This window comes from Nicotiana sylvestris, chromosome 8 (assembly GCF_000393655.2).
Source record: "Nicotiana sylvestris chromosome 8, ASM39365v2, whole genome shotgun sequence".
NCBI lineage: Eukaryota > Viridiplantae > Streptophyta > Magnoliopsida > Solanales > Solanaceae > Nicotiana > Nicotiana sylvestris.
Genome location: NC_091064.1, coordinates 4,535,282 through 4,679,460, shown reverse-complemented (window position 1 = coordinate 4,679,460; position 144,179 = coordinate 4,535,282). Strand labels below are relative to the sequence as shown.

Genomic DNA, 144,179 nt, shown 5'->3' with positions numbered 1-144,179 from the left:
CTTTAGTTTGTTTCACTGCATAAACAACTGGATTTAAGTTATATATACGGATACTTCAAATATTTTTAAATTATAAATAATTTTTAATATGTGATAACAAGTTAACTGAACCATTTATACTAGGTTATCAATTAATAATAATTATAAAGATTTAACAATAATTACGTTAAGCTTGACCTGATTATACATACATACATATATATATATATTTCACCATAGTGCATAGATATTCTTAAACTATTAATAATTTATCTTATATTCATTTAAAAAGTAATATCGTTTTACGTTACCAATACTATTTAACATGCTCTAAAAAGTTGCCTTTTGTTTTTTTGCAGGTTACTAAATCCACCAATTAATTGTAGTGAACTTTTCATTTTTATATCTGCTCCTTCGTAGTAGATGCTGCAGCCAAAACCTTTAGAACTTTAACATATAATACTAACAGTTGATGAATGCAATCAGATCAAAATGCAGACCTTTTGGAATATATATTTTTCTTTTTTGGAATAGTAAGATAACCATTATATTTGACAGTCAATAGTAGTATGCCTGATATTTTAAGTTCAAATTGTGAACCTTATTTGAATCACACCCGCCATAAGAAGATTTCATATTCACATTGTTAAGATCATTGAAGTCAGTTGCCATCTCTTTAGCGATAGATATGGATCTGTTATTGTCCAACTGGAATTAGTATATTATGTGGAACTTGTATGTACGGCAAAAGGATACGATAAATAAGTAAATAAGGTGGTTCATGTCATGCAAAAGGATATTTTTATATAAAGATAAATCTGAACGGAAATACTGTTTAAAATTCGAAAAATATTTCAGCATATTATAGTCGACTTCCAGCATAATATACTGGAGTTCCAATATAATGTACTGGTCCAGCATAATATACTGGAAGCTCATACACAGGTGCTTTAATCTCCAGTATATTATGTTGGAACTTTTCGTGTGTTGGAGTTCCAGCATAATATCCTGGAAGTTCATACACATATGTACCAATCTCCAGTATATTATCTTGGAACTTTCTGTGTTGCAGCAAAATAGTGGCTATTTTTCAATAACTTTGCAGATGCTGGTTATTTTCAATTACCAATCCGAAAACTGGCTAGTCCATGCTATTTTCACCGAAATTTGTGAAAGCAACTTTAGTTTTATTACACGCTGTATTTTTTATGGTAACGGGACAACAATTAAGGTCAAAATAGCACGGGTTAGCCAGTTTTCGGACTGGTAATTGAGAAATAGTCAGCGTTTGCAAAGTCATTGAAAAATAGCCGCTATTTTGCTGCAACATGGAAAGTTCCAGCATAATATACTGGAGATTGGAACACATGTATATGAACTTCTAGCATATTATGTTGGAACTCCAGCACACGGAAAGTTCCAGCATAATATACTGAAGATTGGAGCACGTGTGCATGGACTTCCAGCATATTATGTTGGAACTCCAGCACATAATGAAATTCCAGCATGTTATGCTGGAAGTTCACATGTAAAAAATTCAAACTCCAACATATTATGCTGGAATATTTTCTGGATTTTGAACAGTATTTTTGTTCATATTTATCTTTTACATAAAAAGTGACTAAATTTCGATTACTTTTGAAATTGTGGCTATTTTTCAATTATCATTTGTAAATTTAACTATTTTTAAATTTCTTCCCAATTAAGTGTCATTATACATAGGCAAAGTTAACATCTATGAGTTCAAAAGCTTAAACCTTTCAAGTTATTAAGATTTTAAATTAATAATTTATATATACTTAATAAATTTCTTAAGACAAATATAACATTTAAACCAAAACTGCTAATACCGAACCAGTAAGCATACTCTAGCTCTGCACCTCTAAAAGTTATTCTATGATTCTATCCACTCCAATTATAACTGACACTCTTTTCAACTTTGGAATGCTCCAAAAATACTCAAGACCATTCTATTTTTACATAATTTTATAAAATTTAAATTTATTAAACTCTTTACACTATGATTATGATGTGATGTTTGCTCTTTTTTCAAACATAATCTATTTTTGCGGGGTTTTATTACCTCCTTTCCACTAAACTATTTTAAAGTAGAATTATTTGTGTATTGGTCCAAATTTGACGACTTGATAATTGTAGATAAATTAGGTCGAGGACGGGGTCGACCACGACATAATAGCGAGGAATCGTCCTCAGAAGGATAATTGTCAAGGACGAGCAACTGGAGTAAAGAAGTAACGGTAAGATATGCTTAGAAATGGACACAAAGAATTTTCCTTTAGATATTCCTTTGGATATTCCTTATATTGTGTTTTTTAGGGTTTCTTGGGAATATCCCTTATAAATAGGAAGAGATAGAGAACAAAAGGGGATCTTCATTTTTTTTATAAGAACACTTTGTGAAGAGTTGACTAAGAAGAATATACAAATATTGTCTTGTTCACTGACTACTTAGCTCAACATACGTTATTCATTCTCTGTTTGCTAGATCCAAGGATTCCTTATTCATCTCCACTTTTCATCCTTCCACGTTGCTATCAGATGGAAGAATCATCCAAGTCACATAATATTTGGATGATAAATTCTCTCTTATTATATTTATTGCCATTGTCTGCATTTATTGCATGTTCTTATTATTATAACATTCATTGGCAATCATTGAGCTCACTTCCGATATTCATTATCCTTAAACATTATTTGTGCTGCAGATATCCTTTAATATTAGATCTAGAATTTATTATATTTAACTAAGATTCATCCTCTATTTTATCATTAATTAGTTTAACAAAAAGCTTAACACTTTTTGGTCAAATAATTTGGCCCCTTAAAGCTTACGTGGCAGAGTGGTGGATATACCTAATGGGTCGCCAATGTAGTCATGGTGAAAAAGAAAAACGGGAAGTGGCGGATGTGTGTGGATTCTATGGACCTAAACAAGGCCTGCCCGAAAGACTCCTTTCCATTGCCTCGTATCGACCAGCTGATCGACGCAATAGCATTGCACGAGTTGTTGAGCTTCTTGGACGCCTACTCATGTTACAACCAAATCCTCAAGGAGGAGGATGACCAGGAAAAGACTACTTTCATCACCCATCAGGGAACGTACTGTTACAAAGTCATGTCATTCGGGTTGAAGAATGCAGCGGCAACTTATCAAAGGTTGGTCACCAAGATATTCAAGGATAAACTCGGCAAAACAATGGAAGTTTACATCGACGACATGTTGGTCAAATCAAAAAAGAAGGAAGATCACATTGACCACCTGAAAGAGGCCTTCGATATACTAAGGCAGTACGGAATGAAGCTTAACCCCAAAAAATGTGCCTTCAGCGTAACTTTGGGCAAGTTCCTCGGCTTCCTGGTATCACAAAGAGGCATCGAGGTCAACCCCGACCAAATCAAAGCCATTAAGGGAATACTTGAAGTATTAACTAGCAAGAGACAGGTGCAAAAACTGACAGGCCATATAGCCGCCTTGTCGAGGTTCATCTCACGATCCTCCGACAGGTGCTACAAATTCTTCAACGGGCTCCAGTGGAATTCAGAATGCATCGAGGCCTTAAGAGAACTAAAGGCATAATTGTCCTCACCCCTCTACTCGCCAAAGTAGAACCCGGTGAACGCCTCCTGATATACTTGGCCATATCAAAGGTCGCGGTAAGGGCAGTGTTGGTCCGTGAAAATAAAGATACGCAATCTCCAATCTATTATATTAGCAAAACCCTAGTCGACGCCTAAACGAGGTACCCCCACCTCAAAAAATTGACCTTGGCGTTGGTCATAGCTTCATGAAAGCTTAGACCCTATTTTCAATACCACCCCATATCGGTGGTGACGACCTTCCCCCCTACGGAGCATCCTACATAAACCTGAACTATCGGGGAGATTGGACAAGCGGGCCATAGAATTAAGCGAGCATGATATAACATATCAGTCGCGAACAACGATAAAATTACAGGTACTTGCCGACTTCATCGCCGATTTCAGTGCTAAAATAATGCCTGAGGTCGAGCAGGAAACTTCTCGTACCTCCCCCAGGCTACCCAACCTATGGGTCCTATACACCAATGGCACATCCAACGCGTCAGGATCTGGACTGGGACCCGTACTCGAGGTCCCAATAGGTGAAGTCATCCGCCAATCCATATGGTGTCCCGATATGAACTAACAATGAGGCCGAGTATGAGGCTATAATTGAGCTAGCTCTCAAAAATGGAGCACGACGAGTCATCCTCAGATGCAACTCACAACTTGTTGTCAACAAAGTCACAGGCACTTTCCAAATCAAAGAGTAGAGGCTACAAAAGTACCAGGCAAAAATTCATAAACTGCTGCCAGAATTCGACCAATGTCGACTCGACCAGATACCTCGAGAATAAAATATCGAGGTAGATGGCCTCGTCAAGTTAGCAGCGGCCACCAAAAACATTACAAAAGAAAATGTGGTCACTCTCCTCCACTCGTCAATAAACCAACTTGAGGTACATTCTGTAAATTTGACTTGAGACTGGCGCAACCGTATTATAGCATATTTGCATGGGGGAGTACTCCTATTAGACAAAAAGGAAGCCAAAAATCTTCAAATATAGGTGGCCAGGTACAACATCATAAACCACGACCTATACAAAAGAATGTTTGGAGGAACCTTGGCAAAATGCCTAGGGCCGAACCAAAAAAGACGCATCCTCGAGGAAGTACACGAAGGCCACTACCGTGTCCATACTGGCAACCGAGCCCTTGTCAGATGCCTCATTCAGGTGGGTTATTATTGGCCCACAATGAAGAAGTGCGAGCAGTGCCAGAAATATGCTCCTATGATACACCAAGCAAGCGAGCACCTCCACTCGGTTACATCGCCATGGCCATTCATCAAATGGGAAATGGATATTGTCGGACCCCTTCCATCAGGGCGAGGTAATATACAATTTCTTTTGATCTTAACTGACTATTTTTCCAAGTGGGTAGAAGCAGGTGCGTTCGCCCAAATACGTGAACATGAAGTTATCACATTCATATGGAGAAACATCATATGCCGTTTTGGCATCTCCAAAGAAATCAGCTGTCACAACGGACCCCAAATCACCGAAAAAAAGACCGCCGAATTCTTCAAGAAGTGGCACATCAAACGAATACTCTCCACGCCATATCACCCTGCCGGTAATGGCCAGGCCGAATCCTCTAACAAAACAATACTAAATATCTTGAAGAAAGAGCTTGAGGATGCCAAGGGACTATGGCCGGAATTGCTACCAGAAGTATTTGAGCATACCGCACCATGCCAAAAACAAGCACAGGAGAAACACCATATTCACAAGTCTATGTGACTGACGCCATGATACTAGTCGAGGTCAGGGAACCTAGTTTGAGATACTCCAATGAAACGAACCAAGCAACGACGAAAACAGGAAACAATACCTCGACGAAGCAGAGGAGTGAAGAAACATGGCCTACATAAGAATGATAGCCCAAAAATAGCAAGTAGAACAGTACTACAACAAAAAGGCCAAAGTACGGCCACTCAAAGTCGAAGACTATGTACTCAAGGCCAAAACACAGGCAAACAAAGACTCAAGATAAGTCAAATTAGGAACCCATTGGAACGGGCCATACAAAATTACAGCAGCAGCAAACAAAGGATCATTCCAACTAGAAACAATAGAGGTAAAGCTACTACAAAACAATTAGAACGTCGCCAACATTAAATACTTCAACTTCTGAAAACGGACGCCCTTCAAGTTGTATTATTTTTCCCTCGCCCGAGTTTTGTCCTGTGAGCACGTGATTTTTGTTTACGCGAAAATCACTCCAAAAGAAATCAAAAATAATAACAATTGGTTTTGCTATACAACTTTGGAATTTATGTGGCATTTTTGGTAGTTATTTGTGGTCTTGTCTGTGATTATTTAGTCTTATCAAACAAAAACACAAAAAATAGATGTCGTGTGTAAGTTTAAGATATCGCTTCTACTATTAGGAATTAATCAAACCATAATTTGGTTTTAAGGAAAAATCACAAAAATATGTTGTCATTAATTGATTTTATTTAAATGGTTAATATGTGTGATAATTGTTGTTTAAGTAGTAATAAATATTTGTATAAGTCTTATTTTTGATTTTTACAACTTAGTTAGGAATTTTGTTTAAATTAGAAATTAAAAGAAGGAAAAGAAAGAGTTTAAATTGGAGAAAATCCGGGTTTGGGCTTAAATTTGAGACCAAAATCAGGCCCAAATCATTTTATGACCCAGTCCGTTTCCCTGATCTTTATAGCCTCACCAAACGACGTCGTTTAAGGACTATCAGATCTGGGCCGTTGATCGAACATATCTAACGGTCCAGTTCAACTCCCATTTTAAACCAAACGACGCCGCATAAGGATACTCAATCGGAGCCATACATCTTGTCCAATCCAACGGCTCCCAAGCTTTCCCCAGATACCCGACCCACTGAAACCCGGTTTGATCCATTCCCAGCATGAGACCAAACGATGCCGTTCCCCCCAGTGGAATGATCAAGGTCGTTGATCATTAGTGATCCAATGGCCAATATCAAACCATCTACCCCGTATATAAGCCCTCATCTCGTACCCCGCCCCCTATCCAAGCACCCCTCCCTCATCTTCATCTCCCTCACCAGACCCAAACCCCACGGAACCCTAGCGCCGCCCCCCTTTCCCCTCACCATAAACCCGGCGGCAAGGACGCTGGTGACCACCATCTTAACACCCTAGGACCACCTCGACCCCCTGAACACAGATTCACTAACCGTGGGTCTCGAATCCTCCCCCACCATCTCAAATCTTCATTTGAAGATTCGAGCTGGACCTCGACCTACACCAAACCACCCCAAATCCATGCCAGGCACTCCCCTGACCTCCCTCATGACCAAACCAGGTTTGGTTTGGTCCGAATCCAACCAGGACAACCTGAATCCTAAATCTGCCCTTAGGAACCCTAGAAGTCCTGAGTCCGATTTTTGTCTGTTTGAACCAGAAGATTAGGGTCTAATGGACCTTAATCGAAGTGTTCTCAGTTGAGAACACTTCGATTAAAGTCCGTTCAACCCCAAGAAAGGTCGATTCAAATCCGAGATAGGGTCTTCTGATCTTTTTTTACCTTAAGGTTCACACCTCTGAAACTATGGTTTGATGTAAGCTTGAACTGGAAGTTGAGTTGAAATAAACAAGAAACGAAACATCCACCTGTTTTTTTTTTACAATATTTGTGTTTAAGATGTAGCAATAGGATAAAAATGATTCAATTAGTTCATATTTGTTTGGGCTCATGCTAATCGTATTCGTTTTGTGTAAATTGGGGCGTATTCGAACCAATGTGGACTGTTAAGTAGTATGTTGGTTCGCAGACTTCATTTGGAAAGTCGAAAATTTCCTCGATTTGGGATTCAAGATAAACCGGTGACTTGGGACACCAAAAGCCAAACCTTTCCCAAGTGGCGACTCTGAATTAAACAAATAATCTCATTTCGAATATTGTCACTTAAATTGGAAAAACTCCCTCGCGCATTTTACCCTTCGGGGCGGGCGCGCAAAAAGGAGGTGTGACAGCTCTGGCGACTCTGCTGGGGAATTAACCCAGAACCACTGGTTCAGGGTTCAAGAATTCGAGCTTAGAATAATTGTTATATTTGGCTTCATTATCTGATATTTATTACATGTTTTGGCATAACATGCTAAATATTGTCTTTTTACCGCTTTGATATTATCTGAACTGTATATAAACTGTGCCGAAACCCTTCTCTCTTCACCTCCGGAGATGTGCTTACTGGTTGAGACTCCCTATTCTGTTAGTGTCAAAAACCCTTAAATGAAAAAAAGGCTCGGACAAGTTACGAAGCCGGATGGCCTTTTGGTTCCCGGTAAGTTGCTCCCTCCTCGACACGAGTTGTCCGCTCGGGGACACAGTCTAGAACATATACCCAGGTTATAAACCTAAGTATAACGAAACCTCATGCCGGATCCCTAGTAGGAACGCTTATTTGCATCATGTTGCATTTGACATAGGGGACTCAACATAGGGGTTGGGTCCGTCTAGGACAGGCAACCTGAAATGAAAAGACCATCTTGTTGCATCCCGTTTGTTTTGCGCATTTATTTGCTTCAGATTTGCATGCCGACCGGTTTCTAAAAAGGGTTCAAAAAAGAAGAGAAAATAACAGCGTAGGGAGATAATTACTTATTTTGGAAAAATAAAATCAATGTCCAAGTAATGTCAAAATCTCGCCAGAATTTTCTTAAAAAAAAAAGAAAAAAAAGAAAAATGAAAACAAAATTTGTCTTTTAGTTTGACTTATTAAAAATGTATATACAAAAAACAAAAAAAAAATCTTTTAGTCACTTTCAAAATAATTTTTTTAAAAAAAAAAGTAAAAAAAAAAAAGAAGGGAAAATTCAAAATTCCAAAAAATGTTGTTTCTTTTGTAGTATCTCTTTTATAAATTCACACTAATAGTCCAAATACTTCCTTAAAAAGATTTTTCTTTAGTCTTTATCTCTTTTCAAAATTAAAAAAAATAATAAAATAAAATAAAAATCCAGAAAAATATTTTTTATTTTCTTTAAAAAGATTGTATTCAGAAGGGGTTTTACTCTACGCTTGATCAAGCCCGAACTACGCCGGTTTGATTCTCGCAGGGTGCGAGATACGTAGGCAACCTTCATCGGGTCCAACCTCCCCGTTTTCGGAAATAGCCAAAATATCAGAATTTTAATTTGTGAGTCGGGTGATGTCGTTTTGTCGAGAATAGCCAAATGTTCTCGAAAGGGACGTTGGAAGGCTATCTTTACATAAACAGCCATTTTAGTCATTTTTAAATTTTGACCAAATTGCCCAATGACCTTAGGATCCTCGTCCCCGAGGATCGGCGAGGCCATGTTCCCAATATCGGGTCACCATTCCTAAAAAAAATAATAACAAAAAAAAATCAAGTGATGCTTTCGTTGTCAAAAATAGCCGAATGTTCCCGAAAGGGACGACGGAAGGCTGCCATTGCATAAACGATCGTCTTTGGTCATCGTTTTGGTTTTCGACCGTTTGATCCTCGCAGCCTTAAAATCTTCATTCCCGAAGTGCTAAAAGGCCACATTTGGAAACCGAGTCCATCATTTTACAAAAAAGAAAACATAGTTTTTTTTTAGTCTAATGAAAGTTTTTCGTTGGCATAATCACCTTAATAAATGTGCAGGATGAGCACGATACAAAACAAACCCTTTTCAATAATGACCAAGATCCCTTTCGAGTTGCGATTATGGTGGAATGATTTAGGCAAGGAGGGGCAAGACAAAGTAAAGAAGTATCTGAAAGATCTCTCGGATTTACTAGACATTCAGCCTCGGGGTGATATTATCAGATCATTAGTCACTTGCTGGGATTCAGCACACAATGTATTTCATTTCTCGGACTTTGAGCTCACCCCGACATTGGAAGAAATAGCGAGATACATCGGAGGTGATGAAGCCCCGTTAAGGTTCAAGTACTTAATTGCACCTAGGGCCGTCACGGTACACCGGTTTCTGGATTTTCTAAAAATACCCCGAACATTTCACCATCTAGATCTTGCCAAAGGTTTCTGCAGTCTCCACCTCATATATGCTAGATACGGCCACGTGGGCGGGTTCAATAAGCCAGACTTCAAACTATGCAGTAGAGGTAACCGACAAAAGTGGGACGAACACATGCTGGTAGCTTTTATGACAGCTTTTTTGGGTCTTATAGTGTTCCCAAGGAAAGACGGAAACATCGATCTAAAAGCAACTGGGGTCGTCAGTACTTTGCTCACCCAAGATAAAAGTACTCTGGCGCCTATGATTATGGCTGACATCTTCCGGGCTCTCACTGCTTGCCGAGCCAGGGGTGACTTTTTCGAAGGATGTAACCTATTGTTGCAAATGTGGATGACCGATCATTTATGCCACCGCTCCCCGCTCTTTGGTTACGGTTCGCCCGAGAAAACTTGTATTGGAGAATTCTACACAAGAATCAAAGGGTTTAGTCTACCCGAGGGAGTCACAGCTTGGACATTTGTGTGAAGGATACGGCTAAAGGGGAAGTTGCCCCGGGGTATCACGCTTGGTTTAGAGGTGATATATCCTGCGAGAGACCAGCAAAAAGACCTCATCTCAAAGATTTCGTTGAGTCATCCAGAGAGCAATGGAACTGGTTAGCAAAAGAAAAGGGGTATCGGGCAGAGATCGGTGATTTGAAGCAACAGGTTGACAGTCTGAAATCCAGAAATTGAGATTGGCTCTTGATAAACAACCAAGGAGTCAATCAGACGAGAAGTTGATAAAAGGGCTGAAAAGTGAAGTCAGGGAATGGCGAGATGGTATAGAAAAGTCTGAAAACATCATGGCAGAGCTCAAGCTATAGTGGGGTACAATAGCAGATAAGCATCGCCGATACTTGAATCAATTGAAACGCGACCACGAGAAAACTGCTGCCAAAATGAAGAGAGAGATGGCTACACTTGAGGTTAAAGCAGTTAATCAGGCCGAGGCTTTCCAAATTGAGAGCAGATATTGTTACGACTTGTTGGCCCGGATGAAGGTAGAAGTACGGCAACTGAAGAGTCAGCATGTGCAGGATTCTCAGGTTTTAAAAATGTGCAGTGATCAGATAAAACGCCTGCTCGTGGAAAAGAAGCAAACCAGAGATAAGATCAGGACCATTGCCCACGCCATCATCAGACGGTGTCTACGGTGTGAAAACATGACCAGCATTACCGTTCTCTCGGCAGTGATGGGTTATGTCAAGCAGAACATGCATGAGCTGGAACAACTTGAAAGGGATCTCACACCTAGGACCGCGGCGAGGCCGAACGATGCCCCGCGGACGCCAGTTCTCAGAACCTTAATGTATTCATAGGTCGAGTCTGTCCGTCTTTTGCATTCAAGGTGTATCAGTCTATTGAGTCTGTACTATTTTCGATGCTTGTTATTTTCCTTTTTCAAAGAATGTTAGTTTGTAATAGATTGTTCAGGAATAAAATGTGTGCTCCTTTTACACTCATCTGTTTTGAACTACGTAATGATCTGATTCACGCGGCATCGTGATACGTAGGCAATCCTCATCGGATCCGGTCACATTTTAACTGCAAAAATTGAAAACAGTAATAAAAAGAGAAAGAAGAAAAATAAAAAATGATAAATAAAAATAAAAATAAAAAATAAAAATAAAATAAAATAAAGAGGAAGCCTAAAAGGAAGCCGGAATGACGCATGCTTTCGTTGCAAACATGTAGGAATTCACTTAACTATATAGGTGCATCATGCCCCAACGTGAGATTGCCTATCTGTTATTTGTTTCGAACTAACCGTTCGTTTGTCGTTGAGTCCTTCCAGGTTTTAGAAAAGGCGGTTGGTTTGGTGAAAGTCTGGCCTCACCTTCATACTTCACGAGGTCGAAAGGGAGTGTTCAATTACCTGTTGTTAAGTCAAGAGGCAGTACTCACACTTACTTCACAAGATCAAAGGGAAGCATAGAAATGTCTTCAGAAATATCTTTGCCGACAGTTCCTATTTCCGAGGAGAGTTCGATCTCGGCCGTCCTCACGCCCGAGTCCGCAACTGTGGAGGAAAATAGAATCCTGCGGCTCCGCATGTTGAAAATATTGGATGACTGGAATAACGGAAAAGAGCCACCAAGTGTTATCCCTGGATTCCCTGAGTTGTTCTCCAGGACAAGTGGGACTTCTAACGTCCCCATAAGCTATCCGGCTAACCCATTCGGGTACCCATCCATTTCGGCCTTCTCTGCTAGATCGCCCTCTGATTCTTATCCCCGGATGTCAACAACAGATGTAGCTACAAATATCTTTACTGCACCTCCCTGTCCAATCGTGGCACAACCCGCTACACACAAGCCAAATTTTGACTCATCATCATTCACATTCCAAGCACCATCTTTCTCACTGGAACCAACTCGGTTCGCCACCAGCACTCATCCTCTACAACCTCAATGCGAGTTTGCACCTGGGCAGGATCAGAACCCTAAAATTGCTGAACAAGTTGAGATGGCCAAAAGAATGAGAAGCCTTGAGCAGAGTTTGAAAAACATGCAAGGTTTGAGCGGACAGAAGAGCGTCTCCTATACCAATCTATGCATGTTCCCTCACGTGCACCTACCCATGGGTTTCAAAACCCTAAAGTTTGAGAAGTACGACGGGTACGGCAGCCCCATTGCTCATCTCAAGAAATATTACAACCAACTGCGGGGAGTCGACAACAAAGAGGAATTGCTAATAGCATATTTCGGGGAAAGTCTGGTAGGAATAGCCTCAGAATGGTATATGGACCAAGACATATCTCGATGGCATATATGGGATGATCTCGCCAGAGATTTTGTGAGACAAATCCAGTATAACATCGACATTGCACCAGACCGAAATTCTCTGTCAAACTTGAAGAAGAAACCTTCAGAAAGCTTCAGAGAATATGCTATTAAGTGGCGCGAGCAGGCATCGAGGGTAAAACCTCCCATGGACGAGATAGAAATGGTCACTACTTTTCTCCAGGCTCAAGAATCAGACTATTTCCAGAATATGATGTCAGCCATGGGAAAGTCTTTCGCGAAAGCAATCAAGATTGGGGAGATGGTGGAGAACGGTTTGAAAACGGGTAGAATCTTAAGTCAGGCAGCCATAAGGGCAACCTCCCAAGCCGTCCAAAGCGGGGTCCGGAGGAATGGCAAGAGGAAAGAAAAAGGAAGAAACGGCCATGGCAGCATCAGAAGCAAGGGAATATCATAATCCCAGGCCCCGTTTTTCAGAAAGAACCCCACAACACTACTACCCCCACCAAAATGTGACATATGCTCCTCAACCCTACATGGTCATGAATACCCAGCCCTATGTCCATCCGCCACAGCAAGCCAATCGAGGCCAAGCTCCACCTCCCAGAAATCAGCCTCCCTACCGCAACCACTATAATCCACAGCCTCCTCAAAATAACTTCCGCCCTCAGGAACCACCTAGAAGACAGACTTTCACACCCATCGGTGAACCATATTCTACCTTGTTCCCAAAGCTAGTCCAGTTGGGTTTCCTGCAGCCAGTCCCTCAGACAAGGCACAATCCGGCATCACCTACTTACAAAGCCGGTGTTAGGTGCGCATATCATTCAGGAGCGGAAGGGCACGATACAAATGACTGCTGGGCTTTGAGAAGGGTAGTCGAGAATTTAATAGAGCAGGGGAAAATAGTACTAAGGGACGAGGAGGTCCCAAATGTGACTAACAATCCGTTGCCTGCTCACAATAACGGGCCGCTGATTGGAATGATCTGCGAGGACAAAGAATTTGATCCTGCTTTAAAAGCTATAATCGCCATCGTCGATGCAGGGAAAGGCCTAAAACCACCCCGAAGCTAGAGAAAGGGGAAAAGAAGGTCAGTACTGTCAAGGGCGAGCCCGAAGAGAAGGTGGAGAAAAAGACAGTAATGATGGTGCCTGTAAGGAATGAAGTTCTTTGCGTTCCACGAGGTTGAGCAGAGAAACCGCAGAGTTTAGAAGTCAAAAGGGCAAGACCAATGTACGTACCAAAAGGGGCCTATGTGATCCGGGGAACAATTCAACCACCTCGGCTGAATGAGCCAGTGGTTATCGGACGCGTGCCACAGAAGCCGATGACAAACCCGTCCACAGTGCCGTGGAACTATCAAAGAACGTTGGTTACATACAAAGGTAGAGAAGTCACGGGAGAACTTCCGGAAAATACTTTCATTGGAAGGTATTCAAACACTCAAGAGTTAAACAATGCCACACGGAGACGCTTCCCACCGAAGAAGCCTGTAAGCGTTGAAGAAGCGGAAGTTTTCTTCCAACAGATGAAAATGCCAGACTACGAAGTGGTAGATCAACTACGTAAGTGCCCCGAGCAAGTGTCCATGCTATCACTGCTGATGAGGTCGGCCGAGCACCAAAAGATCTTGCTTAAGACCCTGAACGAAGCATACGTACCAGTTGAAACCTCAGTCGAACAACTGGAATGGATGACGGAGAGGTTCTTCGCCGTTAACTAGGTTTCTTTCAGCAAAAACGACTTACCCCCAGAGGGAGAAGCTCACAACAAAGCCTTACATCTGACAGTTAAATGCGAAGACTACCACGTCAAGCGGGTAATGTTGGATGGAGGTTCAGGTGTTGACATTTGTCCGCTCTCCACGCTACAGAGAATGGAAATTGGGACCGGAAGAATCCGCCCCAATAATATCTGCGTAAGGCTTTTGATGGTGTCAAGAGGGACACCCTCGGGGAAATAGACTTGGTGTTGACTATAGGACCAATGGAGTTTGAAATAACTTTCCAGGTGCGTGACATGGATACGTCCTAGAATTTTCTCCTTGGCAGACCTTGGATTCATACGGCAGGAGCTGTACCTTCCACTCTTCACCAAATAGTGAAGTTTGAGTACGAAGACCGGGAAATTGTGGTCCACAGAGAAGACGAACAGTCTATTTATCGGGACCCATCCATCCCATATCTTGAACCAAGGGAAGAGAGCGAGCACACGGTTTATCAGGCTTTCGAAGTTGTGCTAGCAGAGCAGTATGAAGAGGGAAGACCTTGCCCCCAACCTTTCTTGTCTAACGCCTCAATCATGGTGGCTAAAGAAATGATCCGACATGGATTCAGGCCAGGGAAAGGGCTCGGACGAACATTGCAAGGAATAACGGAACCCATCACCTTGCCTTCCACCAAGAAACCTATTGGGATAGGTTTTCAACCCACTCCAAAAGATGAAGCGTGGGCAAAGAAGAGGAAAAATGAGGGTTGGAAACTGCCTCGTCCATTGCCGGATTTATATGAAACTTTCGTCGGACCAAAATACACCGAAGAAGAACACGATGAGGTTTTCACAGCCGAAGATATCGAGGAGATATGTGGGGCAATGAGAGAAATGCTCTACGAAGCTCACATGGTTCAACCAGGAGAAGGCACAAGCACCGCTGAGATGCTATATGTGGGGCCAAACGCCAAGCTTCGAAACTAGGAGGCCACGCCGTTCCCTACTAGACAGGAGTCCGGGTAGACCTGTCCTGCCACCCTTCATGCATCACGAGTTATCCCCAGGATATAACTTGGATGTTTTTCCCTTCAATTGTTGTTTTGAATTCCTGAGTTATAAACATTGTTATCTTCCAAATTCCAAGAAAATAAAAATCATTGTTTTCTCATTTTTCCTTTGTTCTGATTTTTGTTATTTTTCCTTTATCTTTTCTTTCAGTTATAATAATGCGGCTTTAAATAATATGACATGCTTGCGGACTTCACGCCCAGATCACAACGAGCTATTTAATTGTGAAATAATGAACCAAGAACCAGAATATGACGAAGAAGAGGCTTTTAGGGAAATAAACCGAGAATTGGAACACTTTGAGAATAAACCTAAGCCGAATCTGAATGACACTGAACCGGTTAATTTGAGAACTCCTGAAGAAATCCAAGAGACCAAAATAAGCATTCACACGGACGAGAAAACGCAAGACGCGATAATTCAACTCCTTTTTGAATTTAAAGATGTGTTTGCTTGGTCATACGATGACATACCAGGACTAGGTGTTGATCTAGTGGTTCATAAATTACCAATTCACCCTGACTGTCCTCTAGTTCAATAAAAGAAAAGAAAGTTCAAAACTGATGTCAGTGACAAAATTAAAGAAGAGATCACCAAGCAGCTGAAAACGGGAGTGATTCGGGTAGTCCAGTATACCACATGGTTGGCGAATGTAGTTCCAGTGCCGAAAAAAGATGGAAAGACTCGGGTATGTGTGGATTATCGAGACTTGAATAGGGCGAGTCCCAAAGACAATTTCCCATTGCCCAACATCCACATCCTTGTTGATAATTGTGCCAAACATGAGATACAGTCTTTCGTAGATTGTTACGCTGGGTATCATCAGGTGTTGATGGATGAAGAAGACGCCGAGAAGACTGCCTTCACTACACCTTGGGGCACTTACTATTATCGGGTTATGCCATTTGGTCTGAAGAATGCTGGGGCAACTTACATGAGGGCCATGACTGCCATTTTTCATGACATGATGCATCAAGAAATAGAGGTGTATGTGGACGACGTGATAATCAAGTCCAGGACGCAGGATAATCACATCCAAGACTTGAGAAAGTTCTTCGAGAGACTGAGGAAGTACGACTTGAAGCTGAACCTAGCCAAATGCGCTTTCGGAGTCCCATCGAGCAAGCTTTTGGGATTCATAGTAAGCAGGAGAGGCATCGAATTAGATCCAACAAAGATAAAATCTATCAGAGATCTACCTCCCCCAAGAACGAAGAAAGACGTGATGAGTTTGTTGGGCAGGTTAAACTATATCAGTCGATTCATTGCCCAACTGACTAGCACGTGTGAGCCCATATTTAAGCTATTGAGGAAAGACGCAGCGATCAAATGGACGGCTGAGTGTCAACAAGCTTTTGACAAAATCAAAGAATATCTTTCGAATCCCCCAGTTTTGGTCCCGCCAGAGCCAGAGAGACCACTGTTCCTGTATCTGACAGTCTTGGAAAATTCTTTCGGTTGTGTCCTCGGGCAACATGACATAACCGAAAAGAAGGAACAAGCGATCTACTACTTGAGCAAAAAATTCACCGGCTACGAGGCCAAGTACACTCTGCTAGAAAGAACGTGTTGTGCTTTGACGTGGGTTGCTCAAAAATTGAGACATTATCTCCAAGCTCACACTACTTACCTCATAAGCAGGCTGGATCCTTTGAAGTACATATTTCAGAAACCAATGCCTACTGGAAGACTGGCCAAGTGGCAAATCTTGCTTACTGAATTTGACATAGTCTATGTCACCCGCACGGCAATGAAAGCCCAGGCGTTAGCCGATCATTTGGCCGAAAACCCGGTTAATAAAGAATACCAACCGTTGAGTACTTATTTTCCGGATGAAGAAATAAACACCGTAGAAGTAGTCTCGGAAAACGCTCATGTTTGGAAGATGTTCTTTGATGGGGCCGTAAATGCCAAAGGTGTAGGAATCGGGGCAATTTTGATCTCGCCCTCTGGTCAGCATTATCCAGCTACAGCTAGACTACGTTTCTTTTGCACGAACAATATAGCTGAGTATGAAGCCTGCATCATGGGCATGCATATGGCAATCGATCAGGATGTTGAAGATTTATTGATTATGGGAGATTCTGACCTGATTATCCGGCAAGCCCAAGGTGAATGGGAAACTCGTGATGTCAAGCTCATTCCTTACCAACAGCACGTGGAGGACCTCGGCAAGCGTTTTAAAACAATAGAGTTCAGGTATATCCCGCGGTGTCACAATGAACTAGTAGATGCACTTGCTACCTTAGTTTCAATGTTACCCTACCCAGGCAACGCCCACGTCGATCCTTTGGAAATCCAAATCAGGGAAAGACACGGTTACTGTAACGTAATCGAGGCAGGATCGTGTACACAGCCGTGGTATCATTATATCAAGAGGTTCTTGAAGACACAAGAATACCCCGAACATGCTACTGGAGATCAAAAGAGAACCATTAAGCGGCATGCAAGTGGATTCTTTTTGAGCGGCGAGTTGTTGTATAAGAGGACCCCGAACCTCAATCTGCTAAGATGTGTTGACGCCGAGGAGGAAGGAAGAATCATGCACGAAGTACACACAGGAGTGTGCGGGCCCCACATGAATGGGTGTGTTTTGGCAAAGAAAGTCCTTCGAGCAGGTTATTACTGGATGACCATGGAAAAGGACTGTTTTAGCTTCGTTCGAAAGTGTCATCAGTGTCAGGTGCACGGCGATTTGATTCATGCGCCTCCCTACAGAACTGCATCCCATGTCTGCACCTTGGCCATTCGTTGCTTGGGGTATGGATGTCATTGGTCCGATCGAGCCGAAGGCCTCAAATGGACACAGATTTATATTGGTTGCTATCGACTACTTCACAAAATGGGTGGAAGCTGTCACTCTCAAGTCGGTCACTAAAAAGGCTGTAGTGGATTTTGTGCATTCAAATCTTATTTGTCGTTTTGGTATTCCCGCGACTATCATCACAGATAACGCGGCAAACCTGAATAGTCACTTGATGGGGGATGTATGCGAACAGTTCAAAATAACGCATAGGAATTCCACTCCTTATCGGCCCAAGGCCAACGGCGCTGTGGAAGCAGCAAACAAGAACATCAAGAAGATTTTGAGGAAGACGATCCAGAGTTCCCGACAGTGGCATGAGCAGTTACCCTTTGCATTGTTGGGATATCGCACTACGGTACGCACGTCAGTAGGAGCAACCCCTTATCTTTTGGTTTATGGGACCGAGGCTGTGATACCAGCAGAGGTAGAAATTCCTTCGCTCCGAACCATTGTCGAAGTAGAAATCGAAGATAGCGAGTGGGTTAAGACTCGATTGGAGCAGTTGACTTTGATTGACGAGAAACGAATGGTTGCGGTTTGTTACGGGCAGTTGTACCAACGAAGAATGGTCTGTGCTTACAACAAGAAAGTCCGACCCAGGAATTTCGAAGTGGGTCAACTGGTACTGAGGCGCATTCTGCCACATCACCAGGAAGCGAAAGGAAAATTTGCTCCAAATTGGAAAGGCTCATACATCATCAGGAAGATATTGCCGAGATGAGCGTTGTATCTAGGTGATATTGAAGGAAATGATCCTGAAACAGCAGTGAATGCGGATGCAGTCAAAAGGTACTATGTCTGAGTTATACTCCAGTGGTCTTGACACATTTGAAATGATGAAGGTTTTATTCCCACTACCCCAAACACTATCAACTCTCTATACAAACCCTTTGAGTCGGTTACATTTCTTTGGCTACCTATCAAAAAAAAAAGAAAAAAAAGAAGAAAAAAAAACAAACAAAACAAAACATTGATTGAGCCTGAACTACGTCTGACTTGATTCCGAAAAGATACGTAGGCAGCCTCTCTCGAGGTTCAGTCACACCAAAAATAAAATCCCATTTACCCTGAAATTGAAACTGGGGCACACCAAATGGCTTAGAAGTTGTGGTTGCACCTACCATTCCTTCATCAGGCACAAATCCTTCGGATCAATCGCCAAAGGCAGGGGAAGTTGAGAGACATCATGATTTGAAGGCCGGCACATTCAAATTGAGAGAAATAAAACGAGAGAGTCTTATCGGTGAAAACTTATGGGCACCGTTGAGGCGACTGGAGTAGAGAAATCGAAAATGAGAGAGTTTGTTTAGCAAAAACTCGCAAAGAGTGCTATCAAGCGACAGTAAGGAGAGAAATGAGAGAGGTCGACTAGCGAAAACCCGCAAAGGGCGCTATCAGCCGAAAAAAGGATTTCCACCTCAGAAGTTTTGGCAAGGTTCCACCGGTTTGGAAACATAGACCAGTTATGGTTCATTGAGGAAATGCAAGTTCATTGAAGGTCAGGCGTCCAGTCCAAAAAGCATGTCATGTCAATTTAAAGTCAGCATGTTTCCATCAGATAAGTCCTTCTTGTCCCGAAAGGGACACCTCTCTTCTAAAATTTGCTTACTCCTTTCTTCGTTTTACTTTTTTTTGAATCCCTTCCATTTTTAACTCCAAGTTCCAGATATACCGGAAAGAATAGGTGGCAGGACCGGTTTCACGGAATTCCGTTTCGTTAGAAGTAAATACCCCGCTTCAGTGGTACGTTTGTCCAAACCCGATGGATCATGATGTTGGCTGCATTCGAAGTAGAGCCACACACACACACACACACACACACATATATATATATATATAAAATAAAAAATAAAAAGCGAGAGACAAATTCCCACAGGGTTTCCCTTTGTACAAATCCCCACAGGGCCTCCCATTGTAAAAATCCCCACAGAGCCTCCCTTTGTAAAAATTCCCCAAAGAGTCTGCCCCAGCAAATCCCCAGCGAGTCTGCTTTGTAAAAATCCCCACAGAGTTCCCTTTAGACAAATCCCCACAGAGCCTCCCCTTGTACAAATCCCCACAGAGTCTCCCCAATAAAAATCCCCACTGAAATCCCCCAAACAAAACGGGATGGAAAAACCAAAGTCTTACAAGGCAAATCATCACAAAATCTGGAAACGCGAGCCTGAGTAGTCCGAAGGGTTTCGCCTGTGAATCCAATCAATGGCAGAGTTTCTCAACAGAAATAAGTACGTAACAAAGCAACTGGAACAATCAAGGTCACCGAATCAACCGCCATTGCCGAACTGACAATTGTTCTTTGTTTGGAAATTAAAACAGGTGTGACCCAGAGCAACCGTACAAGAAGCAGGTTGCTGCCCAAAAAGAAAAGAAATACATGAGTGCAAGAAACGGCTCGGCAAAGGAATCCAGCATTAGGGCTCCAACCCTGAACTGAGCATTTTTCTGTTAGCCAGCATTAGGGCTCCAACCCTGAACTGAGCATTTTCCATTTAGCCAGCATTAGGGCTCCAACCCTGAACTGAGCATTTTCCATTTAGCCAGCATTAGGGCTCCAACCCTGAACTGAGCATTTTTCTGTTAGCCAGCATTAGGGCTTCAACCCTGAACTGAGCATTTTCCATTTAGCCAGCATTAGAGCTCCAACCCTGAACTGAGCATTTTTCTGTTAGCCAGAATTAGGGCTCCAACCCTGAACTGAGCATTTTTCTGTTAGCCAACATTAGGGCTCCAACCCTGAACTGAGCATTTTTCATTTAGCCAGCATTAGGGCTCCAACCCTGAACTGAGCATTTTTCTGTTAGCCAGAATTAGGGCTTCAACCCTGAACTGAGCATTTTCCATTTAGCCAGCATTAGAGCTCCAACCCTGAACTGAGCATTTTTCTGTTAGCCAGAATTAGGGCTCCAACCCTGAACTGAGCATTTTTCTGTTAGCCAACATTAGGGCTCCAACCCTGAACTGAGCATTTTTCATTTAGCTAGCATTAGGGCTCCAACCCTGAACTGAGCATTTTTCTGTTAACCAGCATTAGGGCTTCAACCCTGAACTGAGCATTTTCCATTTAGCTAGCATTAGGGCTCCAACCCTGAGCTGAGCATTTTCCATTTAGCCAGCATCAGGGCTCCAACCCTGAACTGAGCATTTTTCTGTTAGCCAGCATTAGGGCTCCAACCTTGAACTGAGCATTTTCCATTTAGCCAGCATTAGGGCTCCAACCCTGAACTGAGCATTTTCCTATTAGCCAGCATTAGGGCTCCAACCCTGAACTGAGCATTTTTCTGTTAGCCAGCATTAGGGCTCCAACCCTGAACTGAGCATTTTCCTGTTAGCCAGCATTAGGGCTCCAACCCTGAACTGAGCATTTCTCTGTTAGCCAGCATTAGGGCTCCAACCCTGAACTGAGCATTTTCCTTTTAGCTAGCATTAGGGCTCCAACCCTGAACTGAGCATTTTCCTGTTAGCCAACATTAGGGCTCCAACCCTGAACTGAGCATTTTTCTGTTAGCCAGCATCAGGGCTCCAACCCTGAACTGAGCATTTTTCTGTTAGCAAGCATTAGGGCTCCAATCCCTGAACTGAGCATCTTTACCTTATGACGATATTAGGACTCCAATCCCTGAGTTGCGTTTTGTAGACTAGAGTTTTCCAATCCCCTCATCAATTCTGTAAGTTGTTATGGCGATTAATTCACAAAATTTTCCTAGTAAAACTGGGGTAGAAAATTTCGGTCGTTTGTTTTGTTTGTCTCAGCAGGTCTGACCTCGAGGCGCATGGATCGAGATGACCTACGGGATGAGTCTCAATCCAGAATAAAGAAAAGAAGAAAAGGACAAAAAGAAGATGTTCCGAGATATTGGAACAAACAAAGGGCGGATTGCTCCAAATTTGATCAAGGTCCCGAGTTCCGCTAATCCCGTATCACTCAATATCGCAGAAATAAACGGGCGCCTACAACTTGCAAACATCAAGATTTGGATCGAAGTCTATAAGCAGAATCAGCTAAGACCCAAGATCAAGTTGCAAAAGAATCATAGATAGGAATCTTGTAACTAGCAGTTGGCAGGCTTAAGTAGTTAGTTCAGTTTCAATTTTCCTTTGGGTGTAATAAGGCGGTCAGTAAGCAGTAGCAGCAGTAGCAACAACAGTAACAACAAGCATCGAAATCCCAGGGTAGTTCCAGCTACCAAACTTTCCCGAACTACATTGACCTGATTCCTGTTTAGCCCAGGATATGTAGGAAATCTTTGAAGCGAAGATTCAGTCAAATCTTTCAAAATGTGCTTCACACGGAGTATTCCAATAGGCAAAAATCCCTCATATCCGCTCACTTTATCTTTGCACGAAAACTCTTCATGTTTTTGGACAAAGAGGGGCAGTTGTGAGCACGTGATTATTGTTTACGCGAAAATCACTCAAAAGAAATCAAAAATAATAACAATTGGTTTTGATGTACAACTTTGGAATTTACGTGGCATTTTTGGTAGTTATTTGTGGTATTGTCTATGATTATTTAGTCTTATCAAACAAAAACACAAAAAATATGTGTCGTGTGTAAGTTTAGATATCGCTTCTACTATTAGGAATTAATCAAACCATAATTTGGTTTTAAGGAAAAATCACAAAAAATATGTTGTCATTAATTGATTTTATTTAAATGGTTAATATGTGTGATAATTGTTGTTTAAGTAGTAATCAATATTTGTATAAGTCTTATTTTTGATTTTTACAACTTAGTTAGGAATTTTGTTTAAATTAGAAATTAAAAGAAGGAGAAGAAAGAGTTTAAATTGGAGCAAATCCGGATTTGGGCTCAAATTTGAGACCAAAATCAGGCCCAAATCATTTTATGACCCAGCCCGTTTCCCTGACCTCTATAGCATCACCAAACGACGTCGTTTAAGGACTATCAGATCTGGACCGTTGATCAAACGGTCCAGTTCAACTCCTATTTTAAACCAAACGACGCCGCATAAGGATACTCAAACGGAGCTGTACATCTTGTCCAATCCGACAGCTCCCAAGCTTTCCCCAGATACCCGACCCACTGAAACCCGGTTTGATCTGTTCCCAGCATGAGACCAAACGACGCCATTCCCCCCAGTGGAATGATCAAGACCGTTGATCATTAGTGATCCAACGGCCAATATCAAACCATCTACCCTGTATATAAGCCCTCATCTCGTACCCCACCCCCTATCCAAGCACCCCTCCCTCATCTTCATCTCCCTCACCAGACCTAAACCCCACGGAACCCTAGCATCGCCCCCCTTTCCCCTCACCATAAACCCGGCGGCAAGGACGCCGGTGACCACCATCTTAATACCCTAGGACCACCTCGACCCCCTGAACACAGATCCACTAACCGTGGGTCTCGAATCCTCCCCCACCATCTCGAATCTTCATTTGAAGATTCGAGTCATACCTCGACCTACACCAAACCACCCCAAATCCATGCCAGGCACTCCCCTGACCTCCCTCATGACCAAACCAGGTTTGGTTTGGTCCGAATCCAACCAGGACAACCTGAATCCCAAATCTGCCCTTAGGAACCCTAGAAGTCCTGAGTCCGATTTTTGTTTGTTTGAACCAGAAGATTAGGGTCTAATGGACCTTAATCGAAGTGTTCTCAGTTGAGAACACTTCGATTAAAGTCCGTTCAACCCCAAGAAAGGTCGATTCAAATCCGAGACAGGGTCTTCTGATCTTTTTTTTACCTTAAGGTACACACCTCTGAAACTATGGTTTGATGTAAGCTTGAACTGGAAGTTGAGTTGAAATAAACAAGAAACGAAACATCCACCTGTTTTATTTTACAATATCTGTGTTTAAGATGTAGCAATAGGATAAAAATGATTCAATTAGTTCATATTTGTTTGGGCTCATTCTAATCGTATTCGTTTTATGTAAATTGGGGCATATTCGAACCAATGTGGACTGTTAAGTAGTATGTTGTTATATTGATAGACGTATACCATGTATTTAGTAATTTGGTTTAACTTAGCTGACACAGGCGGTATAACGCATATCTAATAGGTGTCAGTATGTACCCTGTCGGACCTTTGGATTGTTTAAGTCTGCTATGGCCCGGTTCAGTTCGTTTTTAAGAAACATGCACCTCACATAAATTTTCGTATTGTGTTAGTTAATACCAATTGTTCAGCAATATATGTCAACTCTCTTGTTTGAATTCCCTGTTTCAATGTAGGTCTAATAGTGTAGATTAATGATTAATAGCATCGACTCACCACTTAAATGAAGCGGCTAGCAATTTTAGGGAATCGGTAGGCTTTACAGGTTTGGGAGTACGAATCAACGCTATAGGGTTAAGAGCTTTAATCTAAAAGGCTTGAATCTAGCAAGACGGTTTAACGTTTAGATCTAATAAACTTTCGGATAAACACTAAGAATTAAGGTTAATGTTATTTTGAGTAGTCGAAAATAATTGTTGGTCTATTCACATAATTATGCGGAGTCAACCTACTTATAGGATAACTAATCTTCTTTGAATATATTATTTTGTCGATTTTGTATTCACTTATAGTTTCAAATTTTAAGTAATATTCTTTTCTGTTAACATTCGTCTTAATCTAGTATGTAAAATGATGTGCTCGTAGCATGTAACTAAATAAGATCTTCCTTTTGCTCTCTCTTATTTTTAGAAACAAAAATTAATGGAAATGTAGTCATGCTAAGATTATCCTTTTAAAAATAATGAGACGAGCCTCGCCAAATAAAAATGCAAATTGCGGGGCCCTCAATAATTGATCATAATAAATACTTAGAATTTGGGATGGACTGTTTAGTGAATTTCACTGCCTTCCCCAAAGATAATAACGCGTTAGACTCTTTAGGCGCGACTTAATTAAATTACATTCTTAAATTCGGGTGCGCATTTATGTGACCCAAATTCAAATCTCAACGGAGTCGAAATGTGTTAACAACTACGGGTGCATTGATTGTGACGTGGTTCGAGATGCATTTTCACGACGTTGCAATTCTATAAAAAATAAATGATAATAATAAAAGCGGTTTAAACTTAATAAAAGCACGTAAGTCATAATATGTATTTAAATCAGATATTTAGCCATTATAACAATTTAAGCGACCGTGCTAGAACCACGGGATTCGAGGGTGCCTAACACCTTCCCTCGGGTCAACAGAATTCCTTACTTAGAATTTCTGGTTCGCAGACTTCATTTGGAAAGTCGAAAATTTCCTCGATTTGGGATTCAAGATAAACCGGTGACTTGGGACACCAAAAGCCAAACCTTTCCCAAGTGGCGACTCTGAATTAAACAAATAATCCCATTTCGAATATTGTCACTTAAATTGGAAAAACTCCCTCGCGCATTTTACCCTTCGGGGCGGGCGCGCAAAAAGGAGGTGTGACATGTCCCAATTGGGTTTTCTCGGGGAGGTTTTTAATGAGGAGACGAAGGGGACATCTCGGAGTTCAAGTATGATTCATCGCCCCGCCTGCCGACTCTTTCTCCAGGCCGAACGATAAATGGACTAGGTACATTGGAACTTCTCCAATATGTGTATGGAACAAACAGAAACATATAATATTCTCCAATTAATGAAATAAATCAGCGTCTTTGCACAACTCCACCAAGCCATTTTACACTTTACATTCGATCTCGCTCGAACTACTTTACAGTCGATCTCGCTCGAATTACTTTACATTCGACTTCGCTTGAAATACTTTACATTCGACTTCGCTAGAATTACTTTATATTCGACCTTGCTCGAATTACTTTACATTCGACCTCGCTCGAATTACTTTACGTTCGACTATGCCAAAACACTACATGCAAACAGTCGAAAAGTCAGGGACTTCACCGCATAGCAAACAAAAAAGATAACGAGAATCCGAAAATACATAACAAAAAGGCAATCGTTCAATTTCGACTGTTCAAATTACAACTTTTTACAAAGGGGTTCGAGAACCCTCACAAAAATAGCAAATCAAAAAAAAACTAAGTAAAGAAGCTTCACGTTTCACCATTCCTATCGGCGTACTCATCAGCATACCAAGGATCAGAGGCAAGCCTATACGTGGCGTTATCATCCTCATCCCCGCCAGGCGTACCAGGGTCATAACCACAAGCTTCATGGGTTGCACGTGCCTTGACATGGACGCCCTCAAGCTCTGCTTCAGAAACTTTCCCGGCAGCCTTCAAAGATTTATACACGTCAAGTTGAGCCTCGGTATGAACCCATATCTCATACAACTCCCGCGTCACACTGGGATCGGCAGAAGTATGAGATGTGGACGGTTGTGACTGCCGTCGCGCCTCCTCGACCCTCAAGGTAATGACCTGCTCGTTTAACCAAGACAACTACGCCTATAAACCCTGGATCCGTTCTTCTAACCCCGCCACCTTAAGCACCGATGTCTCCACCTTATTAGTCCACTCAGACCTGCAAACGCGGAGGGCATCTTCTAGGCCGCCGCTTCAGCCATGGCATTCATTCTGCCTTTCTCGGCATGTCTCATTCTTTGACCTTGGCACTCAGCTCACCCCTTAGATCGACGACCCTTGCCTCCCTCTGCCCGAGTTCAGCCGTTAAAGATGCCAACTGCGTTTGAAGGTCAGCGTTCTCATCCATCACCCCCTTGCTCACCTCGAGCTCGTCCTCTTTGGCCTTTAGAGCTACCTCAAGCTAGCTGCACTTACCGATGGCCCTCATAAGCTCACCATCCCTCTCCCTCAGCTCTTCACCTTTCTTCATCAGCTTATCATCTTTCTGTTTAAGTCCATCACGAAGCGATTGAAATTCGCCATCCTAGCTAAGGAAGTCGACCAGTGTTCGATGCTTTGTATGGTACTCCTTGTACATGGAGGTCATCTTCTTAAAAATGGTCGTCCTCCACTCCTCCCGCCGGTCACGCTCGATTCCCATAATAAGAGTCTGACAAGCAAAAAGAGAGGAGTCGGTGTGAGCAAATCAAACATACAAAACAAATCCTAACATAAAAAAAACACTCACTCGCAGAGCCATGCCGGATATGCCTAACGACATATCCACATCGTTCATTGCCTGTAGCGTCGTGTTCTCAGAAGTCGCGCATAGGGGAGCAAAGGTCGGCACCGCCCGCTCTGAGTTGGTCAAAAGATCATAGTTTATAGGAATGACTATGTGCCGGTTAGGACCCTCCGTCCTTATCTCCACACGAGTGTTCCTTATATCCGATCCAGAGTCATCGTCTCCCGCAGGGATCGCTTTATTTCCCCCGGCCGCCGATGATATGCCACCTTCTATGGCCCGTGTAAGCTCTCCGCTACTACAAACCCCAGAAGGCCTCCTCTCCATAACGACACCTGCCGTGAAAACAGTTTCTACATCCGGTGTAAGCGCAGATTCCGCTTCCAAGGCGATGAATTTTTCCAGTTCGACGTCAGCGACAACGACCTTCCCGATTTCCACTCTTCGCCTTTTTCTCGACGGTGAGCTTTCGCCGTCAGATGGGTTGGGAAGAGATCTCATCCTGCACAGCAACAGTTTGAGGCGCGGAGTCCCTCATTGGCAGAACTTGAGTCCGACTCCCTCGAGCGGACTCAGCTAAGGCAAAATTGCATTCCAACCGACACGATAGCATGGCGAAATGCAGGCACTAGAGCCTTCTTCTTGGAAACTTGTCGACCTAACACCAAAGGGAGGTCGCATAAAAGAGCAATGGTAAACAACAAATAAACTGAAGTAGAAATCACTTACTGGACGAGATCTTGGGTCAAAAACGTTTGTGAAAGGATGCCCAATCATTAATTCCCACGGTATGGGGTAACACGCGAGCCACCCAATCTTCAATATCGAAAACGGGAGAAGGTGCATTCCTCTCAGCTAAAAAACAAAGAAGCAACGAGTGAGCCGAAAATGAAAGAATGAAGGAAAATAACGAGCATACGGTAAGATACTTACAATTATAGTTCCATTGCTCGGGAAACCCAGTCGGGTCCGCCACCAAGTGCTCGGTCTTGATGAAGAAGTACTTGTGCCAAAACCGCCGATTCGTCTTATCGTCCATCCCGGCCACCAATCCTCTGGTCCCACAATATCGAAGGTGTATCAAAGTACCTCTATAAAAGCTAGGCGTAAATAGATGCAGCAGGTGGCGAACGTCGACCTCACAGACGGCCAACTCTGCATACTTCGCTAGCATCTGGAAAACCTTATACAAATAAAGGGAAAGTTGCGCCGGCCAGACATTGTAAAATTGGCAAAACTCCTCCGCCAACGGGATGAGAGGGAGATAATAACCAATTAAGAACGGATAGATGTAGAAAGCACAATATCCGGGTCGATGAACCTCTACGATGTCGCTTCCGGCCGGAACAATTTCTACGTGAGGAGGAATGCGATATTTAGACTGGAGGTCGGCTATGTGAGGCGGTCCCATCTCAGAAAGTTTCTGAGCAGGAGCAGGAGCGGGTTCCTTTGGGAAGTCATGTCTACCCAAAGGGTTCTTGGGGACGATCTCTTCCGCGCTGAGGAAGCTTTCTTCCTCTTCAGCCATGAATTCCTCACCGCCGGGAGGAAGGGCCACCGATAATGGAGTGGCATCGGAAACCTCATCATGAACATGAGAAGAGTTGGACATATTTCCGTAGCAAAATGTATGCAACAAAATTTGAAGAAGATATTGACCAGGTAAGAAGTCAGGGATTAGAATTGAAGAGGCTGCAATGAATTGAAAGCGGAGATCAGAGAAGAAGATCAAAGAGGAGCAATGCACATGTGAAATGAGAAATGATGAATATTTTCAAAAATGAAGCCCCTCATCTATTTATAGGGTTGGGTGGCACCAGAATCGAAGCAACAGACCGATAATGGCACCAAAATCGAAATGTCAGAAGCAAATATACTGCCTCGGGAAGATGCATAATGATGACGTGCATGGTCATGATGTCACCCCGCATTAGCCAAACCAACTGCAGCCTCGCTGGTCACGCCGTTTTTTTCGACCTCGGCCAATTCGACTTAATCAACATGACCAAATTTCTTCTAAATAGACGCATATCAGGTTCGCTTATCGAGGGCATGCAAGATCACGACCTCAACAAGCGAAGCGACTAACTGTATTGGTCTAAATTTGGCGACTTGATAACTGTAGATAAATTAGGTTGAGGACGGGCTCGACCACGACATAATAGCGATGAGTCATCCTCAGAAGGATTATTGCCAAGGACGAGCAACTGGAGTAAAGAAGTAACGGTAAGATAGGCTTAGAAATGGACACAAGGAATATTCCTTATGTTGTGCTTTTTAAGGTTTCTTGGGAATATCCCTTATAAATAGGAAGAGATAGAGAACAAAGGTGGATCTTCATTTTTCTTGATAAGAACACTTTGTGAATAGTTGACTAAGAAGAATATACAAATATTGTCTTGTTCACTGACTACTTAGCTCAACATACGTATTCATTCTCTATTTGCTAGATCCAAGGATTCCTTATCCATCACCATTTCCCATCTCTCCAGGTTGCTGTCAGGTGGAAGAATCATCCAAGTCACATAATATTTGGGTGATAAATTCCCTCTTATTACATTTATTGTTATTGTCTGCATTTATTGCATGTTCTTATTATTATAACATTCATTGGCAATCATTGAGCTCACGTCTGATATTTATTATTCTTAAACATTATCCGTGCTACAGATATCCTTTAATATTAGATCTAGAATTTATTATATTTAGCCAAGATTCATCCTCTATCTTATCATTAATTAGTTTAACAAAAAGCTTAACACTTTTTGGTCAAACAATTTGCACACTTAAAGCTTACAGTGTGTGTATTTCACTCTCCTTGGGAGCGTGAGAACCAAGAAAAAGCGATTTTTCGATTTTTCCTTTTTTGCTTTTTTTTACCGTTTTTAGTGATATATATAGTTTCTTACTTTTTTTTCTTTTTCTTTTACTTCTTTTTCTGTTTCTTCTCTAAATCTGGCGGACATTTAATCGCCGGTTACTTTGTCTAATCATTCTTCTTCCATTTATTCTATTTTTTTCTTCCTCTTTCTATCCTTTTTACACACAAATTATTTTTTATGTGTGAAGTGGAGCTTCAAACGGAATAGAACCAATCGACCATAACCTCGACGACGACTTTGAACCAAGATTTAGACGAAAATTATACTTACTCAACCAGATTTGGACAACTGTTCTAGTGTAAATGGGGTCGTTTCGATGGAGGTTTGTGGCTGGTTTCGAAGGTTTTTATAGGTGGTGTTAATGAGAACTTTTAGTGGTTGTTTGGACTGGTTTTCAACTAGTTTTCATGGCTGATTTTGCTGAGTTTTCTACTGGAAAGTAAAGTTGTTTTTGCTGGGTTTTAGAGCTTTATTTGGGTGGGTTCAAGGGAAGTTTTAGGGGGGTGATTTTTGGTGGAAGAAGGCAGTTGTTGAAGGATGAATTTATTTGACTTTAAAATAATTCAGGGCAATAATAAAAAACTTCAACAAAAATAGAGTGTGTAGTTGATAATCCGATTATAAGTGGGGGTACTTATCCATTTTCCCTTTAAAAAAAGGCAAGCATAATATTATATACGTAATTGGTTAACCAGCTGCATTATAATGATTAATGCATTGATGTACGTGAAATAGATTTTTTATAATTAAGTTGACTACTAATTATAGGCACCAGAATTCAACTTTAAATGAAAAAGGACGTTGTTTGTCAAGACTCAAGACCAACTAATTTGACAAGAAAAAAAATCAAGAAGCGTGAAAAGAAGTCTTTCAGACTTTTTTAATAGACGATGACCAATTCTAATTCTCATCACGAAAGTAAATTAAATTAATTTGCTCTCTTTTTTATTTATATTACGTTTATTCTTGTTTGATTCATTCTAATTTTTTATTTAATGATATTTTACTCATATTCACATTGTTAAGATCATTGAAGTCAGTTGTCATCTCTTTAGCGATAGATATGGATCTGGTATTGACCAACTGGAATTAGTATATTATTGAACTTTATATTTCCATTAGAAAATAGAAAATTCTATTAATTGTATTCAGATGCTAAACAATACACAAAATTCTAAAATCATACTACATTTTAGTTACATAGTTCAATAAGGAAAGAGTTAATAGCAAAAAATTTAGGTAATCTCAAAAAAAATTAGATACAAATAGTAGAACGTGTAGCACGTTGGAGAAAGAAACACCGATAAAATTCAATACATAATCAAAAAAATTAAGTGTGAACTTATGTATTTTATTAAACTCATTGCCTAGTTCCATGAAAGAATAAGTGATTTTACACAGATATCTAGCGGATTCATTGTTTAATTTTTCTAGCAGGTTATATAATATTATACAATGATTATATACGGTTACACTCATACATATATACGGTCTCTCTCTATATATTATATATATTCGGTGATTATTTTTAATTTAGGCAATTGGCTGAGCGGCTATTTAGGCTAATTCTTTCAAGAACAATTGGTTTGAAAATATATTCATGCCGTTATGTACACAAATTGCTTTTGCTATTCTTATTTTTGTTTTGTTTTTATATAAGGAGGAATATCCAGAAACCAGGAGGGGAGAAAAAAAAAAGGATGGGGTTTTCAAGTTTTAGAAGTTGTAAAAATATTTCAAATCTTTAACATTATTCGATGACAAAATCAAGATACGATAATTAAGTAAACCAATATTTTTTTAATTTATGCATGTCTGCTGCTTGCGTATACGAAATTTGTGAAAGCAACTTTAGTTTTATTACATATTTTTACAATTATATAAGGGGACAGCAATTAAGTGTTATTATACATTGGCAAAACCACAGTTAAAATTTGTTAGTTGGCTATTTTAGTTTTTTTAAGTTATTGGAATCATAAAATAATTAATAATTTATACATACTTAACGAATCTCTTGATAAAATAAATACAACGTGTGAACTAAAACTATCCGAACCGGTAAGCATACTCTAGCTCGTGAAAATAGCATTGGCTAGCCAGTTTTCGGACTGGTAATTGAAAAATAGACAGCATTTGCAAAGTTATTGAAAAATAGTCACTATTTTTCTACAACACGGAAAATTTCAGCATAATATACTGGAGATTGGTGCGCATATGTATGAACTTCCATCATATTATATATGCTGGAACTCCAAGACATGGAAAGTTCTAGCATAATATATTGGAGATTGGAGCATTTGTGTATGCACTTCCAACATATTATGCTGGAACTCCAGTATATTATGTTGGAACTCAAGTATATTATACTGGAACTCAAGTATATTATACTGGAAATCCAGTATATTATGCTGGAATATTTTTCGGATTTTGAATAGTGTTTTCGTTCAGATTTATCTTAAGTATATTGTATTTTCCGGATTTTGAATAGTTTGGATTGTAATTTATTCAATCCGAAATCCGAAAATTCAAATCAAAATTTTCATATGCAATTTGAACTGTCCGAACGTCCACCCCTACCCGAATCACATACTCAAGGAAAATCATATAATAGAGAAAAATGATCTCAATTAGGGATCAAATACAAAGTACATGACCAAAAAAAGGAGAAACTTTCAGTATGAATTCTTTAAAATACAAGCTTAACTAATGTAAATCAACCGTTTATGTAACTGAGAAAACTATATTTGTATAGGGGTATTTACAAAAGAGAAAAAAGTGGAAAATTGCGTATTAAAAGAATTATTTTTCTTATTGACAATTTCGAGTATTAATGCATGACTGAAGAAGATGAACATAAACATTAATATGAAATAACTAACACAGAATAAATACAGTTTTCAACAAATTCCACATCGAAATCAATGAAATAGCACAAAACAGAAAGAAAAAAATATCACAAAATAGAAAATAAATAGTAGGAAACCGTCAATCTTGGGACACAACAGTTGATAAAATTTATTTATTTTAATTGGTAAACATAAAAAGCCAATAATTGACAAAAAAGATAATAAAGAAGAAATTTAAAAAAAGGCAAAAAAGCTGTTTTTGAATTTGAATTTAAAAAAATTAAATAACTTATTATTAATTAACTAATTTTGTCCTAAAATTATTACATATCTTTCTCCTATGTTCCACTTATCATAATTCTAGGCTACACTTTCTTCTTTTTAATAATATAATATAATATAGATATAAATTGTTATCCTTGAATAAATCAGTGTGAGTAACCATATTTTGCAGAAGTTGGCCGTCAGTTTGGAGCAGTTTTATGAGTTTCAATCGTGCGTCTGTTTCGGGAGTTTCAAATTAGAGCGACTGTTGTTTTTGCATAGGAAATCTAGGGAAAGTGAGTTTTAATTATGCAATTTTTAATATTTAAATAATAATCTAAATTAGTTTTATTTTTTAATTAAATAAAGTTCTTTTCTTTACAAAAATTTATGGTCTTCATGGTTCAAAAGCACATGACCAAATAATTTTGAATCAATAAATTTTTTAAATGTATGTTTTAAAATTAGTTAATATTAAAAGTCTTAAATTTTGAATTAAATTAAACTCTTTGTTTTAAAAAAAAATTCGGTCTTCATGGTTCAATGCTAAAGAGTAAAAAATATATGTTTTAAAATGTTCAACTTTTAAATTTAAAATAATAATCTAAATTAGATTTATTTTTTAAAGCTAAAGATAAATAATGTATGTTTCCAAATTAGTTATTTTTTTATAAATAAAGAAATATTTATCTTTTACAAATAAGATATATGAAATTGTGAAAGAGTCTTTTTTTTCAAATAATTTTATAGCTTCTATATTTTTTGGAAGGTTATCCTAAAGTGTCATGTGGCATATTTTGATGATGACAATGGGCGAAATGAGAATAATTTTTCTTCTTCTTTAACTATAGATAGAACTTTTCGTTAATCGAATACTCTTATAGAATGAGATATCATGAACTCCCTCCCACCCTAAAGAAGGAGAAAGAAATTTTTACTTGATTCAATTATTGATAGTTACTAGTAACTACCTGTATACGGTGAAATCAGGTGCCCCCGATTTAGTAGGCTCGAGACGTCGCATCAAGGGCAGAAGTTCGATAAAGACCAAGCTCGGGCTCGAAGACCTAAGTGTTCGAGGAGCATCGGAGCCAAGTATAACCGACTCCGAGATAATGCCGTTATGAGTTTGTTATAGAAGGACAAGATTCTCGCCACGTCTCCAAGATCATGGCGTAAATTCCGAAATTGATTTTGTACGAATTAGTACAAATCTGTACTAGACGGTTATACAGCTGTCCCAATAAGATTCTTTACTGTAAATGAAAATTTACCTTATTTAGGGCTCTCTTCCTATATAAAGGGGACCCCAATCATTTGTAAACATCATATAATCATTGGCAAAGAATATACTATCTTACTTTTTCGCTCATATGCATCAGAATTGTCCTTTAGCTTTATTATTCTTGCTTTATTGTTCTAGCCCGTCTCGAGGTCACTAGGCTCGAGATCGATATTGACTTATCTACTGGTTTGATTTTACTTATTTCCTTTATTTATACTTCAAATTTTTGATTATTAATTGGTATTGAACTAAATCACGTATCTTTAAAACCACAAATCAAATTTAATTGTTATTCATATTTTCGAGGTAAACAGTTTGGTACCTACCATGGGGCTAAAGATAATAGTGACTCTTTCATTACTGATTCTCATAACACACGCTATTTTTACACTTTTTCTTGTCAAGAATTTTTTGATTCTCAGGCTGGAACATGTCTAGCTCACAAAACGCACATGTTCATGGCAACAAAGATCTTGGGTTCCACGGAGAAAATGACAATATTGTTGCTCCAGGGGTCGATGTATCACCGATAAACCTTGGGAAAATGCTAAATGTGGAACCTGTGGATGTTAGTTCACACATTGCTTTTAATGCAGATCTAGGTGCAGACCCCAAAGCAAGTGTATGCAGGGAAGTCAGATCTGGTGGCCAGAGAACATATGGTGTAGGAAATGGAGGAATAAGCTTCCAAGTGATATTCGAGATACTACAAGCTCAACAGATTGCCATTGCTCAACTTCAAAGTCAGAATAAAACTCTAAGTGTAGCTGAACCAGAAAATACTCGACGTACTGAACCGATGTCAGAAAGATCAAACGAAAATAGCTCGGGGACTGACTCCACCATTATGAGGATGCTCGAGGAACTCAGCAAGAGGATTGAGTCCGGGGAAAAGAAGATTGGGGATAATGACAAAAAGGTGGAGACTTATAATTCCCGTGTTGATCAAATACCAGGGCCACCCCCGGTCTTGAAAGATTTGGATGCCAAAAAGTTCATACAAAAGTCGCTCCCTCCAAGTGTAGCTCTGATGACCATCCCCAAGAAGTTGCATGACCGATATACCCAAATACAATAGGACAACCGACCCTAACGAGCATATTACTTCATACACTTGTGGGATCAAAGGGAATGACTTAAATGACGACGAGATCGAATCAATATTGTTGAAAAAGTTTGGGAAAACATTGTCGAAAGGAGCCATGATTTAGTACCATAACCTGCCCCCGAGCTCTATCGATTCATTTGCTATGTTGGTGGACGCCTTCGTGAAAGCACACGCCGGGGCCATAAAGGTGGCAACGAGGAAATCTGACGTCTTTAAGATAAAACAGGGAACGGTGAGATGTTAAGGGAGTTTATGTCCAGGCTTTAAATGGAGCAAATGGAACCACCATCGGTCTCGGATGACTGGGCAGTACAAGCTTTTATGCAGGGTTTGAAAGAGAAGAGTTCGATCGCGTCTCGACAATTGAAGTAGAATCTGATCGAGTATCCAACTGTGACGTGGTCAGATGTGCATAACCGTTATTAATCTAAGATCAGGGTTGAGGACGACCAGTTGGGAGCCCCCTCGAGTTTGGTTCATCCTAATAGGTTGGCAGCTAAGCCCCCGAGGGATACAAACAGGGAATCAAGATCCAACAAGGAGTGATATCAGCCATATGTCGATCGGAGAAACAACGGCTCGGGTTGTAACACTCCTCGGAAAGATCAGAGAAATGATCGAGGTCAAAGCTCTCGGAGACTCATGAGTAAGAATGGGTTGGATAAACATACCGACCCTGCGGAGGCACCTTAATTGTCAGAATATAATTTTAGTGTAGATGCATCGGGGATTGTGTCAGCTATTGGAAGAATCAAAGATACCATGTGGCTCAAGCCTATACTATCTGACCCCTCTAAAAGGAATCCAAACTTGATATGTAAGTATCATGGCACATATGGCCATAGAACCGAAGACTGCAGAAAAATAAGGGAGGAGGTAGCTCGGTTGTTCAACAAGGGTCACCTTCGAGAATTTCTCAGTGATCGAGCTAAGAATCACTTCAGGGAGCGAGATGCAAGCAGAAAAACTGAGCAGGAAGAACCTCATCATATAATCTACATGATCGTAGGCGATGTCGATGTCCCACAAAGACATGTATTCAAACGCACCAAGGTGTCGATCACTAGAGAAAAATGGACTCGGAGCTATGTGCCAGAGGATGACCTATCGTTCTATGATGAGGAAGCAGAAGGCATATCTCAGCCGCATAATGATGCCCTGGTAATTTCTATTCTTTTAAATAAAATTCAAGTTAAACGTGTTCTAGTGGATGTAGGTAGCTCTTTGTCACGACCCAAGTTCTCCCTTCGTGAACTGTCGTGACGGCGCCTAGTCTCTACGACTAGGTAAGCCTAACAATTTGCGGAAAGGAAATTAAAGATACAAAACTAACAATTTAACAGGTAAGTATAATAGAAGAGTTTAAAATGCCGCTCGGCATATACAATAATAACATTCTCGACTGAACATAGCACTCCTAAACCCGGAATCTCATGAATCACAAGCTAAAGAGAAACATAATGTTCTAACTCTAGAAGTCTAAACGAAGGAAAATTACAAGAAGTCTATAACTGAAGGGAGAATAGAGAGGGACTTCTAAGTCTGCGGACGTGGTAGATATACCTCGAAGTCTCTGGATCACCTCGCTTCACGGATAGTATGGCTAAGCAGAAGAACCTGGATCTGCACATAAAAAGCATGTGCAGGAAAGGGCATGAGTACACCACAACAGTACCCAGTAAGTGCCAAGCCTAACCTCGATCGAGTAGTGACGAGATCAGGTCGGGGCCCTACTGGTTATATATGTAAAGATAAAACAATATGAAATATGGAAGAGAAGATAATTGCTAACAGTCAATGAAATGAAATCACAAAAAGAGCATAACTCAGTACACAGATAAAGGCAACAGGGGATCTCTCAGGATACCGTCCCGTAGTTCCAAACGTAAATACGCAGGGGGATCTCCCGGAATACCGTTCCGTAGTCCCAAAGTAAATATCCAGTACAGGGGAATCTCCTAGGATACCATCCCTTAGTCCCAAATATAAATGTGCAGGGGGATCTCCCAGAATACTGTTTCGTAGTCCCAAAGTAAATACACAGTAGTCTCAGCATGAAGATCTACAGTTCTATTCAAGTTTGTATAAAAAGGCAGGTAATTCCTACTCTAAACATGCTACACAGAATCCAAGTAAGAAGTTAAAGCAGATAAGATAGTTAAGTCACATAAGCATGCTTTCCTAAGCTAAACAGGAGGCTTCACATACTAGCATATGCTCAATTAAAAGAAAAACATAGATATTTACTTAATGAAAACGTGATTTTTCAACAATTAGCACGTGTATGCGCTCGTCACCTCACGTACACGACATTCATATAACAACAGTACCAAAATCCTAAGGGGAGTTCCTCCACACAAGGTTAAGCAAGCCACTTACCTCAAACCAAGCTCACAATCAATCCGATATCACGCTCTTGCCACAAGTATCTAACTCTGAGTGGCCCAAATCTAATCAAATCAATTACATAATGCAAATAAAACTACGAGCAACTAGTTTAGCTAAAAAATAAAAGCTAAGGCAAGAAAATAGAAAACGCCCAAAAATCCTCCCCGGGCCCACATCTCGAAGTCCGGCAAAGTCACAAAATCCCACAACCCACTCGATTACGAGACTAACCATACCAGTTTCACTTAAATCCGACTTCGATTCAGCATTCAAAACTCAAAAAAAAAATCCATTTTATGAAGTTTCTACAATTTTCCCCAATATTTCATCCCAATTCTCTAATCTAATGATAAATCCAATGATATATTCATGTATTTTAGCCAAAACTGAGTTAGAATCACTTACACCGATGAATTTCTTGAAAAACCTTAAAAAAATAGCTAAGTCCCGAGCTCTCTAGATCAAAATATGAAATAAAACCTTGAATCTCGTATTTATAGTGCACCCCTCGGATTAAAATCTCGCTGACCGCCAAAAACCAACACCATCGCGCCCCTCTCTTCACAGCCCATGAAATTGTCATTGCGACCGCGAAAGCCTCCAGCTCCTAGGGGTCGCGTCCATTCTTCCGTTGTCCGCACCAGCCTTCACTACTGACCGCGGAATTTCTGCTACCCCTGCAAACTCCTTCGCTGACCGCAAGATTCCGTCGCGGTCTGCACTCCTAACTTCAGAGACCAACATCTGAACTCCAGCAACACCAGCAGCTATTTTCAACAGCTATACTCATCCGATAACTACTTGAAACTCACCCGAGGCCCTCGGGACCTCAACCAAACATACCAACACATCCTATAATATTATTCAAACTTAGTCGAACCCTCAAATCACATCAAACAACGCTAAAACCACGAACCGCCCTCCAATCCAAAACTAATGAACTTGAATTTCCAAAGTTATACATCTGATGCCGAAACCAACCAAATCACGTCCGATTGACCCCAAATTTTGCGCACAAGTCATATTCAACACTGCGGACCTATTCCAACTTCCGAAATCGGATTTTGATCCCGATATCATAATTCCCACAATCGGCCCGAAACTCTAAATATTCAACTTTTGCCATTTTAAGCCTAAATGAGTTACGGAACCAAAACACAATCCGGACATGCCCCTAAGCCCGAAATCACCCAACGGAGCTAACGAAATCGACCAAATTCTTTTTCGAAGCCGTCTTCACACTACTCCGATGACGGTCCAGATTCTAAGACTTAAGCTCTCATGTAGGGACTAGGTGTCCCAAAACACTCCGAAACTCAAGATAAACCATCTCGACAATTCACAATAACATAAATAGATATGGGGGAAAGCAGTTAATAGGGGATGGGGGCGTTAATTCTCAAAATGACCGGCCGGGTCGTTATATCCTCCCCCTCTTAAAATATTCGTTTGTCCTCGAACGAGCATAGAGACATACATGAAGTGGTGAAAAGATGAGGGTAATAGCTGCCATATCCTACTCGATCTCCCAAGTCGCCTCCTCAATCGGTTGACCACCATTGAACCTTTACTGATGCAATATTCTTTAACATCAGCTTCCTAACCTGCCTGTCCAATATATTCACTGGCTCCTCAACATAAGATAGATCCTTCTCCAACTAGACTGAACTGAAATCCAACACATGAGATGGATCACCGTGGTACCTTCGGAGCATCGAAACATGAAATATCGGGTGAACTCCTGCCAAGCTGGGAGGTATGGAAAGCTCATAAGCAACCTTTCCAACACGTCGCAGCACCTCAAAGGGACCAATAAATCTTGGGCTCAACTTGCCCTTCTTCCTAAATCTCATAACACCTTTCATAGGCGAAACCCGAAGCAAGACCCGCTCTCCAAACATAAATGAAACATCGTGAACCTTCTGGTTCGCATAACTCTTCTGTCTAGATTGGGCTGTGCGGAGTCTATCCTGAATCACCTTAACCTTTTCCAAAGCATCCTGAACCAAGTCTGTGCCCAATAATCTAGCCTAACCCGGCTTGAACCAACCCATTGGGGATCTATATCGCCTACCATACAGATCCTCATACGGTGCCATCTGAATGCTGGACTTGTAATTGTTGTTGTAGTAAAACTCCGCAAGTGGCAAGAACTGATCCCAAGAACCTCCAAACTCCATCACACACGCATGGAGCATATCCTCAAGAATCTGAATAGTGCGCTCGGACTGTCTGTCCGTCTGGGGGTGAAATGTTGTGCTCATCTCCACTCAAGTACCCAACTCATGCTGAACGGCTCTCCAGAACCGTGATGTAAACTGAGTACATCTATCTGAAATGATGGAAACTGGAATGCCATGCAGGCGAATAACATCTCGGATATACATCTCAGCCAACCGCTCTGAAGAATATATAGTACACACAGGAATAAAGTGTGCGAACTTGGTCAGCCGATCCACAATCACCCAAGTGGCATCGAACTTTCTCAAGGTCCGTAGGAGTCCAACTACGAAGTCCATAATGATTCGCTCCCACTTCCACTTCGGAATCTCTATATGCTGAAGCAAGCCACCCAGTCTTTGGTGCTCATACTCTACCGGCTGACAATTGAGGCATCGAGCTACAAACCCAACTATATCTTTCTTCATCCTCCTCCATCAGTAGTGCTGACTCAAATCGGGTACATCTTCGCGACACCCGGATGGACGAAATACCGCGAACTGTGGGCCTCCTCCAAAATCAACTCCCAAAGCCCATCAACATTGGGTACACATATCCGACCCTGCATCATCAATACCCCGTCATCACTAATGGTCACATCTCTGGCATCACCATGCATAACCTTGCACTTGAGGACAAGCAAATAAGGGTCATCATACTAACGTTCTCTAATTCGATCAATCAAGGAAGACCAAGAAACCACACAAGCTAGGACCTGACCTGGGTTCGAAACATCCAATCTCATAATCTGGCTGGCTAAGGCCTGAAAATCCATCGCCATGGGCCTCTATGCTACTGGTAGATAAGTCAAACTCTCCAAACTCTCTGCCCGGTGACTCAAAGCGTCGGCCACCACATTGGCCTTCCCCGGGTGGTATAAAATAGTGATATCATAATCCTTAAACAGCTCTAATCACCTTCTCTAATGCAAATTAAGGTCCTTCTACTTGAACAGATACTGCAAACTCCGATGATCAGTATAGATCTCACAAGGAACATCGTACAAATAATGACGTCATATTTTCAAGGCGTGAACAATAGCAGCTAACTTGAGATCAGGAACATGATAATTCTTCTCATGCACCTTTAGCTGCTTGGACACGTAGGACCCTACCATGAATCTCAAGCTAAAGAAATACATAGTGTTCTAACTCCAGAAGTCTAAACGAAGGAAAATTACAAGAAGTCTATAACTGAAGGGAGAATAGAGAGGGATTTCTAAGTCTGCAGATGTGGTAGATATACCTCGAAATCTCTGGATCACCTTGCTTCACGGATAGTATGGCTAAGCAGAAGAACCTGGATCTGCACACAAAAAAACATATGCAGGAAAGGGCATGAGTACACCACAGCAGTACCCAGTAAGTGTCAAGCCTAACCTCGATCGAGTAGTGACGAGATCAGATCGGGGCCCTACTGGTTATATATGTAAAGATAAAACAATATGAAATATGGAAGAGAAGATAATTGCTAATAGTCAATGAAATGAAATCACAAAAGAGCATAACTCAGTACACACATAAAAGCAACTGGGATCTCCCAGGATACCGTCCCGTAGTCCCAAACGTAAATGCACAGGGGGATCGCCCGGAATACCTTTCTGTAGTCCCAAAGTAAATATCCAGTACAAGGGAATCTCACAGAATACCGTCTTGTAGTCCAAATATAAATGTGCAGGGAAATCTCCCGGAATATCATTCTGTAGTCCCAAAGTAAATACACAGCAGTCTCATGTGGTTATCTGAAGTGGATTCTCTCTTTTGTAGTAGATGCCGAACCTGCTGTGCCCCATTGACTAAGAAGGGGGCGGAAAGAAGATCTACAGTTCTATTCAAGTTCGTATAAAAAGGCAGGTAATTCTTACTCTAAGCATGCTACACAGAATCCAAGTAAGCAGTTAAAGTAGATAAGATAGTTAAGTCACATAAGCATGCTTTCCTAAGCTAAACCAGAGGCTTTACATACTAGCATTTGCCCAATTAAAAGAAAAACATAGATATTTACTTAATGAAAATGGGTTTTTTCAACAATTAGCACGTGTATGCACTCGTCACCTCACGTACACGGCATTCATATAACAACAGTACCAAAATCCTAAGGGGAGTCCCCCCCCCCAAGGCTAAGCAAGCCACTTACCTCGAACCAATCTCACAATCAATCCTATATCACGATTTTGCCATGAGTATCCAACTCTGAGTGGCCCAAATCTAATCAAATCAATTACATAACGTAAATAAAATACAAGCAACTAGTTTATCTAAAAAATAAAAGCTAAGGCAAGAAAATAGAAAACACCCAAAAATCCTCCTCGGACCCACGTCTCGAAGTCCGATCAAAGTCACAAAATTCGACAACCTGCTCGATAACGAGACTAACTAAACGAGTTTCACTCAAATCCAACTTCGATTCGGCATTCAAAACTCAAAAACAAAATTCCATTTTATGAAGTTTCTACAATAATCCCCAATTTTTCATCCCAATTATCTAATCAAATGATAAATCCAACGATATATTCGTGTATTTTAGCCAAAACTGAGTTAGAATCACTTACCTCGATGAATTTCTTGAAAACCTTCAAAAAATCGCTAAGTCTCGAGCTCTCTAGGTTAAAATATGAAATAAAACCGTGAATCTCGTATTTATAGTGCATCCCTCGGATTCAAATATCGCTGACCGCCAAAAACCAACACCACCGTGCTCCTTTCTCCCCGGTCCGCGGAATTCCCACCGCGACCGCGAAAGCCTCCAGCTCCTGGGGGTTGCGTCCCTTCTTCTGTTGTCCGTGCCAGCCTTCCCCGCTAACCGCAAAATTTCTGCCGCCCCCGCGAACTCCTCCGCTGACCGCAAGATTCCACCGCGGTCCGCACTCCCAACTTCAGAGACCAAAATCTGAATACCAGCAACACCAGCAGTTGTTTTCAACAACTATACCTTCTGATAACTACTTGAATCTCACCTGAGACCTTCGGGATCTCAACCAAACATACCAACACATCCCATAACATTATTCAAACTTAGTCGAGCCCTCAAATCACATCTAACAATGATAAAATCGCGAACCACCCTCCAATCCAAAACTAATGAACTTGAATTTCCGAAGTTCTACATCCGATGCCGAAACTAACCAAATCACGCCCGATTGACCCCAAATTTTGCACATAAGTCATATTCAACACTACAAACCTATTCCAACTTTCGAAATCAGATTCCGACCCCGATATCAAAATTCCCACTATCAACCCGAAACTTCAAAAAATCAACTTTTGCGATTTCAAGCCTAAATGAGCTACAGACCTCCAAAACACAATCCGGACACGCCCCTAAGCCCGAAATTACCCAACAAAGCTAACGGAATCGACAGAATTCTATTCCAAGCTGTCTTCATACTGCTCCGATGACGGTCAAGATTTTAAGATATAAGCTCTCATGTAGGGACTAGGTGTCCCAAAACACTCCAAAACTCAAGATGAACCATCCTGGCAATTCACAATAACATAAATAGATACGGGGGAAGCAGTTAATAGGGGATCGGGACTTTAATTCTCAAAATGATTGGCCGGATTGTTACACTCAGCAAACATAATCAGATCTAGGGTCATAGAGTAGCTTGGCCTGCAAGACCAAATTGTACCAGCATCCCGAGTCCTAAATGGTTTCAACATTGCAAGCAAAACAACAAAGAGGGAAATCGTCCTACTAGTAAATGTGGCCGGAACCATTCAAGATATGAAATTCCACATCATCGAAGGCGACATGAGGTATAATGCACTTCTCGGGAGGCCATAGATCCACAACTGAGGGCAGTACCTTCGACACTTCACCAGATGATGAAATTCCCAATGGAGGATGGTGTGAAAACGGTCTATGGGGAACAACATACCACAAAGGAAATGTTTGCAGTCAATGAAGTTACACCGATACCGATGCCTTCGACCTCAAAAAAAATTGGGGGCCAAGGATAAGCAAGCGGTCAAATAGCAATCACCGATCCCAGTACCGATCGAGCTGGAGGAACAGGTAATCGAAGAGGAAGAAGAGTATTTCCTTACTCCTCGAACCTTCGTTGTTCCCGAAGAGTCAGACGCAACCAAATCAACGGTCGAGGAATTGGAATAGGTCATACTAATCAAGCACATGCCCAAGAAAAAGGTATACCTGGGAATGGGGTTAACCCCTGCACTCAGTCATTCAATTTATTATCGATAATATGATTGTTTTGCTTGGTCCTATCTAGATATGATAGGGATCCCACCAGAAATAACAACACACCAACTAAGCATGGACCCGAGGTTCAAACCAGTGAAGCAAAAAAGAAGGTCTCAGTCCGAGGTGAAGCATGCATTCATAAAGGACGAGGTAACTAAACTTCTTAAAATAGGGTCTATTGGGAGGTAAAATACCTTGAGTGGTTAGCCAACGTGGTCGTAGTTCCGAAAAAGGGAAACAAACTTAGAATGTGCATAGATTATAAAGATTTAAACAAGGCATGCTCTAAAGATTCTTTTCCATTGCCTAATATTGATCGCATGATCGATGCCACGGCCGGTCACAAGATTCTAACCTTTATCGACGCCTACTTCGGGTATAATCAAATCCAAATGAACCCGAAAGACCAGGAAAAAACCTCGTTTATCACTAAGTTTGGAACGTATTGTTACAATGTAATGCCCTTCGGGCTAAAAAATGCTAGAGTTACATACCAACACTTAGTTAACAAGATGTTCGAGGAACAAATAAGTAAAACGATGGAAGTTTACATTGACGATATGTTAGTTAAGTCCATGCGCGCAGAGGACCATTTAACTCATTTGCAGGAAACATTCAAAATCTTGAGGAAGTACAACATGAAGCTTAACCCGAAAAAATATGCCTTCGAAGTCGGCACAGGTAAGTTCCTCGACTTCATAGTGTCGAATCGGTGCATCGAAATTAACCCTGACAAAATCAAGGTCATCGAGGATATCACCGTTGTGGATAGTGTGAAGGCCGTGCAAAGGCTAGCATGTCCAATGGGTCATTTTATTTCTAGGTCATCAGAATGAAGTCATAGGTTCTTTTCCTTGCTAAAAAAGAAAAAGGATTTCGCATGGACCCCGGAATGCCAGAAGAATTGAAATGGTACTTATCGAGCCCATCTTTGCTCCACACCCCGAAGGTAGATGAAAAGATTTACTTATATTTTGCAATATCCGAGATAGCGGTAAATGGATTACTAGTTTGTGAATATCAAGGTATGTAGTTCCCTGTTTATTATATAAGTCGAACTCTGGGAGATGCTGAAACTAGATACCCTCACTTAGAAAAATTAGCACTTGCATTAATAAGCGCATCTAGAAAGTTGAAGCCATATTTTCAATGTCATCCCATATGTGTACTAACCACTTATACTCTCAGAAATGTCTTACATAAGCCTGAATTGTCGGGTCAATTGGCCAGATGGCGGTCGAACTTGGTGGGTATGATATCGAATATCAATCCCGAACGGCTATCAAGTCCCAAATCTTGGCTGACTTCGTGGCAAATTTTATGCCAAACCTCGTACCCGAAGTAGAAAAAAACTTCTGTTGAGATCGGGTACATCATATGGACCCTTTTTACAGATGATTCCTCGAATGTGAAAGGGTTCGAGCTCGACATTGTTTTGAAACCACCAACAGGTAGTACTATTAGACAATCTATTAAAACTTCAAGGTTTGACTAACAATGAGGCCGAGTACAAGGCCATGATTGTAGGTCTCGAGATAGCTAAGAGCTTGGGGCAGAGGTCATCGAGGCCGAATGCGACTCTCTATTGGTGGTGAACCAAGTAAACAGCAGCTTCGAGGTTCGAGAGGATAGAGTGCAGATGTACTTAGAAAAACTACAGGTGACATTGCACTGCTTCAAGGAATAGACCCTGGATCACGTGCCTTGAGAACAAAATAGTGAGGTCGATGTGCTCGTGAATCTGGGATCGTCGATCGAAGAAGACGACATTGTTCCGGGGACTGTCATCCAGCTATCAAGATTCGTGGTCGAGGAAGGTCATGCCAAAATAAATTCTACGAGCTTGACTTGGGATTGGAGAAATAAGTATATCGATTATTTAAAAAATGGAAAGCTCTCATCGGATCACAAAGAATCGAGGGCTCTGCGGACCAAGGCTGCTAAGTTCACAGTAGATGGGGATGGAACATTATACAGAAGAACATTCTATGGGCCATTGGCAGTATGTTTAGGGTCGGGGAATATCGATTATGTTCTACAAGAAATCCACGAAGGTACTTTTGGGAATCACTCCGGCGCCGAGTCTTCGATTTCTAAAATTATCAGAGCAAGGTATTTCTAGGACAACATGGAAAAAGATACTAAGGAATTTGTTAAAAAGTATGATAAGTGCCAACGGTTTGCATCGATGATCCATCAGCCCGGAGAACAACTCCACTCGGTCTTATCCTCCTGGCCTTTCATGAAATGGGGAATGGACATAGTCGGCCCTCTTCCAACGGCCCCAGGTAAAGCTAAATTTATTTTATTTATGACTTATTATTTTTCCAAATGGCTGGAAGCACAGGACTTTGAGAAGGTCAGAGAAAAAGAGGTTATTGACTTCATTTGGGACCATATTGTGTGTCGATTCGGGATACCTGCCGAAATCGTATGTGACAACAGCAAACAATTCATTAGCAGCAAGGTAACAGAGTTCCTCGAAGTGCACAAAATAAAGAGGATTCTATCAACGCCATATCATCCAACCAGGAACGGGCAGGCTAAATCAACAAACAAAACCATCATTCAAAACTTAAAGAAGAGGTTGGACGATGCAAAGGGAAACTGGAGAGAAGTTCTACCCGAGGTCCTTTGGGCATATCGAACGACATCAAAGTTTAGCACGGGGGCTACTCCGTTCTCTTTAGTATATGTCTCCGAGGCCCTTATCCCTATCGAGGCCGGAGAACCTAGTGCCAGGTTTTGACATGCATCGGAGGAGTCAAATCACGAGGCTATGAATACTAGCCTCGAGCTGTTAGATGAAAAATGAGAGGTAACACTTATTCGGATGGCCGCACAGAAGCTAAGAATCGAGAGATACTACAATAGAAGGACCAACCTTCGACACTTCGGAATCGGGGACTTAGTTCTACAGAAAGTCACCCTCAACATTCAAGACATGAATGAAGGGATATTGGGCTCGAATTGGGAAGGACCATACCGAGTCATCGGAGTTGTCGGAAAAGGATCTTACAAATTTAGCACAATGGAAGGTGGACAACTGCCAAACAATTGGAACGTGTCATTACTCAAACGATACTATTGCTAAGGTATGACTTTCTCTTTTTGTCCATTTGAATTTGAAACTAACCCATTGCGAGTGTTCGATCGAAGCTATCGAAGGCACACTTTTACACGAAGGCCTTAGGTTTTAAAGCATGCATTGCACTCTTTTTCCCTTAGATCGTATTTTGTCCCAAATGGGTTTTACCGGAGAGGGTTTTAACGAGGCAACAACTATGTGCTACCTAAGGAGAACTCAACAGTATCAAAGGCTTCTTTTCAATCAACCTTGAATACTAGGGGGCATCACCCTCGGAGGTTATATTTTCATGCCAAAGAGGGCCTCGATAGGAGAACTTTATAAGGAGCCAAACGGTCAGATGAACCGTGTCCATATAGAATAATCGAGCCCCGACGGCGAAACATGTATGCATGTATCAATTAGTCAAAGAAGCATTCTTTCTATATCAAAATACTTTGTGTCTCAAATAAGTCTATTACTATACGAGCTCTACACTTATATTCTACGAGAAACGGCCCAAGGGCCAAAATGCAAATACACCCCGAATACTCGGGGACTATCATCGATAATCAACACATCCGAGTTATCAAAAACTCGAACTCATAAGACCTCAAAAAGGCATACCCTCGATATAAAGGCCAAGGCCACCATACTCGGGGACTAAACTTTCGAACAAGTTCGAAATGTTATCGGGAAATAAGTCCAAGAGACATACCCAACGGCTACGGCAATATTAAAGACTACGATCATAAAAAAAGGCTACGACCAAAATAATGCGGTTCAGAGACGTCCGACTTCCTTCATAAATTATAGGCCTTCAAACACATTGAAAAACCCGGTTAAATCAGGCTACCATCGGAAAAAGCGAATGATAAAGGGTTTCGATAAAATCAGCCCTCGAATAATTTAAAGGCTTCGATAACATCAGCCTTCGAAAAAACCTCAAGAGGTATTCAATTGTTTTTACACAAACAAATTACAAATAAGATTTTGATCTGCTGAACCTTCGAAAAACCCAACGGGTACAAAAACACATGCTAAGACATAAATAACTTTCACTAAGTCTTTTAGCCAAAAAGAGGGGAAATTATAGCTGTCTTGGAGGCCGAATTGGCCTAATTTAAAGAGCCTAAGGGCCGACCTAAAAGAGCCGAGGGCCAATACAAAAAAAGCCTAAGGGTCGAAAACACGTGGAGTTCGAGACCTTGCTCTCATTCAACTCGGACTCAAGAGTCCCATCGTACCGGACTCGCATCAAATCGACTTAAGCATTGCTCGTGGGTTAACCAAAAAAAATTAAGAGGTATTTTTTTATTATAAGTACAAAAATCACCCACTGATCCCTAAAAAACCTAAGGGTTTATTCTGAGTCCGGGCCAAAAAGCTCGCTTGATCATTGAAATTGTAATATCAAAGCTTTTCATAAACAGAAGCAAAGCAGAAATCAATACAAAGGTAAAGTGAAAAGAAAGGGAACTTCTTATAAGCATGGAAAGTATTTACAAATGCCCGCAAAGGGCCTTATACAAATAACAAAAGCAAAAGAACCTAATTTACTTTTAAGGCCAAACTCTCGGAAGCAACATCCTCAGTAACTGCATCCTCGGGAGCTCTATCCTCGGGAACCTCCTCCTCCTTGGGGACTCCATCTTCACCTTCCATGCCCTCGGAACCACTCACAACATCTTCAGCATCAGAAAAAACAAGAAACCTGGCATCGGTTTCCAGCGCCTTCGCTTTGGCTATTTCTTCAGTGAGGTCAAATCCTTGGGCATGGATTTCTTCGAGAGTCTCCCTCCGGGCTTGGCACTTCGCCAAAGTATTACTACATTTTTCCCAGTCGGAGGCCTCCCTCAGATCCGCCTGAACAACCACAGCATCCCTTAAATATACGGTGATGGTCTTATCAGACGTAGCATTCGTCTTCTCAACTTCAGCCTTGGACTGTGCAGCTTCGGCCCCGGCTTTGGCCAGCTCTACCTCTAACTCCTCAATTTTCTTGGTTTGAACCAGACTCTTCACTTTAATGCCTTGGAGTTGAGTTTCAGCTGAGGCCAGTTGGGCTGTAACAGCTTCTTTATCGATAGCGAGCCGGTCCATGTTCTCTTTCTATCGGTGGCAATCAGTCTTAACTTGATCGACCTCGCCCCAGAGATGCCCAATCATCTCCAACTTTTGCTGCAGCTGAGGCATCGACGTATTAGCCTCCGCAATAAGGACAAAAAGACCATACTCTGTTAAAATCATAGTTACCTACTTGTCTAGCTCGGCTTCGTTTTTATGGGCTTTGGACAACTCAACCCGAAGGTCCTTGATCTCCTCCTCTTTTTGGCCGCAAAGGAGCCTTAGGGCCTTCTCTTTATCCGAAGACTTCTTAAGCTCAGTCTCACATTGGCTCAGCTCGGCCTTGAAATTAGTAATGGCTTACACAAAAATAAAAAAAGTTATCAGTTAAAAGAAAAGGAGAAGAAGAAAAATTTACAACATCGGGAGCCAACACTTACCCGGAAAAAAGACGTTGAGCCTCCTCGAAGAGGGTGGATGCGTCGTTGAGGTCAGCAGCATCATCAACCCCAGTAAAGCAGTTCCGGAAAGGATCTTCTTCACCGGGGACTCTGCTCAAGTCAGGAGCTCGTAGAGCTCGAGATTCATTTATCGTCTTCTCAGAAAAAGATGGTAAGGAAGGAGAATGGCCCATTGTCACGGCCCCGAGCAAGTCACTGGGCACTCTGTTCGGCCTCGGGGTTCTCGGTACTTGTCCCATGTGGTATGTTTATCGGAGGAGGCGGAATAATCTCTACCCCGGGTGATTCGGGGACTTTGCCCGAATCTTCCTTCGGAGTTTCCTTTCCACAAGTAAGATCTTTGGTCCGGAGGGTTCGGCGGCCTCGGCTGGTTTCCTAGTTCGGGTCACCAGCGTCCATTCTTCGTCCTCGTCCCCTTCATCATCTCGGGACTGGTAGGCCGAGTCTGTGTCCACGTGGACAACATTCCTCCTTCGTCTTTGACCAGGAGCCTTGTTCTCCTGGGGGTCTTCGGGTTTCGAAACCCTTTTTCTCTTGTTATCTTTCCCCGACTTAAGAATCGGGGACTCGATCTCTTCCCTAGGAGGGGCTGGCCTTATCTCGGAGGAATCTCCAATGCCTGCATGAATTTGAAATAGAGTGTTAAGAAACAGGCGGCTTCGGTAAAGAAGAAAAACATCAAAGGAAAAAGCGTATACAGGAAAAATCACCATGGTGTTTGGCTTCACATTTACCCCTCGATAAGTCACGCCATTTGCGCTCGTCATATGAGGAGGTCGCAGCCAACTTCCTGACCCAGTCCTCGAGGTCATGGATTGCATGTGTCATCCAAACATCAGCTGCATGAAAAGGTAAAGGCATCACACAATGCGAGAACGAAACACAAGGGGATACCGGAAAATTTTTTTTACTTATGATGGGGTTCCATCTCTCCGAAAACGGCATTTTCCCTCGGGAATGATGTCTGAGGTCCTCCCTCGGATGAACCGACTCATCCAGCCTCGATCTTTGGTCTCATCATTGCTAGAAAAAAAGGCTTTGATCGATCGACGTTGGAGCTTGATCAGTCCGCGAAAAAGATGAGGCCGATACAATTTGATAAGGTGATGGAGGGTAAACTCCAGCCCCTTGGCCTTACTAGAAAAATAGCGCAACATAATCACGATGCGCCAAAAGGAGGGATGGATCTAACCAAGAGTGACCTCGTGCCTTTTGCAAAAATCGATCACCACTGGATCGAGGGGACCCAGTGTGAAGGGGTAATTGTAAACACTTAAAAAACCCTTCATATGAGTTGTGATGCTCTCCTCGGGGGCCAGGATTTGTACCACGACCTCGTTCCCCCAGCCGCACTCCTTTTTCACAACCTCGATGTGCTTCTCTGTTATCGAACAGATGTACCTCGATGCAGGGGGGTTCTCGACATCGAAGTCTTTCCTTATAACGCAGGCGACAGAAACAATCTCGTGAAGGGCCGGCGCTTTGTCACCGGTCGGACGGGAAGAAAAGGAGGAAGCCTTTTTCTTTTTTAGGGACAATTTTAGAGGTTTTCACCATAATTTTGGATTATAAGATGCAGAAGACGGCGGAGCTTGGTGTTTTCCGGCACTAAGAAGGCGGTAGAAGCAGATAATGAAAGGAAACAGATGAAGAGAGAGAGATATAGAGGAGGTTCAGAGGTGGTTTGAGGTAAACACTACCTACATCCTTTTTCATGAAGTATGTATTTTGGATTTTACTGATCACAGTTTTACTAATTGCAAAAGTAAAAATATTTGCAATTTTAATTGAAATACTTAAAATTAAAGAAGTTAGAGATACAGAGACAATTGATTTATGACAGAACGTACGAATTGAAAAGTTTTCATAAAATTATGGATTTTGGATACTTGAGTGGTGTTTTATTTTATTGTTATTTGTAACTCTAAAAAAATCTAATGTAGAAAAAACCCCAATATTTTTCCAACCAATAATCACGGCTTATAATCTAGTTAATCAATGTCAGTTTTCTACGCAGTAAGTGTAATAGTAATTATAAAAATTTACCTAAAATTACCTTAAGCTTGACCTGATTATACATATACATATTTTTTTCACCATAGTGCATAGATATTCTTAAACTATTAAGAATTCATCTTATATTCATGTAAAAAGTAATATCGTTTTACCTTACCTAGGGATGACAATTGGGGCGAGACAGAATAGGGCGGGGCAGGGCGAGATAAAATAATTTTTTTTGAAAAAATCGATGGGTTAGGACAGAACGGGGCAATGTATGGAGCAAATGTGTTTTCTCCTTCATTCTCTTTACATTCCAGATTTGTAACAGAGAAATTATTATGTCGATCGACGTGTACACCAAGTTAGAACTAATCGTCTCAACCTTAATAATTCTTTAATAAATAACTCTTATCAACACATGTAAGTCATCTAAAATACCATTTTCCTCCTAATAACCAGCAAAAATTTGGAAAAAGGTTAAACGGGGCGGGACGGGTCAAAATCTTAGCAGGTGAAAGCTTGCCCTGCCCTGTCCCGTCGCGCCCGCGCCTGCCCCGCCCTACCCCAATTGACATGCATGTCACTACCTTTACAATTTAACATGCTCTAAAAAGTTGCCTTTTGTTTTTATATCTGCTCCTTCGTGGTAGATGCTGCAGCCAAAACCTTTAGTACTTTAATATATAATACTAACAGTTGATGAATGCAATCCGATCAAATGCAGTCCTTTTGGAATATTTTTTTTTAATTTGGACCTTTTGGAATATTAAGATAACCATTATATTTGACAGTCAATAGTAGTATGCCTGATATTCTAAGTTCAAATTGTGAACCTTTTTTGAATCATAGCCGTCATAAGAAGATTTTATATTCACATTGTTAAGATCATACAACTAGATTTAAATTACAGAATTTAATAAAAAAAAAATTTGGTAACAAAAATTTGAGTTAATCTCAAAGTCCTAAAAAAAAAAGGGATGTGGTTTTCAAGTTTTAGAAATAGTAAAAATAGGTCAAATCTTTAACATTCTATTATACGATGACGAAACCAATCTATGATAAATAACTAAATAAGGTGGCTCATGTCACGCAAAAAGATATTTTATTTAGGGGCGGATCTATTCAGTAGGTACCACCCGCAAATTTTGGTAGAAACTTTGTACTCCTATATAGTATGTGTATATGGATAAGAAAATGGATAAATTTAGCTTTTGGCACCTAGATAAACAAAAGGCCGTAAGATGCCAGTGGAGTTTTGCATTTCTTATCAATGTTTTGAACTCTAAGCCCCTAACTAATGACCTAAGTAATGTATAATCTTTGATTAATAATTATTTCGTTATTTATTTCTAGGACATTAATGAGTAGTTGTTTCATTAATTCTTTCATTTTCTTCTTTAACTTTTTTGATATCACTATTTAGTCCTTTTTTTTTTTGGATCGGCCAAGGCTCCGACAGGACCTGGGGCCCGAATAAATCTTCCGATGAGGAGTTTGAAGGGCCCGGAAGAGGAAGTCCTTGCCTTCCCCCCACACTCAAAACCAAAACAAAAGAGAAAAGATCAACCAAAAGAACATCTAAGCGAGAAAGTAAGTAGATCCGGAGAAAATAGAAAAAGAAAGAGATGAAAAATATTAGGAATAAAAGAATCATACTCCTTTTTATTTTTGTTGAACGAGAAACTAGAGTCAAACTTAATAAAAGTAAGAAGAAAAGAAGGATCAATTCTGGGGTGATGCTTCTATCTTATCCTAGCTAGTTCTTCTGCTAATGGGTTGGATTGAACTTTTCTTTTTAGGAAAGTGTTCCTAATTCTTGTGAAATGAGATGGAAAAAATTTTGACAACAAAAATTCTTAGCGAATGTCATTTCTTTCCATCTTAAAGATGATGTCAATTTGGAATCATTTAAAGTCAATTCAGGGGGAAAAAATATCCATTGTTTTCAAGACGAAAAATTCGAACCAAAATACTAAACATCAAACCGGCAGAATGATACCCTATTAGGATTGTGTTAATTATAATATTTCTATGTTTAAATCGATATGCCGCCCAATATCATCGAATCATGAATCCGCCTCTGATTTTATGTATTATATAGTTGCTGCTTGCTTATATGTAGTGGGCATTTGGACATAAAAATTATAAAATTTCAAAAAAAAATAAGTAAAAATGATATTGGAAAATTAGAGTTGTGTTTGGACATGAATATAATTTTGGGCTGTTTTGATTTTTTGTGAGTGATTTGAAGTGAAAATTTTGTAAAATAGCTTTTTGAAGAATTTCAAAATTTCAAAAAATTCTGAAATATATTTTCAAGTAAAAATCTAAAATTTTATGGTCAACCACTAATTTCGAAAGAAAAAAAAACTCGACAAAAAAGGATCTTTTTTATGGCCAAATGGCCCGTAACTTCTACTACATATTTTTACAACTATGGTAACTGGGACAACAATTAAGTGTTAGTATACACAGAGCCAATATTTAAAATTTATGAATTAAATTATTAAGTTATTGAAATTTTAAATTAATAATTTATATATATTTAATAAATCTCTTAAGACAAATACTGACACTCTTGTGCGCGCCTCTAAAAATTATTCTATGATTCTATATGCTCCAATTATAACTGACACTCTTTCAATTTTGGAATGCTCCAAAAATATTTTAGACCATTCTATTTTTATATAACTTTAAAAAATTTCAATTTAGTAAACCATTTAATATGATTATGACGTGAGGTTTGCTCTTGAAAATGTTGGTTTATGTTTAGTCAACAATGGCATGCTGAAAATGTTGGTTTATGTTTAGTCAACAATGGCATGCCAATTGAAAGAGTTGGTGGAAAGAGTTGGTGTGGATGCTAGGAGGAAGCTCCCTCCTTTGATATCACCCATGACATCAAGAGGAGGTAGTTTGATGTCACCAATGACATCAAGAGGAGGTCTCTACCTCTATAAATAGATGCACTCCTTCACTTGTAGAAATCATCCCAAAATAATACAATACATTGTAGTGAGTAGAGAGTTAAGAGAGAAATTCTCTTAAGTGTAATTGGGAAATCTCCCCTTCCTTTGTTAATATTAAAAGGGCAATTGTTCTCTGGTGGACGTAGGATTATTTTGATCCGAACCACGTTAAATCTTGTGTTCTTTCTTTTACGTTTCCGCTAACAATTGGTATCAGAGCGACAGGATTCTTTAACGATCCAAGGAGAAAGAACAAGCAAATATGAGTTCCATGAAGTTTGAAATTGATAGATTCAATGGACGCAACAACTTCAATATCTGGAAGATCCAGATGATGGCGTTACTGCGGAGGGAAGGTTCAATCCATGCTATTGACGGAAAGTATCCTACGGATATATCAGCTCCCGACAAGGAGAAGATTGAAGGGGATGCATTGAGTGCAATCCAACTATCCCTTGCACCTAACGTGCTTTGTGAAGTGAGTACGGGTACCGAAGAGACGGCCAAACAGTTGTGGGAAAAGCTAGAAGGGCTATACCAAGACCGATCAGTGACAACAAGAATGTTGTTACAACGGCGTCTTCACACATTTAAGATGGGGTCAGGTACTTCGTTACAAGATCATTTAGATGCGTTTAATAAACTTGTCATGGACTTACAGATTGCAGGAATTAAAAGGGAGGAGGAGACGCTTGCATGTGCTTTGCTATTTTCATTGACTTCAGGATATCGTGATATTGAGAATTCAATGATGTATAGCAAGGAGCCTATCAAGCTTGAGCAAGTGCGGCAGGCACTTAACTCTAGTGATGTGCGGAGGCACATTGAAGGAGATAGAGATGACCAGGCAAGTGGCCTCTTTGTAAGAGGCCGGACTAGCCAACAGGGAAAGACCAAATCAAAGCACAGATCAAAGTCTCGTGTGAACAAGAAGAATACAGAGTGTTGGGGTTGTGGCAAGAAGGGGCACTTTGAACGAGATTGCCCAATGTCAAAGTCCAAGGAAAAGGCGAGTGCATCTACAGTTGAACAGGTACATAATTTTGATAATGATTATGTACTAACAACATCGTGTAATAATAATAGTAGTTATGAAAACAAATGGGTGTTAGACTCTGCTTGTACTCTGCATATGACGTTCCGAAAAGACTGGTTTAGCAGCTACGAGAAAAGTGGAGGAACCGTAGTAATGGGCAATAATGCAACTTGTGCAATAGTTGGCATTGGCTCAGTTCGGGTTCGCTGCCATGATGGAATCGTGAGGACTATTACACAAGTCCGTCATGTTCCTGATCTGAAGAAGAATTTGATCTCCTTGGGTACTCTGGATGAACAAGGCTACAGGTACATGAGCGAAGCAGGAACTATGAAGGTGACTAAAGGTTCTTTAGTCATGCTGAAAGGCAAGCTGGAGAACGGCCTTTACACATTGGCCGGAAGCACCATTGTTGGCTCTGCAAATGCATCTACAGTGCAGTTATCTAATGATGACAAGGCAAGACTATGGCACATGAGACTGGGTCATATGAGCGCACGTGGACTGGAGATGTTGAGCAATCGTAAACTTTTGGAAGGTGAGAAGATCAGCACGCTTGACTTCTGTGAGCACTGCGTTCTAGGGAAGCAGAAGAAGGTCAGCTTCAGCACTGGCAAACACAAGACAAGAGGAGTGCTAGACTACATCCATTCAGATTTATGGGGTCCTTCTAAACTTCCATCGAAGGGCGGAAAGAGGTATCTTCTCATTTTTATTGATGATTTCTCACGAAAGGTTTGGGTGTATTTTTTGAAGGCAAAAAGTGATGCTTTTGAAGCATTTAAAGAGTGGAAGATTTTGGTTGAAAATCAAATGGAGCGGAAAATCAAGTATCTTCGCACAGACAATGGCTTGGAGTTTTGCAATGAAGAGTTTAATGAATTCTGCAAGGTTCATGGGATCTCAAGACATAGGACTGTCAGGCATACCCCACAGCAGAATGGAGTTGCCGAGAGAATGAACAGAACTCTTCTTGAAAAGGCTCGTTGTATGCTCCTACAAGCCAAAATGTCCAAAGTATTTTGGGCTGAAGCAGTTCACACTGCTGCTCATATTGTCAATCGATCTCCAGCATCGGCAATTGACTTTAAGACTCCGAATGAGGTATGGTCAGGTGAACCCTCTAACTATTCATACTTACGAGTATTTGGGTGTCCAGCTTATTATCACGTTAATGAAGGAAAGCTTGAACCAAGGGCTAAGAAGGCCATATTCGTAGGGTATGTGGATGGAGTAAAAGGGTACAAACTTTGGTGTTTGTCTTTACTCAAATTTATAGTTAGTAGAGATGTCACCTTCGATGAATCCTCTATACTTGATCCCCGTAAAGTTTCCGTGGAGTTTTCAGGAAACAAGAACAACGAGCAGGTGGAGCTTCCGGTGGAGCTTGCCAAGGAAAAGGATCAAGAGACTCAGGTTAAAGATGAGTCAGAAGATGTAGGCGTTGAAGAACTTGCTGTCAATGAACCATACACAATTGCGAAGGGGAGGGAGAAGAGGCAGACACGAGAACCGGAACGCCTTATAAATCAAGCAAACTTGATTGCATATGCGTTCGTAGCTGCACAAGAAGAGATTAAAGATCTGGAGCCCTCCTCGTATATTGAAGCAACTTCTTGCAAGGATGCCGCACAATGGCGGTTAGCCATGACTGAAGAGATGGAGTCTCTTCACAAGAATCAGACATGGGTCTTAGTGAAAAGACAAAAGGGGAAGAGGACAGTTGGATGCAAGTGGGTCTACCGAAAGAAAGAGGGAATTCCTGAAGTGGAAGATGCTAGGTTCAAGGCGAGATTGGTTGCAAAAGGTTTCAGCCAAAAGGAGGGAATTGACTACAATGAGATTTTCTCTCCGGTCGTGAAGCATAGCTCAATTCGCGTGCTACTAGCATTGGTTGCACAATTTGACTTGGAGCTTCAACAGCTTGATGTCAAAACTGCTTTCTTACACGGTGATCTAGAAGAGACAATCTATATGGATCAACCTGAAGGTTTCCTAGCTGAGGGAAAAGAAGATCACGTATGCCAACTAAAGAAGTCTTTGTATGGTTTGAAGCAATCCCCTAGACAGTGGTACAAGAGGTTTGATGCATTCATGACTACACATGAATTCTCAAGGAGTGCATTTGATAGTTGTGTGTATCACAAGAAGATGTCTGGTAACTCAATGATTTATTTACTGTTGTATGTTGATGATATGCTTATTGCTGCTAACAACATTACAGAGATAAATGCTTTGAAGAAACTATTGAGTAAGGAATTTGACATGAAGGATTTAGGAGCTGCAAAGAAAATCCTTGGTATGGAGATTTCAAGAGAAGACGATGTTGTACATCTTTCTCAGAAGAGGTATATTGAAAGGGTTCTCGAAAGATTCAATATGCAAACGTGCAAGCCTGTAAGTACACCATTAGCTCCTCATTTTAAACTTTCAGAGTCACAAATGCCTCAGTCTGAGGATGAGGTGGAGCATATGTCAAAGATTCCTTATGCCAGTGCAGTTGGTAGTATTATGTATGCTATGGTATGCACACGTCCAGATATTGCTCAATCTGTAAGTGTGGTAAGTAGATACATGTCCAACCCAGGAAAGAGGCATTGGGAAGCTGTCAAGTGGATATTGAGATATCTCAAAGGAGCTTCTGGTGTTGGTCTTACCTTTCGAAAAAGTGGTACAGGTATTTCAATTCTCGGTTATGTGGATTCTGACTATGCAGGAGATCTTGACAGAAGAAGGTCCACAACTGGATACATCTTTACCCTCGTTGGCAGTGCCGTCAGTTGGAAGTCGACTTTGCAGTCGATTGTCGCTTTGTCTACGACAGAAGCAGAATACATGGCAGCAGCGGAGGCGGTAAAGGAAGCTATCTGGTTGAAAAGTTTAGTAGCGGAATTGAGTTTGGTTCAGCTGGAATCAACTCTTAGATGTGATAGTCAGAGTGCTATTCATCTAATGAAAAATCAGAGATTTCATGAGCGCACTAAACACATTGATGTCAGATTTCATTTTATTCGAGATGTTATTGATGAGGGAACTATCAAGGTCGTGAAGGTTATCACAGACGATAATGCTGCAGACATGTTGACCAAGATAGTCCCGCTCGCTAAGTTTGCACACTACAAGGACTTGGCGGGGGTGTGCATCAACTGATGCAACTCCGAAGAGAACAATTGCTAGGTGGAGGTGGTATGTTCAACAATGGTTTTATTCTTCTTGTTTCTTACAATGGGGTTGCCCAGTAAGCTTAGAAGTTTTGGCCAGAGTTGTTCACACGCTCGAAACGCAAACCAAGGTGGAGATTGAAAATGTTGGTTTATGTTTATTCAACAATGGCATCCTGAAAATGTTGGTTTATGTTTAGTCAACAATGGCATGACAATTGAAAGAGTTGGTGGAAAGAGTTGGTGTGGATGCTAGGAGGAAGCTTCCTCCTTTGATGTCACCCATGACATCAAGAGGAGGTAGTTTGATGTCACCAATGACATCAAGAGGAGGTCTCTACCTCTATAAATAGATGCACTCCTTCACTTGTAGAAATCATCCCAAAATAATACAATACATTGTAGTGAGTAGAGAGTTAAGAGAGAAATTCTCTTAAGTGTAATTGGAAAATCTCCCCTTCCTTTGTTAATATTAAAAGGGCAATTGTTCTCTGGTGGACGTAGGAATATTTTGATCCGAACCACGTTAAATCTTGTGTTCTTTCTTTTACGTTTTCGCTAACAGCTCTTTTTTCAACCACAACTTTAATCTTTTAGCTGTGGCTTGCAGTGCCAGAAGGTCACTTGGAAACACATTACTATCGGAACACAGTTGGTACCAAGACATCAGTTCATACTGTGGCTCGCAGTTCGACAACAATTGGCTACCATTGATCGACCGGAAAGATGGGAATTTATGTTCCTAAGGAATGTGTTTTATGCAACTCAAGTGAGGATGAAACCTTTGCACATTTATTCTTTGAATGTACCTATTCCAGACATATATGGGCTACCTTGCAGCGATGGATAGAAGAACCTAGACAGATAACTACATGGAATGAATGTAACGACCCGGCTGGTCGTTTTGAGCAATTGCGTCCGGTTCGATAGTTTGACGTCACGAGCAGCTTCATATTATATGTATCGACTACGTGAATGGTTAGATTCTATTTCCGGATGAATCGCAGTCGAATGGAAGAAGGAATATAGTTTTGGAAGCTTAAGCGGAGAGAATTTGACCAGAATTTTGACTTTTGAGTGAACGACTCTAGAATGAGTTTTGGATGATGTCAGTAGCTTCGTATAGTGATTTTGGACTTAGACGTGTGTTCGGATTTGGAGGCCCGTAGAGTAATTTGAGGCATTTCGGCGAAAGTTGGAAAAGTTGAAGTTTAGAAAATGGAGAGGTTTGACCCATAGTTGAATTTTGTGTTATCGAGGTCAGAATACGATTTCGAAAGTTGGAACAACTCCGTTATGTCATTTGGGACTTGCTTGCAAAATTTGGTGTCGTTTGGAGTTGATTTGATATGGTTCGGACGCTTGGTTGCAATTCTAGAAGATCTTGAAGTTCATAGAGATTTTCATGCGTTTTAGCATCCGATTCGTGGTTCTAGAGGTTATTTTGGTGTTCCGATCGCGCAATCAAGTTTGTGTTATGTATTCAGACTTGTGCGGGTATTTGGTTTGGAGCCTCGAGGGCTCGGGTGAGATTCGTACGCGTTCCGGAGTGTTAGAAGAGGTTTAGCTGTGCAGGTGCTGCAGTTCTCGCATTTGCGAGGATTCCATCGCATTTGCGAGGATTCTATCGCATTTGCGATGACCGCATTTGCGAGATTCTTCTCGCATTTTGCAACGCTGAGCTGTGACAGAGGAGTTCACAATTGCGAATAACTTCATAGCATTTGCGATCAGCAGCTCCGCATTTGCGATAAAACTATCGCTTTTGCGATCATCTCAGAGCTCGCATTTGCGAGACTTGGGTCACATTTACGACATCATCAGAGCTGGCCAGCCTTCGCATTTGCGATACTTATGTCGCATTTGCGATCCTGAAGTTGCAAATGCGACATCCGAGGCTGGTAATAAGACTCCCATTTCAGGACTTAGCTTCATTTTATCATATTTTGAACCCTTGGTCCGAGAGTGGGCGATTTTGAGAGAAGCTTTTCATGCCAAATCATTGGGTTAGTGTCTCTAACTAATTTCCAACTATATTTTGTGATTATATATTAGATTTAACATCAAATTCATGAGAATCTAAAGGAAAATTTGGGGAAAAATTGTGAAATCTTTCAAAAATGCAAAATGATGATTTGAAGGACCAAATATTATCGAAATTGGATAATTTTTGTATGGGTGAACTCGTATCGGAATGGGTATTTGATTTTTATAAATTTTTCGGGTTTCGAGGTGCGGGCTCGGGGAGTTGACCTTTGTTGACTTCTTGCAAATTGTGTAAGAATCATAGTTTTGTTAATTGAAATTATTTTCTATTACATTGTTTGATGTATTCAAGTCGTTTTTAGATAGATTGAGCCGAGCGTTGATGAATTGGTAAAGGAAAAAGCTAAATTGAGTATTGAATTGGCCGGATTAAGGTAAGTATCTTGCCTAACCTTGTGTGGGAAACTTCCCCTTAGGATTGGAGTCTTTTATGCTAATTGTAGTCCGTGCATGCGAGGTGACGAGTGTGTGCTCGGACTTATTTGTGGAAAATTTACCTTTAGGGTTCTTAAGTCCTTATGTTCATTAAGTGAGAGTTTTTCCGATATGATTAGGTTTCCTAATTGCTTGTTTCACCTCCATATGCTCCATATGATGTTGTTAGCTTTTCTCGCACTCTTACTTGTTACTTGACCCTTACTTGCCTTAATTGAAGTGATTGCCTTCCTTATTGCTTTGATACTTATTGATTGTGAATTCATCTGTGACTTCGTGCAAATATGCTATATGTCCAATTGTTGTGGTTACCGGTGTAGTTATCACGTGCTTATTATGTCTTGTTGTTTTGTTAAGGTTATTGTGCTTCTTGATTTTTTTCGTGATCCTTATTATATACTATTTATGCTTAAATTGACGATTATTCATGTTGAATAAGATTTATGATATTCTCTTGGTATTTGACCATTATTGAGTATTAACTCAAGTATCTAGATTGCGAAGCTAACTGTTGATACAAGATTGGTTATTGTTGATTCCCTTGCCGGGAGGTTATTGTTTCTATTGTTGATTCCCTTGTCGGGATGTTATTGTTTCTAATGTTGATTCCCTTGCCGAGAGGTTATTGTTTCTATTGTTGATTCTCTTGTCGGGATGTTATTATTTCCATTGTTAATTCCCTTGATAGGATGTTATGGTTTCTATTGTTTGGGTGAGGAAGAGTGTAAAGCACGAAGGGTGATGACGTGCATGATATTGTGAGTGAGTGATAAAGCACGAAGGGTGATGTCGTGCCTGATATTATGAGTGAGTGTTAAAGCACGAAGGGAGATGTTGTGCCAATATTGTGAGTGTTAATGCATGAAGGATGATGTCGTACCACATTATTGAGAGTAAAAGCACGAAGGTTGATGTCACACCACATCATTAAGAGTAAAAGCACGAAGGGTGATGTCGTGCCATGATTATGAGAGAGTTAAAACATGAAGGGTAATGTCGTGCACATTTCTATTTATGCATATGGTGAGGAAGAGTGATAAAGCACGAAGGGTGATGTCGTACACTTTTTATTTGTTGTATTTATTTGTGGTTATCAATTCAAGTGCTTTAACTATTCAGATTCCGTTACCGTTGTGATCCTTTGTGATGGAGCCCCATGGTGTTTTCAACAATTCACCATATATATATATATATATATATATATATATCCATACATCAAATTTTAATAATTACTTCATTTTAATTCAATTAGTTACTCAATTAAATTCCCCTAATTCGTCTGATGTTGTATTTTACTTAAAAAGGAATTTCTACTAAGTTAATTTATTAATCCACATGTTAAAGGTAATAACTCATTCGATGTTGTATTTTAATTGAAAATGGTACTTTCTTTATTCAAATGATTTCTAAAAATAACTTCACCTTTTCTTGCTGAGTTCCTAATTGGCTTTGAAGATGTACTCTACTTTATGTTATGTAGATGAGATTTCTTGAACATCTTAATTGCATTGGTTATGGACGTTATATACTGAATAACATGAAAACGTCGTTGTGCAAAGAGAGATAGAAATATGTGGGCACAAGGTGCCGAGGGTGCTAAAGGTTTGGTAATTGAGGTTATGATATGAGACATTGAGTTTGAGATGGCTGGAATTGTGCATCAGACGTGATATAATTTATTGAGCTGACATCGCCTTCCTTGTTTGAGTACATTTTTACTTGTCTGTGTTCCAGCTGTGTTGGTGTTAATTTATTTGGTTATCTTTCGTTTCCATCCGTGTTTTCCTTTATTGTTTCTGCTGATTGTAGTTTGTTCTTTCTCTGTTGTTGAAATTACTTTGTCATCTTTAGGTTGATAGTTTATTATCATATCCTGTTCAATTTATTTGACCAGTAGGTGTCTGGACTGTTCCTCGTCACTACCCCACCGAGATTAGTCTTGATACTTACTGGGCACCACTGCGGTGTGCTCATACTACACTTCTGTATATTTTTGTGTACAAATCCAGGTATTTGATCGGTAGTAGCTGTGTGAGTCGTCGCGGTGGATACTCAAGATAAACCTGCTGCAGCGTTCGCAGGTCTAGGAGTCACCTTCATTTGTACTTATTTTCATTTGTTCCTTTTGTTTCGGAACAATGATGTATTTATTTTGTATAACTACTCTTAGAAGGCTTATGACTTATACCACTAGTTTTGGGAGTTGTAGATTGTTAAGAGTTATTTAAATTAAAGTTAGGAAATATAATGTTATCTCAGTTAATGTTAGGCTTACCTAATTTAGAGACTAGGTGTCATCACGACTCCTTCGGAGGGATTTTTGGGTCGTGACAATGAAGAACTAAATTGGATGGCTAAAAGAACGCGGGAAGGCAGAGCAAGACAAGAAATTATAAGATGGTTGTTTGCTGCTACTGTCTACCATGTCTTGCATGAACGAAATAGCCGAAGTATCACAAATGGCAAAAAGTGTTAGAAAGTCTGAATTGTTTTCCTATATAGAAGTAGCAGGCTCTTTAGATTCTTTGTATAGTTTGAGATGCCACTTAGATAGGTATTGACTATAGAGGACTAGTCCTAGAGTCCAAAAGGTAGACGTACATATATACACTTGGTTGAATAAAAAAATTTATTTTGACCAAATAAAAACTTTAATCTTTTAGTCCATTTCACTAGCATATTGGGTATAATCACTTCTAATTTGCGTCAGAAACTATTTGTATTGGACAGTTGAAAAAATATATAAAATTTGTATATTTTTTGTGTATAACACAGAGAATATAAAATTTGAAATATTAAGATAACCATTTGACAAGCAATAGTAGTATGCCTGATATTCTAAGTTCAAATTGTGAACCTTTTTTGAATCATAGACATCATAAGAAGATTTCATATTCACATTGTTAAGATCATACAACTAGATTTAAATTACATAATTTAATAAGAAAATATTTGATAACAAAAATTTGAGTTAATCTCAAAGTCCTAATAAAAAGAAATGTGGTTTTCAAGTTATTTGGAAATAGTAAAAATATGTCAAATCTTTATGCATGTATGGCCGCTGCTTGCGTATACGAAATTTGTGAAAGCAACTTTAGTTTTATTACACGCTGTATTTTTTATGGTAACGGCCAGCAATATTAAGGTCAAAATAACATTCGTTAGCCAGTTTTCGGAGGGGTAATTAGAAAACATAGTCAGTGTTTGCAAAGTCATTGAAAAATAGCTATTATTTTGCTGTAACACAAAAAGTTCCAGCATAATATATTGGAGATTGGAGCACCTGTGTATGAACTTCCATCATATTATGTTGGAACTCACACGCACGGAAAGTTCCAGTATAACATACTAGAGATTGGACATATTATGCTGAAACTCCAGCACATTATGAAATCCTAGCATGTTATGCTGGAACACATGTAAAAAATTTGAACTCCAACATATTATGCTGGAATATTTTCCGGATTTTGAACAGTATTTTTTGTGACGACCCAAAGGGGGTCATCACCTATTTCTAATTGAAATTTGTCTCTGAGGCCCTGAAAACCTCATTTAGAGCCGCCTCGATTTGTGTGCGCAGTCCGGGCGCGTAGCCGAAAAGCTTAAACGTGAAATCTTGTGAAATTTTCTAAGTTTTTACCTCGAAATGAATAAATTTGATTTCGGTCAACATTTTAGGTAAACGGACCTGAACCCCTGATTTGACGATCCCGAAGGGTCCGTAGGAAAATATGGGACTCGGGCGTATGCCCAGAATCGAATTCCGAGGTCCCCAGCCCGAGTTATGAATTTTTAAGTGAAATTGTTCTCTGAAAATGTTTAAAGAAAAGTGAAATAAAAACTGATATGAAAGTAATGGTATCGGGCCCGTATTTTGGTTCCGGCGTCCGGTACAGGTTTTGTATATGTTTTGAATCACTCCTGTAAAGTTTGGTAGAAAACGGACGTCGTTTGACGTGATCCGGACCCAAATTGGGAAAAATAATGTTTAAAAGGAAATCTGAGAAATTTCATGGATCTTGAGGCTCAATTCGATGTTCATGACGTTATATTGGTGATGTGATCACACGAATATGTTCGTAGGGTGTTTTGAGGTAGTGTGCATGCTTGGTTTAGAATTTCGATGGCTCGGTGAGTTTCTAGTAGGTTCCTGGATACCTTAGGCTTAAAAAAATCAGAAGTTGCAGGTTCAGAAAAATATTGCAGGCCTCTGAACCCTTTGGCACGGCCCGCGAGGAACCGCGTGCGGCTGCAGAGGGGCCAGCGCGGCCGCGGTCGCCTTTGCGCGGTCCGCGGTGGGTGATGCACGGCCGCGGTCGGCCTTGCGCGGTCCGCGTGGGGCATAGATCTGCAGGCCTTCAGGAAGCCTGTGCGGCCGCGGTCCTTCTTGCGCGGTCCGTGGTGGGGACTTCGGAGGGGTATAAATACACGTGAATTTCAGTTATTTTACACTTTTCAAAACCCCAAAACATAAGAGGCGATTTTCCAAACAACTTTTTTTCTCCAAAACGATTGGTAAGTGATTTCTAACTTATTTTCTTCACTTCTTAACATCTTTTAATATGATTTCAACTTCAAATCAAAGATTTTCATGGGGAAATTGGGTGATTTGGGTAGAACCTAGGTTTCTCAAAAAATTGGGGATTTGGACTTCAATTTGAGGTCCGATTTCAAAACAAACCATATATTTGAATTTGTGGGGGAATGGGTAATTGGGTTTTGGTCCGAACCTCGGGTTTCGACCATGTGGGCCCGGGGGTCATTTTTGACTTTTGGGTAAGACTTTTGAAAACTCATTTTCATGCATTGGGGTTGATTCATTTAGCATTTATTAATGTGATAAAGCAACTTATGACAAGATTCGAGCGGATTGGTGGTGGAATCAAGGGGTAAAGCTATAATTGAGACTTGAGTGGTGTTCAAGGCACTGAGGTAAGTGTTTGGTTTAACCCTAGCTTGAGGGATTAGGAGTTGGGTCATATTTGCTACTTGCTTCTTGTTGAGTACGACGTATAGGCATGGTGACGAGTATCTATACGTTGGTGTCAAGCATGACCGTGGGTCTTAACTTGAAAATTATTGTATTTTTGAATGACACCTTGTATACTTTAATTAATGATCCTCTATGATTAAGTATTTCCATTAATTGAACTGAGTACTAGTAAAATGAGATTGGTTATAGCTGATTCTCCCTTGCCGGGATGACTATTTCGATATCCTTGTTCCCTTACCGGGAAGTTATTTTATTACTTATGTTCCCTTGCCTGGATTTCTTATGATTGTGTGGTGAATTGAAATGGGAGCGGGTGGTACGCCTACCACAACATATTATGAAATGGGAGCGGGTAGTACGCCTACCACGAGATATAATGAAATGGGAGCGGGTGGTACGCCTACCACGACATAGAATGAAATGGGAGCGGGTGATACGCCTACCATGAGATATGAGAAATGGGATCGGGTTGCACGCCTGCAACAAGAGAAAACAGAAAGTAAAAGTTGCCTTTATTTTCTTCATTTGTGATAGAAGTTATAGTGCTAGCTTCCTTATTATCCCTTGTTATTCCTTTTAACTGCTATCCCTGAAGCATGTTCCCCTTCCCCAGCTTTAACTGTTTATTACTTGTTTACGTTTCCGCCATATATTATATAACTGTACAGGTTTATCTAGAGTCTGGTGCTAGCCTCGTCACTACCTCGCCGGGGTTAGGCCAGACACTTACCAGCACATGGGGCCGGTTGTGCTGATACTACGCTTTGTGCTCTTTTGCACAGATCCGGGTTTTGGACAGCAGCAGTAGCGTGGGAGCCAGCCTTCAGTCCAGTGAGACACTGAGGTAGCCTTGCAGGCGTTCGCAGGTCCGGCGTCTCCTCTATCTTTTATTTCTGTTTATTATCTCATATATTCGAGACAAACAGTTTATATTTTCTTTCAAACAGTTGTATTTAGCACTCTTAGAAGCTCGTGAGTAATGTGACACCAGTTCTTGGGTAGAGGCATATATTGATTCTCGCTTTATTGTTCAGTTTTTCTTTAAATTTAAGTCTTCTGCATATTTATTTAATTCTGTTGATTTCATGCTATCGCTGATAATTGTTAAAAGAAGTAATTGTTAACGATGTAACCAGTTAAGGATTGGCTTGCCTAGCTCTCATTAGTAGGTGCCATCACGACTCCCGAGGGTGGGAAATCCGGGTCGTGACAAGTTGGTATGAGAGCACTAGGTTACATAGGCCTCACAACTCACGGATAAGCTCAGTAGAGTCTGAGGGATCGGTACGGAGACGTCTGTATTTATCCCCCAGAGGCTACCGAGTTAGGAAAACTTCATTTTTGTTCTTTCTTGTCGTGCGGATTTATTCCTCAAATGCTAATTGAACTTATACTTTGTTCTTCGCAGATGGCGAGAACACGCGCTTCCTCATCTACCGCTCAGCAGCCTGACCCCCTGCAGTAGCTTCCACTAGGGGCAGAGGGCGAAGCCGAGGCCGTACTAGAGGTCGAGGTAGGGGCAGAGCTCAGCCTCGAGCAGCGGCACCAGTGGCGGAGCCTCATGTTGATTTTGAGGAGGGGGAGGTTCCAGCCCAACAGTTCCGCTGGGCCCAGCTTAGGTCCCAGAGGGGTTTATCTCTACCCCAGTTCTTCAGGACGCTCTGGTTCGATGGGTGGGCCTTATGGAGAGTGTCACCCGAGCAGGTTTGCTTCCAGTAGCACCAGCCACTTCTCAGGTTAGAGGAGGGGCTCAATCTCCCGCTACTCGCACTCCGGAGCAGGTAGCTCCCCAGATTCAAATTCCAGCAGTTCAGCTAGCGGTGGTAGTTCATCCAGGTGTAAGGGATCAGACCGGCAATGGAGCGGCTATGTTTGCCGATGCTTTGTGAAGACTGGACAGATTCACCAAGCTCTTCACTACTACTTTCAGCGGAGCTCCTTCTGAGGATCCCCAGGATTTCCTATACAGCTGCCACGAGGTTCTCAGGAACATGGGCATTGTTGAGACCAATGGGGTCGATTTTGCTGCATTTCGCTTATCTGGATCCGCCAAGACTTGGTGGAGGGATTATTGCTTAGCGAGACCAGTCGGATCGCCATCCTTGACATGGGAGCAGTTTTCAGTATTGTTTCTGGAGAATTTTATCCCCGTGACGCAGAGAGAAGCCTATCAGAGGCAGTTTGAGCGCCTTCAACAGGGTTCCATGACGGTCACTCAGTATGAGACTAGGTTCATCGATCTAGCTCGCCATGTCTTGTCATACTTCCTACCGAGAGAGAGAGAGGGTGAGGAGGTTTATTGATGGTCTTATTCAGTCGATTCGTCTTCAGATGGCCAAGGAGGCCGAGAGTGAGATTACATTTCAGGAGGCAGCCAATGTGGCCCACAGAGTTGAGATGGTTCTGTCACAGGGAGGTGGTCATGGGTCGGATAAGAGGCACCGTCATTAAGGTAGATTTAGTGGTACCTCATTTGGAGGTAGAGATTCATATGGTAGAGGACATCCTCCTAGGCCCTTTCAGTCAACTCTTCAGGTTTCCCATGGTACTTCAGGTGGTCGTGGTTCTCAGACGCACTATTCTGATCAGCAGCCTTACAGTGCACCATCAACACCTATCAGTGCACCGCCGCTTCAGAGTTTCTAGGGTCGTCAGCCCCAGTAACCGAGGGCTTGTTTTACTTATGGCGACACGTGGCACATTGCTAGGTATTGCCCTCGAGCTTCGAGCAGTTCTCCGCATCAGGGTACTCGTGCTATGGTACAAGCATCAGATGTCCCACAGCCTGCCCAGCCAACAAGAGGCGGGGGCAAAGGTGTTAGAGGTGGAGGTAGAGGTCCTAGAGATGGAGCTCAAGCCGCCAAAGGTGGAGGCCAACCAGCAGCAGGCCGTCCTAGAGAAGCAGTTCAGGGTGGTGGGGCTCAGCCCCGATGTTATGCACTTCCAGCCAGGCCCAAGGCTGAGTCTTCAGATGCAGTCATTACAGGTACTATACTGGTTTGTGATAGAGATGCTTCAGTGCTATTTGATCCAGGGTCTACATATTAGTACGTGTCATCTTATTTTGCCCCGTACCTGGTCATGCCTAGTGATTCATTGAGTATTCTCGTTTATGTGTCTACACCAGTGGGTGATTCTATTGTGGTCGATCAAGTTCATTGTTCTTGTATTGTAGTGTTTGGGGGTCTTGAGACCCGTGTCGATTTGTTGCTTTTGGACATGGTCGATTTCGATGTTATATTGGGAATGGATTGGTTATCCCCGTACCATGCTATCTTGGATTGTCATGCCAAGACCGTGACCTTAGTCTTGCCGGGTTTGTCCCGTTTAGAGTGGAGAGGGACCCCTAGTCATTCTACCCGTAGTGTTATCTCTTATGTGAAGGCTCGGCGTATGGTCGAGAAGGAGTGTTTGGCCTATTTGGCTTATGTTCGTGATTCTAGTGTGGAGGTCCCTTCTATTGATTTTGTACCCATTGTTCGGGAGTTTCCTGAGGTTTTTCCTTCAGACCTGCCGGGTATGCCGCCCGACAGGCATATCAACTTTTGCATTGATTTGACTCCAGGCACCCCGCCCATTTCTATCCCGTCGTATCGTATGCCCCCGCCGAAGTTGAAAGAGTTAAAAAAACAGTTGCAGGATTTGCTTGAGAAGGGTTTCATTAGACCCAGCGTTTTGTCTTGGGGTGCGCCGGTGTTGTTTGTGAAGAAAAAGGATGGGTTGATGAGAATGTACATTGATTACCGGCAATTGAACAAGGTTACGATCAAGAATAAGTATACACTGCAGAGGATTGATGATTTGTTCGATCAGCTTCAGGGTGCCAAGGTATTTTCAAAGATTGACTTGAGATCTGGCTACCATCAGTTAAGGATTAGGGCATCTGACGTCCCTAAAATAGCTTTCCGCACTCGGTACGGGCATTATGAGTTATTGGTTATGTCATTCGGGTTGACCAATGCCCCAACAATGTTTATGGAGTTGATGGACTGAGTGTTCAGGCCTTATTTGGACTTGTTCGTGATAGTCTTTATTGATGATATCCTGATATATTCCCGCAGCCAGGAGGAGCACGAGCAACACCTCAAAGTGGTTCTTCAGACTCTGAAGGATAGTCAGTTATATGCTAAGTTCTCGAAGTGTGAGTTCTGGTTGAGTTCGGTGGCATTCCTGGGTCACGTTTTATCAGCAGAGGGTATTCAGGTTGATCCAAAGAAGATTGAGACAGTCAAGGACTGGCCTAGACCAGCATCAGCTACAGAGATTCGGAGTTTCTTGGGATTGGCAGGCTACTATCGTCGGTTCGTGGAGGGGTTCTCGTCTATTGCAGCCCCGATGACCAGGTTGACCCAGAAGGGTGCCCAGTTCAGATGGTCGGACGAGTGTGAGGCGAGCTTTCAGAGTCTCAAGACAACCCTCACTACGGTGCCGGTGTTAGTTTTGCCCACAGGTTCAGGGCCTTACACCATTTATTGTGATGTATCTCGCATTGGACTTGGTGCAGTGTTAATGAATGATGGCAAGGTCATTGCCTATGCTTCGAGGCAGTTGAAGGTTCATGAGAAGAACTATCCAGTGCATGATTTGGAGTTGGCAGCCATTGTCCATGCATTGAAGATTTGGAGGCACTATCTATATGGAATGGCATGTGAGGTGTTCACGGATCATAAGAGTCTTCAATATTTGTTCAAGCAAAAGGAGTTGAATTTGAGGCAGAGGAGGTGGTTGGAGTTGTTGAAAGATTATGACACCACTATCCTATATCACCTAGGGAATGCCAACGTGGTGGCCGATGCTTTGAGTAGAAAGTCAGCCAGTATGGGCAGTCTTGCTTATATTCCGGTCGGTGAAAGGCCGCTTGCTTTGGATGTTCAGGCTTTGGCCAATCGATTTGTGAGGTTGGATATTTCTGAGCCTAGTCGAGTTTTAGCTTGCACGGTCGCTCGTTCTTCGTTATTGGAGCGTATCTGTGATCGGCAGTTTGACGATCCCCATTTGTGTGTCCTTAGAGACACAGTGCAGTATGGGGGTGCCAAGCAGGTTACCTTAGGTGATGATGGAGTTCTGAGATTGCAAGGTCGAGTTTGTGTGCCTAATGTGGATGGGCTTCGAAAGTTGATTTTAGAGGAGGCCCACAGTTCCCAGTACTCTATCCATCCGGGAGCCGCGAAGATGTATCAGGATTTGCGACAATATTATTGGTGGCGTAGAATGAAGAAGGATATCGTTGCCTATGTGGCTCGGTGTTTGAATTGTCAGCAGGTTAAGTATGAGCATCAGAGGCCTGGTGGTTTATTTCAGAGGATTGAGCTTCCCGAGTGGAAGTGGGAGAGAATCACTATGGACTTCGTTACTGGACTTCCGTTGATCCGGAAGAAGTTTGATGCAGTTTGGGTCATTGTTGATAGGCTGACCAAGTCAGCGCATTTCATTCCTATGGCAGTCTCTTACTCGTCCGAGATGTTAGCTGAGATCTATATTCGGGAGATTGTTCGTCTTCATGGTGTGCAAATATCTATCATTTCGGACCGAGGTACGCAGTTCACCTCGCGTTTTTGGAGAGCAGTTCAGCGAAGGTTAGGCACCCAGGTTGAGTTGAGTACATCATTTCATCCTCAGACGGATGGACAGTCCGAGCGGACTATTCAGATATTGAAGGATATGCTCAGAGCTTGTGTTATTGACTTTGGAGGTTCGTGGGATCAGTTCTTGCCTTTAGCAGAGTTTTCCTACAATAACACCTACCAGTCAAGTATCCAGATGGCTCCTTACGAGGCTCTATATGGTAGGCGGTGTCGATCTCCGATTGGATGGTTTGAGCCGGGAGAGGCTCGGTTGTTGGGTACAGATTTGGTTCAAGAGTCCTTGGATAAGGTCAGGATCATTCATGATAGGCTTCGTACATCTCAGTCCAGGCAAAAGAGCTATGCAGATCGTAAGGTTCGAGATGTGGCTTTTATGGTTGGTGAGCGGGCATTGCTCCGAGTGTCGCCTACGAAGGGCGTGATGAGATCGGGAATAAGGGCAAGCTTAGCCATAGGTTCATTGGTCCATTTGAGATCATTGATCGAGTGGGAGAGGTGGCTTATAGACTGGCATTGCTGCCTAGCTTATCAGTCGTGCATCCAGTGTTTCATGTGTCCATGCTTCGGAAATATCACGGTGATCCATCCCACGTGTTAGATTTCAGCACTGTCCAGTTGGACAAGGATTTGTCATATGAGGATGAGCCGGTGGCTATTCTAGACCGACAGGTTCGCCAGCTGAGGTTGAAGAGTTTTCCTTCGATTCGTGTTCAGTGGAGAGGTCAGCCTCCTGAGGCATTGACCTGGGAGTCCGAGTTCGATATACGGGACCGTTATCCTCATCTTTTCCCCGACTCAGGTACTTCCTTCTTCTGTCCGTTCGAGGACGAACGATTATTTTAGAGGTGGAGAATGTGAAGACCCAAAGGGGGTCATCACCTGTTTCTAATTGAAATTTGTCTCTGAGGCCCTGAAAACCTCATTTAGAGTTGCCTCGATTTGTGTGCGTAGTCCGGGCGCGTAGCCGGAAAGTTTAAACGTGAAATCTTGTGAAAATTTCTAAGTTTTTACCTCGAAATGAATAAGTTTGACTTCGGTCAACATTTTAGGTAAACAGACCCGGACCCGTGATTTGACGATCTCGAAGGGTCAGTAGGAAAATATGGGACTCGGGCGTATGCCCGGAATCGAATTCCGAGGTCCCCAGCCCGAGTTATGAATTTTTAAGTGAAATTGTTCTCTGAAAATGTTTAAAGAAAAGTGAAATGAAAACTGATGTGAAAGTAATGATATCGGACCCGTATTTTGGTTCCGGCGCCCGGTACAGGTTTTATATATGTTTTGAATCACTCCTGTAAAGTTTGGTCAAAAACGGATGTCGTTTGACGTGATCCGGACCCAAATTGGGAAAAATGATGTTTAAAAGGAAACCTGAGAAATTTCATGGATCGTGAGGCTCAATTCGATGTTCATGACATTATATTGGTGATGTGATCACACGAATATATTCGTAGGGTGTTTTGAGGTAGTGTGCATGCTTGGTTTAGAGTTTCGAGGGCTCGGTGAGTTTCTAGTAGGTTCCGGGATGTTTTAAGCTTAAAAAGATCAGATGTTGCAGGTTCAGAAAAATATTGCAGACCTCTGAACCCTTTGGCGCGGCCCGCGAGGAAACGCGTGCGGCCGCGGTCACTTTTGCGCGGTCCGCGGTGGGTGCTGTGCGGCCGCGGTCGGCCTTGCGGGGTCCGCACGGGGCATAGATCCGCAGGCCTTCAGGAAGCCTGTGCGGCCGCGTTCCTTCTTGCGCGGTCCGCGGTGGGGACTTCGGAGGGGTATAAATACACGTGAATTTCAGTTATTTTACACTTTTCAAAACCCCAAAACATAAGAGGCGATTTTTCAAACAACTTTTCTTCTCCAAAATGATTAGTAAGTGATTTCTAACTTATTTTCTTCACTTCTTAACATCTTTTAACATGATTTCAACTTCAAATCAAAGATTTTCATGGGGAAATTGGGTGATTTGGGTAGAACCTAGGTTTCTCAAAAAAATTGGGGATTTGGACCTCTATTTGAGGTCCGAATTCAAAATAAACCATATATTTGAATTTGTGGGGGAATGGGTAATCGGGTTTTGGTCCGAACCTCAGGTTTCGACCACGTGGGCCCGGGGGTCATTTTTGACTTTTGGGTAAGACTTTTGAAAACTCATTTTCATGCATTGGGGTTGATTCATTTAGCATTTATTAATGTGATTAAGTAACTTATGACTAGATTCGAGCGGATTGGTGGTGAAATCAAGGGGTAAAGCTATAATTGAGACTTGAGTGGTGTTCAAGGCACCGAGGTAAGTGTTTGGTTTAACCCTAACTTGAGGGATTAGAAGTTGGGTCATATTTGCTACTTGCTTCTTGTTGAGTACGACGTATAGGTATGGCGACGAGTATCTATGCGTTGGTGTCAAGCATGACCGTGGGTCTTAACTTGAAAATTGTTGTGTTTTTGAATGACACCGTGTATACTTTAATTAATGATCCTATATGATTAAGTATTTCCATTAATTTAACTAAGTACTAGTAAAGTGAGATTGGTTATAGCTGATTCTCCCTTGCCGGGATGACTATTTCGATATCCTTGTTCCCTTACCGGGAAGTTATTATATTACCTATGTTCCCTTGCCGGAATTTCTTGTGATTATGTGGTTAATTGAAATGGGAGCGGGTGGTATGCCTACCACAAGATATTATGAAATGGGAGCGGGTGGTACGCCTACCACAAGATATTATGAAATGGGAGCGGGTGGTACGCCTACCACAAGATATTATGAAATGGGAGCGGGTGGTACGCCTACCACAAGATATTATGAAATGGGAGCGGGTGGTACGCCTACCATGACATAGAATGAAATGGGAGCGGGTGGTACGCCTACCACGAGATATGAGAAATGGGATCGGGTTGCACGCCTGCAACAAGAGGAAACTGAAAGTGAAAGTTGCTTTATTTTCTTCATTTGTGATAGAAGTTATAGTGCTAGCTTCCTTATTATTCTGTGTTATTCCTTTTACTGCTATCCCCGAAGCATGTTCCCCTTCCCCAGCTTTAAATGCTTATTACTTGTTTACTTTTCCGCCATATATTATATAATTGTATAGGTTTATCTGGAGTCTGGTCCTAGCCTTGTCACTACCTCGTCGGGGTTAGGCCAGACACTTACCAGCACATGGGGCCGGTTGTGCTGATACTACGCTCTGTGCTCTTTTGCATATATCCAGGTTTTGGACAGCAGCAGTAGCGCGGGAGCCAGCCTTCAGTTCAGTGAGACACTGAGGTAGCCTTGCAGACGTTCGCAGGCCCGGCGTCTCCTCTATCTTTTATTTCCGTCTGTTATCTCATATATTCGAGACAAACAGTTTATATTTTCTTTCAAACGGTTGTATTTAGCACTCTTAGAAGCTCGTGAGTAATGTGACACCAGTTCTTGGGTAGGGGCATATGTTGATTCTCGCTTTATTGTTCAGTTTTTCTTTAAATTTAAGTCTTCCGTATATTTATTTAATTCTGTTGCTTTCATGCTATCGCCGATAATTGTTAAAAGAAGTAATTGTTAACGATGTAAGTAGTTAAGGATTGGCTTGCCTAGCTCTCATTAGTAGGTGCCATCACGAATCCCGAGGGTAGAAAATCCGGATCGTGACATTTTTGTTCAGATTTATCTTTTATATGAAAAATGGCTAAATTTGATTACTTTTAAAACGATGGCTATTTTCAAATACCACTGACAAATTTGGCTATTTTGAATTTATCCCCAATTAAGTGTTATTATACATAGGCAAAGTTAATATATATAGGTTCGAAATCTTAATCTTTCGAAGTTATAGAGATTTTAAATAAATGCTTTATATATATATATATATATATTTAATGAATTTCTTAAGACAGATAAACTATTTAAACTAAAACTACTAATGCCGAACCCGTAAGCATACTCTAGCTCTGCACCTCTAAAAATTATTCTATGATTCTATCCACTCCAATTATAACTGACACTCTTTCAATTTTGGAATGCTCCAAAAATATTAATGACCATTTTATTATTATATAACTTTAAAAAAAGTTCAATTTATTAAACTATCTACTATGATTATGGCGTGAGGTTTGCTCTTTTTTCAACCACAATTTTAATCTTTTAATCCATTTCACTAGCATATCGGGTATAATCACTTTTAGCCTATATCAAAAATTATTTATATTTGATAATTAAAAAAGTATATAAAATCTGTATAATTTTACATATAACATATATATATATATATATATATATATATATATATATATATATATATATATATATATATATATATATATAGATATATTATTTTTATAACGGTTATATAGTATCATTTTTCGTATTAAAATTCACATTCAGCCAAATACCATCAAATAAATTAAAACGGATAAAATATCTTCTTTAATTAAAGAAAGGCAAGCATAATATTACCTACATAATTGGTTTACCAGCTGCATTAATGATTAATGTAGATGAAGAATTAATGTACCTGAAATTAGTTTTTATAATTAAGTTGACTACTAATTGAAGACACTAGAATTCAACTTTAATATGAAAAAGGACGTTATTTCTCAAGACCAACTAATTATCGTTTTAGTTGACAAGGAAAAAAAGTCAAGAAGCTTGAAAATAAGTCTTTTGGACTTTTTGACCAATTCTAATTCTTATCACTAAAGTAAAATAATATTTGCTCTCTTTTATTTTATTTTACGTATATATTCTTGTTTGATTCATTTTAAATTTTTTCGTTATTGATATGTTCGTAAAGAATGAGATATCATGAATTTCCTCACACCCCAAGAATGAGATATTGTTAAAATCGTTTGATTGTTGATAATTTATGCTTAAATTTTTTAGTTCAAATACCGATTTAGTGATGTACTTTAAATAGCGTTAAACTCTTTGTTTGACTTTAGAAAGTGTTGAAGAAGACAAAATGGATCTTTTTAATTTGGTGTTATTTGACTAAATTGTTTATTGGGGATTGTTTATATTGATATTTGGAAGTTTTATTTCAAATTTGAGATCATTTGAAGCTGAACACTTTAATAGAAATTAAAGTTGTAAATTCGAAGAATACTTTGTTAAAACAACACACAAAAAATTATGCCAATCGAGCAGACTTCGATGAGTAACTTAAAAAATATAGTATAAACTCTACCAATCCGGCAGAGAAATCTTGAACATCGAAATCATGTCAATTGGTAAACTTTGATGAGCATCTTAATATATGTGTAGAGTAAAATATAACATAAACTCTAATAATCCGGTAGAGAAATACCTGACCACGAATTCATGCCAACCCGGTAGACTTTGATGAGCATCTTAACATATATGTAGAGTAAAATATAACATAAACTCTACCAATCTAGTAGAGAAATCCCAGAACAGTGAAATCATGCCAACGTGATAGACTTTGAGGAGCAACCTAACAAATAAGTAGAATAAATATAGCATAAACTCTACTATCTGCTAGAAAAACGTTGATCAACAATAACTAAGTGCTGGTTCTGATAATATATATACCCCTCAACTTTCGGATATTGTCTACATTTAACCTCTGTTATACTAACAGGCTAAATTTATCCCTACCGTTATACTATCCGGTCAATTTAGCCATACCATCAATAAACTTCGGATTACTTAACAGATCTGGGGGTAATTTTTAAAAGTTTATTGATGGTAGAGGTAAATTTGGCCCGATAGTACTCCCTCCATTTCAAATTAGATGAGGTACTTTCCTTTTTAGTCCGTTCCAAAATAAATGACATATTTCTAAATTTGGAAATAATTCAAATAATAATTCAACTTTAAATTCTATATTTTACCCATTTACCCTTAATGAGAAGCTTTTATAACCACACAAATGTTATGACCCAACAAAACTTTTACCCCTTAAGCTTTTAAGACCACAAGTTTCAAAAGTCTTTTTTTTTCTTAAACTCCATGCCAAGTCAAATGACATCATCTAAATTGAAACGAAAGGAGTATAATGGTACGGGTAAATTTGGCTGGATAGTATAATGAAGGTTAAATGGAGTCCGAAATCTAAATGCCAATATTTTGGACTCAAAATACCTTTCTACTATATTAAAAAAAAGATACTTTTCTATATATAATGTGGTATTATACCGCGATATAGTTTAACGATGTTTCTGCCGTTAAAATATAGCGCGATATAATAACACGTTATATATAGCACTGTATAATACCACGTTATAAATAGCGCGGTATTATAACGCGTTATAAATAGCTCGGTATTATAACGCGCTATACCTATTAAATAATAACCCCTTCTTCTTCCCCACGACAGAGACAGAAGCTTCTCCCCCCCCCATTTTTTAAAACGTAATAGCGGTCCCCCCCTCTTTTTCTCCAAAAACAATTCGAGTGGACCACACCCGTCACACAAAAAGATAGCATTGTAGGTCCCGCATCCAAAAAGATAGTATTGTAGGTCCCGCATCCAACCCAAGCCCTCTGTTATTGTAATTTCCTCGTTTTGGGCTCAAATTTTTAATTTTTCGACTTTTCTAGAAACATAAATCGAGGTATTCTGATTTAGTTTATGTCGAAACTCGTATAATAATGCACATTAGTTGTCTTGAATGTGTGTCCATATTTTTTTGTGTTTTGTTTGCGATTAAATTAGTATGTTATTTTTATCCGGATTAAGATATTAGTGTTTTAAAAAAATATTTAAAATTGAGAAATAATTCTATTATTGTTTTATATGTAATTTCGTGAATGTTATGTTATTAAAATATATTTGTTGTTTTTATTTTGTTTAGATTATTTATTTAAAGACTAGTGCCCTTATAGCGTAGTAAAATATAGAGTCTTTTAGCGTAGTAAAATATAGAGCCTTTTAGCGTAGTAAAATATAGAGCCTTTTAGCGTAGTAAAATATAGAGACTTTTAGCATAGAATCTTTGTAGTTTAAGTATCTACTATATTGATAGATCAAAGACAAACTTTGTCCAATTACAATTTTACAAAAATTAATTATTTAATTTATAAAACAAACACACAAAATTATGAAAAATATTGAAATTAACACACATAAGAATTCAGGAAAGCGTGGTGCTACTGGGCCTCAAATATCGAACCTGAAACCCATAGATATATGCGATGTCCAATTAAAAATTAATTATTTAATTAATAAAACAAACAAACAGAATTATAAAAAATATTAAAATTAACACACATAAGAACTCAGGAAAGCGTGGTGCTAATGGGCCTCAAATATCGAGCCTGGAACCCATAGATATATACGATGTCCCATTAAAAATTAATTATTTAATTTATAAAACAAACACACAGAATTATGAAAAATATTGAAATTGACACATATAAGAATTCAGGATAGCTTGGTGGTACTGGACCACAAATATCGAGCCTGGAACCAATAAGTATATACTCTGTCCCATTAAAAATTAATTATTTAATTTATAAAACACACAAAATTATGAAAAGTATTGAAATTGACACACATAAGAATTCAGGATAGCTTGGTGCTACCGGACCTCAAATATCGAGACTGGAACCCATAGGTATATACTATGTCCAATTAAAAATTAATTATTTAATTTATAAAACGCACAAAATTATGAAAAATATTGAAATTGACACACATAAGAATTCAGGATAGCTTGGTGCTAGTGAGCCTCAAATATCGAGCATGGAACCCATAGATATATACTCTGTCCAATTAAAAATTAATTATTTAATTTATAAAACGCACAAAATTATGAAAAATATTGAAATTAACACACATAAGAATTCAGGATAGCTTGGTGCTACTGGGCCTCAAATATCGAGGCTGGAACCCATAGATATATACATTATCTAATTAAAAATTAATTATTTAATTTATAAAACAAACACACAAAATTATAAAAAATATTGAAATTGATACACATAAGAATTCAGGATAGCTTGGTGCTACTGGGACTCAAATATCGAGTCTGGAACCCATAGATATATACTCTGTCCAATTAATAATTAAATATTAATTATTTACAAAACAAACACACAATTAATATTGTTTAATTTACAATAGACGACATGGACGTGCCGCCTGTGCATCCTGGACCTTTCTCGGATGAGCTATTAGTGTTACAGGGCGATCATAGGTCCGCCTACGTATGGGAGGGAGAGCTACTGGAGCAGACTCTCCACGCCAGGAGAGTGGATGACTTGTGGGACTTTATGAGGGGCAGAGTTTCCATCCCCGTGTAGTCCAGCGCCTGAAGGATACCGGCTTCTATAGGATATTTGAGATTGGGCGGTTGCAGCTCGACTGGTCTCTGATCACGGCCTTGATAGAGCGGTGGCGGCCGGAGACGCACACTTTCCATTTGCCCATTGGCGAGGCCACCATCACGCTGCAGGATGTTGAGGTTTTATATGGGCTGCCTGCTGATGGACTGGCCGTTGCACTGCCTCAGTAAATGAAATCTATATCGCATGAGCAGTATTGGGACTTGCTGCAGCAGTTCACTGGTTTCAGGCCACAGGCTGAGACTGCAGCTTCAGGGGCCAGTCGCATGGCTTTGACAACTATTAGACAGCATCTGCAGATATTGCACCCCGACATCACCGGCGAGCCAGATGATCTACATATTCACCGGTACACGAGGTTGGTGTTGCTCCTTCTTTTTGGGGGTGTCTTGTTCCCGAACACTTCGGGAAATCTTGTGAGTTTGCGATTTCTACATTATCTTCAGCAGCTAGATGATTTACCCCAGTACAGCTGGGGTGATGTCGTTCTCACTTACCTGTACAGGAATATGTGCCGGTCAAGCATGGGAAACCAGAGCGACGTATGTGGTTTTCTACCGCTTCTACAGGTGACAACATATTCGAATACTATGTTCATTACTTCCAATTCTATCTAGTCAAAAAATTTCTTAAATTTTACGTCAACCTTGTATGTTAGGTTTGGCCCTGGGAGCGGTTCCTGCCGTTGCAACCACCTCTACCACTATTACCTCCGGATGTACAGCCTCTGTTTCTCCCTCTAGCTACGAGGTGAGTTCTCCGGCGTGGAAATTACGAGCCATTGATGCTCATCATAATCTCCCCCTAGTCAGGGATATGTTAGATATGTTGGAGGGCACACATGTAAATGTGTAACTAAACTTACTTGTTATAAATTCACTTGTGTTGCGCATACTCACTTTTATGTTATTATTTGATAGTTCATCTGGACGCCATACAACGACGACTTGATAGATGGCCTGCCCGATTATTGCTCGGCCGGCCGACTAATTTGGAGCACTTCCATCCCGCTGATGTGCCTCGATATTGTGGAGCATCATGCCACAGAGCGGGTACTTCGCCAGTTTGGCCGTCCGCAGACTATACCGAGGGGGCCTACATGGGAGGCTACACATTATCGGTGGGATAGTCGTTCGAGGGCGGACGACACATTTATGGCATGGCTAAAGGCGCAGGTCCATACTTAGGAGGGGCGAGAGGACCTCATTCCGCCCCCACCGTCACAAATCCAGGCGGCGACTATTCAGATGTATATGTCATGGTACGGCCACATTACCCAACTTTTTATCGGGGACCCCATTCATCAAGTTGGCGGTCGGTACACACCATACGTCGGGAGGCACGAGGCACTGGTATGTTATTTGGTATTCTTACTTATAACTGTGATATAGCATTTTATAATTAATATTTGAAATATTGTGCAAGCTATTGGTCATCATTTATTCTACCAGTTGGGACTGCAGATGCAGCAGCATGTCGGCGATCCTACAGCCGCTGAGTATGGTCGGCATATGACAGAGTTGGCTCTCCAGACACTGCAGCGAGCCAGACTGGGCGAGCACTTAGATCACGACCCTGATTATGGGGAGCCAGAGAACCACCAGTGGGGTAGGCCTGTCGCACTCCCGAGGGGACGGGGACGAGGCAAGGCTGTCCCACGAGGCGGGGGTGCCCCACGAGGCAGGGGTGCCCTACGGGGTCATGGGGGCCAGTGAGGAGCTGGTCCCCAGCAAGGGGACGTTGAGGCACCTGATGAGGATCTTGGAGCTGATCTGCCGGGTTACATCCCTCAGCAAGACGAGCCTCCCAGCAGGATGCCGTCGTACAGCCTTCAGCTGGAGCTGCCAGCATCACAGGTGACCCCGTCAGATCCATTGTTGATCACGGGCACGAGCTTCACCGCAGATATAGAGCAGTGTTTTTCAGGCCCATCGAGCGCAGCAGAGGATCAGCCGACCCTAAACGTGGATGGTGGGCGCAGGTTGAGTTTTGGCCCATCATCGTCGGATGCGGCGGATCTATCACAGGCGCAGGTATGCTTGTATTACAATTAAATTTTAATTTGTTTTTTTTCTCAATGATTTACCATAAATTAATCTTTATTTTCTTATTAAGGCTTTATCCCAGCCCGTCACGGAGGCCACTTTATGCGATGATGAGGACACCACGGATGCTTATATTCAGGAACCCGACGAAACCATGGTAAGAAAATATTTTTGACTTAACACGTACATTACTAATATACATTTTTATATACTGAGCTTACTTATTGTTTTGTAGGTTGTTGATGGACCAACGACCCCTTCTACCTACCCTGCCAGCCCAACTAACGATCATCCTACAGCGCATCCTCATATAAAGAGGCGGCGTGATGAGGATGATCTTGATAGTGTATCCGGGCATAAGGGGATACGCTTCAGACCAACGGCTGCATTGAAGCACAAAGGATGTGGGACTCATTGATTTTCTTTTTCTTTTTTGTATTTTATGTACACTATGTAAATATTATTTTATGTAAATAATAATAACAGCTTTTTATGCTTACATAATATGCGCATTATGTTGCTATTACCCCGTTTCTTCTTTATTTTAATAGTATAACATAAACACAAACATCGAAACTTAACATAACTTAAATTCAGTACAACTAATGAAAACACATGAACGGAAAACATAAAGATACACTACTACGCTCAACACGTACATGTCATTGTTTAGTCACGACCGCCTAGTATTCTCTGCTCCAACCACTTAAATTTGTCTTCCAGCTTATTTTTTTCTTCTTCTACCTCTTTGAATTCTCCTTCAACTCCGCAACTTCTAGTTTGGATTGTCGTTCTCTTTTCCACTGCTTCAAACACAAACAATGAAGATACTACAACTTTTCTTTGTAGTATTCCTGCTGACAGGGTTCATCAATCCATACCTCAAAATTGCAAACAGGTTCTTCGGGAACCCTATAAAACTTGTTCATACATGCCCAGTAGCGGCGTCCAGCTTCACCATCATACCAACAGTCTTGCATCATGTATTTTTTGCCGCACTCGCACCTTGGAACATAAAGGGGTTCAGACATTTGTTAAAGTGTAAAGAAAAACCTTGCTTTTATGGAAAATTTTGCTATTGGTTATTGTTAAGTGCAGAAAATAACTAGAATGCACCCTTTATTTATAAACAAGACAACACACAAAATGTAGTATTGTACCACGCTATACATATTCACTTTTTCTGAAACGAAACAGCTTTTTCGCAGTCGGTCAGCTTTTCAGACCGACAAGACAACACACAAAACGGAGTATTGTACCGTGCTATACATATATCACTTTTTCTGAAATGAAGTAGCTTTTTGGCAGTCGGTCAGCTTTTCATACCGACAAGACAACACACAAAATGTAGTATTGTACCGCGCTATACATATTCACTTTTTCTGAAATGAAACAACTTTTTCGTAGTTGGTCAGCTTTTCAGACTGACAAGACAACACACAAAATGTAGTATTGTACCGCGCTATACATATTCACTTTTTCTAAAACGAAACAGTTTTTTCGCAGTCGGTCAGCTTTTCATACCAACAAGACAACACACAAAATGTAGTATTGTACCGCGCTATACATATTGACTTTTTCTGAAACGAAACATTTTTGTCTTGATTTATCCCTTTATTATCTTTTATTTTCAGGTATGTTGCTTTAGTTATGGTTGTTGTGCTTTTATCTCTTCGAATATTATGTTATAAAATTTCAATCTTTATATTGGTCTTCTTTACTAACACCAATAAGTTGAATGTTGGAACTATCATATCATCATCCCAATTCAAAAGGTCATGTTAAAAAATAAGATGTAACAAGACAGTGGAATATAATTTTATTTGATAGATATTGCAACATAAACAAGTACAGACACTTATTACAAAAAATATTACGAAAAATAAAACACTAGGTGTATCCTTGATAGTTGGGTACATTAGACGAACTTGCACCAGGAGCTGGATTACCACCGCCACCCAGACCAGTTGAAGGACATTTATGACGAGCGTGTCCTGTTTGCGAGCATATGCCACATTTACGCGCATAAACAGTATCACCAACATCCATTTGGTTTCGTATACGCGTTCTCTTTTGCACTTGCAGCTTGCACAAATAGTCCTTGTTACACAGCATTTTAAATGGTTCCGGCAGCCAATAATGCTCAGCACCCAATGGCTGCAACTACCCACTATATGTGTTTACGTATGCAACAACACTGTATTGCCTATATACATAGTTGGTTGCCCCTAAACCAACTTGTTGAAAGCACTTCATGGCATGTGCGCACGGCATGTGGTAGATAGTCCATTTCCCACATGAACACAACCTGCTGACTTCATTCACGGTTTGTAGATTATTCCCTCGGTTTCCGCGAATTGCGAACTTCAAAAATACCCCGGTCGTGATCATATTGTAAAAATGAATGCCAATGTGCTCGCCTCCTCTATTTCTCAAATCTTCTCATCGGTAATGGAATAAATTGAACATCATTGTCCATCAATTCCGATGTAGCTCTATGCCTTTCAACAAACCTCTTCGTAATTTGTTTGAATGTCATCCGGACCATGGCAGTGACAGGCAATCCGCGTGCAGACTTCAATAAGCCGTTGAGTGACTCCGACACATTTATAGTCAGGGCTCCCCATCGTCTGCCACCATTAGCATGTAATGTCCACTTGTGAAGCTCATGTCCCATCAGCCAATTATAGGCTCTTTCGTCTAACTGCTGGATCGCTTCCATGCGCCTCACGAATTTGCACTGCTGGTGCTTAGTTGCAGCCATCCACATTAAATCATGCAAGGCCTTGTCGGGATATTTCTTCTGGAAATTGGCTTTCAGATACCTCACACAGTAACAGTGGTATGCATATGGTTCCTGACATTCAGGCAAATGCCTTACAAAGCTTGAAATATCACTATGTCGATAAGATATTAGACAAATACCTGAACGCTGTTTGACAACGTGCTGCTTCAAGTGGTTCAAAAAAAGTGTCCACGTCTCTTCGCTTTCATTGGCACAAATGAAAAAAACTAGTGGAAATATTTGTCAGTTGGCATCTACTGCAACTGCGATCAAAAGCTTAATATCATACTTTCTATAGACATGAGTACCGTCTATGGAAATGACCGGACGACAATGCACAAAACCATCAATTGTTGGTTTAAATGACAAGAACACATAGTTGAAAATATATTTCGGGCATCCTAGACTCCACAAATGCCTCCATTCAACAACAGACACGGGGTTAAAGTGTTTCAGTGCGGCTGGGTAGAGATGAAAATGACTTATCCCAATCACCATAAATAATTTCAAGTGCACGTTTGCGCCTGATATATGCCTTTCTTTTTGGTTATAGTACACCTATATTCCTGGTGGAGGGATGCAATACACTCTTTGATCTTGTACCTAATGGACACTTCCAAGTATGGAATCAAGACAAGAGAAATCAAGTCTACATCTAAGTTGAAGTGATTATGATTAAATGGGTCTGTTTCACATCTGTGGGTGCCAATATATTTACCCATTTTCCACAACCCTGTTTCCTTCTTGATCGCACGCAACATCCAGTTAGAACCCATAAACTGTCTATGGCATACAGCCTTGTATACCTCCGGAGTTGACTCTTTTACCGTCATCTCACGACACTCTCTTACGTTGTATATTTTTACAGCCCTGGTTAAGCGAGCTTTATCGGGAAAATACATACCATTTTCCAGCACCGTTGGTCTAGACTCATCCTACGTTGCTGACCGAAATTCGTCAGCATCCCTTGTGAGGACATCCACATCCGGCATACTTGGCAAATTATCAAGGTAGGGAATATTCCGCTCATGAAACGGCACGTGGAACTCGTACACTCTTGGTCTAACGGGAGGTGGGGGAACATGATCCCTCGTCGGCTCAGGTTCAACATTCACTTCCTCCTCATCATCACCCTCGTCGGAGAAGGATGTTCCATCTCTAGACTCATCGGCATTGTTGTCATAATCACTATTATCTTCCCGACTCTGCGCATCTGTCAGATCACGAGTAAATACGTCGTCTACGGGCAACTGATTGAGGTTAGGACCATCAAGTTGCTCGTTTTCACTGCAGAAAAAGAACAAAATGATAAGCTACTCAAATTGATAAATATTTTACATATAGCTATATCACTTCACTTACAAGTCGTACTGCGTTGACATTCTATGATGCACATTTTCCTGTTGGTGATGACTCCCGGATGGACCACCGTGATCCAACACGCCAGAACTACGCATATTCCAACTGGGCGTGGGGTCATAACTTGTAAAATTCATATCTGGATGGTATCCCCTGTGAAAAATATGAGTGTTAATACAAATTCAATTCAACAAAAAATAAACATCGTAATAGAAAGGAAAATTGAAGTTTACCAGTCGTCTTGTGGATTATGTAAAGTAGGAGAGAAATTATTTCCTCACTCCTCGTTCGCCCGCAGAGATAAGTTAAGATCCGGCCAAACTCTTTCAGTTGGAACATGTTGGGTTAAAATTGCTCCAGAATAACCACCCGATGATTGGGGCTTATCCCTGCTTTGCGCAATCTCATTATTGCTAACGTCTTCAGCCTTGACGTACATTTTCAATAATTTTATTACAATAAATTTCCTGTATTCATCGCGAATCCACAAAAAATCTCTAAGAGTTTCATCATCTTCGATGTTAAACTTAGAATAATAAGCAAACCCTTGTGGAGTCACAAAATACGGAAATCTACCGGTTACTTTAAGGTTCACCGAACGTTTCCTCACACTCATTTTTTTACGTAACAATGATACCAATTTATCGTACTCCATTGTAAGCGGCAATTTAACATGATACTATGGAGATGAACTATACCTCACAGAGTTATTCTCTATTACAACTGCATTCCTCCCTTTCTCCAGCACAACCTCACCCCCCCCAATACAATGAAACCCTTATTTTTGGCTCTTCAGACATTATAAAAAATGTTTGATGACAAGAAGAAAAGTTTGAACGGAAGTTAGAATATTTTTTGAATGGATTTTCATAAAATCCTAACTCCTTTAAATAAGGCAATGTCAAGCCTAGGGTGCTGAATTTTTTGATGTATAGCGAGGTATTACACCGCGCTATACCCATTTGAATTATTGTTATGTCAGTTAATCGCAGGAGAGTTATTGGTGGGCCCACAAACATGTATAGCACGGTATAATATCGCGCTATATATATTTGAATTACAGTTATGTCAGTTAAATGCAGGAGACTAATTGTTGGGCCCAAAAACAGGTATAGCGCGTTATAATATAGCGCTATATATAACGCGGTATTATACTGCACTATATATAACGCGTTATTATACCGCATTATACTTTAACGGCAGAAACACTGTTAAACTATAGCGCGGTATAATACCGCGTTATATATAGAAAAGTATCTATTTTTTTAATACAGTAAACGGTATTTTGAGTCCAAAATATTGACATTTAGGTTCGGACTCAGATTAAATGTGGACAATATCCGAAAGTAAAGAGGTATATTTGGCCTTTTCCCTTTTTCAAATACTGCCAACTTTAAAAAAATTGGCTAAGAAAAGATCAGCCGCTTACGGCGCGGCCATCCCCTGCCAATCCCCAATAAATTTTGGAGACCAGATCTTTCTTTAAAAATAAAACATAAAAAATCCGTTCCATCACCAAATCAAAAAGTGTTTTTTTTTTTAAATAATCAAGAGTTCATTACCCAATATACACTCCATTTATTTTTTTTATAACTACTCTCTATTTTTTTATGTAGTATTTTTATTTGGTTGTTATTAAAAAAATGGTATACCAGTATACCAGAAAAGACTAAGAAAATGGAGTCAGTATCAAATTGCAGGAATGGGCGAATCCACGAGGTGAGAAAATCTGTCTTATGAATTTTGCTAGTCATTTTTAGTCTGCTTGACTTTAAGCCATATTTACATACATTCTCAAGCTATAAATATGTAAAATCTTAAGTCCTCTAAATCTAAGCTCATTTCTTCTTTATTTCTTGACTCCCTCAAGATTTGTCTACTCAATTCTTTATTCTCCAAATTTAAGCTTTAAAAAAATGGAACTTTATGTTCATAACATAAAGGGAGAAAAATTTGACAACCCCATTGAAGGGAAATTTACAAAACCTAAATTAAAGATTTTTTTCAAGAATGAATACCTTCCTAATTGGTTCTTGGAAGAAATTTTCTTAAGATTGCCTGTAAAATGTGTTTTTAGGTACAAATGTGTTTCAAAACAATGGCTTTCTTTAATTTCTGCACCTTCTTTTGTATCTCTTTATATTTCTAGAGCTTCTTTGTTGCCCCAACAAACACCTATTTGGACCATTCTTGCTAACACTTTGAGTGTTAATAATGGTGTTAACTATTTTGCTCAGTCATACTTGCCTGATTTGTTGTCTGATAATCGGTTACATCCGAGATTCTGTACTATTCATTTTCCTTATGTTGGTTGTCCTGAAGATGAAAGATATGCTATTGTAGCAGTCAGTGATGGGCTAGTTTTGTATGATCGAGGTGGAAGTGATTATCGCATTTACAATGCTATTACAGGGGATTGTATTGCGCTTCCTCCACCTTCGATGAGTTTTGAGCGTGTTAGTACTGGTTTTATAACGGAATCTGAAGGGGGGTCTCTGAGAAGTTTTAAAGTGGTGAGATTTGATTGTCAGTTTGGCGAGTCGTATATACTCAAGTTTGAGATATTCTTGTCTGAGACTGGAAGTTGGAGAAGTATTGTTTTTCATAATGATGTACCAATTGAAGTTGTGTCCCTCAGGAGGCCTGTTTCTTTGAATGGGAACCTACATTGGATTGATCGTCGCCTTGGTATTATGGCGTTCGATCCGTCCAATGACTTGAATCAATGTCGCGTAATTGAACTTCATGATGATATTGATAAGCAATGTAATGATGCTAGAAATAATGGAAGTCCTACTTTGTGTGATGTTCATCAGGGTCGCTTGAGGTATATCGAGGTGTCTCTTGTTCCCTCATATCCCTTTGGATTTTCAGGCTTTTCTGTTTGGGTTCTTGACGATTATGACTCTTCAAATTGGAGTCTGCAACACAGGGTGAAGATCCGTGACATCGTGTTTGATGATATTTCAATGAGCAAAGCGTTAACTGGGCTCATTCCTACTCCAATCGCCTTCCATCCGCTTGATGCCAACATCTTATACCTTGGTTTCGGGGATGCTGTTGTTTCATATAACATGAAGACATTGAAGTTGGATGTCGTTGCTGTAACAGCGGCTCAACAAAATTCGTGGCCTAAAGCCGGTACTGTACCGGCTTCACCGTTCAGTCGACTCTGCCTTGGTGATCCAGATGATGTTCCAGTTATGATTCAAAGATTATTGCCTTGTTGGTCATCAGCATTCTTGTTCATGCTTCCTGCATGGCCAATTTCTCTTCCTATTGATTACAAAGGACTGAAGAAGTAATGTTGTGCTTAAATTAGTATTAATTAAAAAGTAGTAAGCAATAAAGTAAATGCTGATGATTCTGTGTATTAGTGAAATTAATATGGAGCTGCTTGTTCATGTCATTTACTTTAAAAACATTTTCCTGTACTAATCACTTTTGTAGCGGTCCCCGAACTCAGCGCATAACGGGAACTTAATATACCGGACTGTTTTATGTTTTAATAAAGTCAGTTACAATTAATTAATAAGTAAATAAAGTGGTTCGTGGAGCACATATATATATATATATATATATATATATATATATATATATATATATATATATAAGGCTGATGCATGGCTGTTTGGCGTATACGTAATCTGTGAAAGCAACTTTAGTGTTATTAAACATTTAAATCAAGCTGGCATTTTAGAATTTATGTTATCCGAATATCACATAAAATAAAACGGGGAAGTGCTTTATTTAATTAAATAAAGTCGGCATACTGTTTTTATAATATTTATCATACTGGATAATAATGGGGCTAAAGATTTTATGTACCACAAATTGTTTTTTTAATAATTAGATTGATTAATAATTGAAAACACTAAAATTCAACTCTAAATGAAAGTGACATTATTTGTTGTTATCGAAAAGGAATAAAAAAGTACTCCTATATGAAAATAAGTTTGTGGCCCCTCCCCTTAACCAGAGATTTCAAGTTCGAGTCCTGGGTATGGAAAAATTCTTGGTAGGGAGCGCTTCTCCTCGAATAGGGCCTATGCGACGCGAATCCGGATATAGTCGGGCTCCAATGCGGGTACCGAACACCGGGTGGAAAACCAAAAAAAAAGTTTGTGGCCCCTCAATAGATGAACGCCAATTGTCCAATTTTATTTTCTAAAATAACTTAAAACGCCATCTTTGACCAAAAATAGACACTGTCATATTAAAATGCTTAATAAAGTAGTGTTGAAAAGTTGGTTTCATTAATGATACACAAATAAAATAAGTATTAAAGTGTGTTGTAAAGTTAGTTTGATTGATAAATTTCACGTAAAGTTTAAACTGTAAGTAGATTAAATGAATTCTTAGAAAAGTAAGTAGTCTTTATATTTGACTCTTTCTTAAAATATATCGTACTAAAGAAATATTTGTCATATTTTTAGTAATGTTTCAAAATTATTTTAAGAACACCCAATGGAATAGATTGCGTGTTGTATGTATTCGCAAATAATGTAATTAAATAGTTTTGTATTTTTGTTATTGGACAACTAGTCATGTGTCTGTGATTGTTTTTTCAAGGGGAAAGTAAATGAAAGTCTTTTCTACTCATAAAAGACTTCCAAAATCACACAAACCGATAGTTAACAAATGAAAGTCTTTTCTGTTATTTTCATTTGAATTACTCGCCCACTTACAAATAAGTTATTGCTTCTCCGGAGTCAATCTGGCTAATCTTCAAAACTAAATCAGAACAACATGCAAACTTCCCCACGACCCAGAACCTCGAAAGGGAATCGTTGCCTCTAATGGTAATAACAGCCCCACTACCACCAGACCACCTTCCCACTTCTTGGATGAAAATGGCATTGTAGAGAGCAACCTTTCCACCGACCCTCTCATAGGGTCTTTGCTAATCACTGTCGTAATCCAGAACCCTCATTACTTAGCCAAGATAGTCACTGCATGCTTCAATTATGCAATGTTGAACTATGGGCATCAACTGTGACTAGCAACCTTGGTACAAGCCTAGGTAACACCCAGCCAACAAACAATGACACCAAACCAATTGAGTGCCCTGATGGATCAGATCAGCAACTCCCTACTTTTCTTCCCCCTAGTAACACCAGGGAAGGAGATTGTAAGCCCATTATTCTCCCAATGGAGCAGCATGGACCACGACCCCACCATAAAGGGAAACCCTGATGGCAGGATCAGAAAAAGTCCACGAGCACCTCCAAGCCTCCAACACAGAGCTAGAGGCACTGATTGTAAAGCTGGGAGTGCCAAAACAAAGGCAATCTCCTACAACAAGAGGAGTTAATAGAGTTTAGAGGGCCTGGGTGAGAAATGCTTATCGCATAGAGCATGAAACTGTGCGGGATGAGCCTAAGGTTAGCCTCAAATCCAAACTCAGGAGACTTAGCTGTAAGACTAAGCCCAGTTCTGATACAGGAAGACAAACAGGTCATCTCTGTACAAGTGAACTTGGAGGCCAATCCTGTGAAAGGGAAGGCGAAATGCCTGAAAAGGAAGTCCCCACCACACTCCAAGTTGTTAATGAATTTCATCATTTGGAATGATAGGGGTGCCAATAGTAGTGAGTTTAGGAGGCATTACGCTGAGATGGTCAAAATGCACAAGCCTGCAATGCTAGTCCTCCTAGAAACTAGGATGACTGAGCATAAGAACCGGATTCATGAACTGGGATTCTCTGGGAAAATCCAAAGCCCAGCTATTGGCCTATTTGGGGACATAGTCATCATGTGGAAAGATGATCTACTCAAAATTGATGAAGTCTCTGCCACATCTCATGGCATTAATGTCATAGTCAAGGTAATCCCCTCTTCCAACTCTTGGCTTTTCATTGTTGTTTATGCTAGCAACACTTATGCACTTAGGAGAAACCACTGACAGAAGCTCAGAACTATCCATGATACCTAACAGGGGAGTTGGCTAGTAGGGGGAGGACTTCAATGAAGTCCTGAGAGCTAGAGACAAGTATGGGGGGATTACATCTTTGCTCCTAGGGCTAATCTCTTCTGGCAATGCATAAATCAATGTAAGCTGATTGATCTTGGTTTCAAAGGTAGCAAATTTACCTGAACTAACATGAAATATAGAAATAGGAGTCACTTAATCCTGGAAATACTAGACAGGTGATTTATTAATGAGGATTGGATCCAAAAATTCCCTTCTAGTACAATTAGCCCCCTTCCTAGAACTCACTCTAATCACTTGCCCTATGCTTATAAATCTTTGGTTCAGGCCCAGCAGTCTCTTTAAACCATTTAGATTTGAGCCCATATGGTGCAGCCATCCCTCCCTCACCAGTGTGGTGCACCAGGCCTATGAGGGTAAGTGTAACCTACTTGAGGGAACTACCAAATTCCAAGACCAAGTTACTACTTGGTATAAGATAGTTTTTGGTAACATCTTCCATAAAAAGAAACATCTACTAGCTAGGCTTGGAGGTCTCCAAAAATCCAATGTCTATCCCTTCAGCCCTTACTTTTAGCATCTAGAGTGCCAACTTCTAGAAGACTATTCACCTATTCTGAGAAGTGAAGAGGAATTCTGAAAAACTAAGTCTAGGATAAACTGCTTATGGAGGGAGATGCTAACACAAAGTTCTTGCACACCCCCGCTCCCAACATGAGAAGAAGGAACATGTTTCTGGGACTCCAAAATGAGGCAGGGGATTGGATAGATGACCATAAGGGAATTGAAGATATCATATTCCAGTTCTACTCATTCATATTCAACACTAACCATCAATCTTCTACCAAGGGTAGGGATACTACCGTTTATGACTCTCACACCCTTTCACATAGGGAACAGAACATTTTTAGTGCTCCCCTAAGGAATAGTGAAATAAAGATTGTTTTATTCTCATTCAAACCTTCCAAAGTCCTTGGGCTTGATGCCCTACACCCAATATTCTACCAAAAGTACTGGAATATCCTTGAGGGTAAGAAAACATGCTTTTGTAAGCAGGTCTTCCACACCCTTGAAATGAACCTTGAGGTTAACACTACCCATATGTGCCTAATCTCTAAATGTGCAAATGCTATTGTGCTGAAGAACTTCAAACCTATTGGCCTATATACAATGTACAAATTGATCACTAAAATCATTGTTAACAGAGTTAAGCCTATACTTCCCTCTATCATAAGCCCTAGCCAAGCTAGCTTCCTGTCTAACAGGAGGGCCTGTGATAATGCTATTATTGTGCAAGAATACATTAGTCACTTTAAGAAAATAAAAGGCAGAAATGCCAACAAGATCCTAAAGATTGACCTGGAGAAGGCATTTGATAGGTTAGAATTGTCCTTCATCAGGGACACACTGCTTTTCTTTGGTTTCCCTAGCAACACCACAAAGCTGATTATGTCCTCCATTTTCACCAGTTCTATCTTTGTGCTTGTCAATAGGAGCAGGACTGAGTATTTTAAGCCTAGTAGGGGCATCAGACAAGGAGACTCTATCTTCCTACATCTTCATCATTTTTTATGGAGAGACTACCCGGAAGCATTGATGCAAAAATGCATAATGGGAATTGGTTCCCCAACCAATTTCAGTCAAACAGGGCTAAAAATCTCCCATCTCTTCTTTACAGATGACCTCACTCTCTTTGCTAGAGCATACACCAAGAACTGCAATACCATAATAGAAACTCTCTGGGAGCATAAATGTAAGTCTAGCCAAAAGGTAAATAATATCATGTCCAAAGTTATCTTCTCCACAAACTGCCAGCAAGAGGAAGTTAGACTAGCCAGGATATTGACCATTAAACCCAGTCTCTCTTTTGGTAAGTACATAGCCTTTCCCGTCTTCCACAAAAGACCCACCAATAGAGACTATCAGTTTATCATTGATAGTATGCAGTCTAAGCTGGCAGGCTGGAAAACCCATTTCCTGAATATGGCTGGGAGAACTATACTAGCTAAATCCTCTCTTGGGTGCATCTCTAGCCATGTCATGCAATACATTAAGCTCCCAGCTCAGGTGTCCAACCAAATTAACATAATTCAGAGGAATATCATTCGGGGTATCATTGCAGCTAAAAGGAAAATGCACCTAGTTGGATGGAAAACTATGACAAAGCCTCGGGATGAGGGTGGTTTGGGAGTTCAAACAGCTGAAAACAGAAACATTGCCACCCACACTGGCCTGGCCTGAAGGATGTACAACAATACCAATGCCCTCTGAGCCGGGGTTCTGTTCCACAAGCACTGTACTAGTAGGAACCCTTCTAGGCACATTGCCTCTAGGACTTGGCAAAATATCAAAAATGGTTGGTATATTTGTAGTAAGGCTACTAGGTGGGTAGTACATAAGGGGGATAGAATTAACCTTTATAGTGACAGATGGATCCCTGGTATGGAGACTCTTAGGAGCATTATCAATGGTCCACTCAAAATGGGAGAGGAGAGTTTGAATGTAGGCTCATGCTACAATGAAGGTCATTGGGACATTAGTAATATCTCCTTTGACCTTCCTGAGAAGGTAGTTATTATTATCAATTCTATCTTTATTAATCCTAATTCTGGGAATCTGGATAGGATGGTAAATTGATAGTGGCCTTTTCTCAATAAAAATTGCATATACCCGCATTAGAAGTCTGAATAATCATCAGAATCATAACTCTGGGAAATACTTCAACTGGTGTTGGGGCCAAAAACTTCCAAACAAGATAAAATACTTTCTTTGGTTAGTAACCCATGCTAGGCTCCCTACAACTCAATAAATTCACTCGATGGGTATGAATCTTAACCCCATGTGCTTCTTCTGTAACAAGGAAGAAGAAACTATTGAACACATACTCTCCAGATGTGGCAATGCTAACCAATGTTTCCAGAAGTTAGCTGAGCAATGCCATTCTAACCTCTGCATCCTAAACCTTATAATTAGCCAAACAAACTGGGTGCACACTCTTAACAAGGTAAAGCACCAACCCTTTAATGACATACTCAAATGGGGGCACTTAATCCCTTTCTGCCTTGGCAAATTTGGATAACCATGAACATTAACAGCTTCAACTAGGGGTGTTCATGGTTCGGTTTGGATCGGTTTTTTCCTAAAAAGAAACCAAACCAAGTAAGTCGATTTGTCAAATATTAGAACCAAACCAAACCAATTAAGTCGGTTTTATCTCGATTCGGTTTATGTTGGGTTTTGTCGGTTATTTACCGATTTTTTCTTAAATATAAGACATACACTACCAAACACATATTCCGGCGACTACATTTTCAATGTAACACTATCAAATCAATTGCCCTTTGAAAAATCGATTATTTACTAAGATATAATGATGATAATTGAATCAAATAGTGATGAATAATTTAAGGACTCAATTAAAAAAATATTTTTTTAACATGAAATGGATTCTTACACTTAACAAAAGAAAATTACTAATCAAAATAGAATGTAAAGGTAAAGAACTGTACTAAAAGTGCAAACGATTAACATTCACCATAAAAAATTTGAAACTTTGTATAAAAATATACATATATATAGGTATAATAATAAATTTGAAATAGTTACTCCTATAGTCGGTTTGGTTCAGTTTTTCCGGTTATTTTGTGATTAAAATCAAAACCAAACCAAATTTGATCGATTTTTAAAATTCAAAGTCAAAACCAAACCAAACCAAACCAAAAAGTATCGATTTTTTTGGTCGGTTTGGTTTGGTTTTCGGTTTGGTTCGATTTTTCGGGTTTTTATGAACACCCCTAGCTTCAACTATATGAAGGATCATGTCCCCTTTAGAGTGGCCATTAACAAGGCTGCAGAATTCATGCACATAGCAATAGGAGGGAAAGAGCCCAGACACAGTACTGTTGTCTCTATTAAATGACAGCCCCCCAGGGAAGGGTTGTTACAAGCTAAACATTGATGGTGTTACCATCAAAAAGATACCACATGGGGAATAGGAGCAATAATTAGAAACAACAATGGGGATTATGTAACAGGGTACATGGGGAAAATTAAGTGCACAAATACCCTCCATTATGAGCTAACAGCTTTCTTGGAGGGCCTAAAAATGGCAATATCAAACAATCTAGTGCCCTTAGAGGCCACTGTGGACTCGACAGAGGTAATATAATGCATAAACAATGGTCATATGATATATGATTCCCTGATCTGTGAATGCAGCTCTCTCCTAGCAGCGTTGGGTCATCCACCAGTAAATCACACATTCAGAGAGGGAAATAGGGTGGCAGACAAGTTGGCAACAGAGGCAGGGAAGCAGGAATCAACTTTTTGGTAGTTCTTCCGATGTTTGTCAATGAAGTACTATGGGCAGACACCCTTGGAACTATTTTTGAAAGAAACGTTAAAAGTTGTAATATTGTAAATGTATCTTTGCACTACTCACTGTTTGGTACGATGTGCTTAACTCCTCAACAGCCCAATGTAAGAACAATCTTAACTTAGTATTATAAATATAGTATCCTTTTGACCAAAAAAAAACTAAAGTTCATTATGTCTAACTCGATAGCTTGCAGCTAAAATTAAGATATTTAACTTTTGGGGTTATGCAATAATTTTTTTTATTATATCCACTTTTCGTGTGCATATGCTGATTTTGTAGAATTTCTTTAACAGATTTCGATTGGTTTGAAATTTTGTTGGTCCATAGAAACAGCCTAGTGACTAATACTCATTGTTTCGCCATGACTTTCTAGTTCATTTTCTAGTATTTTTGGGTCATGCAACACAGAATTTGTAATTATATATATTTTTTCATGTGTATTAGTATATGTTGATTTTGTAAAATATATATATTGACGGACTCTGATTAGCCTCAAATTTCGTAGGTCCGCAGAAATTGGCCTAGTGACTAATACTCATTACTTTGCCATGATTTTCGAATTTATTTTATGGCGTTTCAAGGTCATGCAATACGAATTTATGATTATATTCGTTTTTTTGTGTGTATTAGCACATGCTGATTTTGTAGAATTTTTTGACGAACTCCGATTGATTTGAAATTTCGTTAATCTATAAAAAAAAGGCCTAGTGACCAATACATATCGCTTCTCCATGACTTTTAGATTCATTTTTTTGTATGCAACATATGATTATATCCACTTTTTTATGTGTAGTACATGCTTATATAGTAAAAAAATTGATGGATTATGATTGGCCTGAAATTTCCTATGTCCACAGGAAATGGCCTAGTGACCAATATCAATCGCTTCGCCATGACTTTTGGACTCATTTATGGCGTTTCGTGGTTACGCAACATGAATTTGTGATTATATCCACTGTTTCTATGGGTTAATATATGTTGATTTTGTAGTTATTTTTTTTTATGGACTCCGATTGGACTGAAATTTCGTAAGTCCATAGGGAACGGTCTAATGACCAATACTCATAGCTTCATCATGACTTTCGGATTCTTTTTTTGGCGTTTTAAGGTCATACAATACGAATTTATGATTATATCCACCTTTCCGTGTGTATTAGTACATGCTAATTATTTTTTTGACGGACTCCGATTGTCCTGAAATTTTATAGGCGTATAGGAATCGGCCTAGTGACCAATGCTCATTGTTTTGTCATGACTTTTAGATTCATTTTATAGTGTTTCGGGGTCATGCAACACGAATTTTTTATTATATCCACTTTTTCATGTGTATAAGTACATGCTGATTTTGTTAAAAAAATAATAATAATAATAACAAAAATAATAACGGACACCAATTGGCCTAAATTTCATAGGTAATAGGAAACAGCCTAGTGACCAATATTCATTGTTTCGCCATGACTTTCAAGTTTATTTTATGAGTAAATAGTGAGGACTGCAGAATCTTGAACAACATAAAACTAGTCATTTATGATGAATCTTCGTAGTAATAAATACGTTGTTGTATCAGGTATACATACGTATCCAACACATTTTTTGCTAATTTTCTCATATAATTCAAAGAATTCGCGCAGATATATATCTTCATATCACACTCAAGTTCGAACGATGATTAGCATATATAAACTGTGTGGATAAGGCCCTAGAAAGGATAAAATAAACCTTTGCAAATTGCAAGGTATAGAGCCTTTTCTGTTTAATCACTATAAGTCTGTTCTTTTTTCTTTTCTTTTTTACTATCAACTACATGCCCGACTGCTGGTAAGCACAGTCACATTTGTACATCTATACAGTGATGAAGAAATATGATACTATAATCAGAATAGGAGAAGGCACAAGATGAAGCAACAGAAGAGAAAGGTGGATACTCTGTTAAGAGACTTGTCCACCTGCATTTCTTGCCTTCTCATTCTAGAGCTACCACCTCCCGGGATGGGATACGACCCCGGATAAGGATATGAAAACGAACTTGCATCCGAGCCCCCCAACATCCTCGTGAGGAACATTTCTCCGAACATCACAACCATTGGGCTGAATAAACTAGTCATCGCAGTGCCTCCAACGCTAGATGGAGCTATAGCCGAAAAGCCACCAAAAGCGTGGGGATAATACAAAGAAGTGTGATGAAGTTGTTGATGAACGTGAGAAGTTGGCGATGATGTATTGACTTGTGTGGTTGTCCAAATGGCTGGGGGACGGCGAGGTATGGCCACATCAACTTGAGACTCAGTGGATCGGTGTTCTGCTGATGATGTTCCGCGGCCATAGAGAGGTACCAGTGAGGAGTTTGAGATGTGAGCTTTGCAGACCGGACATTTAGGTGTCTCTTCTGATCCGGGGTTTGAGTTCTCAACTTGGAGCCACTTGTAAATGCAAGGCCAGCAGTAGAGGTGACCGCAGAGGGTGACTACAGGATCATGAGCTGAATCGAGACAAATGTTGCAATCGAAACATCCCATTATATTTCCAGAGTTTGCCGTTGGAACCGGAACTGAGTTCCTCGCTTTAAGGGAAACGTCTTCATCAGATCCAAAACTGATTATAGGTTCACCAAAAGATTGTTCTAGATCCATAGAATCTGTTAAAAAGATAAAAAATCACAAACATATCAATCACTTGACGATATTCCTTTGAAAATCATCTAAGAAATCCACATGAAAATAAAGAGCTGGTTTTTACACATCTGAACTTTGAGAATACATGACGACAGGAGCTACGACTATGGTCTATGCTACTGTCACGTACAATGGATACTCACACAACCATATCGGATACATGCCCCATAATTTAGTCTATGTAACATATGGCTATACTTCAATAACTAGGAAAGGCACCATATAAAAGAAAACATATATCTTTACCAGCATAGCTACATTTCTTTTTGCCTGTCCACTTCGAACCAGATTAGTACAAAATTAAGTTAGTATCTACTACTATTTATAATCACAAAATGCTGGCATTTGCTCCCCAAGAAAGAAATTCAAATCAGATGAGCACTACATTAGTCATTAGACTATGCTCCACTTGGATTCATTACTTTTTCTTTAAATTCCTTTGAAATGTGTTTGAATGTATGTGCATTTCTCGCTCGCACTCATACTTAAATAATAACCCCCACCTGTACTCCTGAGTCTCAATTCTGTTTTTCGTTTAACTATTTCCAACAATGCCCAAGGACATACAATTTATTTGTGGAGATTTACTATTATGCTACAAGAATGAAACTGAAATGTTTCATTTTTTGAAGTACCGCAATCTGACAGTAGGCTTAAATCCAGTAAGTTGCACACACAGAGGCAATCCAAATAATCTAAATATGTATGCTCGCACACCAAGAAACTAGAATAGCAGCAACGCAGAATTTTAAGAAATTTTTTCTGAATGTATGCTAAAACAGAAGCACGAAAAAGTAAGTGCGAATGACAACGAGAGAGCCACGATTAAGATCTTCATGAATGAAAAGGAGCATATGGTAACAAATATAGAATAATGAGACTTAAAGTTATTTCAAATGCACCAGACATTTTCCCATTAAAGGGGATGTTAAGAATCGAACTTCAAAAACTTCAGAAGTTTGTAAACTATTATGCAACATTTGATTTGGATTCATTATCGTATTTTTGTTCTTTTAAGGTTAAATTTTTTTCTTTAAAGGATCAGAGGATGGGGATTTTGGGGTGGTGGAGGTAGTGTAACTGATTGAAAAGGAAGTCCAAAAAGAGGTGGAAAATGTGAAGAAAAGCCAAGTTAACTAAAATTTCAACATCAGAAATGTTAATTTCAACAAGTGATAGGTCAACAAAGATTTATCCCGAAATGGAAGGAAAGCTGCAATTCCACATTTTCTATTCCTTGGAGGGGAAAAACTTATGTCGGAAACATTGTATCGCGGCAATGAAAAGAAAGACAACCTATTTTATAAAGCATTAAAATTATTGGCAATTGCTCTAGTCAATTAAGCATGCGTTAACCTTGGCCATTGAAATAAAGCCTACAAATGATCTCAAGCTTGACACGACTTACATCAGCAACAAATCTCAAGCTTGACACGACTTACATCAGCAACAACAACAACATATCCAGCGTAATCCCAAACATTCCTTTATATCCCTTTAGCTTTATTCAGATCCATTCCGTTCCAATGCTAAATAATTTGTATTAACTTCCTTGTTAATACTGTAATCAATTGATGACACCATATCCCCTGGACACTAAAACAAAAACGCCTATAAACGATCTCAAGCATGAAAATACACATCAAACAAGATCAATCACCACGCAAATCTTGAAGCCAAGAGTTCAACTATAAATCCTCTATATTCATTTTGCTTTATTGGATCCATTTCTTATCAATATTAAACAATTTATCCTCTAAGCCAAATTAGACATTCTTATACAACAAAAGAAATTTTCTAATTGCCACATTTATCCTACACACTATATACAAGTTTCTCACCAACTTTATTTGCATTATACTCTATTATTATCTATGAAGTCAGGGGCCGAGCTAGAAGCCTGAATACAGGATCAAACGAACCCAGTAACTTTTGCTCAAATACATTATTTGTGTTAAAAAATTCATTAAATACGAACAAATATTAAACGTAAAACCTAGTTATTAGCACGTGAAGTTGTCGTTCTAAAATCTAAAACTCATAAGGTTAAAATTATAGCTTCGCCTCAGTATGAAGCAAAAGATTAACAGAAAACAAAATTAAGTAAACCACGAGACAGACAGAACATTAACAGAATACAATGCGAATAATGTACCGGCGCGTGGGATAACGGAAGAGTATGAACGGCGACTGAATCGCGTGGACGAGGAGATTATCAACGGCGAATCCCAAAAAAAAAGTGTCGCCGGAAGTGATTTTGGAGGAGAAATGAAGTTATGAAGGAAGATAAGGAGAGCAAATGTAGCAACGAATGGGGTGTAAATTATTTGGGGTTAGTATTTATTATTTAAAAACAGTAAAATGTTTTTCTCGACCGCAAATGGGAGAGAAATATGGGTTGACACGTGAAGAGGGAGGCGCGTGTGGGCGGTTTTTTCTCTTGGAGTTACACGTGGCCTTATGCTACACGCGCTTGGATCTTGTCCTTTTTATGGAGAATACACTTTTTTCAAAAAAAAAAAATTAGAGAAGTAATAATTGACGTGTAAATATCATTTGACTATTATATACAAAATTATCCAAAAATATAATTTTTATTATGTGGCGAGAATGTGCCACCGAAACTCAAAGGTAAGTTCTATAGAGCGGTGGTTAGACCGGTCATGTTGTATGGGGCTGAGTCAAGAAATCACATATCCAGAAAATGAAAGTTGCAGAAATGAGGATGTTGAGATGGATGTGTGGGCACACTAGGCTGGATAAAATTAGGAATGAAGATATTCGGGAGAGGGTGGGCGTGGCTCCGGTGGACAACAAGATGCGGGAAGCGCGACTTAGATGGTTCGGACACGTGCAGAGAAGAAGCCTAGATGCCCCCGGTTAGGAGGTGTGAGCGGTTGGCTTTGGCAGGTACGAGAAGAGGTAGAGGGCGGCCTAAGAAGTATTGTGTCGAGGTGATCAGACAGGACATGACGCGACTCCAGATTTTCGAGGACATGGTCAGACTTTTGTATAATATTTGTGGTACTGCTTTTCCATCTATTTGATGTCTCTCACGTTGCTGATATTATTTTTTCGGGTTTTGTTGTCACATATCTATTGTCTCAGAGCCGAGGGTCTCCCGAAAACAGCCTCTCCACCCCCTCCGGGGTTGGGGTAAGGTCTGCGTATGCTTTACCCTCCCCATAACCCACTGAATGGGATTTTACTGGGTTGTTGTTGTTGTATTATTATAAAATACAAAAAAAATTATATTTTTTCTCTTCCATCTTTCTTCCTTGCTTGCTTCCCTCTTCTTCTTGCCCTTCCTGAGCTGAGGGTCTATTGGAAACAGCTTTTATACCTGCATTAGGTAGGGGTAAGGTCTGCGTACAGACTACCCTCCCCAGACCCCACATATTGGGATCAAACTGGGTTTGTTGTTGTTTATAAAATACAAAAAAAATTAAAATTTCAGAAGGTATATTTTACTAATTAAAAATTAGAAAAAGCTAATTTTTTCCATCTACATAGATTTTCAATCATTTTCGAATTGGAGAATGAAAAACTTACACTTTAATACTTATTCTTCAAATCTTAAACTTTATACAAGATGAAGAACTTTTGTCCAAAGGAATAGAAATATATTTAGAGATCTTTCAAAGAAATAAAATCTTTAATTATAGAAATATTTATTCACGTAATTTGTCCTAAGTAGTGTATAAAAAATTTAAAATATTTGATCAAAATCTATAATCAGAATTAATTATCCATCTGTTTTACTCACTTTACATGACATTATTACAATTAGGTGAATGAACATCTTTTTCGTTGACCACAGCTTTTCCATTTTCTAACAATGTTTTAATTGTAAGAAGTTGTATGTAATTTCTAGTTATGTAAAAAAATTTAGAAAAAAGAAGCCTAACTGTAGTTGCTTTTCGATCCGGCGGCCAAACAGTAGGTCGCTTTTCGATAAGTTTGAAAATTAGATGTAATGTTAAATAAAATGGTGAAAATAGCATAAGTGGAATTTGGTGCTCTAGTCTGTTGTTTGTATTTATGCACTATGCATAAAAACCAATATACTTTCGACACAAAATTTAAATATATTTGATGATTACTAAAAATTTAACATATATTAAATTTAAATTCATAATTTCAAAAGTAGAATAAGTTAAGCTAGAAACCTTCAAGGTTGAACCCATCAAATTTAAATCCTAAATTTTCACTTTGCATAAAACTCAACAATGATTAGATACAACAACAATAATAACAAACCCAGTGGAATCCCACGAGTATGGGGAGGGTAGTATGTATGCGACCTTACCCCTACCCTGGGAAGGTAGAGAAGTTGTTTCCGCTAGACCTTCAGCTCAAGAAAGATGAAGAGAAACAATAGAAATATCAACAACAACGGCCATTGATAGATACAACAGATCCCAAAAATTACATGTAGAAGTTTTTAGTTAGAAGCATACCTGATGCCGTGTTCTGCAATAATAACAAACACAAGGATCCTTCTAAGGGAAAGTGTAGCACAGAATACCAGTGAATTTCAGTTACTAATGTAATGCAAAAGTGAGAGGAGAGGAAACATAGCTCCTCAATCTATACAGAAGAATTTCAGGTTTATTAAGCATATTACTCTACCTGTGTTGAAGGCAAAGAGAGAATATATAAAGAAGAGAAACAGCTAAATTCCCATAATTTATATTTGCATTGCATCATTTTACAAGAACTTCTCTATGCTGGTGGTCAATGTCGTTTTCGGAACTGCGCCAATGACTGCATCTTTCTTCTCTCCGCCCTTGAAAATCATGACAGTTGGAATACTTCGGATTCCATATTCGCTTGCTGTTGAGGGGCTTTCATCTGTATTCAGCTGGAAGAACTTGAACTTGCCAGCGTATTCCTGTGATAGTTCACCAATGACGGGGTGAATCATTCGGCATGGACCACACCAGGGAGCCCAAAATTCGACCAAGACAGGTAAATCGGACTCAATTACAAGTGATTTCCATGTTTTGTCGGTAACAGCAGGCACTGCATTTTCCATGAACCATGTCAGACAAGAAAAAAAACTGATAAATGATGGGAGTGAGGCAGAAGCAATGCTTATCAGAGCAACTAAAACTGAGAAACAATATGAAATTTACTACCGGAGATAGCCGATGCATTGAATATCTTAACATCCTATTAAGTTAGGCCAAAGAGAAAATTTACAACATCTGATCTCATTCATTCAACTAAGGATTATTCTATATACTAGTGCAATGCCTATAGTCACACAAAAGCATAAGCAATGCTTCCCACTTTACTGAAGAACGAAGCCAGCGCAAAGTCCACTGCACAGATTTCCGACATCTGAACACAAGGTCAAAGTAACTTGCATAACATATTGCATAGATGCTTTTACTCAATAGGCAAAGTACTCATAGGAGTCTGAAAGTTGATACAGAAGCTTGAGACAGTACAAGCTTCTATGTTGTTCCAAAGCATATGTCATCATGAATCGCCAAGCTAATGAGTATAAATGAATTCTAAGAAGGTTAGTAAGTAGCAAATTTCCAGGCAAAATATTACATATAGCCCCTTAGATGTCTTTGACATTCAACTTGGCAGAGGTGGATCTAGAGTGGTGACATCGGGTTCATCTGAACCCAGTTATTGTGGAGCATAAATTTATGTGTAAAAACCTACAAAAAGTGCAACAAATAGTAGATTCCATAATGTTGAAAATACAATAGGTTCAACGCTAAGAATCTAAGTTGCAGCTGTGAGGTTGGTTCTGGAAGACGGGGAAAAAGAGCTTGGACAGGGACTGTATAGGTGGGGAGGGGGAGAAGTGAAGACGACAAAGTTGCTAGTCACGAGAATCATGACACAAGTAAATAGCAAAACCAAGTAACCAACCTCCAGAAAATGCACAAGTAAACCAGAAGAAAAGCCAAATTTATTCAGATACATATTACCAAATAAATTTATCTTTAGAAAAGAAATGCAAGGAATTCCAATGATATCTGATTAGCAGTACAGCAGAAGCTCTCAGTCTAGTTAGAACGTGATGCGTACATCACTTAAATATTGAACAGATGTGTTGGAACAAAAATATTGCTAGCTTGTCTCAACTTCTGTTCCTCAAACGACAGATTTACCCTTCAATAATGCAGTTTTAAATGGCCTGGAACTAGTTTACACAGAGATTCAAAATTTTACTATAATAGTATTATGTTTTAACCTTGAATATTTCTTAATACATTACTCAAGTTCTTAGTAAGTAGAGTTGCTTGAACAGCCAGTGAATGGGCCAGGTGTGTGCAAAATGACCCGAATAACATTACACTGAAAATTTAAGCAATAACAATATATACAAATTTTATTGAATAGATTCCGGCATCAATTTTATTGAGCCGCCCCTGAATATCACAGAAGAAACAAGATACGTTGTTCTAGGCCAAAAGAATCACAATTAAAAACAATCATCCATCATTAAGTAGTGAATTTGACGGGAAAGAAGAGTAGAAACACCTTGAACAGCTGTTTCCTGCGCCTCACAGACGACTCGTCCACCACGGCGAACGGATTTTGACTGTGAGCTGAGGGAGACCGGCGACCGGACCGGTTGGAACTTAAGTCCTCTGAACTGAGAAAAATTAACGGAGGAGCGACGGCCGGAGGACGAAGAAGAATTCGCTATAGGAGCCAAACGCGCCGATGAGAAAGCGGAGGCGCGTGGAACTGCGATGGTTTCCAACACACCAGCCATTGAAATAGTAGAGAGAGAAACGGCGATGTGTAAGAGAGAGAGTACTGATTTTAATTAAATTTTTTTACAGAGAAAATGTTAGTGAGAGTGAGGTCTGTGGTTCAGTGGAGTTTGTATTGTTTTTGTGAGATTTCATATATGATACGAATATCCGTTCGTTAGGATCAGGACTCCACGTGATTCGCACGTGACTTTTTTATATATACTTCCAAAAATTATATTTTCGTGGGCAGAATATTTTTCGAGAAATTATCTTTCTGTTCTTGCTTGTCATATTACCAAAATTATTATAGGCATAAATCTTTAACAGACATGTGATCTTATTCGGTTACTAATTATTCACACTTCTCTCAATTGATTTCAAATAATGCATATCTGAAAATGCATTGCGCTATCAAATGAATTATTCTCTGATCATAAACTTTTATGTCTTTTAAGTATTTTAAATTATAAAATATTATGACTTATAATAATACTTTTTTATGTAGTTTTAAAATATATAAATTTTATTTAAAAAAAAAGTTTAAAGATTCTATATTCAAATATATAGTCAAAATTAAAAAATTTGAATCTCGAAAAGCAAAAATTATTGAGTACATAAATTGAGCCAAATGGTTTTCAGTTCGTTCAAAGGTACTAAGGACGAGCCATTACAAACGGTCTAATGCTTTTTGGAGATTTATTTGAGAGTTAGCAGAAAAGTAAGGGCAGCACAATGCACTAAGCTCCCGTTATGCGAGATCCGAGAAAGGGATAGACCACAAAAGTCTATTATACGCAATCTTACCTTACATTTCTTCAGGAGGCTGTTTATACTGCTTGAACCCGTGACCTCCTGGTCACATGGCAACTTTACCAGTTATATAAGACTCCTCTTCATCATACAAACTAGTATATTTTCTCAGAATGCACACAAAAGTCACACATCCACTGCATTCTACTTCTTTCACCCCCACAGATCATGATATCTGAAGCATTATCAGCACACTCATCTACCAAAAAGTTGTCTGTCTTGTATTACTTTTATTTGCATAATATTGTGCACACAACGCAAAAATAAGCTCAAACGTATTCAAGTATTTCCAATAACAAAACAAAGCAGAAAATGTTGTTCAAACTCATGGAAGATACAACAATAAACAATCCCGGCAAATATTATCTCAAAATAGCTTCCAGTAACAGCCCTCAACCTTAACTATGGGCATACATAGAGAGGGTTGTCTGTCGACGAAATCTAACTTCCACCAATTAAAGAATAAGAATACACAACCTTAGCACAGCAATGAATACCTACGTGAAACATACACATCACAGAACACTAAATATGAACTATTTGCAGGATTGATACAGTAAGTTCCTATTTCTTTTTCTTTACAAAAATAACTCTGGAAGACAAATGACGTGTTAATTCAAAGTGCAAATGGAAACCAAAGAACTCCACCTTTATAGCTCTAGGAGTCGCATAAGCTATCAAAAAAATAACTATCTTTGCTCTAAGCCAAGTTTCTTTCACGCATGAACCGCTCTATCTTCTCTACATCTTCCGGGGTGTCAACACCGTGGGTCTCATGGTCAACTTTAATAACCTGCAGCAAAAAAAAAGAGCCATGCAGTTATATAACCACTTTCTTACAGAAAAAACACAAGAGGAAAAGCAAACAGGCAGAATGTAAAGAATAAATTAATAGATAAAAAGGCTGCAAAATTTTCCGCATATTTGAAATGCTTATCAACCTTTCTACCAATGTTTCTTCTTTTGTTTTGTTTGGTTAACTATAGTTTCATCTAGAAATACATTTCCCCGTCATTTAAACAGATACTCAACATAGGGATGTGCAAATTGAAGAGAGAATGTTACCTTCATTTTGTATCCATTCTCAAGGACCTTTAGCTGTTCAAGATCTTCTTCTAGTTGCAATGGTGTTGGCGTCAGCTCTGGATATATTTTCAGGAACTTTGTATCATAGCTCTAGAATGAAATAAAAGACACTGTATCATTTTGATCATATAAAGTTACCCAGAAAAACTAGTTGATAGGTGAACTAAAATTGTACTACTAGATACCTGGATCCCGAGGTGCAGCAAGTAAGGAAACTGAGGATTAACCTTGCCTGACCTGAATGTATGGAAAAGCTGATTAGGTTCTATAACGGAAGATATAACCAGCCATTGCAACAGGCTTTTTAAGCGAAAAGGGGACTAACTTGTTATAAGGGATAAGCCCTCGTGAAAAATATATTGCATAACCACGATTGTCAACCACACATTTTACACGATTTGGATCAAATGCATCCTCAGGTTTCAAGGACGTCACAGCAGTGCTAAAGACTGCATCCGGTGCAGCCTGCACGAATCATAGAGTAATGCTATTAGTCATTTTAAGGCAAAAAGTACAAAGTTGTGGACAGAGGAGATTCAGTTAGAATTCTCATACAAAGTAAACTTCACTTCTCAAATACAGTATGATATGATATCCAATTTCATGGGTAATTAGCTCCCTAATATTCATAGCTACCTGTAAAAGATGATACCCTATAATATCTAGATAATCTGCTAATTAAAAATATATCTATGGGAAACAGCCACAAACCAGCAAAGAGGCAACTTTTGGTGACTATGACTCTATGAGTTTATGCTCGTTATTGTCTAAGTTCTTTAGCCAATTTGGATTTACATCTCGGGGTTAAACGTCCATGCTGCTCCCTACTTCCCAGTTCCTTTTACAGATCTACATCCTAATTGAACAGTCCCAAGAGAATTGTCATTTCTACATAAATGGTAAAGAATGCCAACCCACAGAAATTATACTAACTAGAAAGTATCTATACTTTGGACTATATTGTCCTAAATTTGATGTCGTACTCAGAAATTACAATTTTCCTCAGTCAATCTCAAAAAATCTACACATACCTCATTAAAATTTGGTCTTAGTGGCCCGTTTAACACTTCCCTTCCTAAATCTCCATATTCACACTAACTCACATAATATATGATGGACAGAATAGCTGATAAGAGCCCAAAAATATGTAGCTTCACGTTCCAAGTCAACATATCCCCGATAGTATATTCACCTAAGAACTACTTGGGTGTGACAGAATGGTATATCTATTTTGGTTGAATATGGAGATTGAGGAAAATAGAGTATGAATGAGCTCTTTTTCCTTCATAAAGAGGAATGGCCATTTTACATAGTTAAATATCTTTCAAATAATAGCTGGTATATGAGAAAGGGAATACGGATCTTCCCTACCCCAAAAACTAAGTGAAATTTTACTGGAGTGAATACAAAGACCGAACAAGTTGTAGCACTAAAATTTGTAGTAAGAGACAAAGAGAGAGGAAAATGAATACTGACTCGTGTTTCCAGTTATTAGCAAGGAGACAGAATAAAGGGACCTTTTAACAGCCCAAGGAGTGTTGTACTCCGAAAGAAAAGGTGATCTCAAGTTCGGTGCATCAAACTATGAAGCAATAGGTCAAAGGTATTGAACACTTGACTGACACTGAATATAAATTAAACAATCAGCGAGCGAGGAGAGTTGGCTAGTGTATTTACATTTTACAGGAGAAAAACAAGCGACTATCTGAAGTCTCCAAGAAACTAATTCCAGAGTATAACAACAATTCTTATCATCACTAAGGAAAAAACAAGAAAGGAAAATTACCTGCAGGGCTTTGACGATACCATCAATTATTTCAGGTTCAATAAGAGGTTCATCTCCTTGTATATTAACAACAATGTCATACTTCTTACCAAGTTTTTCCAGAGCTTGGGTACAACGCTCAGTTCCTACAATTTAACAACTAAGCATCATCTATTCAAAAACTGAAATTTCCATAAGTTGCAAAACAAGTATGTAGAAAATAAATGGTATTGTGTTTACCATTTCTACATGATTCAGCAGTCATTATCACTTCAGCACCGAAACTCCGACAGCACTCAGCTATCTTTTCATCATCTGTTGCCACAACTGTCAAACAACAAACCAAATAAGCACATGCAATAACCCTCTTTCAAAACTGCACCCACCGCAATCTTCTTTTTTTTCCTTTTTAGGGGAGCAGGGGGCGTGGTGGATGTGGGAGGGAAAAGTAGGCTTGGTTATAGAGGCAGTCAAGCCAGGTCAAATGGATACATACCAACTTGATCCAATGTCTCAGCAAGCTTTGCCCTTTCCCATGTTCTCTGCCAATAAGATTTTGCATATGGTGGAAGGTTTCAGTTTCTTTTAGAAAAAAATGGCGATAATTACACTGCTGAATCAAAGCTTCACCCAAGGGTACATGGAAAAAAGAGAGAAATCGCTTGAATATGGCATATAAGTTCCTAAATTTTGCAACTTCCTGAAAAGTTTGAAGCAGATTTTTGGGATCTTAATATTGCCAGAAGGGAAAGCACCTTGCAAGAGCAATAAATGGATCTAGAAACTTCATACCTGACAATATCAGATCCCTTACTTTTAATTATTCAAAGCAAACTTATAAATACTCAGTACCGACATCATTTCAGGTATTCATGTGAAAACTGATGTTTCGGTTGTAACATTGATTTGTAACTATGTTTCCTTTGGCATTAGTAGTTTGCTCAGGATTCTTTTCTCAATTTGACAAATCACTGCTTCAGTTTTATCCTTTGATACATTGATAGTGGATAAATGGCAATTAATACCCTATTGCTAACCATCTGGATATCCATACAATGAAGGGAAGAAGCTCATGTCTGGAGCTATGCCACTGTAGAATCAGAAAGTACTCAAATTCTCGAATCTCTACCAGCAACCAGGACAGGCACAAGAACTAAAAATATTACCAAAAGCTCTTATCAAAAGGATTTGACCTCTCCTGGACCTAAAGCCTTAAAATAAGAACAAGGTAAAGGTCGGGCACTACTTCCTTGTTGAAGTATCTCATTCCACGTAATTGGAACAAATCCCTCATTTTGCATATGTGCCTCATTTTACTCTCCATTTCACCACTCCAATCAAAGGTGGAACTAAGTAGAGTAAAGGGGGTTCAACTGAATCCCCTTTGTCGGAAATTTACACTGTACAAATCGGGTAAAAATAAATATTTTTTTTATTACATGTAAGAAAAATTTGAGTGCACAGGTAAAGGGGGTTCAAAAGTTTCTTTAGATCATAGTTTATGCATTCGGACTTAGTATAAATATGAAAAAAATAAATAAATAACTCGAGATGAAGTTAATTATGAATGTGATCACACGATTTACATTCTAATTGAGCTCCGAAGCAAGGAAAGAAAAGCATGGGGAGCAATAGAAGTACCTGGATCATGGGCTTGCCGAGAATTTGAACGAGGGGTTTTCCTTGAAATCGAGTAGAAGCAAAACGGGCGGGTATAATTCCTATGACCCGGCTCCGAAACTTGCTGGATCGGGCGAGGTAAGCGCGAGCGCCGAGAGCTACGGCTACTGCAGCTCCCACAGCTAAACCGTGAAGGATCCATGATTTTGTAGAACTTGACGATGACGATGACGATGACGATGACGAGCTGCAGATCGACATCGGCAATGCGCTTTTACGGTTTTCAGTTTTCCCAGCGCCAAAGTTGAGAGTAGTTTGAGAAATTGGGAATTTGTCGGTGTTTATTTCAATGTGGAAAGTTGAAGACTGACTTTTGCAAAAGTTTGCTATTGCAACTTTACAACTCAATGAAGGAAAAAGAAAATAATAATTTTATTATAATATTATATAGTAATATAATAATATACTAATACGATATTAATATAATAATATTGACTCACATATGTGTCTGTCGATAAAAAGTTTATTATATACTCTCTGAGTTCAATATATGTGGCATTGTTTGATTTGACATGGAGTTTAAGAAAGAAAAAAAAATTTAAATTTGTAATTTAAATCAAGTCGTAGATATTTGCGTAGCTATAAAACATATCATTAAGATTAAAGTAAAAATAAAATAAAAATTAAAAATATTTATCAAGAAAGATATAAATATTTTTTTAACAGACTAAAAAGTAAGGTAGGAAATATAAATTGGGACAAAGCTAATAACAAATTACACCTAGTTTGGATCTATTATTGACTTCAAATGCTAGATCTATCTCTACATATGTTTGTGGTTGTCACATAGTTCCATAGTACTGTATTAATTTCGGTGAATAGACTGTAAAGTATGTTACAATCAAGAATTTAAAGAGAATTTTCGAAAAATATGTTTTTTTAATAATTGTAATGTATGTACACGCTTGCAGTGTATTTCGACTATTCCATACTACTTCCTCCATCTCATAATATGTGTCGTGATTTCTGCTATGCACGCCCCTTAAGAAAGAATAATTTTTTAATACTTTACCATTATTAAATGTTTTCTCAATTTATGTGTCAATCTCTATGAATAACGTTATCCATATTTTGATTAAATGTGAATACAATTGATTATTAAGGGTAAAAAAAAAAAATATAATCAATTTTGTTTTGAACTTCAATGACAAATAATTTAAGACAACTATTTCTAGTAACCACGACACATATTATGAGACGGAGGGAGCACATACTATACTTTTTATCCATACAATTATCGGATAATTCTGTCAAATTTACTCTTTGGGAGATAAGAGAAATATAAAAAGAAGAGCCTCACTGAAACTACATTAGTTCAAGAATACCAATGAAACGCCCAAAAATGTATCTGCATTTCATCAAATTGTGTTTTTAGGAATTCATTAACTAACAAGCAGTCTCTTATATTCAAATTTAAAAGAAGTCTTACAAAAGCAGCTTTATTTTCCCAGAATTACAACAGCAGTTCTCTCTTGTCAAAACTGGCATGTTACAACACTGAGGATGATCTTCACCACTTTGTATCAAAACTTTTGTGCAATATGAATTCTCCAATGCACTTGAACCTGATTCGCTAGTGCACACGTCAACGTTATAGCCATCAGAGAAACTAGCTAAAGAACTTTGCCATATAAACACTGCCATTCAGTTCACCAGAGAAAACAGGTATCTTGGCAACCCAAATGGAGTTACGCTTTACAAATGGGCATCTCCAGCGATACATCAGTAAAATTACAGTAAGGTTCCTCATGATCTGACTATTTGATGCAGGTTAAATATCATGTAGAGGCATCCCAGTAGATGGACTCTAACCATTACAAATAAATATTGCTGTCGTCTTATCACCATCTATTATGTTTCCAATGCTTCTTCGAACTTTTCTCTTTCCTCGAGGAATTCCCTTCATCTCTAACATTACTACTCTCCCCATTTTCTTTCACCTTCTTAGCAGATTTTTTTTCCTTTGACGATTTCCTCTTCTTTCCTGAGGACTGCAGCGCTCCACCATCCTCTGCGACCCCATTTCCTCGAGGGAGTGCTTCTTCATCGTCATCATTTAACCGCCAGTTACAATAGATTTCCTGCTGGTCGGTATACTGCTGCAGTCCCTCCCCGGCGCCTGGTAGCAAGTTAGTAAAAGTCACTTCCCCATTGGACCCCCCTTTCCTTTCCACTAGTATTTCATCTGGTCTAATTATTGTGCCAAGAATACTCCTGTTGGGACCTAGGCCAAATATGGCTTTTGCATTTGTCAATGTCGTGAAAGCCATCGCAAAAGCAGATCTGACCTGCACCAATATGAACAAGAACCTCAGAGTGTAGCTCCAGAGGAGGCAAGAAGCAAGAGAACCGTGTAAACAAGTAACTAACAAAAATAATAGAGACCTAGAGTCCTCTTGATTGGGGTAGGTATTAAACTCTATGATTTCCTGTTTTTATACACAAAAGCTGAGCAAACGTATGAAAGGATCACATCAAAATTCGGATCGGCATGCAATCTAAACTAATATTTCAAACTTGGATGCTTGAAATTGCCAAGTGTATCGAACAGCTAAGATAAACCTAAACGATAATGCATGCTGTTTGATAATAAGCTGCCTGTTAAATACCCAATGTTCAAGACAACAGAAACATGCCAACTTTTCACAATTACTGAAACTCATATATATTTGCCAGACAAAGCAGCTTCTTATATCGCCCAACAAAACTTAAGCAGTCTTATTGATTTGGTGCGTTGCCTCTAATATGATTTTGACTGAAAATGGATTAAAACGATGAGCAGATTCTGGAATCATGTGGAATGTACCTGAAAATAATTGAAGGAGCTCTTTCCAATATCATTTTCTGGTGTCTGCAATCACAAGAAAACACCTAGTTTAGTACTTTGTTTATACTGTATGCAACCTTCAAAGGAAAAAGTTACTTAGTACTTTGTTTCTAATGTACACACCAAATAACTGTACAAACACAAAATGAACAAAAACAACGGAAATAACTGACACCATAGTCAAGCTTAAAAAGCACAAAATTAAATAGAATATTATATAACTAAAATTTAAAAAAAAAAAAAAGAAAGAAGGAAGAACAGAGATAACAATGTTGGCTCATGGATGTACTCTGTGATGTTCAAATAGACCATACAGAAATGTGAAAGGCATAGATATAAGAGGTAACCTGTGGATCCTCAATAGAAATAAGAGATTGCTTCCCTTTAATGGAGAACCTGAAGAACAAAAAGGCAACAAAGTAAATTACCCAACGGATATATTTTGACAACTTAAAGCAAAACACAGAAATATCTAACTATATATCAAAATTTCATACCCTTTGCTACTCTTCAGGAAGAAGGTACCTTCTCCATTACAAGATACGCCAACATCTGATGTATTTAATTTGCGTCCATAAATATCAAAGAAACTAACCTAAATCAACAACATAAGAACAAATGTGAGCAGCTTACCCTGAATAATATAAACCTGTAGGAAGGTTTTTGCTTTTAAGAAGTCCCAATATGCTGAAATAGCATAAAAGAAGGAAAAGGAGAAGGAATGGAAGCAAACAGAAATAGCAGGCAAGGAGGAACTGGAAAAGAGGTCGTCGCTCAGCTAAATAATTAGTTCTGGAATCTAAGATTAAGAAGGAAAGAAGTGAGCACAGGACACAGACAGGACAAAATGCACAACCTGCACTGCACAAAAGTTACAACCTTCCCTTTCTCTTGATTGCTTTTGAGTAATGGAAACTTCCTTTAGAGATCTTTCAAGTGGCAAGAACTAGACATCCTAGACTGATAACAATTAGCATTCATACTCTTTCTCCTACAAATGCAAGTGATATGGCTTTGGTTTTATCTTTGTATTGTTCCTCCAAGAATCTGCTTGAACTACCCATTAAGTATTTCTTTTTAGTTCTCCTGATTAAAAAAAAGTATTTCTTTTAGTTCTCCCAGTCCCAGACAAACTAAGATTTAGAGATGAGCCAAGGTAAAATTTTGTCCCCACCACTCGCCTGTATTAGTTGGCAGTAGAGTCAAAATGTTTTTCTTCCTGATATCAATAATAGTGTTAACAATTGGATCAAAAGAAATTAATAGCAAGTCAATAACACTTCTTCTAGCCTTCATCCAAAAAAAAAAAAAATATATATATATATATATATATACACTTCTTCTAGTAAAACATAAAACAAATAAGGTTCAAGCTAAAATCCAAGAAGCTAGTAGGAAATTTCAGATATATCATTAAGTCATCTGGAAAGGAGGTTCTTTTACGGAAAGCAAAAATCCCGTTTAAACTTCCGCACTACTTATGATGTTCTCCATGCGAAGATAACACAGTTAGTTTGGATCTCTCTCAATCCTCTTTGGTAGTCTTCAAAAACAACACAATTGCTTGATGATTTTGAACTGATATAATAGGTGAGTGAAATTGTCCATGGAGTTTTTGAGAGAGATAGCTGAGAAGAAAGGTCAACAGCAGTCGTGGTTGAACATGACAACCGTGAATTATCACATTGGAACATTAAGAGAGAAGATTTGTTTCATATCTTAAAAAGAAATACGAGAAGTTCTTCTTTTTTTTTTTGGTGACAAGGAAGAGAGAAGATTTGTGTATTAGCAAGGAACATATGAAGCATATAATAGGTGAGTTAAATTGTCCATGGAGTTTTTGAGAGAGGTAGCTGAGAAGAAAGGTCAATAGCAGTCATGGTTAAACATGACAACCGTGAATTATCACATTGGAACTTTAAGAGAGAAGACTTGTGTTCATCTGTTTAAAAAGAAATAAGAGATTTTTTTTTTGTGACAAGGAAGAGAGAAGATTTGTATATTAGCAAGGAACATATAAAGCTAACACCTTTTCAATATGGTTTAGAAGTTCCGCACAGGCATGCTCGCATACAGCTGATATGGCTTTGTATTAAGAAGAAGTTGTAAGTAGACAAACTTTGCCTTAGGCTTTCATCTCCTCTTAGAAAGACATTTGTTTGCTAAATTATCTCTTTTAAGGATTTCTCTCTTTTGCCCCTCTAAGAAACTACAGTTTTGATTCTTTTATCCGTTCTCCCACCAGCAGTACGCTATCTTTCTTGACCATTCTCTTTCAAAGACAAGAACATTGTTGGGTCATCTTAGGTACAGCATTGATTTCATTGAAACTTTTCAAGTAATAAAACTTCGAAGGAGACATACCAAAAGAATTCCCAAATTCTGTTCCGGAGAAGCTTGACCATTTCGATGATTCTGGCAAATGAATTACATAGCATGACCAAATAATCAGAACAAGGTAAAACACAAAAACACATTGGTGACAACTAATTTTACATACAAACTAGCACATCACAATAATACCCCACAGAGAGTAAAGTTAATTCTTAAGTATCAAATAGTGGTACATCGTAAAACTCGATTCTTTTCCTCTTCTTTTTTCAGGGTGATTCCACTAAAAAAAATTCTTTTCCGTAAAATGATTTCACTTAAAGTCTTCAAAAGTAGTTAATACAGAAGTGATAACAATACATATTTGATCTAACCAAAACAGAAAACAAGACAACCTTTCCCAGATGGATGAAGTATCAGATGCAAAGGAAACAGGACTCACAGCAGAATTCCTTGGTACCTCAGTTCTCAGTTTTTTTTCCATCTCAACCTATGTCTAATAGAAAACACAATAAGTTCTTCAAACCTTAATGCCAAACTGACTGGGGAAGAAAAAGGCCAATACTAATTGATCAAATAAAGACAACAAGACTGAGTTTCCTCATTTCAGAAAAGTGTTTTAATCCATACTCCTTCAATCCCAGATGGAATTTCCATCTTTGTTTCATTTGTAACAGGCCAGTACTGCCACAGGCATTTTGCAAGTGAAAAGCAAGGGTTGGCACAGTTGAGAAAGGATATAACACCAGTGAAACATAAAGTGTAACAGCGACAAGAGGGTCTTTTTCTAAGTTATTAGAGGACTGCCGTAAAACTAATTCTTCACTTATTCAAACAACTATTTCACTCAAATAACTACTTGTGAGACCATAAGTCCAATTTTAGACATTAATATGTGACCAGTCGTAATTTACCATTCACACTATAAGAGCATGTGACTGAGTTTATTCACCTGCAACATTGCTATGAGCATCACAAGCAGCGCATAGGAACCAATCCCACCAGTATAAACCTGCAATACAAGAAGACCATAAGTCAAAGCAGAAAAGATCTAAACATTATCATCAGCAAGTAACCTTAACATGCCTTTTAAGCATGTCTCCGCTGACAGTTAGCAACTTGGATATATTAGAAGATATTAAGAATACCGTACCTCATTTAACTCTCTCTGTTGCAAGAATACTTTCAAAATCAAACACAATGGTCGTAGAGGGGGCCAGTTAGACATAGCATCCTATAGAGGTTTGCAAACACAGTAACATCAGATGCAGTTAGTTTCTACATCAGTAGATTGTGGATACATCAGCACAAACCTTAATAAATTCAGCAGCTCTGGGTCCATTTTCCACATCAAAACTGTGGTCAAAAACAGAAAATTAGTAGTAAGAAGTTAGCTAAATAACCATATGCTAAGGCAAGTGATATGAAGACCCCTTTTTGTCAACCCATAAGAAACTTATCTTCAAAATACAAACTCAATTCTTCCCTCAAGTCATCGTACTCTACCTTATCCAAGTCATCTCAACCAACTAAAAGTATAAAAGCAGTTGGGCTAATTCGATAGTAAATCAGAGTACTATCCCAATTAGCTTACTAAACCTTTTTTTACAAGGGACTATTCTTAGTAAACCCTTATTTTATTGAGATGAGCCATGGCAGTAACTTCATTGATGGAACGAGCAACTCCAACAGAAATTTAGCCTCCATTTCTTCCCAATACCACCCACTTCTTCATCAAAATATATCCTCTCCCAGAGGTGTGCATTATTCAGTTTATACCAAGTAAATCGACTGACCAAAGTTTTCATCTGTTTGGTTCTTTCTTTCTTTCTTTCTTTAACTTGTGCTTTTCAGTCATTTTTTGGTTTTAAGGGTTAAAGGATTTTGATTTTCTGGTTAGGTTCCTGGCTTTAACAAAAAAGGAGTATATATAGTGTGCTAGGGTTTGCCTTAAATTTGGGAAGGCCACACTACAGCCAATAGAAGGAGCAGCAACACTGTTTTTTTTTCTGATCTTATTCACACTGTCACATCTCAAGCAGTACTACTAGGTCTTCCACCTTCCGCTCTTTCTCTATCCTCCTAACTTGCATTTTCTTCTCAACGCCCCCAGGTTTCCCACTTTTGCGCTATAATTTTTGCTACGAATCTCCCCATTCTAAGTACCTTTGCTCTTTAGGCCATGCACGATGAACTTTAATTTATTAACAGAACTTCTGCAGTCATTTTCAGGCATCTGACAAAATGTCAGTGACCACTGGAGTACAACTTGCATATGATCGTAATTGGTCTGAAAAATGACTTGTTGCGGGAAAATGAAACTAAATATCACTATCACGGTTACCAAGTACACCATTTGACTTTAAGGTAGAAATTTTGTGTGGTGAATCAACGCACTTGGTTAGGTATTTTTTTTGAGAAGGTAACATTTGTGTGTATTGATATATAACAGTACATAGGTTGTACTGAAACCATATTTACAATATGCAAAAGGATAGACTACTGAGTTACAATCCTAGCAGTATTCTAGGACTTCTAGGATCGATACAGTATCTTCTGGCCACTTTTGTTTACACCAAAAATAAAAAAGTAGGACACAATTCATTTTGATCTTCTGTATTGAATTGCTACTATCCTCAAAACATCTAGAGTTTCTCTCCTTCCATATTGTCCACCATATACATGCGGGGACAGTCCTCCATCTATCTCTTCTTAATGTTGAATGGTGAATTCTAACTGATATTGACATTGCCCAATTGTCTCTAATTCTATGAAGAGTGTGCATTATGCATGTTTACCATTTCTCTTCACCAATCTATAAGTAGCCAAATCTTAGATATTATGGAAGTTCCCAACATTAAGTAGTAAGGAAAATGGGTACTAAGATGAAGTTGCAGCGTGCTTTCTCATCCATTTCGTCAATTGAAATATTTGCAAAAATATTTGCTTTTGCAATTATTATTATTATCATTATTGTAAAAAAAAAAGTGCACAACATCTCTAACCAGCTCTAAAATTTGTGCCAAAACTGCTAATATACAAATTCCTAACACCTAGGCTACGGTCATATTGTAGGGTTTGGAAGATGGGCCGTCTCAATATCAGACTTAGTCAAATGAGTTCAAAAGGTTGGTAGTCTTGTTTGCATAGTAAACGGTTGGCCGACCTTTAGAGGAAGCAGCTAAAAATAATGAGGTATGTCCCAAAGCGATTTCCAGTTACCTAGGATGAGGAGTGGGTTGTCATAGGTTTTTTCTCTAACTTTCAAGAAGCACAGAAGGGGAGAGATTGGTCAATTCTCCATTTCATTTTGTTAGCTCATTAAGATAATAAAGTCTAAACTAATATGAACAAATTGACAATCACATGCACCAAGCAAGAAACTCAAACACAAGAGGAACACAAGATAGAGGATTATCCCAAAACACAAAATAAAGTACATAATAAAATCTGTGGAATTATTTCCATTAGATAATAAACTGAAATCAAGAATGGAAAAGCTGAAAAGCACAAATCAAGCTCCCCACACTATCCAAATGACCACCAAGTAGGGGCAAGATAATTTGCAGCAAGAGACTAAGAGCCCGTTTGGATTGGCTTATTTTAAGTGCTTTTAAGCTAAAATAACTTTTAAGCCACTTTATAGTGTTTGGATAAAGTAAAAAAAGTGCTTTTAAGCACTTACTTTTAAGCTAAAATGACAAAAATAAGTCAAAAGCCAAAAGTTAAAATTCCTAACTTATGACTTTTGGCTTAAAAGCCACTTACAACAAGCCCATCCAAACGGGCTCTAAATGGAAGAAGTTCTCGCCAATTCAAAACATGGTTTTATTTAGCTACATTTCAGGACAAAGACAACACAAATAAACATAAAAAATATGAACTATCTTCTACAAACTTACAATAGTATTGTCAGAATCCCATAAAAGTTGTACATAATCAAACCTTATATCAAATGAAATGCCACTTTTCTTCTCCACAAATTTGATTATTGGCACACGAGCCTTTGATATCACCTAATTTGGAAAAGCACATGAAAAATCCAGATTGTAAGTTCTCTTCGCAGAAACCTATCACAAGGTTGGGGGAGGGAGGAAATGAAAGAAAATGTTCCTCATTGAGAGATCACAGGGTCATGTCATGAACCTGTATCTTCTTTGCAACTCCTTTTTGTGAGAGAGCCCTGGAAAGAGCCTGTAACCCAAGTTGAGGACTTCTAATATCTGACCCTAAAATCACCAGCTGTATATCAAAGAGTAGCTCAACACGTTAACTTTAACTTAGATCATTATTGTTTCCACACCACAATCAGCCAACAAGTCACATATGTCTAATGACTGTGAATGGAAAGATCTATCATCACAAACAAAGCAAGTCTGCAAACTTAAACACATTCATAACACGGTAACCACCACAGAGCAGTATCACGCTCCAGAACTATTTTTTCAATTAGCAACTAATTATGTTTCTCTTATAAAAGCACATGCTCCTTAATTGGGTCAACAGCCTTTACAGGTTTCACATCACAGAATAAGTGGTCAAGTACAGGATGTCCAGGTTAGCATGATGCTTTTTGTTGCATGTCATGTGGAGGATTTGGAACCCAACCAGTACAGTATTGAGGGGTAGTTGCTGTTGCTGTTGTAACTTTTCTTTGGGGGGATAAAAGGATATTGAGGGGTACTGTTATTGTTGTTAAAGTTAGGATTCTATTAGCTCAACTTTAGGCAGAAGTAGCAGCACTTCAGTGAGAAATTTTAAGGAAAAATATCTTTCTACCGAGAAAGGAAATCTCAAATTTACTTGAAAAATAAGCAGAGTAAGCTTACATCAACATCACTAGTGGGAAGATACAACCCTGTCTTGAATGATCCGAAGACTTCTGGCTGGAAAAAGGAATAAGAATGATAAATTAAAACAACGAACTTCAACAGAGTAAATCAATCTGCTTCTGTACATCACAGATATAATGTGCTATATACTGATGGGAGGAGAACGGGAATCGTGAGAACAGACCTTGCAGTTGGGCCAGATATATCTGATAACATTAAAAACACATTCTATGGCTGCATTACGAGATGCTTGCTCCTCAGGTGTAGGTGATAAAAACTCACAAAAATCTATTATCTCTGCAAATATAGCACACAGCAAATTTAGCTGCACAGCTTCTAGTTCAACATTATGTAGTAGTATATAAATATGTGTACATAAATATGCATGCACACAACAACAAGAAGAAGCCCAGTGTGGGATTGCGCAGTGTAATCCCACATGTGGGGTCTGGGGAGGACAGTGTCCAATAGACCTCGGCAAATATGCATGCACACAATTAAACTTTTATCCAAGGGTGTGATCTAGTTGTCAATGAAGTGGAAGGAGGACCATGAGGTCTCATGATCAAATTCTAGCGGAGCCAAAAGATACTAGGTGATTTCTTCCCACATGCCTATGCCTAGATAGCCTTATCTAGCAGAGTTACCCGATACCTAAAGGCGGATTTAGGATTTGAAGTTTATGAGTTTTGAGGACCTTGCGCTTGCCACCGAACCCACAGCCCATTTATGTTACTGGGTTCTAGTTTATTATACATAATGGATTTCTCAGACACATATATGGGGTCCGGGCTAAACTGCCAGACCCGTACCATATGTTGCATCTGCCCTCCCGGCACCAGTGTTGGTGAGAGGCAGAAACCATATGGAATAGTTGAGGTGGACCCAAGCTAACCGGATACCACCATCATGAAAAAAAAAATTATGCATGCACAAAAACGCATGCGTGTGAACAGTACAGGCATACATCCATGATCGACACATATACAAAGCAAATTTAATTGCACTGCTTCTAGAAGAAGAATCAAGAGGAGAGTCAGAATTTGAAGCTTATGGGTTTGGGATTCTAGTCCTTTTAAGTTATTGGGTTCTAGATTACTATTTTGTACATATTCAATGAATTTACAAATACAAGGTTTGGAGCAAAGTTACTTGTAAACTAAAGAGAATGTTATACACATGCATAGATATACACATACACATACACACACATATCTATGTGTTTGCGTGAGCTTATTCATTCTTTAAAATCATATTTCAGTTGAGGCTTGATTATAGATTAATCACAACCAGAAATTAATGAGACAATTAAAGGAAAGTGTGAGGAGGAAAATCGAAAGAAAATAACTGAAAACAGAATTGCGAGAACTAAAAACGACGTCGCAATACCCTTATGAAGCTGAAGCATAGGACTCTTAAACCGACAATTAGCACGAAACCAATTGCCTTCAAGTCCTCTCGCTGTTTCCTTAACCGGCAACGGAGTACCAGCAGCTGATGCCGGCGTCGAAACGGAACCGTTGTTCAGCTCGGCGGCGTCACCGTCGAGGTCGAGTGAGAAGTAATCGACCGCGGCGGTTTCCGGTGAGGGACATTGGATAGTAGACAGAGAAATTTCGTTGCGGAATACGAGGTAAGGTTCATGTTCGTCGGAGGACGACGGAGGTGGGTGCTCGGTGGTGGTGGAGGTAGTGGTGGCGGAGAGAGGGCTGAGAGTTTCGTACAAAAAGCCCTCAACCTCCATTGGTTACTGAACCGCACAATGTGCCGCGCGTAGTTTACGGTCGTGGAATTAAGTTGGACTGTTTTAGTGGGGGTATTTGATACGGACGAAAAAGTTGACGGGTTGATTATAAACCCGGGATCCAATTTAGGGTTTTGCTTTGATTTTATTTATTTTTTTAATTTATGGGTTGGGGCGATAGAAATCAAAGTAGCAAATTCTAGTACAATATAAACTTAGAGCTCTCGAGTTTGAGCTTTGGAATGAAATCGTCTTTAGTAGAATGTATTTTACTTCCAAAAGTAAGACATTTAAATGTAATTCCATCATTCGGGCTATAAAAATTTGTACTCTCTCCGTTTTAATTTATGTGAACTTATTTCCTTTTTAGTCCGTGCCAAAAAGAATGATTTCTTTCCCTATTTGGAAACAATTTACTTTTATGCAATAATTTATAGCCACACAAAATATATGTGCTTCATTTTACACCACAAGTTCAATAGTCTTCTCTTTTTTCTTAAACTCCGTGCCGAGTCAAATGGGTTCACATAAATTGAAACGGAGGGAGTATCAAATACCAAATTAAAAAAATATTCAAAAATGAAAAAAAGAAGGAAATAAAAACAAATCGAATTAATTTATGTTGATGGAGGTTTGCTTTATTGATAAAATATCTTCATCGTCATTTACCCATATTTTAGTTTTACTTAACTGTTTGATTAAAAAAATATTGGAACCTTTTTAGACATATCAATCAAAGAAAGTGAAAGGGTAAATCTTAGTTAAGTATAGTAATCTCCAGATCAATGAGCTAATTGAAAGAATAGTATACGAGATAAAGTAGAGGTAATCGATCATATACTCTTCATTGTGGCTCTCATTAATCAATGGGAGAGGTAGTTTTACATGTTTTTTTTTGGAGATTCCTTCTTTCTTCTTTATTATGAAGATTACAAGGAAAGAACTTAGGAGAGAGGATGGACAGGAGACCCTGATCGAAGGTTTCCCCCTATTATATATAGTCATGCGACCTTTGTTATTCACTCGGTTCGACGCTCTCTCACTTTATGTCTGCCTTGGTCGTCCTTTAAAAGTTGTTTCTACTGCATCGACAGGTATCGAGAGATTTTGACCAATACAGTTAATCCCTCTGTCTGTTGGGGTCGTCCCCTGTCGGGCCAGGCAGACGGATCATGATTGTTACGAATTCGAAAGGAATCTGACTGCTTGTTCCTTGGTTGTACTTTTTAGGTTGCAAGTGAGATGACATCGCTCTTCCGATATCCCTGGACCGTTGCGACTGTTTCAGAACCGAAACGTCGTTTGATATTGAAGCGTTGTTTCGTGGTTGCCGCCATTATGACACATGTTCCAGGGGAACCGAAATATTTCGTGCCCTATCAGATTCGATTGGCGACTCTTGGGCTTCGTGCTTGGTGAATTTATGTCTCTTATAAATAGAAGGAACATATCCTTCGATTGACACATTTCTTTGCCTTTTGCTTGAAAGAATATTGCGAGCATATTTTCTTCCTGATACTTCAAATTTTCGTTCGCCCCCAACTGGTTGAAAACTTTCATCCTTCTTCTCCATTGTCTTTTTGCCCCTCCCCCTTAACAAAATGGCTGGTGATTCTTCTCGCACTGATCTCCCTGTCACAATTCCGGCACCAAAAAATGTTTGTCAGGCCACGAGTGAAGTAGAAGTGGTGGAGGATGAGGAGGTCTCGTCGGTAGCCAAGATTTTGCCTCGTCTTAGGAGAGAATGGAATGACTTATGCGGCCGCGCTGGGGTGGAGCCGGAACCTGTTCCTTCTGTTTTAAAGAAGAAGACATTGCAGAGTTGAAAGCTAGGTGGGGAATCCCTAACTACGTTGACATGCGGCCGGTCGCAGGGGACGATATAGTCCATTTTAACCGTCCCGGGTACTACGTGTTCTACGCCTAGCCCTTTCTCATTGGGTACACACTTCTTCTCCCTCTCCTGGTGGTGGATTTCTACAATTTTTACGAGGTATGCCCTGCCCAACCTTCGTCGTACCTATACAAGTTGTTCCTTATGTTGCTCAAGTTTGCGGAGCTCGTCGGTCGTAAGATCACTTTGGATCACATGCTCAATATCTTCGCCCTTCAACTCATTCACGGCACAATGCTTCACATGCGTCCTCGGGGGTCGAAGAGTCTGGTGGTTGATAGTAGGTTATATAGATGATATTTACACCTTAATATTACCATATTTTACTGTGGTTTTATAGGCAAATTGATAACAAAATGCTCTAATTGGTGTTCTTTTGCTTCGCAGGGAATAATCTAATGGAGGAAGCACTAAGGAGTGTTTTAAAGTCAATAATGTGAAGAAAACGCCCAATCAAGAAGTACCCGAGCATGAAGTAGCGAAAATGGAATGAAGGAAATCCACCGCGATCGCGATGGAACCGCGGTAGATCAAGTGGCGAGGCAGAATGTTTAGCGTTCACCGCGGTCTTACCGCGGTTCTGCCGCGACCGCGGTGAACTGTTCATTCGCCAGAAAATTGAGGGACCAAAGTGCAAAAATCGGGAAAACTTGTTCCAAACCATTATTAAACTTTAGAAGCTCGCCCACAATAGAGCTAAGCTGGTTTTTAGACATTAATGGAGGCAAGAACAAGTGTGAGAAGATCAACCAAACATTAGAGTTTTTCTATCTCCCTTTTATTTTCTTGCAATCTTATATTATGAACAATTTAGTAGTTTTCTCGTATTTTTTTATGAGTAGCTAAACAATTATCTAGGGTTGATGAACCCAATTGTTGATTGAAGTTTTGACTCAACTTGTTATAATCGAGCCGGATTTATTATATGATTGTTCTACTATATTTTGTATGGTGATTAATTGAATGGGCCCTTGATTAATCGTGTCTAGTTACCTCTTATTGCTTGAGAAAAAATATTGGGTTAGATTGATGTTAAACAACATCACTTTTGGGCAATTGAAGAGATTCATTACTTGAACTTAAAATTGGGTTTAGAAACTTTGGTGGGATAATTTAAAGTTGTACATATTGTCAGCTAGAGTAGTTCGAGAGAATGCTCTAGTAAATTATTGTAGTTGATCGAGAGATAATTACGATAATCCATAGCTCTTAATCCTCATAGAATATTACGGCGAGATTATAGCGAAAGAGTCAAGATCTAAAACTAGCAATTGGGGACATCACTGCCCTAGACCTTTTTACCATTGAATTATCTTTGCTTAAGCTTATTGTTATTTTTAATATTATTCGAAGTAGTTAAACGAAAACCAAATCTTTATTGATCAAAATCTTATATCTAGAAAGTGGTTGAGTTGATAATAGCATTGCCAAAAAGTTGTAATAGATAGGATTATAATTGCAACGACCATTTTGTCTTTTAGAAGGCATAGTTGGGCATGATCAAATTTTGGCGCCATTGTCGGAGAATCTAACGGTGTATTTATTACAACTTAGAAGTAGTATTAGAATTATTAGTTTAAATCAATTTTTGAAGGTGTTAAACAACCTTTTTATTGAAATTCTCACGTTTGAACTCTTGTGAACTTCAGGTGTATGCCTAGAAACTCTTCAAGGACTGGAGAACTGCTTGAAGGACTCTCAGATCCCGAGAAAACATTCAGGGCATTGAAACGTGCCAACAAGAGGATCCACCAATCACAGCACCACACCAACTCGAATTTAATATGGGTGATGCAAAAAACATCAATAGAAATATCGGGGATGCGCAAGCGCCCCCAAACGTTGGAGTAGTGGCACCTCTTATGCCAGAAGTTGCACTTTATGATTGGGCACAGTCTACAGCTAACAACCTGGCTACTGCCATTGTTATGCCCCCAATTCAAGTGGAGACATTCGAGATCACCAACAACATGATGCACCTTCTGTAGAATAAGGAATTGTTCTCCGGGTCACACATTGAAGACCCTCAGCAACACTTGAAAAATTTTCTATCGGTTTGTGTGACCCAAAAACAATTGAATGTGACCTAGAAGCTATCAAGCTACTACTGTTTCTATTTTCCGTGACTGGGGAAGCTCATACTTGGCTGAATTCGCTCCCAATCAATTCCATTGTCACCTGGGAGAAATTAGTCAAGCAGTTCCTGAATAAGTTCTACCCGCCCAACAAAACTGCAATGCAGATTGATGAAATATTGCAGTACAAGCAGCAACAGACTGAGACCTTGTGGGACACTTGGGAAAGGTTCAAAGGGATGCTAGTGAAGTGTCCTCACCATGGTATTCCGGATCAAATGCTCGGGCAGAGATTCTATATGGGGTAAGCTGACAATTTAAAGGCCAATGTGATGCTTCAGCTGGAGGTACATTTTTTAGTAAGACATTCACCGAGTGCAAAGTCCTTCTTGACAAGATGCCCCAAAATTAGGGGTGGATGACTAGAGGTACAACACTAGCACCCATAATGCATTCCATTCCTCTTGACCCAAATAATTCGCATGCAGAGAACATGGCCACACTCCTGACTCAAATGAGTATATTGACAAAGAAGTTTGATGCGATGGGTACGAAACAGGTGCATATTGTTGACACAACAAATTGAGGATTGTGTACACCCTGTGTTAATCAGTCTTATGTGTGCTCATGGAGTGGAGAAGGTGACAATCAAGGGGTAAGAGAAGATATGAATTATGTCAACAACTTTGGGGGTCAGAGACCAGGAGGACAGCAGTGGAGACCGACACCATATCAACAATACAGGCCAAACATGCAACAGCCTGGAGGTATGCAACCTCAAGGCCAAGTGGTGTCATACCAGAGATAGCAGGGTTATCCACAACAGAACCAGCAACAGTTGACATATCAGCCACCTGCTCAACAACAAGATAACAACATGGTAGAGATCAGGGGTATGCTTCAGCAGCTCATTGGGACAAATGGTAAGATGCAGGAAAAGTTGGCAGTGCATGACTCAGCTATAAAGAACATTGAAACTCAGTTGGGGCAGTTGTCTATGGCTTTAAACAACCGCCCCCAAGGAACATTGCCAGCGACACAAATATCAACCCCAAAGAACAAAACTCGAATCAGCTGATGGCAATAAGTCTCCGGAATGGGAGAGATTTAGACAAAGAGTAGGAAATGGCACAAGCCAGCAAAGAGACTACGCCAGCCACGCCAATTCCACTAGAAGTAGATGAACCAGCAGAACTTACTGAAATGGTGGTTGAACTGGATCAAGGCGAAAAGGGTAAGGCAAAGGCGAGTGAATAAGCTGCAAAACAGGAGGTACCTCTTGTGCCACAAAACCCCAACAAAGAGAAGCTAGCAAGCAGTGCACAAAAGGTGGTACATATACCATTCCCTCAGAGACTGGTAAAACAAATGAAGGAAGATCAATACAGGAAATTCATGGAGATATTGCGACAAATTCAGTTGAATATTCCGTTGATGGATGCCTTGAGAGAGATGCCAGGTTATGTAAAGATGATGAAGGATCTAAGGTCACAAAAGTTTGACTTTCAGGACCTATCCACAGTGAATCTGACGTAGACCTGCAGCGCAGTAGTGATAAGACCCATGGCTCAAAAGATGTCTGAGCCAGGTAGCTTTACGATTCCATGCACTATTGGGAGTTATGCCTTTGCAAGGTCATTATGTGACTTAGAAGCCAGCATAAATTTGATGCCTCTGGCTGTATACACCAAACTGGGCATTAGCAGAGCTAAACCGACTTCGATGTTGTTGCAGCTGGCATACCGCACGGTTAAACGGCCGACTGGGATTCTTGATGATGTGTTGGTACAAGTGGGGAAGTTTGTGTTCCTTGCAAATTTTGTTATTCTGGACTGTCACGTAGATGAGGAGATCCCATCATTTTAGGGAGGCCATTCTTAGCCACTAGGAGAGCATTGATTGATTGTGAGACTGGGGAACTAAAAATGAGGAAGAAGTCATATTCAACGTTTAGCAATCCATGAGGAGACCCACTAAATATGTTAATTGCTCCTTAGTGGAGGCAGTGGATGTGATCCTACATGAAGATGATGTGACCTTGACTGCTAAAGATCCATTAAAGGCTTGCCTAACAAACTTAGAGGAGATGGATGGTAACGGGTTAGCTGGGTGGGTCATGGCACTTGAAGGCCAAGGATTCTGGAGGAGGGAACCTCAGTACGAGTCCCTTAAGTTAGAAAAAGGGCTACACCTCCAGCAAAGCCATCAGTAGAGGAACCACCCAAGTTGGAGCTGAAACCACTCCTAGTTCACCTCAGGTACGTTTTCTTAGGCCCTGACTCTACTTTGTCTATCATTATATCATCCGGTTTGCTAGATGTGCAGGTAGAGTAGCTCCTACAAGTACTACAGGAATGGAAGACTGCCATTGGTTGGACCATGGCAAACATAAAAGGTATCAGCCTAACTTTCTGTATGCATAAGATTCTCTTGGAAGAAGGGCACAAGCCTTCCAGAGAACATCAACGAAAGCTGAACCCTAATATGAAAGAGGTGGTGAAGAAGGAAGTGATCAAATAGTTAGATGCAGGAATCATATTCCCCATCTCTGATAGCAATTGGGTCAGCCCTATCCAATGTGTGCCGAAAAAAGGGGGAATGACGGTTGTACAAAATGAGAACAATGAGTTGATCTCAACTCGTACAGTTACGGGATGGCGGATTTGCATAGATTACCGGAAATTAAACACAGCCACCTAGAAGGACCATTTTCCTCTGCCATTCATTGACCAAATATTGGATAGGTTGGCTGGGCGATCGCACTTCTGTTTCTTGAATGGATATTCGGGGTACAATCAGATCTCAATAGCCCCCGAAGATAGAGAGAAAACATCCTTCACTTGTTCGTATGGCGTCTTTGCCTTTCGGAGAATGCCTTTTGGGCTTTGCAATGCACCAGCGACATTTCAATGGTGCATGTTAGCCATTTTCACAGACATGGTAGAGGATATTATGGAGGTTTTTATGGATGATTTCTTCGTAGTGGGGATTCATTTGAGGATTGTCTTCACAATTTAAGAAGAGTGCTCAAAAGATGTGTGGAGACAAATTTAGTGCTAAACTGGGAGAAGTGCCATTTTATGGTACAAGAAGGGATAGTCCCAGGGAATCGAGTGTCTATTAAGGGAATTGAGGTTGACCATGCTAAGGTTGACGTTATTGAAAAGTTGCCACCGCCTACTTCGGTCAAGGTGGTGAGAAGTTTCCTTGGGCACGCCGGGTTCTACCGGCGATTCTTAAAAGATTTCTCTAAAATTGCTAACCCATTATGCAAACTCCTTGAAAAGGATCATCCCTTTTTGTTTTCTAATGATTACAGGTTGGCATTTTAGGAGTTGAAAAAGAGATTGGTGACTGCACCCAACTTGGAGCAACCGTTTGAGCTCATGTGCGATGCAAGCAATTATGCTATAGGAACAGTCTCGGGGCAGAGAAAAGATAAACTGATGCACTCGATTACTATGCAAGCAGAATGCTTAGCGGTGCACAAGTCAATTACACTGTGACTGAGAAGGAGATGTTGGCTGTCATTTTTGCATTCGACAAATTCAGGTCATACTTAATTGGCTCAAAAGTTATTGTTTACACTGACCATGCAGCAATTAGGTACCTGATAGAAAAGAAAGAGTCAAAGTCACGCTTGATTCGCTGGGTTCTCCTGTTACAAGAATTCGATCTGGAGATATGTGACAGAAAAGGGATAGAGAACCAAGTAGCTGACCACCTCTCAAGGTTCGATGGAGCTGAAAAGAAAGTAGAGGTTGATGATATAACAGAGACATTCCCGGATGAACAATTACTAGCAATGACACTGGAGGAAGCACCATGGTATGCTGACATTGCTAATTATTTAGCAAGTGGTATTGTACCTCGCGAGCTCTCCTCTATTCAAAAGAAAAAGTTCTTTCGTGATTGTCGGTATTATTATTGGGATGAACCTCTTTTGTTTAAAATCTGTGTAGATAATATGATCCGGCGGTGTATCCCCGAGAAAGATCAAAATTCTGTTTTGCAGGCCTGCCATGCCTCACCATATGGTGGGCACTTTGGAGGAATTCGGACAGCAGCTAAGGTGTTGGAGTTGGGCTTGTATTGGCCAACCTTGTTCATGGATGCCCATACTTGGGTCAAAAGCTGTGATGAATGCCAAAAGACAAGCAATATATCTCGCAGACATGAGATGCCAATGACCACAATTCAAGAGGTTGAGGTTTTTGACATGTGGATTATGAGGGATCGACTTCATGGGGCCATTTGACAGCTCATATGGTAACAAGTACATATTGGTAGCAGTTGACTACGTCTCCAAGTAGGTCGAAGAAGTGGCTCTCCCGACCAATGATGCTAAAGGGGTAACAAGCTTTCTGAAGAAGAACATTTTCACACGATTTGGCACCCAAGAGCTATACTCAGTGATGGCGGAACTCATTTCTGTAATAGAGCGTTCGCACGGCTGCTTGAAAAATATGGAGTTCGTTATAAGGTGATCACCCTATATCATTCACAATCGAGAAGGCAAGTTGAAGTGTCCAACAGGGAGATTAAAAGTGTCCTTACAAAAATAGTGAATGCAACAAGAACCGATTGGGAAAGGAAGTTGGATGATGCATTGTGGGCATACCACACAGCCTTCAAAACCCCAATTGGTATGTCACCGTACAAATTGGTCTTTGGTAAGGATGCCACTTCCCGGTGGAGCTTGAGCATAAAGCACTTTGGGCATTGCGACAGTTGAACTTGGACATGGAAACAACAGGTACTAACAGAGTCACTGGGTTACATGAGCTTGAGGAATTCAGGTTCCACGCATTCGAGAGTGCTAGATTATACAAAGAACGGATGAAGCTGATGCATGACAAGAACATTGTGGACCGAAACTTCAAATCCAGAGAGCTAGTGTTGTTATACAACTCTAGATTGAGATTGTATCCGGGTAAGTTGAAGTCCCGATGGTAAGGACCTTTTAGAGTGGTGCAAATGTTCCCAAGTGGAGCTGTTGGGATTGAATCAGAGGATGGGACGAATAAGTTCACAGTGAATGGTCAGAGGTTGAAACATTACCTTGTAATGGCAAATGACAAAGGGGACAGAGAGATAATCATGTTGGAAGAGCCCCAGTACGTGAATGAGGAGTGATGCTCCAAGACTGCGTCGTGCCGCGACGTTAAACCAGGCGCTGCGTGGGAGGCAGCCCACGAATATTGTTTGTAGTATTTGTTTTTATGTAACGTCCTATATATATATATATATATATATATATAATAATAATAATAACAATAATCTGGGCATCACCGCGATCGCGGTAGAACCGTGGTAGAACCACAGTGAAACGTTAACATTCTGTTTTGGACTGTTTAACCCATCGCGGTCGCGGTAGGTCCGCGGTCGACCGTAGTGGGCACCAGATATGTTTTTTTAATTTTTTCTTCCTTTTATTTATTTTCTTCCTCTCTATTTCATATTTATTCAACCCCCCCCCCCCCCTTAATATGTCAATTTAAGCGACCCCCCTCATATTTTCTAATCTCTCTCTCTCTTTAAACCCTTACCCCCCAAATCCCTCCTCTCTTCTTCTTCTTGTTCACTCATACATCTTTCTCCATCTCCATTCCTCTCATTCCTTCATCATTCCAAGTATGTAACTCCTTCCCCTTGCCTTTTCTTTTTGTATTTTGTATAATTGTATGAATTTTAGTAATTATGTAGTGATTTTTAATTGTATAGTAATCTTTAGTAGATTTTTGTTAGTTTTCTTTTGAAATTCGTTTTTAGATGTATTGGTGAAGGGGCTGTGTGTATAAAGTGGTAGTAAGGTGGAAATTTGTGGGTGATTGCACTAATATTTGTGGTGTGTAATGAGGTAGTAAATCTTTGATTTGGGAGAGGCTTAGCTATGTCCATATGGGTTATATGTTTAAAGAAGTTGTCTTGCCTACAAGGTGTTTGGGAAATTGCCCCAATTGAGTTATATGGGCTAAAGTGACATGGTTGTGGTGAAGTTTGAGTAACCACCCATATTCACACAATTCACACACTCACTGATAGGTGTTACTCTGTTTGACAGGTACAATGAATCCTTCTAGGAAGAGACGCAATGTCGAGTCCTCCGCTAGTGGACCGGGCAGCTCCTCGAGAGCTAGGGGCCAAGCTAGTGCGTTGCAATTTGACACCACTAGGTTTGTCTCCAAACAGGCGGAGGACAGGTACAATGCCAAGTGTCGCGCCCCCTTTTTTTCTCGCGAAAATCGGGTTTGTGACATTTGGGAGACAACTCGTTCCCTTTCGGGGATTGGGTTTGAATTGGAGAGTCGCCACCTAATGATTTAAGTACATTAGGACACTAAGAAAGTTTTGGTTTGAACAACCAGAGATTGGGTAAGGGCTTGAAATTATCCCAAGAGTAAGGTGTTAGGCACCCCTCAGGATCCACTAGTGTGGTTCCTTGCCAAGCTATTGTTGTGACTTAAGTGCAAATAACACATAGGCAAATAAAGACTTCAAATAAGAGGGGATTTTCACGTAATGGTTACAAATAAACAAAAGTAAGAAAAAGGAACTAAAAGGAGTTGATTTTCTTAAAAGAAATGGTTTAAAAAGATTTAAAAGAAACAAAGAAAACAAAGGGAAGGGGGATCCTAGATTTATTAATAATATGAATCACCCCACACAATATCCGGTAATCACTCCTCAATGAGGGGCTACACGAGATGTTATCGCGTGGTCATCATATCCATATCTACCCTTTCCCACCCCGTTGAGGTATTAAAGCGCGGAATGGTCTCACTTACTTATTGCATGCTATTACCCATCCCCATCTTATCAGCCCCGGAGGCACTTGGGACTACTAATCCTAAAGGGAGGAGGTATTGGGCTTATTTGTGGTTTCAAAAGGTAAAATACTAAGGCGACAATCAAAACACGTATGGCAAGTATGGGTAAGCATATAAACAAAAGAAAAGGCTCAAACAGACCTCCTTTAAACAGAGAAAAGCAAGTAGTTAGCATGACTTACACATACTATTTAGGGTCTGATTAAACTTAAAGGACCGAGGCAGTCTATTTTATTATATAGTGTGAGCACGTGATTTTTGCCTTACGAAAACTACTCCAAAATAAATCAAAAAATAAAATAAATTTCTTTTACTGTGTAATTCTTGAATTTGCGTGGTGTTAAATATTTGTGTTATGTCCGTAAATGTTTACTTTGTCATAATAAAATGAAAATTAAAATAAAATACATGTTGCATGCATATAGGATTTAATTATGTATTTGAAAGATAATTTAAATAAAATCACCAAAATATGCATTTCGTTCTATTTTTTATATTCCACTGTGTGATTAATGTTTTATCTACGCGTTAATGGTTATTAAAAGATAATTAATATTATTGTAATGATACTTTTGTTTTTATAATTTTCGATTAGGATTTTATTAATTAATAATAAAATTAGAAAATAAAAAATATACAAGTTGTAAAATAAAAATTGGACTCCCCCCCCCACAGCCCAATCCAAACAGCATGTCCGGTCCAATTCAAAGCCAAGACCAAACGACGACGTTTGGTCACACTTTATCAAGACCGTTGGATCAAAGCCAACCAACGGCTGAGATCCCACGAACCGTAACCCATAGCCCGTACCCGATCCGATACCCGGTTCAACCCGTCCCCCCCAGCTTAAACCAAACGAAATCTTAGTCATGGGAGATTCGGATCTTTTGGTACATCAAATTCAAGGAGAATGGGAAACTCGAGACTTGAAGCTCATACCATACCGACAATGTCTACATGATCTTTGTCAGCGGTTTCAATCAGTGGAGTTCCAACATATTCCAAGAATCCATAATGAGGTTGCCGATGCATTGGCTACCTTGGCATCAATGTTGCATCATCCATACAAAGTTTATGTAGATCCGATACATATTCAAGTCCACGATCAGCACACTTATTGCAATATGGTTGAAGAAGAATTTGATGGTGAACCATGGTTCCACGACATCAAGGAGTATATCAGGATGGGGATATATCCCGCACAAGCCACAGGAGATCAAAATAGGACCATTAGACGATTGGCAAATGGATTCTTCTTAAGCGGAAGAGTTTTGTATAAAAGAACACCAGATCTTGGATTATTAAGATGCATAGATGTCAGACAAGCTACAACTGTCATGTCTGAAATACATTCGGGAGTTTGCGGACCCCACATGAGTGGATATGTATTAGCAAAGAAGATCCTCCGTGCTGGTTACTATTGGCTTACCATGGAGCGAGATTGTATCAGTTTTGTGCGCAAGTGTCATCAATGCCAAATACACGGAGATTTGATTCATTCTCCACCATCCGAATTGCACACAATGTCGGCACCATGGCCCTTTGTTGCTTGGGCCATGGATGTGATTGGACCAATTGAGCCGGCAACATCCAATGGGCACAGGTTCATTCTGGTAGCCATTGATTATTTTACCAAATGGGTTGAGGCCAAAACATTTAAATCAGTGACCAAGAAAGTTGTGGTCGATTTTGTCCACTCAAATATCATATGTCGATTCGGAATCCCAAATGTGATCATCACAGATAACAGTGCTAATCTTAACAACAACTTAATGAAGGAAGTATGTCAACAATTTAAGATTACACATCGCAACTCTACCCCATATCGGCCCAAGGCGAATGGAGCAGTAGAGGCAGCCAACAAAAACATAAAGAAGATACTTCGGAAAATGGTAGAAGGTTCAAAACAATGGCATGAAAAATTACCATTTGCATTATTGGGATACCGCACTACTGTTCGCACTTCAGTAGGAGCAACTCCTTATTTGTTGGTATATGGCACGGAAGCAGTAATTCCTACAGAAGTTGAGATTCCTTCCCTTCGGATCATCGTCGAAGCAAAGATTGATGATGATGAATGGGTCAAAACCCGTCTGGAACAGTTAAACTTGATTGATGAAAAACGATTGGCCGCAGTATGTCATGGTCAATTATATCAAAGAAGAATAGAAAGAGCATATAACAAAAAGGTGCGTCCACGGAAGTTTGAAGTGGGTCAGCATGTGCTGAAACGTATTCTTCCACATCAGGTTGAGGCGAAAGGCAAATTTCCCCCGAATTGGCAAGGACCATTCATTGTGACCAGAGTATTGTTGAATGGTGCACTATGCTTAACAGATATTGAAGGCAAATGCATAGACATGGCGATCAATTCTGACGCGGTAAAGAGATATTACGCATAACTTTTTGAATGTTTGTATTTAGCATTATTTCGAAGATTGGAATGACAAAGGCAATTTATTCTGCTATCCAAACACTATACCCTTTGTTTCCCCTTTGAGCCATACTTGTTTCTTTCCTACCCTCTCTTGGAATAAAAAAAAATCAATATTATTTAGTGAACTACGTTTGACCTGATTCCTCAAAGAAGGATACGTAGGCGCCTCACGGCTCGGTCATAGGGTGCACAACATACACAATGTGCACGAAAAGAAACATTAAGAGACCCCAATCAAGAAACTGGGGCAGGAATTGTATTGGAAATAAGAAAAGATTCCAAGAGTTGTAATTTTAAACCCATACCAAAGCTATTTAGCTTTTAATACCTTTTCCATTTCTAACCCCATACCAAAAAGACCTTTCGATCAATCTTAGAAAAATGCTGAGACAAGCAAATGAAGATGGTTCATAACACTCTGGTACAAACAAGAAAAGAAAGTAAAAATGAGAGAGTCTTATAGGTGAAAACCCACACGGGCACCATAAGGCGACGGAAGTTGAGAGAAAAGTAAAATGAGAGAGTCTTATTGGTGAAAACCTTCGTAGGCACCATAAGGCGAAAAAGAAGTAAGAAATGAACAAATGAGGAAGGTTTATCGGTGAAAACTCTTTGAGATATTACAAGTCCAACAGGTCTGTAAAAGGAAAAATGAAGATGGATTACGGAAATTTTAGGGAAAACAAAAATGAGACAATTAAGAGGAAATTGATTAAAGACTGGGTTGATTAATCCAAAATGCATACCCTGATCATTGGCGCCAGTGATTCCAATCAGATAAGTCCTTTATTCCTTTTCCAACAGTCATCCAAATTTGGATTTTTCTTTTCATTCTATAATTGTCGAAATCAGCGCGTTTCGTCACTAATAATCTTACTTTTCTAAAGCTTTGAGATAAGTTTTATTCCAAACAAATAAGAAGGAGTGTCAAGGTATACTACCAAGAATCAAGGTTACATGATGCAAAATAAGGCCATGAAAGGCGGGAGATAAAAATAATAAGATATGGGAGAAAGAAAAGTGAAATCAAAAGTGGATCAACAATGTCAGGAGAGACATATGATCACGGCTAAAAGGATTTGAAGGAAAACATACAGAGGGAAATCCTATAGTCAAGGATCAATTACAAGGACAAAACGGTCTTTTTCGACCATTCCAAGGCAATAAAAAAGAGACGAAGAGAAGCCTCACCATCGGCAAGAATACCCCAGTTAACCACCCTGCTTTAAACTAACGAAGTTTTCTTTGATTTAAAACAGGGGCAAAGACAATATTTGTGTCAGGAAATACCTGGTAAAGAAGAAGAAGTCAGGCGTCCACCTGGAGAATGAGGATAAGAATTAAAGAAGTCAGGCGTCCACCTGGAGAACGAGGATAAGAATTAAAGAAGTCAGGCGTCCACCTGGAGAACGAGGATAAGAATTGAAGAATTCAGGCGTCCACCTGGAGAATGAGGACAAAGAATTGAAGAAATCAGGCGTCCACCTGGAGAATGAGGATAAGAAATTAAAAAGAAAAATCAGGCGTCCACCTGGAGAATGAGGATAAGAATTAAAAAGAAATCAGGCGTCCACCTGGAGAACGAGGATGAGAATTGAAGAAGTCAGGCGTCTACCTGGAGAATGAGGATGAGAAAAAAAAGAATTCAGGCGTCCACCTGGAGAATGTGGATGAAAGATAAAAGAAGTCATGCGTCCACCTGGAGAATGAGGATGAAGAATTGAAGAAGTCAGGCGTCCACCTGGAGAATGAGGATAAGAATTGAAGAAATCAGGCATCCACCTGGAGAATGAGGATGAGAATTGAAGAAATCAGGCGTCCACCTAAAGAATGAGGATGAAGAACTAAAGAAATCAGGCGTCCACCTGGAGAACGAGGATGAGAATTGAAGAAGTCAGGCGTCCACCTGGAGAATGAGGATGAAGAATTGAAGAAGTCAGGCGTCCACCTGGAGAATGAGGCTATCCTCATTCTCCAGATGGACGCCTGATTTCTTTAATTCTCATCCTCATTCTCCAGGTGGACGCCTGACTTCTTCAATTCTCATTCCTCGTTCTCCAGGTGGACGCATGACTTCTTTTATCTTTCATCCACATTCTCCAGGTGGACGCCTGAATTCTTTTTTTTCTCATCCTCATTCTCCAGGTGGACGCCTGATTTCTTCAATTCTTAGCCTCATTCTCCAGGTGGACGCCTAGGCGTCCACCTGGAGAATGAGGATGAGAATTAAAGAAATCAGGCGTCCACCTGGAGAATGAGGATGAGAAAAGAATAAGTCAGGCGTCCACCTGGAGAATAAGGATGAAGAAGTTAAGCAGAAATCAGGCGTTCACCTAGAGAATGAGGATAAAGAAAAGAAGCAGTCAGGCGTCCACCTGAAGAATGAGGACAAAGAAAAGAAGAAGTCAGGCGTCCACCTGGAGAATGAGGATGAATCCGCAGTCAGGCACCCACCTGGAGAACAAGGGAGTACAATTGAAGTGTTGAAATCAAAAATCCGCTCATATGAGAAAGGAGCACATTTAGAATCAATAAAGCAGAGGAGTCCAACAAAATCCCCAGCAAGAAACAACAAGAGTCCCAAAAGAAAATACGGGACACAATGAAAAGGAATACGGAATAAGCCAAATGCCCAAGAGTCACCAAGATATCAAGACAACAAGAAACGCAAGGGCATGATCTAGATAAGATTTTTATAATTCCTGTACCATAATCTAGTTTAGTTTTTTGTATTACCTTTGAAGTAAGGTGTAATAAGGAGGTCAGCAAGCAGTAAAAACAGCACGAAGCAGCAGTAACATCACAGTCCCACGGTAGTCCCAGCTACCCAAAACTTCCCGAACTACATTGACCTGATTCCTTTATAGCCAAGGATATGTAGGAAACCTTTGAAGCAGAGGTTCGGTCAAATCTTTCAAAAAATGCTTCCCACGGAGTATTTGAACGGGCAAAAATCGCTCGTATCCGCTCACTTTATCTTTGCACGAAAACTCTTCGAGTTTCCGCACAAAGAGGGGCAGCTGTGAGCACGTGATTTTTGCCTTACGAAAACTACTCCAAAATAAATCAAAAAATAAAATAAATTTCTTTTACTGTGTAATTCTTGAATTTGCGTGGTGTTAAATATTTGTGTTATGTCCGTAAATGTTTACTTTGTCATAATAAAATGAAAATTAAAATAAAATACATGTTGCATGCATATAGGATTTAATTATGTATTTGAAAGATAATTTAAATAAAATCACCAAAATATGCATTTCGTTCTATTTTTTATATTCCACTGTGTGATTAATGTTTTATCTACGCGTTAATGGTTATTAAAAGATAATTAATATTATTGTAATGATAATTTTGTTTTTATAATTTTTGATTAGGATTTTATTAATTAATAATAAAATTAGAAAATAAAAAATATACAAGTTGTAAAATAAAAATTGGACCTGGATTAAAATCCAGGCCCAAATCAAATTACCCCCCCCCACAGCCCAATCCAAACAGCCTGTCCGGTCCAATTCAAAGCCAAGACCAAACGACGACGTTTGGTCACACTTTATCAAGACCGTTGGATCAAAGCCAACCAACGGCTGAGATCCCACGAACCGTAACCTGTACCCGATCTGATACCCGGTTCAACCCGTCCCCCCAGCTTAAACCAAACGACATCGTTTGGTTAAGTGAATAAATCCTGACCTCTCATCCTACTAGATCTAACGGTCAGCATCAACCCACCCCGTCCCTATATAAGCCCATAATCCTTACCCCGGCCCCCTAACTAAACCCCCCTCTCCACTGTTCATCATCATCTTCCTCAGACCCACCCCTAACCCTAGCCGCCCTAGAATCCCACCGCCTGAAACTCGGCGGCATCAACGTCGCCGGTCACCAAAATAACACCCTAGAACCTCCTGAACATCCTCTACACAAATCTGACCTTAGTTTCCTTCGAATCAGACCCCAACTCTTCGAATACTAAATCGAAGTTGGGTCTGAAAACTCAAACCTTTCCAATGGCTTCCAAAATAACACCATAGTACCCCCTAGCATGCCTCGTTATGGATCTGAAGTTTGTTTGGCTCGAATCAGTTCCGAGCTTCTCGAATCTTCTTTTGAAGATTCGGACCAAACAAGAACAAACTCAGATCCGTTCTAAACTGACACCAAATGACCCCTAGGCTACCCTCACCCTTGTGTCGTATTTGGTCCCCCTCGAATCTGACCAGAAATGGTTAAGTCCCAAATCGAACCTTCAAGAACCCTAGAAATACCAGACTTTTGGATTCTGTTCACTTCAGATGAAAGATTGAGGTTTAATCAACCTTAGTCGAAATATTTTCAGTGGAAAATACTTCGACTGGTATTTATCTCTTAAAGTTCTATGTTGGAAAAAGATTCAGCATGACAAATCAATGAAGCTTGAATTGCAATTCTGTTTTCCATTTGTCCAAGTTCATTAGTTTAAATTTCATTTTTTTATTTCATGTTAGTTAACTAGTAGTGAATTCAATTTGGTAGCTATGAGTTAATTGTCTTATTTTGAAATTCATATAAAGCTTTGTAATAATGTTAGCCGTTCTGAAATCTCATTAGTTTAGTTATATTTGAACTGTCAAGTTAGGAAACTTGGCGTAAAGTTGGCCATTATTTAAACTTTATGGTATTGTTAGCTAAGTATAGCATAATATGGAAATATCAAGGAAAATATGCTATTAGTTTATTTTGTTAGTTAATTGTTGTTTAAGGCTAGATAATGATTGGTTGCATTTTATTCATATATGGTGTAATAGTGATTATGGTTAACATCAATAGTCGGAAGTTGCATTAGTATACTCCACTATGTTCGCAAACGTCAAAATATGGCGAATAATGTTGTATGCAATATCACTTTATTAAGTCAATTAGGTAGATTTGTTCCTTTTTAAAAAAAAATAACAAATGGCCTAGGAATGTTATAATGTGAAAGTTAGTAACAATGGTTCACATAAATTAAGAATCCAATCGGTTCGACGATTATATACATCTTACGTTTAACCATAAGCAGAATTAACAAAATAATTAGGCCTATTAGATTAAAAGCAAGTATATGAGAATAAGATGAGATATACAAATTGCAATACTTTATATCTATGACAATTAGAAATAGAATTGGCACTAAATAAATAATGAAAAATTGTTCAAAAATACTTCTTCCCTTCATAAATCATTTTTGTCAGTTTCATATACAATTCATTCTTTGGCATATATATGTTGTATTTGCTAAAATCATATTTTTATTCTTTCTTTGAATTTGAATAGTTGGGTTGAATATAATTTATATCCGGAAATTATAATTGACAGACAACATTTAATAAATTGTGAATTTCTTTTAAAAGAATTCAAAGACATCCCTTAAATATGAATTTCTCAGTATTCTCATATAAAATGTGTGGATATAACAAACAATTTGTGAAAACTCATAATACCGTTAAGAATATTTGGTGTAATTAGGGATACGTTCGCGTAACCTGATTATACCGATAAAAGCAATTTGAATTATGCGTACGCGCAATTTCGAGCGAATATTTAATATAAGGGATTTCTTCGAGGATGTCAAAATAGTTTCATATAAACCGAGACGTGCAGTTCATTGTCTAAGTATAAGGGTGATGACATTCATAATTTTATTTTAAATCACGCACATATGAATTTGTAATAAAGGAAATAATATGGTCAAATTTTATTGTGTACACGTACGCGTGGCACGATTCCCGGTAATTATAAAAGGTATATAATACGAATATACGTACGCGTAATTCGTTTATATATTTGTAAACAATAAGTAAAAGCGGTAGTAAAATCATGCAATAAAAACGTATTTAGTAAAAATCAAGATAATTAAGCCAATAATAAAAACAGTTAAGCGACCGTGCTAGAATTGTCGGTATGGTATGAGCTTCAAGTCTCGAGTTTCCCATTCTCCTTGAATTTGATGTACCAAAAGATCCGAATCTCCCATGACTAAGATTTCTCGGATACCCATGTCTGCGGCTAGCCTTAACCCCAAAATGCAAGCTTCATATTCAGCCATATTATTGGTGCAATAAAATCGCAATTGAGCCGTAACAGGATAGTGATGCCCTGTTTCAGAAATGATTACAGCTCCTATCCCGACTCCTTTCATGTTAGCGGCTCCATCAAAGAAAAGTTTCCAGCCAGGTTTTTCAATTCGCTCCACCTCGTCGATATGCATTGTTTCTTCATCAGGAAAATAGGTTTTCAACGGCTCGTATTCCTCATCGACCGGGTTTTCGGCTAAATGATCGGCCAGTGCTTGAGCCTTCATTGCAGTTCGAGTCACATAGATGATGTCAAATTCTGTGAGCAATATCTGCCACTTTGCAAGTCTTCCCGTTGGCATAGGCTTTTGAAAAATGTATTTCAATGGATCCAACCGAGAAATGAGGTAAGTAGTGTAGGATGACAAATAGTGTTTCAATTTTTGAGCTACCCATGTTAGGGCGCAACATGTCTTTTCCAGATGAGTATACTTAACCTCATAAACTGTGAACTTCTTGCTAAGGTAGTAGATGGCCTGTTCTTTTCTGCCAGTGAGGTCATGTTGCCGAGAAATGAGGTAAGTAGCTTAATTGATTTGTCATGCTGGATCTTTTTCCAACATAGAACTTTAAGAGATAAATACCTGGAAATGAAGGTAGAAGAAGTAAATTTTCAGCAGTTGCAGCAGTAACAAAACCAGCAGAATATACCAATAACACAGCAAGTCTGAACAAGACCCGTTAACCCAGATGAACAGTGACAGAAACTTGAGGGAAAGATTTCAAATTCAGACTGAATAATATCCACAAAACAAACAACGGACAGTTTCTAGAAGGATAACATTTTTTTTTATTTTTCAGTTTCTTCCTGTTTCGGATTCCTATTTCTGATTTTTTCTGTTTCTGTTTTCTTTTCAAATTTCTGTTTCTGATTCTATTTCTCTCTTTCTTTCTTTCTTTCTGTTTTTCTCAAATGTATCTCTCTGAAAACTGATCTTTAAATCTGATTTTTCTCTCAATCTCACACTCTCTTTTTCTTCCTGAAAGGCTACTGTTAAAATCTGATTTCTTTTTCCTTTCAAATCAGATTTTTCTCTTCCTATTTTTCTTCTTCCTATTTTTCTTCTTCCTATTTTTTTTCTTCTGAAAGACTCTCCTCTTCAAATCTGATTTTTCTCTCTTTTCAAATCTGCCTGAAAGCTCTGTCCAGCTCCCTGTATTTATACAGGGTTGGTCCTATTTTTTTCAGTGCTTCTTGGACCCTTTTCTCCTTTTAAAATCAAAAAGTTTCAATTAAAACTACTTTTGAATACTTTAAATCCTATTGAGTGCTATTATCCTGTTTTTCAGCAGCTCATTACCCTTTGTTTTCCACTATCCTATTAAATTAAAAACCATTAACAAACCACTTTCAGCCCACTATTATGTCACATTACCCTTACTGTTTTATCCCAGAAAATGTCCCAGATTTCCTACTGTAATTACTGTTATTACTGCCTTAAATTCAGAATCTAACAATACAGATTTTAAAATCTGTTTAAGCAGCTATAACCAATCCTAAAGTTTTGGACTGAATCCTAACTAAGAATGTAACCTTCTAACACAATTACATCTAATCAACATTTGTAAAATCACACTGAATTCAGAACTAACATCATAACAACATATCAATGAAATCATTATAACAATTCAGACTGGACTTAAACATTGAATCAAGATCAAACATACACAGGAGCATTGTCAAT

At 39.6% G+C, this 144,179-nt stretch overlaps 6 protein-coding genes across 6 annotated transcripts; 2 read left to right on the top strand and 4 right to left on the bottom strand.

Moving 5' to 3' along the window:
* The first annotated feature begins 88,295 nt into the window (after positions 1-88,295).
* LOC104233126 (putative F-box/kelch-repeat protein At1g15680) lies at positions 88,296-89,684 on the top strand. The gene has a single exon (XM_009786452.1). The coding sequence runs from the start codon at positions 88,296-88,298 to the stop codon at positions 89,682-89,684; it is 1,389 nt and encodes a 462-aa protein (XP_009784754.1).
* Positions 89,685-98,343: 8,659 nt separating this feature from the next.
* LOC104233124 (E3 ubiquitin-protein ligase RMA3-like) lies at positions 98,344-101,667 on the bottom strand. Its single transcript, XM_009786449.2, has 2 exons — positions 101,516-101,667; positions 98,344-99,323 (listed from the first exon to the last, which is right to left on the bottom strand). Exon 2 carries the CDS (start codon positions 99,316-99,318, stop codon positions 98,563-98,565), a length of 756 nt encoding a protein of 251 aa, XP_009784751.1. The 5' UTR covers positions 99,319-99,323; positions 101,516-101,667; the 3' UTR covers positions 98,344-98,562.
* A 2,208-nt stretch (positions 101,668-103,875) lies between these two features.
* LOC104233123 (uncharacterized) lies at positions 103,876-106,225 on the bottom strand. The gene is made up of 2 exons (XM_009786448.2): positions 105,871-106,225; positions 103,876-104,385 (listed from the first exon to the last, which is right to left on the bottom strand). Exons 1-2 carry the CDS (start codon positions 106,106-106,108, stop codon positions 104,072-104,074), a joined length of 552 nt encoding a protein of 183 aa, XP_009784750.1. The 5' UTR covers positions 106,109-106,225; the 3' UTR covers positions 103,876-104,071.
* A 940-nt stretch (positions 106,226-107,165) lies between these two features.
* Positions 107,166-111,791, bottom strand: LOC104233122 (3-deoxy-manno-octulosonate cytidylyltransferase, mitochondrial). The gene is made up of 8 exons (XM_009786447.2): positions 111,394-111,791; positions 110,249-110,294; positions 109,993-110,079; positions 109,774-109,898; positions 108,313-108,452; positions 108,173-108,224; positions 107,967-108,077; positions 107,166-107,694 (listed from the first exon to the last, which is right to left on the bottom strand). The coding sequence occupies exons 1-8, from the start codon at positions 111,631-111,633 to the stop codon at positions 107,602-107,604; spliced, it is 894 nt and encodes a 297-aa protein (XP_009784749.1). The 5' UTR covers positions 111,634-111,791; the 3' UTR covers positions 107,166-107,601.
* A 971-nt stretch (positions 111,792-112,762) lies between these two features.
* Positions 112,763-123,238, bottom strand: LOC104233121 (uncharacterized). The gene is made up of 13 exons (XM_009786446.2): positions 122,812-123,238; positions 121,607-121,719; positions 121,420-121,476; positions 120,737-120,832; positions 120,536-120,606; positions 117,904-117,946; positions 117,744-117,824; positions 117,543-117,602; positions 116,624-116,674; positions 114,757-114,854; positions 114,607-114,655; positions 114,239-114,283; positions 112,763-113,720 (listed from the first exon to the last, which is right to left on the bottom strand). Exons 1-13 carry the CDS (start codon positions 123,164-123,166, stop codon positions 113,274-113,276), a joined length of 1,566 nt encoding a protein of 521 aa, XP_009784748.1. The 5' UTR covers positions 123,167-123,238; the 3' UTR covers positions 112,763-113,273.
* Positions 123,239-131,878: 8,640 nt separating this feature from the next.
* Positions 131,879-132,271, top strand: LOC138874628 (uncharacterized). Its single transcript, XM_070153398.1, has 2 exons — positions 131,879-132,068; positions 132,147-132,271. The coding sequence occupies exons 1-2, from the start codon at positions 131,879-131,881 to the stop codon at positions 132,269-132,271; spliced, it is 315 nt and encodes a 104-aa protein (XP_070009499.1).
* Positions 132,272-144,179: the final 11,908 nt, after the last annotated feature.

Bases quoted from the DNA above. Each gene is read 5' to 3' on its own strand.
- LOC104233126 (XM_009786452.1), top strand. From the start codon at position 88,296: ATGGAACTTTATGTTCATAACATAAAGGGAGAAAAATTTGACAACCCC.
- LOC138874628 (XM_070153398.1), top strand. From the start codon at position 131,879: ATGGAAACAACAGGTACTAACAGAGTCACTGGGTTACATGAGCTTGAG. The intron at 132,069-132,146 runs GTAAGTTGAAGT...GGATTGAATCAG, and splicing joins TAGATTGAGATTGTATCCGG to AGGATGGGACGAATAAGTTC.
- LOC104233124 (XM_009786449.2), bottom strand. From the start codon at position 99,318: ATGGATCTAGAACAATCTTTTGGTGAACCTATAATCAGTTTTGGATCT.
- LOC104233122 (XM_009786447.2), bottom strand. From the start codon at position 111,633: ATGTCGATCTGCAGCTCGTCATCGTCATCGTCATCGTCATCGTCAAGT. The intron at 108,453-109,773 runs GTAATTTTCCTT...TGATTCGTGCAG, and splicing joins GTATCGTCAAAGCCCTGCAG to GCTGCACCGGATGCAGTCTT. The intron at 108,225-108,312 runs GTTAGTCCCCTT...CCATACATTCAG, and splicing joins GGGCTTATCCCTTATAACAA to GTCAGGCAAGGTTAATCCTC.
- LOC104233121 (XM_009786446.2), bottom strand. From the start codon at position 123,166: ATGGAGGTTGAGGGCTTTTTGTACGAAACTCTCAGCCCTCTCTCCGCC. The intron at 117,825-117,903 runs GTTTGTGCTGAT...AAACCTCTATAG, and splicing joins GAGCTGCTGAATTTATTAAG to GATGCTATGTCTAACTGGCC. The intron at 114,855-116,623 runs GTATGTCTCCTT...TTGTTGATTTAG, and splicing joins AGAATTTGGGAATTCTTTTG to GTTAGTTTCTTTGATATTTA.
- LOC104233123 (XM_009786448.2), bottom strand. From the start codon at position 106,108: ATGGCTGGTGTGTTGGAAACCATCGCAGTTCCACGCGCCTCCGCTTTC. The intron at 104,386-105,870 runs GTGTTTCTACTC...TGGAAAATGCAG, and splicing joins GCAGGAAACAGCTGTTCAAG to TGCCTGCTGTTACCGACAAA.